The sequence below is a fragment of the Periophthalmus magnuspinnatus genome, chromosome 14, assembly GCF_009829125.3.
Source record: "Periophthalmus magnuspinnatus isolate fPerMag1 chromosome 14, fPerMag1.2.pri, whole genome shotgun sequence".
Taxonomy (NCBI): domain Eukaryota; kingdom Metazoa; phylum Chordata; class Actinopteri; order Gobiiformes; family Gobiidae; genus Periophthalmus; species Periophthalmus magnuspinnatus.
This window is the reverse complement of record NC_047139.1, coordinates 1,625,643-1,735,642: the sequence shown is the minus strand read 5'-3', so window position 1 is coordinate 1,735,642 and position 110,000 is coordinate 1,625,643. Positions and strand designations below refer to the sequence as shown.

The 110,000-nt window shown below is 44.0% G+C and overlaps 6 protein-coding genes across 7 annotated transcripts; 2 read left to right on the top strand and 4 right to left on the bottom strand.

The window, feature by feature from the left end:
• Positions 1–8,362: 8,362 nt before the first annotated feature.
• LOC117381198 (interferon regulatory factor 1-like) lies at positions 8,363–25,087 on the top strand. Of its 2 annotated transcripts, XM_033978099.2 has the most exons (10): positions 8,363–8,546; positions 10,044–10,334; positions 11,683–11,782; positions 14,890–15,057; positions 15,579–15,619; positions 16,205–16,364; positions 17,267–17,362; positions 19,458–19,495; positions 19,711–19,807; positions 23,657–25,087. In XM_033978099.2, the coding sequence occupies exons 2-10, from the start codon at positions 10,248–10,250 to the stop codon at positions 23,746–23,748; spliced, it is 879 nt and encodes a 292-aa protein (XP_033833990.1). In that variant the 5' UTR covers positions 8,363–8,546; positions 10,044–10,247; the 3' UTR covers positions 23,749–25,087. The 2 variants fall into 2 exon arrangements, with proteins under 2 accessions (XP_033833990.1, XP_055082626.1); XM_055226651.1 differs by lacking the exon at positions 19,711–19,807 and having other exon boundaries at positions 23,657–25,081.
• Positions 25,088–47,299: 22,212 nt separating this feature from the next.
• LOC117381197 (solute carrier family 22 member 4-like) lies at positions 47,300–60,114 on the bottom strand. Its single transcript, XM_033978098.1, has 10 exons — positions 59,657–60,114; positions 57,973–58,076; positions 56,190–56,344; positions 52,326–52,497; positions 51,299–51,425; positions 51,056–51,156; positions 50,120–50,334; positions 49,804–49,986; positions 48,090–48,225; positions 47,300–47,515 (listed from the first exon to the last, which is right to left on the bottom strand). The coding sequence occupies exons 1-10, from the start codon at positions 60,062–60,064 to the stop codon at positions 47,440–47,442; spliced, it is 1,677 nt and encodes a 558-aa protein (XP_033833989.1). The 5' UTR covers positions 60,065–60,114; the 3' UTR covers positions 47,300–47,439.
• Positions 60,115–64,337: 4,223 nt separating this feature from the next.
• slc22a5 (solute carrier family 22 member 5) lies at positions 64,338–81,051 on the bottom strand. Its single transcript, XM_055226641.1, has 10 exons — positions 80,662–81,051; positions 77,767–77,870; positions 75,012–75,166; positions 74,216–74,387; positions 73,652–73,784; positions 73,489–73,577; positions 72,723–72,937; positions 66,716–66,898; positions 65,919–66,054; positions 64,338–64,412 (listed from the first exon to the last, which is right to left on the bottom strand). The coding sequence occupies exons 1-10, from the start codon at positions 81,049–81,051 to the stop codon at positions 64,346–64,348; spliced, it is 1,644 nt and encodes a 547-aa protein (XP_055082616.1). The 3' UTR covers positions 64,338–64,345.
• Positions 81,052–84,375: 3,324 nt separating this feature from the next.
• On the top strand, positions 84,376–101,332 carry LOC117381563 (organic cation/carnitine transporter 2-like). The gene is made up of 10 exons (XM_055226687.1): positions 84,376–84,783; positions 85,686–85,789; positions 90,173–90,327; positions 90,704–90,875; positions 91,647–91,773; positions 93,584–93,684; positions 95,659–95,873; positions 97,758–97,940; positions 100,477–100,612; positions 101,257–101,332. Exons 1-10 carry the CDS (start codon positions 84,376–84,378, stop codon positions 101,330–101,332), a joined length of 1,677 nt encoding a protein of 558 aa, XP_055082662.1.
• Positions 101,333–105,545: 4,213 nt separating this feature from the next.
• Positions 105,546–109,300, bottom strand: LOC117381201 (histone H3). The gene is made up of 2 exons (XM_033978103.2): positions 108,468–109,300; positions 105,546–105,996 (listed from the first exon to the last, which is right to left on the bottom strand). Exons 1-2 carry the CDS (start codon positions 108,758–108,760, stop codon positions 105,546–105,548), a joined length of 744 nt encoding a protein of 247 aa, XP_033833994.2. The 5' UTR covers positions 108,761–109,300.
• Positions 109,301–109,315: 15 nt separating this feature from the next.
• LOC117381208 (histone H2B 1/2-like) lies at positions 109,316–109,710 on the bottom strand. The gene has a single exon (XM_033978110.2). The coding sequence runs from the start codon at positions 109,697–109,699 to the stop codon at positions 109,325–109,327; it is 375 nt and encodes a 124-aa protein (XP_033834001.1). The 5' UTR covers positions 109,700–109,710; the 3' UTR covers positions 109,316–109,324.
• Positions 109,711–110,000: the final 290 nt, after the last annotated feature.

The following is a 110,000-nucleotide window of genomic DNA, read 5'->3' as shown; positions in this document are numbered from 1 at the left end:
CACAAACACACAACGGAATTATAAAGAAAACAACACAAACACACACAGCGGAATTATAAAGAAAACACAACACAAACACACAGCGGAATTATAAAGAAAACACAACACAAACACACAGCGGAATTATAAAGTCTGAAGTGTTAGCAGCATTTGTCCGGACTTGTGGGTCCAGACTTGTGGGTCCAGACTTTGTGGGTCCAGACTTTATATGTCCAGACTTGTGGGTCCAGACTTGTGGGTCCAGACTTTATAGGTCCAGACTTGTGGGTCCAGACTTTATTGGTCCAGACTTTGTGGGTCCAGACTTGTGGGTCCAGACTTTGTGGGTCCAGACTTTGTGGGTCCAGACTTGTGGGTCCAGACTTGTGGGTCCAGACTTTGTGGGTCCAGACTTTATATGTCCAGACTTGTGGGTCCAGACTTTGTGGGTCCAGACTTGTGGGTCCAGACTTTGTGGGTCCAGACTTTGTGGGTCCAGACTTGTGGGTCCAGACTTGTGGGTCCAGACTTTGTGGGTCCAGACTTTGTGGGTCCAGACTTGTGGGTCCAGACTTTATATGTCCAGACTTGTGGGTCCAGACTTTATATGTCCAGACTTGTGGGTCCAGACTTTGTGGGTCCAGACTTGTGGGTCCAGACTTTGTGGGTCCAGACTTTGTGGGTCCAGACTTGTGGGTCCAGACTTGTGGGTCCAGACTTTGTGGGTCCAGACTTTGTGGGTCCAGACTTGTGGGTCCAGACTTGTGGCCGGTCGTGTTCACATTTCGCTGGGATACATGGGAAATATTTGGTCCAGCGCCTTTGAAACTTTGAAACAAGAACAGTCCCTGAACAAAAGAACAGCCGACAGTGACACGCTCCAGAATCTTGAGTTGGGGGTTTGATCCTTGGGCGTCGTTGATCTTCACCAAACTCTGCAGACTCATCCATGTCCTGTGTTTCATGTGACACACTGTTAGATTTCCTCAAATACACAACAATTAGACTGAAATGTGTCAAAGGGGAAGTTCATTTAGTTCATTCAACAGATTCACCTCCAACACGAGTCTGAACACGCCTCGTTATATAAACACACAGAAGAATCACGTATATGAAGTAAGATACATGGAGTTATGTAGCAAAGCAGTGAAATAACTCTGATAAATATTTTTGATAAAGTAAACGACGGAGACTTTGAGGATTGAATTTAAAAAAATATTTAGTAGAGTTTGTTCATTTTGTTTCTTTACTAAATAATTCCATATAACTTCAAATATTGGATGTCCTCTGTGTGTTTATAAAATGTAGAAAGTAGTAAAAAAAATAAATAAATACATAAATAAAACACTGAACAACAAAGCAGTTTTCTCACCAAAACTGGGGGAATTTGGTCCGCAGGTAAAAAACAGTTTCCCCAAAATATCAAACTGGGGTCTCCAAAACACCAAACCAGTGTCCCCAAAACGCCAAATCAGATCAGAGTCCCCAAAACTTAAACCAAACCAGGATCCCCAAAAACACTAAATAAAACTATGGTCCCAAAACACCAAACCAGGATCCTGAAAAAACACCAAACTGGGGTCTCCAAAACACCAAACCAGTGTCCCCAAAACGCCAAATCAGATCAGAGTCCCCAAAACTTAAACCAAACCAGAATCCCCAAAATACCAAATAAAACTATGGTCCTCAAAATACAAAACCAAACCAGGGTCCCGAAAAACACCAAACTGGGGTCTCCAAAACACCAAATCAGATCAGAGTCCCCAAAACTTAAACCAAACCAGGATCCCCAAAAACACTAAATAAAACTATGGTCCTCAAAATACAAAACCAAACCAGGGTCCCCAAAGCACCAAACCAGGGTCCCCAAAACACCAAACCAAACATGAAGCAACATTTGCGTGTTTGCTCGTCGTGATGTGACTCGTCCTCGTTTACACCAGGATCATCTGTGTCACTCTTTGTGTCACAGAGGAATGTGAGGACCATGTGAACCTGCCCTTTTTATACTGTTGGACTCATTCCATTTGTTGTGGAATGAGTTTTGCGTGTACTTTAGCGCTGATGAGAGCTGTGAGCGCTCGGGGCTACAGGAAAACTAGCCAAAGCGTTAGCTTGTTTTCCTGTAGCTAACCCCGCGGTGATGGGAGGGGTCGTGCCCACAGAGTGTGTTTATAAATGATTATTATTATCAATATTTAGACAGTGTATGGTCGGGCCCATATGTTTCTTCTTCTTGTATGTTTTGGTTTTATTTGACAGATAATTTCCACGACTAGCAGTTATTTCTTAAAAACTACTCTCATATCCATAGCAACAGTGATCTCTATTACATTTACTCGAGTAACTTTTAAAGAAATAGTATTTTTCAGAGCACTTTAATAGCCGGGGGGTTGTACTTGACCAAATATTATTTTATTTTAGTACAAATGCTTCACTCAGCCTCTTCTGCTGAGAGAGCCCACAGTGAGTGAAGTGCCACTGAAGCGCCCCCTGTCTGTGGTGCAGGTCACTACAGCGTTTACTATAAATGCCAGTGTTTATTCTAAACGGCAGTGACACGTTTGGGGCTGGACTTTGGCTCCAGACGAGGAAAAGAGGCGGCGACAGCAGATGGTTCAGGAAGACAATAAGACAGGAACAAGTCAGATAAGGGTCTAATCACACACACACAGACACACACATACACACACACAGACACACACACAGACACTCCCCGACACACACACAGACACACACAGACACACACAGACACACACACACCCACACACCTACACGCCCACACACACCTACACACACACCTACACACACACAGACACACACACACCCACACACCTACACGCCCACACACACCTACACACACACAGACACACACACACCCACACACCTACACGCCCACACACACCCCGACACACACACACCTACACACACACAGACACACACCGATACGCATACACACACACACAGACACGCACACACATACACACACACAGACACACACCGATACGCATACACACACACACAGACACGCACACACATACACACACACATTCGTACAGGTTCAGTGTTTTTGTCATAAAGTTAAACATAGATTTTAATAAACTAAAAAAAAAAGAAAAAAGAAACAAAAAAACCCAAACAGAACCTTTATAAAAAAGTATAAGACCAGCCCTATCTTTATTATTTTGCTTTAATTTAATGATTTTATTATTTTTATTATTATTATTTTAGTTGTAAACTGATTTAAACGTCTTAAAATGTGGTGTGTTATATATGTACTATTTGTTATATTGATGTTAATGTAATAAAAAAGCCTCGTTAGAACAGACCCTGCTCCTCCATCACTCGTCCAAAGAAGAAGAAATCCACAGCACATTTAATCCCTAAACTAAAAACTAAGACTGTTCACATAGAGACTGGAATAAACTAAATAATTACATATTTGCTTTTATAAATGACGACATTTAAAGAAACATACACATGAGAAATCACATCTATTTAAGACTTTAAATAAACATGTTCAGAGAGCCCCCCCCCCCCCCACTGAAGACCTGAGCCCCCCACTGAAGACCTGAGCCCCCCACTGAAGACCTGAACCCCCCCCCCACGAAGACCTGAGCCCCCCCACTGAAGACCTGAACCCCCCCCCCACTGAAGACCTGAACCCCCCACGAAGACCTGAGCCCCCCCACGAAGACCTGAGCCCCCCCACTGAAGACCTGAGTCCCCCCACGAAGACCTGAGCCCCCCACAGCGGCTCCAAACTAAATTGTCTGGCGCTGCCCCTGGATTCAACACTTGTGAATTTTGTGTGATGCTAACCGGAGGCACTGCTCCGTCTGAATCTGTTACTCAAGTTTGAAAATTGAGCTTTAGTTGACCACAGTCTGGCCAGAAAGAGTTGATTTAGCAGGAACTACAAAAGGCACTTTAAAGTATTTACATTTAACAAGACACTTCACCATTACAGTTTTATCTGGATGTGTTAATGCTAAAGCTAAAGCTAAAGCTAACACCGGTAAGATGCACACACACACAGAATACTGTAGAATGTCGCGCGGACTCAAGCTCAGGACTGTCAGTTCCTGTGGCCCCGCCCTTACAGGGGGCCATAGACTTATATTTAAATGGACAGAGCTAACCTGCTAGCATAGACTGTTTATGTAAATGGACAACAGGTTTGAGTGACAGGGTTGCTAAGCGCAGTAGGAATCCCAAAAATGGGACTCGGCTCCTGGCTGCTCGCCTCGATGAGCTTCATGTGACTGGAGCCAAACGTTCTTCTGTCTTTTCTGGAGCTTGTAGCGACGCTTTAGATTTATCTGTGTGAGACTCAGTAAATCCTGATGCTTCCACCAGAAACCAACATTCTTACAGCCCACACACCTCTGACCTCTGACCTCTGACCTTATGTTTCCTCATCACAAACAGACTCCACACACCTTCACTAGAATCATTTGGATGATTTCAGGCTTGGAATTGCCAAATCTCTACTGAACTAAAGGAAAAAGGAGCTGCTCACTTGAAAACTACCACTTGATGACATCACAAGGTGGAACAGAGCATTTTGAGCTAATAATAAAGTGTTACTCAACATGTTTTTGAGGAGGTAACAGCTTCATTACATGTCTTAAAGAGCCAATATCACATAATATTGAACCTTTATATCCATTTTTTTTATTTTCTAAAATTGACATCTTAAACGATCTTATAGGTTTTTAGCTTAACATTCTGCCATAGACATACATGCAGAACTGTCGGTTTCTGTTCTTTTGCGTGAAGATCAGGAGCAGAGGCACAGGGATCGTTCTGTAGATCTTTATTGTCGGTTACAACAAAACAATCGGGTTAAAGGCTGAACAGGGTTAGATTGTACCAAGGCCCAGAGTCTCAGAGTCTGACGAAGGTGAGATTGTGCCAGTGTTTTATGTTACTCAAAGAGCGGCAGTGAACATTCTACAGCGGAGCAAAAAAGTATTTATTCAGCCACCGATTGTGCAAGTGTTCCCTCTTAAAAAGATGAGAGAGGCCTGTAATTTTCATCATAGTTTCACTTCAACCATGAGACAGAATCCAGGAAATCACACTGTCTGATTTTTAAAGAATTAATTTGCAAATTATGTTGGAAAATAAGTATTTGATCAATAACAACAGTTCATATCAATACTTTGTTATATTCCCTTTGTCGGCAATGACTGAAGACCTGAGCCCCCCCCCCCCCCCCCCCACTGAAGACTTGAGCCCCTCCCACAGCTGCTGCAAACTAAAATGTCTGGCGCCGCCTCTGGATTCAACTGTTTTCTGTGAGTCTCCAGAGGTTTTCACTGTTGCTGTAGTTTGGTCCATTCCTCCTGCAGATCTCCTCTAGAGCACTGATGTTCTGGGCAACATGGACTTTCAACTCCCTCCAAAGATTTTCTATGCGGTTGAGATCTGTAGACCGGCTAGGCCAAAGCCACTCGTTCCCCGGGTGGTGTGTTTGGGATCATTGTCACGCTGAAAGACCCAGCCACGTTTCATCTTCAATGCCTTTGCTGATGGAAGGAGGTTTTCTCTCAAAATCTCATGATACATGGCCCCGTTCATTCTGTCCTTTGTACGGATCAGTCGTCCTGGTCCCTTTGCAGAAAAACAGCCCCAAAGCATGATGTTTCCACCCCCATGATTCACAGTAGGCATTGTGTTCTTTGGATGCAACTCAGCATTCTTTCTCCTCCAAACACGACAAGTTGAGTTTTTACCACAAAGTTTTATTTTGTTTTCCTCTGACCATATGACATTCTCCCAATCCTCTTCTGGATCATCCAAATGCTTCTGTCAAACTTCAGACAGGCCTGGACATGTCCTGTCTTCACAGGGGACACATCTGGCACTGCAGGATTTGAGTCCCTGGTGGTGTAGTGTGTTACTGATGGTGCCTTTGTTACTTTGGTCCCAGCTCTCTGCAGGTCATTCACTCAGTCGCCCCGTGTGGTTCTGGGGTTTTTGCTCATTGTTCTTGTGTCATTTTGACCCCACAGGGTGAGATCTTTGTGGAGCCCCAGATCGAGGGACATTATCAGTGTCTTGTCTTTCATTTTCTAATAGTTGCTCCACAGTTGATTTCCTTCTTACCTGTTGCAGATTGAGTGTTCGGGGCCTGGTTCAGATCTACAGTTTTGTTTGTGGTTCCTTTGCTCTTTGGTCTTGTCCATAGTGGAGTTTGGAGTCTGAGTGTTTGAGGTTGTGTCTTTTATACTGAGAACGAGTTCAAACAGGGGCCATTAACACAGGGAATGAGTGGAGGACAGAGGAGCCTCTTAAAGAAGAAGTCACAGGTCTGTGAGAGACACAAATCTCTCTCGTTTGTATTTGAACAAATACTAATTTTACCGAGGAATTCACCAATTAATTCAGTAAAAATTCTACAATGTGAATTCCTGGATTCTTTCACCTCATTCTGTCTCATATTTGAAGTGAAACGATGATGAAACTTACAGGCCTCTCTCATTTTCTTAAGTGTAGATAAGACATTTAAAGTGGAACAGTGCGATTGAATCAGTGTCCTCTACGTTTAAACGTTGTCCACTGAACCCGTGACGGACTCGGCTTTGACCGGCCTGATGTTGAGTGATCTGTTCAATCTTCAGACATCAAACACCTGATGATGTCATGAGGTGGGACACTCCTTTTCCATAATGTGCTTGTTTGTGTTGTAAAGCTACGCTGTGTAACCTTTCCAACAGAGGGTCCGCCGTTTGCTTGTCTCCATGGAGATTTTATTGCGTTGCTGGAATGTTCCGTGATATGGCATAAAATGTGTCTACCTCGCTGAAGAAAAACTGAATGAATAGAAAAAACATTATTTCTGTGAGTGGGCTCTCCTCTCCACAGATCTGACCAGTAATTTGGCCTGGTGGGGCAATCAGCTTGTTTCCATGGAGATAGATAAGTTTAATTGAAACAGGCTGAAACAGACTGAAAAAAAACAAAAACAAAACAGACCAGAAACAAAATGAAACAGACCTGGTTTAGTCCTGGTTCAGTCCTGGTTTAGTCCTGGTTTAGTCCTGGTTTAGACCTGGTTTAGTCCTGGTTTGGTCCTGGTTTAGTCCTGGTTCAGTCCTGGTTTAGACCTGGTTTAGTCCTGGTTTAGACCTGGTTTAGTCCTGGTTCAGTCCTGGTTCAGTCCTGGTTTAGTCCTGGTTTAGTCCTGGTTTAGTCCTGGTTTAGACCTGGTTTAGTCCTGGTTTGGTCCTGGTTTAGTCCTGGTTCAGTCCTGGTTTAGACCTGGTTTAGACCTGGTTTAGTCCTGGTTTAGTCCTGGTTTAGTCCTGGTTTAGACCTGGTTTAGTCCTGGTTCAGTCCTGGTTTAGTCCTGGTTCAGTCCTGGTTCAGTCCTGGTTTAGTCCTGGTTTAGTCCTGGTTTAGACCTGGTTTAGTCCTGGTTTAGTCCTGGTTTAGTCCTGGTTTAGACCTGGTTTAGTCCTGGTTTAGTCCTGGTTTAGTCCTGGTTTAGACCTGGTTTAGACCTGGTTTAGTCCTGGTTTAGACCTGGTTTAGTCCTGGTTTATTCCTGGTTTAGACCTGGTTTATTCCTGGTTTAGTCCTGGTTTAGTCCTGGTTTAGTCCTGGTTTAGTCCTGGTTTAGACCTGGTTTAGTCCTGGTTTAGTCCTGGTTTAGTCCTGGTTTAGTCCTGGTTTAGACCTGGTTTAGTCCTGGTTTAGTCCTGGTTTAGACCTGGTTTAGTCCTGGTTTAGTCCTGGTTTAGTCCTGGTTTAGACCTGGTTTAGTCCTGGTTTAGTCCTGGTTTAGTCCTGGTTTAGTCCTGGTTTAGACCTGGTTTAGTCCTGGTTTAGTCCTGGTTTAGACCTGGTTTAGTCCTGGTTTATTCCTGGTTTAGACCTGGTTTAGTCCTGGTTTAGTCCAGGTTTAGTCCTGGTTTAGTCCTGGTTTAGTCCAGGTTTAGTCCTGGTTTAGTCCTGGTTTAGTCCTGGATTAGTCTTGGTTTAGTCCTGGTTTAGTCCTGGTTTAGTCCTGGTTTAGTCCTGGTTTAGTCCTGGTTTAGTCCTGGTTTAGTCCAGGTTTAGTCCTGGTTTAGTCCTGGTTTAGTCCAGGTTTAGTCCTGGTTTAGTCCTGGTTTAGTCCTGGTTTAGTCCTGGTTTAGACCTGGTTTAGTCCTGGTTTAGTCCTGGTTTAGACCTGGTTTAGTCCTGGTTTAGTCCTGGTTTAGTCGGTCGCTGTTTCACTGTGCATGGCTCTTGTATCACGTGACCTTGTATATTTTTCATTACAGCCAATCAAAGGCCGTGGCACGCGCATAATTCGTTCATGAGCCGTTCATGAGAGCCGTCTAATATTCGCCCCAAACGGCTCCACGCGTCATAACATCCGCGCGGAGCCGAGTCTCACTGCTCGTGTTACTTTTGGCGGCGCGCGCTCTGTCCGCACCGGGGAATTCACGCGCGCGCTGCAATAAAACGGCCCCGCGCGTGACACTGCGCCGGAGCCAAACCGAGGCACGAGGAAGAACCTGCGCAAAACCCGCCCCAGACCCGGACTAAAACACGAGTGAGCCGACACAAAAGTGAGTCACATTATTTAATGTTATTTAACAAATGTCTGTGCGAAAATATCATGTAAAGACTCGGTCAGAGCCGGATCCACAGTCCGAGTCCGCGCGCGCTCCAGACGCAGCTGAAGCAGAAAAGTGAAGCTTCAGTTTCTTTGATTCAGAGATTTTCAAATTCTCCACATTTAATGTTTTTTGTTTTGTTTTTGCGCGCGCGGTTGCGTCAGATACGTGCGTAAAAGTTTATGGACTAAACCAGGACTAAACCAGGACTAAACCAGGTCTAAACCAGGACTAAACCAGGACTAAACCTGGACTAAACCAGGTCTAAACCAGGACTAAACCAGGACTAAACCTGGACTAAACCAGGACTAAACCAGGACTAAACCAGGTCTAAACCAGGTCTAAACCAGGACTAAACCTGGACTAAACCAGGACTAAACCAGGACTAAACCAGGACTAAACCAGGACTAAACCAGGTCTAAACCAGGACTAAACCAGGACTAAACCAGGACTAAACCAGGTCTAAACCAGGACTAAACCAGGACTAAACCAGGTCTAAACCAGGACTGAACCAGGACTAAACCTGGACTAAACCAGGACTAAACCTGGACTAAACCAGGACTAAACCAGGACTAAACCAGGTCTAAACCAGGACTAAACCAGTCTAAACCAGGTCTAAACCAGGACTAAACCAGGACTCAACCAGGATTAAACCAGGACTAAACCAGGACTAAACCAGGTCTAAACCAGGACTAAACCAGGACTAAACCAGGACTAAACCAGGACTGAACCAGGACTAAACCAGGTCTAAACCAGGACTAAACCAGGACTAAACCAGGTCTAAACCAAGACTAAACCAGGACTAAACCAGGACTAAACCAGGTCTAAACCAGGACTAAACCAGGACTAAACCAGGTCTAAACCAGGACTGAACCAGGACTAAACCTGGACTAAACCAGGACTAAACCTGGACTAAACCAGGACTAAACCAGGACTAAACCAGGTCTAAACCAGGACTAAACCAGGACTAAACCAGGACTAAACCAGGACTAAACCAGGACTAAACCTGGACTAAACCAGGACTAAACCAGGACTAAACCAGGATTAAACCGGGACAACATCCAAACTTGAACTAAACCCAATAAACCACCACGACTAAACCTGACATAAACAGAGCTAATGCTACAAGTAAGATCTGTGGAAAAGCAAGCTGCTCACATGAATTTTGCACTGTGGTCGATTAAAGAGACTCTTGTCAGATTAAAAACATGTGCTGCCCATCGATTGGTCGATTAAAAAGGGGGCGTGGCCCACAGTGCAGTGACATGACGCCACCTGCAGGGGGAGCTCACGCAGAAACTACTATATATACAGAAAGAAGAACCAGGAAACAGTGAAGTTATGTTAAAACTAGTTTTTCTATATTTACAGAGCCGTGTCCAGAGCCTGAGCCGTGTCCAGAGCCTGAGCCGTGTCCAGAGCCGTGTCCAGAGCCTGAGCCGTGTCCAGAGCCGTGTCCAGAGCCTGAGCCGTGTCCAGAGCCGTGTCCTGAGCCGTGTCCTGAGCCTGAGCCGTGTCCTGAGCCGTGTCCAGAGCCTGAGCCGTGTCCTGAGCCTGAGCCGTGTCCAGAGCCTGAGCCGTGTCCAGAGCCGTATAGAGCTGTGTCCAGAGCCGTGCTGAGCCGTATAGAGCCGTGCTGAGCCGTATAGAGCCATGCCTCCGGTGCGTGAGAAGATGAGGTCGTGGCTGGAGAGGCAGATCAACTCTAACGCCGTCTCTGGGCTCAGCTGGATCAATAAGGTGCGTTTAGAGGAGTGGGTTTACTCTGCTCGCATCTCCACAAACCTGACTCTTAACTGGCCTGCAGGAGAAACTCCCTCTACTTGTTTCCATGGAAATATTGTTCCTTTGGCTATAAGGTTCCACAGTATGACATAAAACTGATCTGTCGCTGTGGAGAATGTTAGGATGAGTTTAACTTTCTATTTCCATGAAGTCATACCACCTCCAGAAAGTTACACAGTGTTGTTTTAAATTCTATAGAAGCGGGAAATTCTTCTTCTTCTTCTTCTTCTTCTTCTTCTTCTTCTTCTTCTTCTTCTTCTTCTGTCTCAGAGAACATGGTCTGTGACTTCAGCTCATAATAATCACATGGTCATAACTCCGTCAGTTAAAACTCGACTTCAGAACATTCTCCATGGAGACAGATGTGTTTAATGCCATACTGGGGAATATTACAGCCAAAGGACTGACTCTTCAACATGGACACGAGGAGGAGGAGGCTGTCAGATACAGGTCAGTGTTGTGGAGATGCGAGCTCACACTGAGGATGAGATCTTTATGTGTGTTATTGTGGTTCTGACATAATCATAAATCACTGTGAGCGTCGCCATAGCAACGGAAAACAAACTACTGTCAGGGACGAGCTTCAGCTGAAACAGACACAAGGGCACAGGGCGTGTCCGGGGCGTGTCCAGGGCGTGTCCGGGGCGTGTCCAGGGCGTGTCCGGGGCGTGTCCGGGGCGTGTCCGGGGCGTGTCCTTGGGCCTGTTCTCAGTTGTGGTGAGGGACACGGCGCAGGACGTTCTCACATAATGTGACTTTCACAGAGACACAAATGAGTTTTTATTTGTGCATCAGATTTAAAACATCAACTGATCAAACAAAGTCAAAAACAACAAACACAACAACAAAACAAACACAACAACAAAACAAACACAACAACAAAACAAACACAACAGGAAACTGTACGAATCTAAGGCTCAAAGACGACCAGGAGTCTGAAACATGAAGTCAGAGCGGACTGTACGGGAACGGAATCTGACCAGAACTGATACGGCGGCGGTGGCGGCGGCGGCGGCGGCGGCGTGGATGAGCCAAACGTAACTTATTGTGTGTTGGAACTTTCACAGCAGTGATATTTGTTCAATAAATGCCCCAAAAATCTATAAAATAAAAGACACGTCTGAAGGTTTTCACAGACACACGTCCCATGTCCACACGGGACAAAAACTCCCAGAATCCCTCACCTGCTCCTCACACGGGACGAGACGCAACGACGGGAACTTACACACACACCTGCTCCTGTTTTAAATAGACGTGTGTCTTTTGTTGTGTTTTTATTATAATTGTGTCCTTTGTGTCTCAGGAAAAAAACATGTTTTCGATTCCGTGGAAACACGCGGCGAGACACGGATGGACCATGGACCAGGACGCATCACTGTTCAAAATGTGGGCCATACACACAGGTACTGTAACACAACGACACACAACGACACACAACGACACACAACGACACACAATGACACACAACGACACACAACGACACACAACGACACACAATGACACACAACGACACACAACGACACACAACGACACACAATGACACACAATGACACACAACGACACACAACAACACACAACGACACAGAACGACACACAGGTACTGTAACACAACGACACACAACGACACACAACGACACACAACAACACACAACGACACACAACAACACACAACAACACACAGGTACTGTAACACAACGACACACAACGACACACAACGACACACAACGACACACAACGACACACAACAACACACAACGACACACAACAACACACAACGACACAGAACGACACACAACGACACACAATGACACACAACGACACACAACGACACACAATGACACACAACGACACACAACAACACACAACGACACACAACAACACACAACAACACACAGGTACTGTAACACAACGACACACAACGACACACAATGACACACAACGACACACAACAACACACAACGACACACAACAACACACAACGACACACAACAACACACAACGACACAGAACGACACACAGGTACTGTAACACAATGACACACAACGACACACAACAACACACAACAACACACAGGTACTGTAACACAACGACACACAACGACACACAACAACACACAACGACACACAACGACACACAACGACACAGAACGACACACAGGTACTGTAACACAACAACACACAACGACACACAACGACACACAACGACACACAATGACACACAACGACACACAACAACACGCAACGACACACAACAACACACAACGACACAGAACGACACACAACGACACACAACGACACACAATGACACACAACGACACACAACAACACACAGGTACTGTAACACAACGACACACAACGACACACAACGACACACAACAACACACAATGACACACAACGACACACAACAACACACAACGACACACAATGACACACAATGACACACAACGACACACAACGACACACAACGACACACAACGACACACAATGACACACAGGTACTGTAACACAACGACACACAACGACACACAACGACACACAACAACACACAATGACACACAACGACACACAACAACACACAACGACACACAACGACACACAATGACACACAACGACACACAACAACACACAACGACACACAACAACACACAACAACACACAACGACACAGAACGACACACAGGTACTGTAACACAACAACACACAACGACACACAACAACACACAACGACACAGAACGACACACAGGTACTGTAACACAACAACACACAACGACACACAACAACACACAACGACACACAACAACACACAACAACACACAACGACACAGAACGACACACAGGTACTGTAACACAACAACACACAACGACACACAACAACACACAACGACACAGAACGACACACAGGTACTGTAACACAACAACACACAACGACACACAACAACACACAACGACACACAACAACACACAACAACACACAACGACACACAACAACACACAGGTACTGTAACACAACGACACACAACAACACACAACGACACACAGGTACGGCCCCCTGTAACACAACGACACACAACGACACACAATGACACACAACGACACACAACAACACACAGGTACTGTAACACAACGACACACAACGACACACAATGACACACAACGACACACAACGACACACAACGACACACAATGACACACAACGACACACAACAACACACAACGACACACAACGACACACAATGACACACAACGACACACAACAACACACAACGACACACAATGACACACAACGACACACAACAACACACAACAACACACAACGACACACAACAACACACAACGACACACAACAACACACAACAACACACAACGACACACAACAACACACAGGTACTGTAACACAACGACACACAACAACACACAACGACACACAGGTACGGCCCCCTGTAACACAACGACACACAACGACACACAACGACACACAATGACACACAACGACACACAACAACACACAGGTACTGTAACACAATGACACACAACGACACACAATGACACACAACGACACACAACGACACACAACGACACACAATGACACACAACGACACACAACAACACACAACGACACACAACGACACACAATGACACACAACGACACACAACAACACACAACGACACACCATGACACACAACGACACACAACAACACACAACAACACACAGGTACTGTAACACAACGACACACAACACACAATGACACACATCGACACACAACGACACACAGGTACGGCCCACTGTAACACAACGACACACTTTTCTCCTCCTCCTCCTCTCCTCTTCCTCTCCTCTTCCTCTCCTCCTCCTCTCCTCTTCCTCTCCTCTTCCTCTCCTCTTCCTCTCCTCCTCCTCTCCTCCTCCTCTCCTCTTCCTCTCCTCTCCTCCTCTGCTCTTCCTCTCCTCTTCCTCTCTTCACTCTCCCTCCTCTACCTCTCCTCTTCCTCCTCTTCCTCTCCTCTTCCTCTCCCTCCTCTTCCACTCCTCTTCCTCTCCTCTTCCCCTCCCTCTCCTCTCCTCTCCCTCTCCTCTTCCTCTCCTCTCCTCTTCCTCTCCTCTTCCTCTCCTCTTCCTCTCCTCTCCTCTTCCTCTCCTCTTCCTCTCCTCTTCCTCTCCTCTCCTCTTCCTCTCCTCCTCCTCTCCTCTTCCTCTCCCCCTCCTCTCCTCTTCCTCTCCTCCTCCTCTCCTCCTCCTCTCCTCTTCCTCTCCTCCTCCTCTCCTCTTCCTCTCCTCCTCCTCTCCCCCTCCTCTCCTCCTCCTCTCCCCCTCCTCTCCTCTTCCTCTCCTCTTCCTCTCCTCTTCCTCTCCTCTTCCTCTCCTCTCCTCTTCCTCTCCTCTCCTCTTCCTCTCCTCTTCCTCTCCTCTTCCTCTCCTCTTCCTCTCCTCCTGAGAACATGAGCACATAGACGAGTGGTGTTGTAAAGTTCCACAGTGGAGCTTTCCCTGAGTCTTTCCTGGTTTTCCAGGTAAATACGTGGCAGGTCAGGAGTGTAATCCCAAAACATGGAAAGCAAACTTCCGATGTGCTCTGCACTCGCTCCCCGACGTGGAGGAGGTGAAGGACCAAAGCATCCAGAAAGGACAAGGAGCCATGAGGGTCTACAGGATGTTACCTCAGAGGAGTGAAGGACGAGGTGAGAGAGGGAGGAGAGGAGAGAGGGAGGAGAGAGAGAGGGAGGAGAGAGGGAGGAGAGGAGAGAGGGAGGGAGTAGAGGAGAGAGGGAGGAGAGAGGGAGGAGAGGAGAGGAGAGAGAGAGGGAGGAGGTGAAGGACCAAAGGACAAGGAGCCATGAGGGTCTACAGGATGTTACCTCAGACGAGTGAAGGACGAGGTGAGAGAGGGAGGAGAGGAGAGAGGGAGGAGAGAGAGGGAGAATAAGGGAAAGAGGGGGAGGAAGTGAAGAGGGAGAAAAACGAGTGGGGGAGAGGGAAAGAAGATAAAGGGGAGAGAGGGAAACATGAGGTGGTGAAATGGACAGAGGAGGAAGTGATAGAGAAAGGAATGAAAGAGAGAGTCATGATGATAATAATATTAATAATAATAATAATAATAATAATAATAATATTAATAATAATAATAATAATAATAATAATAATAATAATAATAATAATAATAATAATAATAATATTAATGCCTCTTGTTTTATTTAAACAGACAAACAAAGAAAAAACACCAGAGCCAAGTCAAACAGAAGGGTAAGAACAAGAACAAGGACTGGAGTAAAAATACTCACAAGACACACGAAAAATGTACTTAAGTAAAAGTATTAAAGTACATGTTTAAAAATGTATTTAAAGAGTAAAAAGTAAAAGTATTTCTCACAGATTTTGAGTCTTTTAAAGTTTCAGATGTGGAGATTTTGATGAAGATTTGAGCTGAAATTTGTTCAACAGAAACAAATCGAACAAAATACTTTTACTTTTCAGTAAAAACTTACTTTTTTTGGAGTAAAAGTAAAAAGTATCCACTGTAAAATGTAAAGTATAAGTACGCAACATGTGTACTTAAGTGTACTTGTATTTGTACTTTTACCTTGTTACTTTCCAACACTGTTTTAGATGCATTTTTTTATTATAAACCTAAAACTGACACACACGGGAAGGGCATCTGACACACACAGGGAGGGCATCTGACACACGGGGAGGGCATCTGACACACAGGGAGGGCATCTGACACACACAGGAAGGGCATCTGACACACACAGGGAGGGCATCTGACACACGGGGAGGGCATCTGACACACACGGGGAGGGCACTTTTCTGACCCTTTTGTTTGTTCAGATCAAAATGGAGGACATAGATCCAGACTACGACCCGTCCCACAGAGACACTGACCCGTCCCACAGAGACACTGACCCGTCCCACAGAGACACTGACCCGTCCCAGGACAGAGCCGTGGTCAGCGCCGCGTTCAGCCACGACCACGCCCCCCTCACCTTCGGTTTGTTTAATTTTAACGATTATTAAAGTCTCTGGACCTGATTTTTTTTACTCTTTTAAAAATGTGAATGTGAGTTTGGTCCAGAGTTACTCCTCGCTGACCTCACGTTTTCAGAAGTCGCGCCTGAATATAAGTCGCACCTGCTGAATTTGAGAAGAAAGTCAATTTTGTACATGTTTGGTCGACAATAATCGTTCGCGGGAGATTTTATATAATCGTGATAATCGCCAACGAAGACAATCACCGTAATATCAGCAAAATGTGCGGAAAAAAACAACTTGGACTCTTTTCCTATTACCGTAAATTTCGGACTATAAGCCGCCACTTTTCCCCCGCACTTTGAACCCTGTACAACAGTGCGGCTTATTTATAGAATTTTACCGGATAACGGCCACCGGGGGGCGCTCTCCGGCTGTAAACGTAAAAGTGAGACAGACATGGGGAAAGATTATGAGCTGAAGAATTCACTAGTTTTGATTTTGAACGATCATTTTGCGAAAAACACACGAAGAAATGGATATGATGCAGTTTTTAAGATAAAGAAGGAAATAGAGCCACTGCACGAAAGTTTGACCATAAAAGAAGGAAATAGAGCCACTGCACGAAAGTTTGACCATAAAAGAAGGAAATAGAGCCACTGCACGTGAGCTCGGCATCAGTGAATCCAACTGGTGATTATCTCTGTTGGAGATTGTATAAAATGTCTCACAAATGATTAATCTCGACCTTTTTTATCACGATAAATGATATTTGTCCCGTCCTCAATCTAAGTCAAACCCAAACCGGGTAAAAAGCAGGTTTAGGGTTTTATTTCTGATCTTTTTCCCAAACGACTTGAGTCTCTGCCGTTTGCAAAATGTGACCAAACTGAACTGAACTGAATTATTTTGTTGTTTTGGCAGATTTCAAAATGGCCGACGAGTCGGACGTCCCTGACGTGTCCTTCATGGTTGAAGTTGGGACACATAAGTTTGAGGTGTCTCCTGTTCACAGCCCAGGTACGAGTCAGATCTGTGTTACTCGCCCTTAGACCTGAAGAGAGAGGGAAGGAGAGAGGGAGAGAGACAAAAGGCACAAGCTGGTCCACGTGTCTCCTGTGCTCACTCTGGTCCACGTGTCTCCTGTGCTCACTCTGGTCCATGTGTCTCTGGTCCACGTGTCTCCTGTGCTCACTCTGGTCCATGTGTCTCTGGTCCATGTGTCTCCTGTGCTCACTCTGGTCCACGTGTCTCTGGTCCACGTGTCTCCTGTGCTCACTCTGGTCCACGTGTCTCTGGTCCACATGTCTCCTGTGCTCACTCTCTGTCTCTTCTCTGACTTTCTGCTGCTTTTAGGACTGATTTTAAACTTTTATTTCTTTTTTTTTAAATGTGTTCATGGCACCAGGAATGTTTTTATCAGGAATGTTTTTATCAGGAATGTTTTTATCAGGAATGTTTTTTTTACATTTGCCATCCCCAGTCAGATCCTTTCGGTCTCACTCAGTCTGTGTAAAGACGTGACTGAGTCTGGAGCAGGTGTAGAGTTAGCAACGCTGTCAATCAAACCTGTTGCTAACGCTAACAGGAGCGACCTCGGGGACAGAAGGACCTGATTTGTCTGTTATTAATGTTCATATCTTGATTTACAGACACAATAGTGAAATAAAAACCCCAGGATCATGTAGAGGGTTAATACGAACATTTAAAACGTGACGTGGAGTCGATGTCGGTGATTAGCGCGTTAGCTACGTCCATTTATTCACACAGCGAGAGCGTTCCCCAGAGCAGGGACCAAACCGCTGAGCTTTTCTGTAGAACTTCAGGACAAGTGTTTTTATTGTTTTTACGTGTGTTTTATCACGTCTGAGCTGTTCCGTCCTCGCTCCTGTGCAGAACGTTTCGACGGCTGTGCAACAACCAGCATTGAAATATTAAAGCAGAAATGTGTAGTATTTAAAAAGTAAATAAACAAGACAAACAGTGATACATAGTGGAAAATAACTTCTACTGGAGAGTTACAAAATTTTAATCCACAGCTTTACAAAATCCTTTTTCACAGAAGTGATCAAACCGGTAAGAAAAAACATTTGTCTCCGTCTTTCTGCGCCGCCTCAGCTCGTTTCCCGGGCGTGTGCTCTTTTCCTCGTCCGTGCTGTCGCTCTTAAAGTGACGGTAACGTATTTACATCAAACTTAAATAATAACAGTTCTAAGATATTTTTACATGAACATTGATGCAGTAAAATAAATGTAGCTCATGTAAATAAATCAAATATTAAATCTTTCATTATAAATTTATTCATGTAAACATAAAACAGCATTTATAACAAAATATCAACTCTGTAAATTTGCAGCATTATTATATTTGAATTAAACTTGGCTCAGACACATCGATCAATTGGCGGTGGTCTGCAGTGCCTTGGCCGGTCTGGACGCAGGGCACAGTGCACGTTGTGAAAAAGAGTGTGGAAATGCACCGGAAAAATCCATGAAACAACGAGACCGCGAGTCCATATTTCTTTTTTTCAGTCCAGGAAAAAAACCTGACCGTTAGTGAGGTAGTGAGGAGCGGAGGAGGAGACAGGCATGTGACCTCTGTGACCTCTGTGACCTCTGTGACCTCTGTGACCCCGGAGCTGGCTCACTGTGTCTCAAAGCTAACAGCTAACAGCTAACAGTGAAAAACAAAAACAAGATAAACTGCATATTAAAATTCTAATTAATACAAAATAAAGACGACGCAGTTATTTTAAATGTAGAATACTTCAGTGGTGTTTTTGTGTTTATTATGGCTCAAAATTAGCTTTAGCATTAGCATTAGCGTTAGCACTGACACACAAACATGTCTATTTCTAAACACAAGTGTCTCTGGTGAAGTATTATCTTTATCTGTGTTTGTATTGTCAGTGTCCACTTCCTGATCTTTAAATATTTATTCATTTTATTGTGACTCGACAAAAATTGGATAGAGATAAAACTGGACAGGAAGTAGTGACGCTAACAGTGACACTGGGGGCGCTGTTGTGCACAGAGACTGTTACTTTTAACAATCCTCCAGGTTTGTTGTTTAATTCTTGACCAAAACTCGTTTCTTTGTCTCGTGTTTTTTACAGACTCTTCATATTACGACTACAATGACATCACCATCACGGTAAGACCCAAGATTTTATTTATTTATATGTGAAGGCTGCTGGGTCCGGTTGTCTGGTGGGTCCGGTTGTCTGGTGGGTCCAGTTGTCTGGTGGGTCTGGTTGTCTGGTTGGTCCGGTTGTCTGGTGGGTCCGGTTGTCTGGTTGGTCCGGTTGCCCTGTGGGTCCGGTTGCCCTGTGGGTCCGGTTGTCTGGTCTCAGTGCGGTGTTGTTTCAGATCAGTCAGCCTCTGGACAGAGACGCTCTGAAGTCGGGGCTCAGCCTGAACGAGCCGCACACGAGCCCCGGGAGCCACTGGAGCGACGAGTCGTCAGGTGACGTCTGCAAAACAAAACAAAACATAAACAAAACAGTGAAAATACAACAAAAACAAAATAAAAGCAACAAAAATTAAATAAAAGAAAAAAATTCAATTCAATTTCAAGTTTATTTATACATCACATTTAAAAACAACCTGAGCTGACCAAATAAAACATAAAATAAACACAAAAAACACAATGAGGTTTAATCACATTAAACAAAAGAACATAAAACACAATAACATCAAGTACCAACACATTCTGTCCACACAGTATTAAAACCACAGAGAAAAGATGAGTTTTGAGCCGAGACTTAAACTGAATAAGAGACTCAGATAATCGGACAAAGGGAGACTGTTCCACGGTTCGGGCGCTGCCACAGAAAAGGCCCCGCCTTCTAGTTTTGAGTCGAGCTTTAGGCTCAGCGAGCAGAAGCTGGTCTGACCTCAGAGTCTGGGAGGAGGATAAGGGCAGCAGCTCCAAGACAGACTGGACCCATGAGGTTAAGACGTTTAAAGACACTAACACTTTGAATTTCACCCCAAAACAACAGGGAGCCAATGTAAAGTAAAACACAGAACAGGAGGAATGTCCCGTCTCTTAGTTTTGGTCATTTTGAACCGTCTGCAGACGCTGCACAGACCCTGGTCCAGACCCACAAAGAGTCACAATAATCCAGGCACGATGAGACAAAAGCATCTGCAGCTTTGTCAAAATCAGCCAGAGGCAAATAAGGTTTAAGTTTAACCAGAGTCCAGAGCTGATAAAAACTAGTTCTTTTACTGAGCTGATGTTTGTGGAGTTTGAGCGTGGAGTCAATCACTCCTAGATTCACTGAAGGACGACAGAAGGAAGAGAGCGACCCAGTCACACTATGTCCAGTGAGTAAAAAAGGATAAAAACAAAACAAAAACAACAAAAAACAAAACAATAAAAAACAAAACAAAAACAACAAAAAACAAAACAACAAAAAACAATAAAAAACAAAACAAAAACAATAAAAAACAACAAAAATAAAAACAAAACAAAAAAACAACAAAAATTAAATAGAAACAAAAAATAAATAAAAACGAAACAAAAACAATAAAAAAAACAAAAAAACAAAACAAACAGAAAAGAAAAGAAAAGAAAAACAATACAAAAACAACAAAAATAAAATAAAAACAAAACAAAAAAATTATAAAAAACTAAATAAACACAAAACAAAACCAAGATAAAAACAAGTCAGATCAAATATTATAAAGATAAACGTCTTTTATGTTTGATTTGTGATCAGACCTGAACATCAACCGAGGACGGGAGGGCATCTGACACACAGGAGGACGGGAGGGCATCTGACACACAGGGAGGACGGGAGGGCATCTGACACATAGGGAGGACGGGAGGGCATCTGACACATAGGGAGGACGGGAGGGCATCTGACACACAGGAGGACGGGAGGGCATCTGACACACAGGAGGACGGGAGGGCATCTGACACACAGGGAGGACGGGAGGGCATCTGACACACAGAGACAGGAGGGCATCTGACACACAGGGACACGGGAGGGCATCTGACACACAGGGACAGGAGGACGGGAGGGCATCTGACACACAGGGACACGTCCTCAGGCCTCAGTGTTGTTGTGTCCTTGGGCTGGACACTTAAAGTGACGTGTGATCATATTAGTCCAGTGGTTCTTAACGTGAGTTCGATCGAACTCTCGGGGTTCGGTGAGTCAGTCTCAGGGGTTCGGCGCAGGTCAAGACACACACACACACACACATCCCCACACACACACACACACACACACACACACCCACACCCCCACACACACGCACACACACACCCCCCCACACACACACACACACACACACACACACACTCATATGATTCGTGGACTGCGAGCGTCTTCAGACGTTGGTCCAATTCGACAAATGCACCTCTGATGTGTCTATCGAAGAACCTGCCCGACTTAAATGAGCCGTTCGAACGGCATAAAAACATAAAACGACATAAAAACAAAGAAAAAGAACAGACTTTGCTGTGAAAATGACATGAGACTGGCCAAAGTGAAGCCACGTGTTTCTGACCTGGTCTCTCAAAGGAAACAGCAGAAGTCACTGATCTGCAGTAAATATTCATTATTATTGTGGCCTGATGGAAATGAGGTGATGTGTGTTAAAATGTTAAAAATAATAAAAAGCATAAATACAGTATGTTCATTATTGGAATACATAATACAATAGAAAATTAAAATAATTTCAGTGTGGTGTATTAAAAAAGGTCAAGTCTTTGTTAAAATGTGTGTGTGTAATGTGTTGTGAGTTTATACATTGTATTGTTTTTATTCTTTGAACACAGTGATGTTAATACACGATTTATTTTGTGCACCAGTAAAACACAAATATGTCTTGAATTTGAAAAAAATAATATTTTATTTTTCAATAATCAAGGGTTCGGTGAATGTGCATATGAGACTGGTGGGGTCCAACAAGGTTAAGCACCACTGTATTAGACCCAAACACACCTGAGTCATGACCCATAAACACTCGGCGTTTTGCCTGGGGGCGGAGCTTAACCTTCTGCTGCAGCCATGGCAACGCACTTTGAACTGAGTTTTACTGTTCGGCTCAAGACGAGTCTGTCTCTGTAAACGACACGTAGAGGCTGTGGTTTTGTTCACTCCTGCTGGCGTTGGCAACAGGTTTGATTGACAGCGTTGCTAAGCACCCGCTTCCTGATAAACCAGCGGTGTGGGCGGGACATTCTGCTGGTACCACGGCGATTGTCTTTGTCAGCGATTATCACAATTATATAAAATGTCCCACGAACGATTATTGTCGACCCTTTTTATCAAGATAAATGGTATTATTGCTTATCATTCCATCCCTGCTCCTGATTGGCTCTTTGGTTGCTATGATACGTGTGGAGCCGAACGCTGTGGGTGACGTTTTCCACTATAGTAAGGTCAAAGTTCACTGCGCCCGTTGTGTAACATTGATAAAAAACCTCGTTTGTTACTTCGAAAGGGCTTGCATCTCCACAGACCTGACTCATTTCCATTGAGAAATTTCCAACCTAGAGCTTTTACTTTTGCTAGAGCTTGGACTGCAGGTCATGCAGAAATGTCCCACAGTGGGGTTTTAAACTAAAAAATTACAAAAACAAAATAAAATCAACAAAAACAAAATAAAATCAACAAAAACGAAATAAAAAAAACAAACACAACAAAAAATTGAATTAAAACAAAACAAAAAAACAGCAAAAAGTAATAAATCAAAATAAATGCAAAGCAAAAACAACAAAAACAAAATAAAAACAAAACAAATACAACAAAAAACTAAATTAAAACAATTAAAACAAAAAAACAATAAACAAAAACAAAATAAACAAAACAAAAACAACAAAAATTAAATAAAAAACAAAACAAAAACTAAGTAAACACAAAATCAAAATAATGTCGACCCTTTTTATCACGATAAATATTATTGTTTATCATTCCATCCCTACTCCTTATTGGCTCTTTGGTTGCTATGATACGTCATGCCCACCATCAGAAATGTCCCACAGTGGGGCTTTAAGCTAAAATACTTTCAGTTTCCCTGTCTGGAGTGCATCAGATTTAAGACGACCGCACAAAGTGATTATTTGCCTAAAAACAAAACGGGACTCGAGCAGGCTAGCGGCTAGTAAATGTATGCTAACTATTTATTTGGATCTGGCTCAGCCTCACTCCTGATTGGCTCTTTGGTCGCCATGATACTCCTGAAGCTAAACGCGGCGGGTGAGGTCGCACTCCCTCAGTTCTGTCCTTTAGGGTCAGAGGTCAGGATCAGGGTTTAGGACATGCGTTTAACCTTTAACCTGTGCGTTCTTTTACAGGAGAGGAGCTGTACACCAGTCTGGCGCCCTCTTTATCGCCCCCTGCAGAGCTGTGGAGCACTACACCTCCCCTGACTCTGCTCACGCTGTAGGACCAAACTTTTCCGCCGAGGACGGACTAAAACAGACTGAAAAAGAGGTGCCTGAGACTTTACGCACAAACTAAAAGGTCGGTAGTTCCATTTACTGCCGCCGTGACTTTGGCAAGGCACTTTATGTTTCCAGCAGGGGCGGCGCCATAGATTTTTTGTTTTGAGCAGCTATGGGGGGGGGGCTCTCTGAACATGTTTATTTAAAGTCCGTCACGTTTGCGCTTCTGTTTTAAACCTGAAACCTAAATCTGTTTAAACGAACGTCAGCTCCTGTGGATATTTTTAAAAGATAAAACGGAATTATTTTTGTTTATTTTGAACTCTCATTTTGAACTCTCTGTCTCCATTTGGACATTTTTAGTGGAGGTTGGGTGAGGTTAGCGCCCCCTCAGGCCCACCCTGGCGCCGCCCCCTGTTTGTAGCCAGTAGAACCGAAGCAGCGTTGAAACGTGAAGCACTTCCAAAAAATGTTCTCAGGTGGTTTAAAGCAGTTTGCACAGAAAACATGTAAATTGAACACGAGGGACGGCCCGATGTGGATTTTCTGGGCCGATGCCGGTTTTTAAAATTCATAAAGTTGAAGTACGGATGACAGAAGTAAAAATAATAACAAAAGGTACTTAAATCCATTTATATCATCCAATCATTTGTTACATTAATTTAAAATACAGTTTGTTTGATTGGAGCTAGCATGTAGCGTCTTCTATTGGAGCTAGCATGTAGCGTCTTCTATTGGAGCTAGCATGTAGCGTCTTCTATTGGAGCTAGCATGTAGCGTCTTTGATTTGGGTTTTAAATTATTACGTAATACATTAAGGGTGACGTTTTCCACTATAGTGAGGTCAAAGTTCACTGCGCCCGCTGTGTAACTTTACTAAAAGACCTCGTGTGTTACTGTGCACGGGCTTGCATCTCCACAGACCTGACTCAAACCTTGGCCTGGAGGTGGACAGTGGGATCGCCAACTGCTTCTTTCTATGGAGATTTTTTTCCAGTGAGAATGTTCCAACGTAGAGCTTTTCCCCTGGAGCTAATGTTAGCCTGATGAAAAACAAAACAGGACTTTATCTGGTGTGCAACTCGAGCAGGCTAACGGCTAGTAAAAGTATGCTAGCTCTGTTCATTCGGATGTGTTATTAGCTTGTAGGCTAACGTGGCTAAGAGTAGGTCCAAACACAGAGGTGGAACGCAACGAAGTAAAAGTAGTGAAGTAGAGTACTGGAGTGTAAAGTTGAGGTATCTGTACTTTACTTTAGTACATTTTACAGTGTGTACTTTTGACTTTGACTTGAGTACATTTGAGAGCAGTATCTGTACTTTCTACTCCACTGGATTTTTTAACTGGACTAAAAAGTAAAAGTATTTTTATTATAGTTGAAGGAGTTTGTTTTTAACACGTTCAGAATTTGAGCAAAACAAAATATATAAATAAAAAAAAAAAAAAAAACAATTGATTGATTCAGTTGTTTCTGTTGAAAAAAATTCAGCTCAATTTTTTTTTATCAAAATCACCACAATTGAAGTTTTAAAAGACTCAAAATCTGAGAAATACTTTTACTTTTTCCTTTTTAATTACATTTTTACATAGGTACTTTTATACTTTTACTGAAGTAGATTTTGTCGTGTGATACTTTTACTGAATTTTACTGCATTTTTGCGCCAGTATCTGTATTTTTACTTAAGTAACAAAAGTGAGTACTTCTTCAACACAAACTAACTGGACTAACTGGAGATGATTAACTGTTTTAACGACTAACTCATTTGAACAAAAACTCACAAAAACGTTAAAAGATTGTGTCAGTATCAGAATGAAAAGCACATGACAAGTACAAGTACAGTGGTCCTTTGTTTATCGCTGGGGTCACGTTCTAAAAATAACCTTTATAAGCTTTATTTTTTACATTATTCTCTCTGTTTTTCGTCTGTAAAACCCCTCACCACACACTTTATACACTTTCCTCACACAGGCGTTAACATTAAACTCGTGCGCGTTCATAAGAGTGTGGAAACGCACCGGAAAAATCTGCAAAAACAGCGAGACGCAAAACGGCGACACAGTGAGGGGCCACTGTACTGGAGTTAAAATGATGATTGTTGCCTTGCGGTGCCTTTTCTCTCTGCTTCCTGTTTAAGTTTATTCAGTGTCGTTTGGTTGAGTTTGTTTTACGTGTCGTTGAAACGCAGGGATTTAGATCTTTTTTTTAAAACTACGGAGAATCGCGCCTTCGACCTGGTACTGTCCATTTACTCTGAGCGTTTTTGGTGCTGTTAAAAACGACGTGTGAATTGTGTTTTTTTTATTATGATGTTTTATTATTTCATGGCGTTGATATTTAAAAACTCAGGGAAAAGCCTAAACCCTTTAGTTTCGCCGACCTCGAGGAAAGAAGGACCTGATTTGTCTGTTTTTAATGTTCAGATCTTGATTTACAGACACAAAAGTGAAATAAAAACCCCAGGATCATGTAGAGGGTTAATACGAACATTTAAGACCAGAATGAGTCTGAAGCAGCAGAGACAGAGAGAGGGATGAGGGTTTTTTCGTGTAAAGTGGATTGGAGCCAGAGTCGATGGAGCAGGAAGTGCGCCTATGGTCACTTCCTGTTTGGAACACGGCAGCGGCTCGTGCAGGTCAGGTCGGGTTTCTTGCCACACGTGGATCATAAACAACTGAAAACCAAAAGTCGTACTGTGTGTTGAAAGTTGTAAATGTTTAAATGTGATGTCAAAATAAAATTGTGTCTCTGAAAGAAACTGCAGCACGTGTTTGTTTGTTTTGTTTTTGTTTTTTTTGTTTTTTTGTTTGTTGGTTTTGTTTTTTTTGTTGTTGTTTTTTGTTTAGTTTTTTTTGTTTTTTTGTTTGTTGGTTTTGTTTTTTTTGTTGTTGTTTTTTGTTTTGTTTTTTTTGTTTTTTGTTGTTTTTTGTTTTTTTTGTTGTTGTTTTTTGTTGTTTTTTTGTTGTTTTTTGTGCTTTTGTTGTTTTTGTTTTTATGTTGTTGTTTTTTGTTTTTTTGTTGTTTTGTTTTTAGACTCAGAGGGAAAATGAAGCTGTTGTGTTTCTGTGTTGCTGTCAAAAGAAGTGAAAATCAGATCGTGTCTAATCATGTTTCTCAGGTATCGACTCCATCTCTTTCTCCTCTCTTCTTTCCTCTCCTTTTATCTTTTCTCTCCCTCCTCTGTCTCTCACTTCTCTTTCTCTTCTTTGCCTCCTGCTCTCCTCTGTGTCTCTCTTCTCGTCCTCTCTCTCTCCTTTTTCTCTCCCTACATTCCTTTCCCCTCTTTTTCCCCTCCCCCTCTCCTCATCTTCCCTCTCTTCCTCGTCTTTCCTCTCCTCTCCCTCCCTCGTCTGTCTTTCGCTTCATTCTTTTATCTCCTTCCTCTAACACTAATCCTCCCCTTTCTGCCTCTCGTCTCTCTCTCTTCCTCTCCTCCTCTCTCTCCATCGCTCCCTTTCTTTCTCTTTCTTCCTTCTCTCTCTCTCCTTTCTCTCCCTCTCTTCTCCCACCCTCTTTCCATTTCCATAACTTCTCTGTTTCTCCTCTCTTCTTTCTTTCCTCTCCTTTTATCTTTTATCTTCTCTTCCTCTTCTCTGTCTCTATTTTCTCTTTCTCTTCTTTGCCCCCTGCTCTCCTCTGTCTCTGTCTCTCTCTTCCCCTCCTTTTCCTCCCTTTTCTTTCCTTTCTTCTCTCTCTTTTTCTCTCTACATTCCTTTACCCTCTTTATTTCCTCCCCCTCTCCTCATCTTTCCCCTCCTCCTCATTTTTTTTACCTCCTTCCTCTCCCACTAATCCTCCCTTTTCTGCCTCTCCTCCTTCTCTCTCCTCTCCTCCTTTTCTCTTCCCTCCTTTTTTCTAACTTCTCTCCCTCCTCTGTCTCTCTTTCTTCTCTTTCTCTTCTTTGCCCTCTGCTCTCCTCTGTCTCTCCCTCTCTTCTCCTCCTCCTCTCTCTCTCTCCACATTCCTTTACCCTCTTTCCTTCCTCCCCCTCTCTTCATCTTCCCTCTGTTCCTCGTCTTTCCTCTTCGTCCCTCCTCTCTCTTTCTTCTCATTCTCTCCTATTAATCCTCCTTTCGGCCTCTCTTCCCTCTCCTCATTCTCGCCCTCTCCTCTCTCCCTCTGTTTCTCCCCATTCTTTCCCCCCCTCCCCTTTCTGCCTCTTCTTCCTCCCTCCCTCCTTCTCTCTCCTCTTCCTCTTCCTCCGAGAACAAGACAAAGTTCTATCATTTAACGCAGAAAGTCACAGCATATTGTGTAAAGAGTGTTTTTAATCATTGTGGTATCGGTATCGAGTATCGAGTCTATTCCTCAGTATCAAAATCGAGTTTATTTGGAAATTTAATAAAAAATTAATAAATTAATTAAGCTGTTCAAATGTTTTCCATCAACAACCAACTCGACCCCAAGAAAAGTTTATTTACAGCACGATTCATTCAGAAAGTATTTAAGTGTTTTACAGAAGAAAAAAGAAAAAAAGACATGAACATCACAAAACGACAAATCAAAACATAAATAATCACAAATAATCATCATAAAATTAACATAAAAGAGAAAAGAGCAGATAAACACGATAAAGCCTGGATTTAAACATTAAGACCTGTCTCACACCTTCAGGAAGAAGGTTCCAGGTTTTAGCTGCAGAAAAGTCCTGGTTTAGTCCTGGTTTAGTCCTGGTTTAGTCCTGGTTTAGTCCTGGTTTAGTCCTGGTTTAGACCTGGTTTAGTCCTGGTTTAGTCCTGGTCTAGTCCTGGTTCAGTCCTCCTCATGTGGGAGATGTTCTTTGGTGCTGGTCCATGGAGAGACTTGTTCACACTGAGCTGCTTTAAAGTCTCTGAGCCACAGGAGCCACAGGAGCCACAGGACACATGTGTGAAGTACTTCCTGGTTCTAGTCCTGACCCGAGCAGCAGTGTTCTGGATGTTCTGGATGTTCTGGATGTTCTGGATGTTCTGGATGTTCTGTTCTGTGGCTCGTTTGGAGAGTCCAGTGATCAGGACGTTACAGTCGTCTGATCTACTGGACACAAACGCAGGATAAGTCTGAGTCTGGGTTTGACCTTTGACCTTTGACCTTTGACATGTTTTTCGTGGTAAAAAGCTGCAGATGTTATTGATTTGATGTGTCTGTTAAAGTTCAAAGTCCATTATTACCCTGAGATTTCTGTCCTGAGTTGAAGGTTTTAGAGAGAGAGACTGGAGGTGACGCTGACACTTTCTCTGTGACTCTGACTTGAGTCTTGTCTTTTATCTGGAGAAAGTTGTTTTTCCTCCACACACTGATCTGTTGATGCAGTGAATCCACTGGTCCAGATTCACCTGCTGCAGTGAGACATAGATCTGTCTCGTCTGCAGACTTGTGTGTGACACATTATTGTTGTGTATTAACTGGACTAACAGCAGCAAGTAGAGACTGAACAACAGGGGTCCCAGGACTGACCCCTGGGGCACCCCACAGGTCAGGGACATTTTATCTGAGACACATTTTCCAGTTTCAACAAAGTACTCCCTGTTTTCTAAATAGGACTTGAACCAGTTTAGTGCAGTACCACAGATGCCCTCCCAGTCCTCTAGTCTCTGTAAGAGGATCCCATGATCCACAGAGTCAAAGGAAACACTCAGATCTAACAGGATCAACACTGAGACTTTACATCAGTGTCAGGCGGACGTCATTTGTCCTTGATCAGAGCATCTCAGTCTGTGGGTCTAAAACCTGAAAACATCAAAGGAAATGTTCATTTGGAGAAAGTTAATAAGCTGTTGACTTTGCCTAAAAACGGCAGATTTGAGATCGGTCGATAATTGTTCAGTATTGTGGCATCAAGACTGCTCTTTTTTAGGAGAGACTTGATAACCACAGTTTTCAAAGCTCTGGGGAATGTTCCAGATTGAAGTGACATATTAACTATGTGAGTGAGCGGTGACAGCAAACTGAGCACAGACTTTAGAAATTTAGTGGGTCACACATGGAGGCAGCATGTAGATGAACTCAGACTGGAGACGATCTCTGGGACAGTTTTGTCAGTTACAGGTGCAGACTGAGTCAGCTCTGTGTCTCGGTGGTGCTGGGTTGTTATTTGTGTTGTGGAATTGATGTCATTTTTAAAGCCCTGAACCTTTTCATTAAAGATACTTCAAACTCACTGCACTTAGATGTTAAATTAGTTCTAACAGCAGTGGAGCTGGGGGTTTGTTAATCTGTTTACTGTTGCAAACAGGACATGAGAGTTGTTACTGCAACTTCAAATAACGTCAGAAAAATCCCTCTCCCTTGTTCTACATAAACTGTGGTTGTCCATGTGCATCTTTTCTCTGTAAATCTCATAATGAACCTGGAGCTTTGACTTGCTCCATTCCCGCTCGACCCTCCTCCCTTTTCTGTGCCCTGAGTCATCATTCCTCCATGGAGCTTTCTGCTGATCTTTAACCATTTTAACCTTCATCGGGGCAATGGTGTCCAGAACATTCAAAACACTCGAAGTCACAGAGTTCAACAAATCATCAACATCAGAACATGAGGCATTTTCAAAGTGCATCATTTCCATGAACATTGCACCTGTTTTATCATTTATTTATCATTCATTTATTTATTAAGAAGACACAGAAATGATCAGACAGAGCAACATCCACCACATTGACATTTGAAATATTTACTCCTTGTAGGAGGTTAGTTTAATTAAAAAGGACTTGTTACATTAAGATCTGACACTGAGCACAGCAAGTTTCAGATTAGTTTCAGTAGGACTGGATGTTATCATCTTACAGGGAATGTGAACTAAATGTCTCTGATTGGACAGTCTAACTGTCCTTCTGTTCAGTCTTTGTGGTGTAACTGTAGATACAGCTCCATCACAGGCCTCAGTCTGATATTATCTTTATCATGACTGTATGTCCTGAGACAGCAGAGGCCCCGTGTGTCCTCGCTCTTGTTGATAACAGCTCTGGGGGAAGGCAGGAAAGGGCGAGGAGGGGGGAGTTTGGGTGAGGGACCAGGTGAGGGCCGAGGAGGCGGAGCAGGGGGGAGTTTGGGTGAAAGACGAGGGGGGACAGGTGGGTACGGGGAAGAGTTCTGTATAGTTGATGCCAGAACTCTGGATCGCTCTATATTAGGTGTGAGAGGAGCCATCTTAGTTCCTGATCTGATGAGGTTTTATAGATGGTCGGGAAGGGCCATAGGTGAAGGTGGAGAGGAAATGGAGAGTGAGGAGTCCCTAGAGGGAGTAGATGCAGCAAAGGGGACCCAGGGCTGGTCTGTGGGCAGGGGAGGTGATGTAGGTGCTGCTGGGGCTGAAACCTCTGCTGGGGCTGTCACAGACAGGTCCAAGGCCTGTGACGAGGGCCCTGAGGGAAGTGACACTGGAGATGGATCCTTCACTTTTAAAGGTGGTGGTGATGCTGATTTGTTCTCTGGGGGAAGTGGTGGTGCTGCTGAATCCTTCGTTGGGGGAGATGGTTGTGCTGCTGGTCATGAGGAGGTGGTGGTTGTAGTTGTGGTGTTGCTGGTGGTGCTGACACACAACTCTGCTCAGGTGGAGGCCATTTCCCTTGAACAGGTCGTCTCGTTTCCAGAATAGATCAAAGTTCTCACTGTAGTGCAGTCCTCTGACCGCACACGTGTTGAACAGCCATGTGTTCAGCTGAAGCAGACGGGTAAATTTGTTCATCTTCCTTCTGTCTATGGTAGGACGAGGTCCACTGATGAAAGTCTTAACCTCCACTTTATCAAGCTCCTCAAATAATTCAATGAAATACTTTTTTAAGATTTCAGTCTGATTCATTCCAGTGTCAAGCTGTTTAACTCCGCGGTGTGTTGGCCAAACTTTTGGCAGGAGTTTTGTAATCTCAGAAACAGTGTGACTGGGAAAGGAGCATGTTTGGATTCCTCATCGATATGTGACAGGGGTTAAATTGTATTGCATTGTCTTTTATCACTTGTTGCGTTGGTTTGGCATTCTTGTTTTTAGAAAGTTTTGGAAAAGACACTGTATCACTCAGGTATAAGTTGAAATTAGCAGTTTTTTCATCGTCTTCTCTGAAAGTAACTGTAGGCTGCTTACCACTGGAGGTCACAGGGAGCGTTCGGTGAAGTCTTTTTCATATTGTAAATCAAATATTCGTGCTTGTAGCTCATTCATTTGTTGTTGATAGTTCCGACAGCGTTCGTAGAAAGAATTCCTTTGGTTTCTTCCCCCGGACATGTCGCTGGCTCGTCAGAAATTTAGTTAAAAATGTAAAAATGGTTTAAAAGCCTTGTTTTACTTGAAAGAAAATCATAAGTAACCAAATCTACCAGGACTGGAAGAGGTAAAATGATTAAAAAAGCAAAGTAAAGGAGGAAGCAGCAGGAGCAGGTTTGCCTCTGCACTCCTCAGAATCAGCTCTTAGTGATCCTCAAACTGGACCACTGACCCAACCGTAAACGCGGTCGCAAACCCGGCCACCAACCCGATCGCCAACCCGGCCACCAACCCGAACAACAACCCGATCACCAACCCACCTGCCAACCCGCGACCACATCGACTACCAACCCAACCGCCAACCCGAGCGCCAACGGGACCACCGACCCGTTTGCCAACGGAACGGCCAACCAGCCTGCCAAACCACTCACCAGCCCTGTCAGACATTTTCTCTTCTTACACTTTATTGATGTTGTCAGTACAAATACCAGACAGATAAGATTAATGACACGTACAGGTGAGGTCCTGTCACTTCCTCTAAACTTTATATCAAAGGTCAATGTTTATCTTCCTCAACAAAGCAGCGTAACAACCAGAACGTTAGCAACATACACCATAATCAGAACGTTAGCGACAAACACCATAATCAGAACGTTAGCGACAAACAGCATAATCAGAACGTTAGCAACATACACCATAATCAGAACGTTAGCGACAAACACCATAATCAGAACGTTAGCGACAAACAGCATAATCAGAATGTTAGCAACATAACACCATAATCAGAACGTTAGCGACAAACACCATAATCAGAACGTTAGCGACAAACACCATAATCAGAACGTTAGCGACAAACAGCATAATCAGAACGTTAGCAACATACACCATAATCAGAACGTTAGCGACAAACACCATAATCAGAACGTTAGCGACAAACAGCATAATCAGAATGTTAGCAACATAACACCATAATCAGAACGTTAGCGACAAACACCATAATCAGAACGTTAGCGACAAACACCATAATCAGAACGTTAGCGACAAACACCATAATCAGAACGTTAGCGACAAACACCATAATCAGAACGTTAGCGACAAACACCATAATCAGAACGTTAGCGACAAACAGCATAAAGCCTAAATGCATTTGACACGCTCCACCTTAAAGGGTGGGGTTGAGTAACAGGAGAGTCTGGAGGAAACCCCTGAGACACAGGTAGAACATGCAAATTCTGCTCAGAAAGGTCTGGGTCATCCTGGAATTCAGCTGATGTTATCACCATTACCTGAGGGTGTGATGCTAGCTGTAGGTACTGCTCTGTCTGAAGCTGTTACTCATGTTACAGACGAACAATCGCACAGAGAACAGGCGCCTGAAAATGAGCTGTTTAAATCCATTTTGTATTTTCTTGAGTGAGAAATGACCAGTGAATTTAGAGGTGTTTTTGAACAATGAAAGGAGAAATAGGCCCCTAAAAGAGACGGAGACACAGGGATAAAGACAGAGACCGAGGTGTAGACTGAGTCTGAGTCTGAGCCTGAGCCTGAGTCTGACTCTGACTCTGAGTCTGACTCTGACTCTGACTCTGAGTCTGACTCTGAGCCTGACTCTGAGCCTGAGCCTGACTCTGACTCTGACTCTGACTCTGACTCTGAGCCTGACTCTGACTCTGCTGATCAGGCCTGTATTCATATAAAACACACCTCAGTATAAAGATGACGGAGGTGAATGTGACTCTCCTGGTTCTTAGAGGAAAACACGCCAAAAATAACATGGGTCAATATCCGACATCAGATCATTTTAATAAATAAATAATAAAATGTAAAGAGACAGGATAACCACTCTGCCACAGTGAGGAGAACATGCACCACACTCACATCAGGAGGAGAATGTCTCACTCCTCCTGACCCGAGTTTCACAGATGGGACGATGCAAACCTCCTCCTTTTTCCTCCAAATGTCACGATGCCCCGACATCTGGGCTTCTTTTGACTCTCCTGCGAAGTTACACACAGAAGCAGTGTGTTTCAGGTGTGTTTCAGGTGTGTTTCAGATGTGTTTCAGGTGTGTTTCAGGTGTGTTTCAGGTGTGTTTCAGATGTGTTTCAGATGTGTTTCAGGTTTGTTTCAGGTGTATTTCAGGTGTGTTTCAGATGTGTTTCAGGTGTGTTTCAGGTGTGTTTCAGATGTGTTTCAGGTGTGTTTCAGATGTGTTTCAGGTGTGTTTCAGGTGTATTTCAGGTGTGTTTCAGATGTGTTTCAGGTGTGTTTCAGGTGTGTTTCAGGTCTGTTTCAGGTGTGTTTCAGGTGTGTTTCAGGTGTGTTTCAGGTGTGTTTCAGATGTGTTTCAGGTGTGTTTCAGGTGTGTTTCAGGTGTGTTTCAGATGTGTTTCAGGTGTGTTTCAGGTGTGTTTCAGGTGTGTTTCAGGTGTGTTTCAGGTGTGTTTCAGATGTGTTTCAGGTGTGTTTCAGGTGTGTTTCAGGTGTGTTTCAGGTGTGTTTCAGGTCTGTTTCAGCTGATCTTCAGATTCCTCCACAGGTTTGTCTCACATGTGTCAATAAACCAATTAGAAGATTCCAGAGACATGACATCATCATCTGTGTTTTTTCAACACACACATGCACACGCATACACACACATAAACACACACACACACACCCCCACACCCCCACACACCCACACCCACACACACACACCCACACCCACACACACAGATGGGCCTGAGTAAACGGAAGTCAGAGCCGCCCACAAACTGTGACAGTTATGATCTAATATGATCTAAGTGAAGGAGTGAGAGCAGAGAGAGGGAGAGAAGGAGAGAGGAAGGGAGGGAGGGAGAGGGAGAGAAGGAGAGAGGAAGGGAGGGAGGGAGAGGGAGAGAAGGAGAGAGGAAGGGAAACAGAAAGAGGGAGAGACAGAGAGAGGGAGAGAGGAAGGGAGGGAGAGAGAGGGAGAGGGAGAGAGGAAGGGAAACAGAAAGAGGGAGAGAGGAAGGGGGAAAGAGAAATGTCAAGGAGTCTCTGGGGTTTTCCAAGTGTCACAAACAACATGATTCAAAGTTTCACTAAACCAGGACTGAACCAGGACTAAACCAGGACTAAACAAGGAACTAAACCAGAACTAAACAAGGGACTAAACCAGGACTGAACCAGGACTGAACCAGGACTGAACCAGAACTAAACCAGGACTAAACCAGGACTGAACCAGGACTAAACCAGGACTGAACCAGAACTAAACCAGGACTAAACCAGGACTGAACCAGGACTAAACCAGGACTGAACCAGGACTAAACCAGGACTAAACAAGGAACTAAACCAGAACTAAACAAGGGACTAAACCAGGACTGAACCAGGACTGAACCAGGACTGAACCAGAACTAAACCAGGACTAAACCAGGACTGAACCAGGACTAAACCAGGACTGAACCAGAACTAAACCAGGACTAAACCAGGACTGAACCAGGGGGTGGGGTTGGGTGCATTTCGTCCTCAGATGAAAAATGGTTTTGTGTTCTTTAACAGAAATGTTGACTGAGTTTAAACTGCAGCAGAGATAACGATTCTTCGAGTCGTTAACGCTCAGACTCGATGAGTCGTTCAGTTTCATTATGACCAAAGTCCCAGAACTAAACCAGGACTAAACCAGGCCCTGTCCCAGAAATGACTCAGCTCCACCCAACTCTGTGTTTAACTCCACTGTGTTTTTAAACTCCACACACCTTCACCGCCTCGATGCAACTAAAGGAAAAAGGGGCTGTTAAACTACCACTTGATGACATCACAAAGTGGAACGTCGCATTTTGAGCTTTGTAGATGTAACAGACTAATAATAAAGTGACTCAAACATGTGTGAATGAAACAAAACAAAATACCATTAAAGAGAGAGAAGAAGAGAGAGAGAGACCCCACTACAGCATCAGCCCCGAGAGAGAGAGAGAGAGAGAGAGACCCCCCACTACAGCATCAGCCCCAAGAGAGAGAGAGAGAGAGACCCCCCACTACAGCATCAGCCCCAAGAGAGAGAGAGAGAGAGACCCCCCACTACAGCATCAGCCCCGAGAGAGAGAGAGAGAGACCCCCCCACTACAGCATCAGCCCCAAGAGAGAGAGAGACCCCCCACTACAGCATCAGCCCAGAGAGAGAGAGAGAGAGAGAGACCCCCCACTACAGCATCAGCCCCAAGAGAGAGAGAGACCCCCCACTACAGCATCAGCCCAGAGAGAGAGAGAGAGACCCCCCACTACAGCATCAGCCCCAAGAGAGAGAGAGAGAGAGAGACCCCCCACTACAGCATCAGCCCCAAGAGAGAGAGAGAGAGAGAGACCCCCCACTACAGCATCAGCCCCAAGAGAGAGAGGGGCCCGGAGAGAGAGGGGCCTGGAGAGAGAGGGGCCTGGAGAGAGAGGGGCCCGGAGAGAGAAGGGCCCGGAGAGAGAGAGAGGGGCCTGGAGAGAGAGGGGCCCGGAGAGAGAGGGGCCCGGAGAGAGAGGGGCCCGGAGAGAGAGGGGCCCGGAGAGAGAGGGGCCCGGAGAGAGAGAGGGGCCCGGAGAGAGAGAGGGGCCTGGAGAGAGAGAGGGGCCCGGAGAGAGAGGGGCCTGGAGAGAGAGAGTCTTATTCTAGTCCAGGTTTAGGTCTGGGTTTAGTCCGGGTTTATTTCTCATTTGCTCCGTGGTTCTTTTTCGAGCGGCCCGTGCAGGCTCGCGTCCCATTTCGTGTGTTTAGATATAAGCCGATCAGAGGGGGCGGAGTCACAGGTGAACTGGAGTAAAAGGTCATCGTCATGGAAATCAAACACAAACAACTCCGTCAAAACACACGGCTGGTCAGACCGGTACACGCCACGAAAATAAACCAAAGTAAGACGGAACCTTTCGAACAATAAGGTCAAACAGGTGACAGACGGGGAGAGTCTATAACACTTTGCATAAAATGTTCCACAGTATGGCGTTAATGATCTATCTCTGGCAGTATACCAGAGTTTTATTACAGGGATAAGGTCGTTATAAATAATGAGAGTCTGATATGAACCTGACCTGGATTCTGGCTCCAAAAAAACACCTCCTCTCCACAGATCTGACCTGCAGCTCGGCCTGTGGTGACATCACCTCCCTGTCTCCGTGGAGATTTTTTTCCGTCTAATGTTCCTTCGTACGGGGAGAGTCCAGTGAGCCCCAAAACAAACAAGAACGGCCCAAACAAAACCAAAAAACTCCATTAAAAACATTAAAACCAGGAGCAGTGTGAGTTCATCTCCACATTATTAAAGTGCGTTTGTGCCGTCGGTCTGTCCAGTTTTCAGACGGAGACACTTTGATCTTTGAGAAAAAGTTCCAGTGACATGGAAACAGGTTTGCAGTAAATTTATTCATTAAAGCCACAGTGTGTAACTTTTTAGCCAAAAAATGGAGGGATAAAAGTTTTGTGTTGTGTTTATTGCACTGACAAACCAGCGTCCTCACTCTGAGCTCGCATCTCCACAGACCTGACTCGTACTTGGTCTGGAGAAGGGGCTTCTTCTTCTGCTTGTTTCCATGGAAATGGTTTTCTCTTGGTCGTAATATTCCACAGTATGGCATTAAACTCATCTATCTCCACGGAGAATGTTCCAAAGAGTTGTTTTAACTTTCTCTTGCCATGGAGTCATCCCGCTCCTGGTTTAGTCCTGGTTTAGTCCTGGTTTAGTTCTGGTTTAGTCCTGGTTTAGTTCTGGTTTAGTCCTGGTTTAGTCCTGGTTTAGTCCTGGTTTAGTTCTGGTTTAGTCCTGGTTTAGTCCTGGTTTAGTTCTGGTTTAGTCCTGGTTTAGTCCTGGTTCAGTCCTGGTTTAGTCTTGGAGTCATCCAGTTCCATAAAATTACACACTGTCACTTTAAATAATGATGATGGATTAAAACTCTACTGTGGAACATTCAAAGCAACGTTTTAACATCTCCATGGAGACGAAGAGGTGCCCAGTCCTCGTTCAGAAATGTTCCATAGTGTAGTTTTAAGTCGTACTGAGCCACACCTTTGCCCTGGTTCCTTTTTTAATGACTCTGTAATAACCTGATGAGTTTTGAGCCTCCGCGCGCTCCGTACTTCACTTACGCAACAATAATAAAACAAACGCCGAGTCAGTCTGGAGCGTGACCTCCGCGTGCGTTTGACCTACTTTACCCAGTCACGTGATTTACAGGAATCTCCAGAACCAGAGGCCGCGCGCCGCTCGGACCAGCGGGGGGCGCTGTTCTGCGGGACGAGGCCTTTACTGGAAATGCACCTGTGAACAAGAAACACAGAGCAAGAAGGACTCAGGCATAAACAAACAAACAGACAAATAAACAAACAAACAAATAAATAAACAAACAAATAAACAAACAAATAAATAAATAAACAAACAGACAAACAAACAAACAAATAAATAAACAAACAGACAAATAAACAAACAAACAAACAAATAAATAAATACATAAATGAATGATACATAAATAAATGATTAAATGAATAAAATAAAACAAATGAAAAAAAGAATAATAAATAAATGATTAAATGAATAAAATAAATAAATGAATAATAAATAGATAAATAAATAAATGAATAAAATAAAATAAATGAATAAAAAATAACTGAATAAATAAATGAATGATACATAAATAAATGATTAAATGAATAAAATAAAATATATGAATAAAGAAATAAATGAATAAATAAATGAATAATAAATAAATGATTAAATGAAAACTTAAATACATGAATGAATGAATAAATATATGAATAAAAAATAAATGACTAAATAAATAAATAAATTCTATCAATAACAGCAAAAATAAAATAGACACTGTGCAGCCACAAAATGACACATGAGTTTAGAAATAATAAATAAATGAATAAATAAATAAATCCGAGCATATTTCTTTCCTCCACATTATGGCATTAAACTAATCCATCTCCATCATCAGGTTAAGTCACAGGTCAGATCCGTGGAGAGGCGAGCCCACTCACAGTTAGGATCCATGTTTTCTGACGTCTTTTGGGGCAATAAAAGCTGCTGTATTTAAATGGATGTGACATAAACACATTTAATGCCATACTACGGAACATTACAGGCAGAGGAATAACATCTCCATGGAAACAGGTTAAAGACCCGCACACAGACACACACACACACTCACTAGAAAAGTTACAGAATACTCCTTTAATGTAAACCACATAAATGAACTTGAAGAAGCTCATGAAGAAACTGCCCTGTTTTAATCTGTTTAATTATAGTTTTGTGTCAGGAATGTAATTAATGTGATTATGAGAGTCAAGGATCGAGGAAACACCTGCAGCACCTGACAGTCATCTGGAATTTGAACGAATATGGACTGGAGCGAGAGTGAGAGTGTGAGAGTGTGAGAGTGAGAGAGTGAGAGAGTGTGAGAGTGTGAGAGTGAGAGAGTGTGAGAGTGTGTCAAGTGTGAGAGTGTGTCAAGTGTGAGATTGTGTCAAGTGTGAGAGTGTGTCAAGTGTGAGAGTGTGTCAAGTGTGTCGAGTGTGAACCTGCTTTCGTTCTGGACAGTCCTGAGCCTCACAGAATGAGGCAGGGTTAATATTTTCTCATTTTTCTCATACTTGACGTAAGTGTGTAATACTTCATCTGTGTGTGCTCGTGTGGAGTGTGTTATTATGTGGAGTGTTTTATCAAATATGTCGTGACCTTTTGACCTCTTTGAAAAACACTGAGATAAGAGGTGGACTCTTCCTGACCGGAATCCTGGCTCAGATCTGGTCCAGATCAGCGGCCGGACTCCACCTTAATCTGAACATAATGGAATTCAAGTCGAGCCGGCAGCAAACACAGGCCTCCACCTCCATCCACCTCCAACCACCTCCGACCACACACGGCCCCACACCAGACCGACACAGGCAGAACACTCAACGCTTCATGTTTGTTTTATCAGGGCAAACTGAGGTATGAGGAAGTCCTGCAGATAAAAGTCACGCTCTGAGTTTGCAGAATGCTGTTTGGTACAGACGCTGCAAATGTTTTCTTTTTTTTCAAACCACATCACAAAACGTCGGCCTGTTTTACTAAAGGCACACATCCTGTTTCAAGTGTGTTTGGCAAAGACGTGAAATTATAATATGCAACAAACTAAGCAGCGAGTTCTGAGTCTGGAAATCACACGAGTCTCACCACAAAACACAAGTTACACCAGTTTACAAATGTGTGAGGTCCTCCCCGAAATCTGTGCTGCAACATCTGCCCCACGTCAGTCTGACTCTGCAGGGGCAGAGGACGCCGGGAGGGCATCTGACACAAGGAGACGGGAGGATGGGAGGGCATCTGACACAAGGAGACAGGAGGATGGGAGGGCATCTGACACACGTCAATATAAAAAAAACAACAACTGACTGTTTAGAACTTCATTATGTATTTAATGTTTCAAATGTGCACTAATCAGGACTAAACCAGGACTAAACCAGGACTAAACCGGGACTAAACCAAGACTAGACCAGGACTAAACCAGGACTAACTTGGCCTGACTTGACCTGCCTGTACTCGGGTTAAATCATGACAAGGAAACGTGTCCATCTCTTTCATGGCGCGCTGGAGCCTCCCAGTGGCGACAACAAGAATTACATGTAAATTGACAAGCGCTAATTGAACGTCACCAGAACGTGACGTGTGTGACGTCCCTCTGTCACGCGCACGGTCCCTCTGTCACGCGCACGGTCCCTCTGTCACGCGCACAGACTGTTTTTAAATCTGACCAAATCCACAAATGTTCAAGGTTATTATTTATTTTGGTAAGTTCTATTTTTCTGCCAGGCTGTATTAACAAAAACAACATGATTTTCACTTTTTATCAACTGTAATAGCAACTGATCCTGGTGGTGTGATGCTAACTAGAGGCACTGCTCTGTCTGAAGCTGTAAAACTTTAATCTGAGCTTTAGTTTAACACAATCCGACCATAAAGAGCTGATTTATCTGAATTACAACAGGTGAGCTGATCTGTGCATTAGCATTAGCATTAGCATTAGCATTAGCGTTAACTAATAGTCTTTTTTTGTAAAGTCAAACTCCTAAACAGGACCATGAACTCTCAGGTTGATCACAGGCTCCTGAACATCAGCTTTTAAAATCACTTTTGGATCAGGGTTTATTTTTATGCTGATAATTTGAACAAACAAAATGAATTCAGTTGTTTCTGTTGAACAAAATTCAGCTCAAATCTTTATCAAAATCACCACATTTCAAGTTTTATAAGACTCAAAATCTGCACGAAATACTTAAACTTTTTTCTATTTAAGAACATTTTTAAACAGGGACTTTAATACTTTTACTCACGTAGATGTTTTCACGTGATACTTTTACTGAAGTATTTTGTTTGCTGTGGTATTTGTACTTTACTTAAGTAACAGTACTCTGGGCAGGAGCACACTGCAGCAGGTGTGCGGCGACATCATGTGGCCATAAGAGGAGCTGCAGTTTCCTCCTAAAGCCAGTGTGATTTTAATCAGTCGAGTAGAAACACAAAGTATCCGAGTCTAACAAAAGTATTTTGGAAAATGACTTGAGTAAATGTGACAGAGTAAATAATTTACTCTAATTATAATAAGACACAAAACTGATCCAAACAGAATCAGAAACACAAATGTTCAGATTATTTTATTTTGTTACATGAAGCTTAAGTCACTTTAGACACAGAGGAACACGACTTTTACTCGAGTAACAGTATTTTACTCTGGAGTATATGTTACTCGAGTAAAAGTACTTTACTCTGGACTATATGTTACTGGAGTAAAAGTACTTTACTCTGGAGTATATGTTACTCGAGTAAAAGTACTTTACTCTGGAGTATATGTTACTCGAGTAAAAGTACTTTACTCTGGAGTATATGTTACTCGAGTAAAAGTACTTTACTCTGCACTATATGTTACTTGAGTAAAAGTACTTTACTCTGGAGTATATGTTACTCGAGTAAAAGTACTTTACTCTGGAGTATATGTTACTCGAGTAAAAGTACTCGTAGACGGGCTCGTGGAGGAGGAGGAGCCTATTCATACATTTTTCTTCTTGTTTTATGAAACATTATGAGACTTTTCTAATGATAAAATATTTTGTTTTAAATTGTTAATCACCATGGCGACGCTCCTGCTGTGTGACAGCTCTGAAGCCCCGGGAGTCTCAAGAAAAATAAAACCTGGAACATTCTCCCTGAAGATGTGACTCAGACCTCGACTGTGACAAAGTTTAAATCCAGACTCTGTTTATCTGCTGTTTCTGGGGTTTATTCTGCACTTTTCTCCTTTAAGGTTCATTTTATCACATTTATTTTTGTTTTGATTTGTTGTCTTGTGATTTTAAGTTCTTTCTTATTCTGTAAACACTTTGAAATACTTTGTGGACCAACTGTACTGTACAAATAAACATTAACACGTCCCCCCGAGCGTCTCGAGCACTTTCACTTTCACCTGTTCAGTCTTAAGAACTTTAATCCTAAATCTGATGAGTCGCATTCTAGTTTAAATCTTAGTCCTGCTTTAGTCCTGGTTTAGTCCTGGTTTAGTCCTGGTTCAGTCCTGGTTCAGTCCTGGTTTAGTCCTGGTTTAGTCCTGGTGTAGTCCTGGTTTAGTCCTGGTTTAGTCCTGGTGTAGTCCTGGTTTAGTCCTGGTTTAGTCCTGCTTTAGTCCTTGTTTAGTCCTGGTGTAGTCCTGGTTTAGTCCTGGTGTAGTCCCGGTTTAGTCCTGGTTTAGTCCTGGTTTAGACCTGGTTTAGACCTGGTTTAGTCCTGGTTTAGTCCCGGTTTAGTCCTGGTGTAGTCCTTGTTTAGTCCTGGTTTAGTCCTGGTTTAGTCCTGGTTTAGTCCCGGTTTAGTCCTGGTGTAGTCCTTGTTTAGTCCTGGTGTAGTCCTGGTGTAGTCCTGGTTTAGTCCTGGTGTAGTCCTGGTTTAGTCCTGGTTTAGTCCTGGTTTAGTCCTGGTTTAGTCCTGGTTTAGTCCCGGTTTAGTCCTGGTGTAGTCCTGGTTTAGTCCTGGTTTAGTCCTGGTTTAGTCCTGGTTCAGTCCTTGTTTTAAACATATTTACTGACTACACTCTGAACAGAAAACACCAAACAAACAGACGATGAAAATGAGCTTTACCTTTTGTGGTTCAAGTCCAAACGTCTGAATCGTTTTGTGTCGAGACGAAATCCACAAACTCAACAAACAACTTTCACTTTCACTTAAAACTGACCAATGGAAACAAGAGACGGACTGAAAAAGAAACTCAGAGAAACAGGACTAAACCAGGACTAAACCAGGACTAGACTAGGTCTAAACCAGGTCTAAACCAGGTCTAAACCAGGACTAAACCAGGACTAAACCAGGACTAAACCAGGTCTAAACCAGGTCTAGACCAGTACTAGACCAGGACTAAACCAGGACTAAACCAGGTCTAAACCAGGTCTAGACCAGTACTAGACCAGGACTAAACCAGGACTAAACCAGGTCTGAATAACTCTCTATTTTGCCCGTGTTCGTCTTTAAAATCAGATAAACCACAAAATGAGACTTTCCTTATTTCAGATGTGACACATTCCTCATTCTGACGAGCGCAGACTCAAACCTGCTCCTGCTGCTTCCTCCTTTACTTTGCATTTTTACTCATTTTACCTCTTCCATTACTGGGAGATTTGTTTAGTTATGATTTTCTCTTAAGTAAACCAAGACTAAACCATTTTTACATTTTTAACAAAATGTTTGATGAGCCAGCAACATGTCCGAGGAAAGAAACAAACGGAATTCTTTCTGCGAATGCTGTCGGAACTATCAACAACAAATGAATGAGCTACAAGCACGAATATTTGATTTACAATCTGAAAAAGACTTCACCGAACGCTCCCTGTGACCTCCAGTGGTAAGCAGCCTACAGTTACTTAAGAGAGTGAAAAAACTGCTACTTTCAACTTAAACCAGAGTGATACGGTGTCTTTTCCAAAACTTTCTAAAAACAAGAATTTCAAGCCAACGACAAGTGATAAGAGACAATGCTAATATAGTTACATCACCCAAAATACAACTTACAGATTTTTACCACTGTCACAGACTGATGTTGATGTTAATATACAAACAGAAAATGGATTTTTGTCGCAAAACAAGAGCAATGAAGATGGCAAAAGAGCGGCGGCAGACAGGTGGTCTGTGCCAAACGTCAAGGTCAGAGAGACGCTGCTGTTAGGAGACGGAGCTGTCAGAGATGTGACTCACAGAGCCACTCGTACCCCAGTCACACTGTCTCTGAGATCACAAAACTCCTCCCAAAAGTTTTGTTAACAGACCAAGGAGCAAAACAGCTGATTGTGCACGTGGTGCAGTTGACACCAGAATGAATCAGACTGAAATCTTGAAAAAGCACTTCATTGAATTATTTGAGGAGCTTGATAAAGTGGAGGTTAAGACTTTCATCAGTGGACCTCGTCCTACCATAGACAGAAGGAAGATGAACAAATTTACCCGTCTGCTTCAGCTGAACACATGGCTGTTCAACACGTGTGCGGTCAGAGGACTGCACTACAGTGAGAACTTTGATCTGTTCTGGAAACGAGACGACCTGTTCAAGGGAAATGGCCTCCACCTGAGCAGAGTTGTGTGTCAGCACCACCAGCAACACCACAACTACAACCACCACCTCCTCATGACCAGCAGCACAACCATCTCCCCCAACGAAGGATTCAGCAGCATCACCACTTCCCCCAGAGAACAAATCAGCATCACCACCACCTTCAAAAGTGAAGGATGCATCTCCAGTGTCACTTCCCTCAGGGCCCTCGTCACAGGCCTTGGACCTGTCTGTGACTGCCCCAGCAGAGGTTTCAGCCCCAGCAGCACCTACATCACCTCCCCTGCCCACAGACCAGCCCTGGGTCCCCTTTGCTGCATCTACTCCCTCTAGGGACTCCTCACTCTCCTTTTCCTCCCCACCTTCACCTATGGCCCTTCCCAACCATCTAGAAAACCTCATCAGATCAGGAATTAAGATGGCTCCTCTCACACCTAATATAGAGCGATCAAGAGTTCTGGCATCAACTATACAGAACTCTTCCCCGTACCCACCTGTCCCCCCTCGTCTTTCACCCAAACTCCCCCCTGCTCCGCCTCCTCGGCCCTCACCTGGTCCCTCACCCAAACTCCCCCTTCCTCGCCCTTCCCTGCCCTCCCCCAGAGCTGTTATCAACAAGAGCGAGGACACACGGGGCCTCTGCTGTCTCAGGACATACAGTCATGATAAAGATAATATCAGACTGAGGCCTGTGATGGAGCTGTATCTACAGTTACACCACAAAGACTGAACAGAAGGACAGTTAGACTGTCCAATCAGAGACATTTAGTTCACAAACAGGTGCAATGTTCATGGAAATGATGCACTTTGAAAATGCCTCATGTTCTGATGTTGATGATTTGTTGAACTCTGTGACTTCGAGTGTTTTGAATGTTCTGGACACCATTGCCCCGATGAAGGTTAAAATGGTTAAAGATCAGCAGAAAGCTCCATGGAGGAATGATGACTCAGGGCACAGAAAAGGGAGGAGGGTCGAGCGGGAATGGAGCAAGTCAAAGCTCCAGGTTCATTATGAGATTTACAGAGAAAAGATGCACATGTACAACCACAGTTTATGTAGAACAAGGGAGAGGGATTTTTCTGACATTATTAGAAGTTGCAGTAACAACTCTCATGTCCTGTTTGCAACAGTAAACAGATTAACAAACCCCCAGCTCCACTGCTGTTAGAACTAATTTAACATCTAAGTGCAGTGAGTTTGAAGTATCTTTAATGAAATGGTTCAGGGCTTTAAAAATGACATCAAGTCCACAACACAACTAACAACCCAGCCCCACCGAGACACAGAGCTGACTCAGTCTGCACCTGTAACTGACAAAACTGTCCCAGAGATCGTCACCAGTCTGAGTTCATCTACATGCTGCCTCCATGTGTGACCCACTAAATTTCTAAAGTCTGTGCTCAGTTTGCTGTCACCGCTCACTCACACAGTTAATATGTCACTTCAATCTGGAACATTCCCCAGAGCTTTGAAAACTGTGGTTATCAAGTCTCTCCTAAAAAAGAGCAAGAGTCCTGGAAAAACCTGTTTATCAACAGTTTATCAACTTTCTCCAAATGAACATCTCCTTTGATGTTTTCAGGTTTTAGACCCACAGACTGAGATGCTCTGATCAAGGACAAATGACGTCCTCCTGACACTGATGCAAAGTCTCAGTGTTGATCCTGTTAGATCTGAGTGTTTCCTTTGACTCTGTGGATCATGGGATCCTCTTACAGAGACTAGAGGACTGGGAGGGCATCTGTGGACTAGTCAAGTCCTATTTAGAAAACAGGGAGGAGTTTGTTGAAATTGGAAAATGTGTCTCAGATAAAATGTCTGACCTGTGGGGTGCCCCAGGGGTCAGTCCTGGGGCCCCTGTTGTTCAGTCTCTACTTGCTGCTGTTAGTCCAGTTAATACACAACAATAATGTGTCACACACAACTCTGCAGACGAGTCAGATCTATGTCTCACTGCAGCAGGTGAATCTGGACCAGTGGATTCACTGCATCAACAGATCAGTGTGTGGAGGAAAAACAACTTTCTCCAGATAAAAGACAAGACTCAAGTCAGAGTCACAGAGAAAGTGTCAGCGTCACCTCCAGTCTCTCTCTCTAAAACCTTCAACTCAGGACAGAAATCTCAGGGTAATAATGGACTTTGAACTTTAACAGACACATCAAATCAATAACATCTGCAGCTTTTTACCACGAAAAACATGTCAAAGGTCAAAGGTCAAAACCAGACTCAGACTTATCCTGCATTTGTGTCCAGTAGATTAGACGACTGTAACGTCCTGATCACTGGACTCTCCAAACGAGCCACAGAACAGAACATCCAGAACATCCAGAACATCCAGAACATCCAGAACATCCAGAACATCCAGAACATCCAGAACACTGCTGCTCGGGTCAGGACTAGAACCAGGAAGTACTTCACACATGTGTCCCATGGCCTAGGTCCAAAGTTCATCTCTGACATGTTAGTTCCATATGAACCATCTCACACTCTGAGGACTTCAGGGACCGGCCTCCTGCTGGTGCCAGAGTCAGGACTAAACATGGAGAATCAGTGTTTCAGTTTTCTGCAGCTAAAACCTGGAACATTCTTCCTGAAGATGTGAGACAGGCCTCTACTTTGACAATGTTTAAATCCAGGCTCAAAACAGTTCTGTTTATCTGTGCAGACGACTGAAAGGTTTTTATTCTGTTCTTCTGTTTTAACGTTAATTTTTATGATGATTATTTGTGATTATTTTTGTTTTAATTTGTGTGATTTTAATGTCTTTCTTATTCTGTAAAACACTTTGAATTACCTTGTGTATGAATTGTGCTGTACAAATAAACTTGCCTTGTCTCACATAAAGGAGCATTTGACCCGTTTGTTACAGACGCGTGGCCCGTTCTTCAGAGTCTCTTGTGTTTGTCTGATTTTATTATTTACATCTGGAGTTTGTTCAGTAATGACACAGTTTTTTACAGTTTAGTTTGTTTGGTTTGTTCAGATGTGCTCAGGTCTTTGTCCAGCGCCGTGTCCTTCTGCGTCCTCCTCCTGTTTAAACACAAACATCAATCACATCTACATTCTTAAAAACACGCTCGCCATCACCGTGGAGATGTTATAACTTTAGAATGTTCCGCAGTAGAGCTTTTAAAGTGCATATGACGGGCTTTCATGTTTCTGTTCTCTTTGGCTCAGTGGGATCTGTGGTTTTCAGTTCTGATTTGATATCGGCCGATACCGATGTGAGCCGATCTCTTATGTACGTCACTATTTATTCAAACGTGGTTCACTGTGTCGTTCTGTGTCTGTGGCGTCTCCTCCACATCAGACTGAAGCTTTGAACGAAGAAATGTTCAAACATATGAGACGATCTGGGACAAAATCAGCCTCTAAATGGACATTACAGGATATCGACTGGGCCGATATCAGGGAACCGATACCCGATCCAGCTCATTAAATAATAATAATACGTCTGACTTTTGGACTGAGACACTTCAGACGGAGACGAGGTGGAGATCGTCATGGAGATCGTCATGGAGATCTAACCCGTCAAATGCACTTTACTATGGTGTTGTTCTCCTCACAGTGAAAGTCCCACAGTGCAGCTTTAAGGCTCCATTACCTGCACACTGGCTGCATGTCGTCGATGGTTTCAGGCAGAGTCCGGCTGAAGGTTTCAGGTAAAATGAGACAGAGCAGAGCTCCAGACAGAGCGAGGACGCCCATGAGGATGTACGGCAGAGACTTATAGAAACGACCTGGAGACACAGAAAAAATACTCTCGTCTTTGTTTTGCCAGTTTGAAAACTAATTAAATAAAATCAAAATTAAATAGTTTATCCATTTACACACAGTCTATGACACATGTGACGTTAGAGACTTCAGTCGAACGTGTGACAGGAAGTGAATCAGGGAGGTTAGACGCTAGGCTAGGCTAGGCTAGGCTAAGCTAGCGTCAGCGGTGACCGTCAGTGAGATACACACAGGCGTAATCCTGCGTCATACTGGATTATTTCTACATGATTGACATATTTGACACAGTTTGAGGTGAAAGGTCACGGCCTCTGGTTTGATGAAGAAAGAACAAAAACAAAACTAGAAAAAATCAGCTGTGAAGTTTCAGTTTGGACCTGGAGGTGACGTCATCGACAGCTCTGTGGAAGATTAAAGCCAAAGGAACAAAATCTCTGTGGAAACAAGCAGGCCAAATAAGAGTCAGGTTTGTGGAGATGCGAGCCCGCTCACAATAAAGACGTACATTTTTACTGTGGTCATTTGTGACTATAAAGTTACGTACTGTGGCTTTAAATGCTGCTGCTGTGTAAACTGCTGCTGCTCATTTAGATAACTGCAGTAAAAGTTTAACTCTGGAGTTTTATCATCTCTTTGTTGTTAATGATTTCAGGGTCCACATGTCAGAGCACTGCTGAAGCACGAACGAACCACAGCTTCAGCTCAAGCCTGAAGACCACAGCTTCAGCTTCAGCGGGCCGCAGCTTCAGCTTCAGTGGGCCGCGGCTCTCGAAAATGAGGCGCAAACTCAATGGGACTTCCCAATAAAATAAAAAATAAATATAAAATAAAAAAAAATAGAAATAAAAAATAAAATAGAAATAAAAAATAGATAAATAAATAAAATAAAAAATGTAATCAAATCAAATAAAGTCAGTGAAACACGAGATTTGTCTGGCTCTGGTTGTGTTTGGTGGACACTCCCTGACCTAAATATCAAAGTTTCATTTCAGTTTAGTTTAATGAACAAAAACTAAATAACTAAAAATAAAAAATCCAAAAACCAAAGGAAACATTTTGGTAAATTCTTAAATAAAGAGACGTTAAAGTGGATGTTCTTCAAACTGTTCAGTTTGAAGAACATCCACTTTTCTCCATGTTCTCGTCGTTTCTTCTCGTTGAGCCTCTGAAGTTGTTTTTGGACTGATTCATGTTTGAGTTTAATCTTTAATGGACTATTTTCAAGACGGCATTTTGTGCCGCGCCCACTGTGCCACGCCCTCTGTGACACGCCCACTGTGACGTCCGCTCTTCCTTCTCCAGTTTTATTTTCTTAATCGTTGATACTCGTAGGATTCTGCAGCGTCGCGTCGTCATTTTGGTACAAATGAAAAAAACTCTGCTGCCACCTCAGTTTTCTGACACAGAAGTGTGGATTTGTTTTTTTTAATGAAGTTGTTTTATTAAATAGTTTTAAAATGTGTAAATTATAACGAAATGATCCACAGAGATGAGAACCATAGAGACACAAGCACAACAGGGCGGACTTAAATGCTGATTATGTTTTAGTGGGAGGAGTCAAACCTGTCAAAGCTTTAACTCACCGAGGTAAATGATAAATGGGGAGACGATGGTGCCGACGCGCGCCGCCATCGAGCAGCATCCCATCGCCGTGTTCCGGATCACGGTCGGGAACAGCTCCGAGGAAACGGCGTAGACGATACAGAACGCCGACGTGATCCCGAACTTCCCCAGCATCTCCAGGAACACGCCGACGGCTGGGAGGTCTACAGCAGGGGGCGCAATTTGAATGAGCCAGGACCAATGTACACGAGACAGAAGACTTTAAGATGTAAGATGTACTTCACTAAATACTCTTTACTGCAGTATCCTGTGAATACACACGTTACACAACTTTACCAAATGGAATGAGATGCACGCAGAGGATCATGGCCCCTCCGATGAACAGCGTGGACGACTGGCAGATGCGGCGAGCCAAAAACCTGAGCAGGATCAGAGCGATGATGTAAGCCGGGACCTCGGTCGCCGCGGAGATGAAGCAGTTTAAGTACGGGTCGCCATGGAGATTGGACGTATTCAAGAGCAGAGCGTAGTAACTGAGCGTGATAATGACCCTGGAGAGAGACGACAAAACCGCTTTACACAAGACGGGACTCATTTTGACCTCTGCACCGGGACGGAAAACCCCAAAACACCCGATGTCGACCTTTTACGGAGGCTACAGGCTCCTTCAGAGAGTCACGTGCAGAGATAATTGTGGAACATATTTTGAGATGGAGGATTAAATTAAAATCAATGTAGCTCTCTAGCCCCGCCCACAATGGAGCTCTATAGCCCCGCCCACAATGGAGCTCTCTAGCCCCGCCCACTTCCAAGTTGGCTTCAGTTCCAGGAGTACATTTTCCATTCATTTCTCCCATAGACTGTTCGAAAAATTGAAATATTAAGAGTTCAAAGGCATTGGGAGGCTAACCAGCTACATGCTAACCAGCTACGTGCTAACCAGCTATGTGCTAACCAGCTACGTGCTAACCAGCTACGTGCTAACCAGCTACGTGCTAACCAGCTACGTGCTAACCAGCTACGTGCTAACTAATATCCATAACACGACTGAACTTTTCAAACTTAAGATTCAGCTAAATGTTTTAATACTTTCACAGTTTCTAAAGTTTCAGAAGCAGATTTTAAATAAAAGTACAGGTTTTGTTGTCGTTAGTTCCACGTCACTGATTTTTATTTTTTTTTCAGAAAGTCTCTGGGAGAAATTTATGGGAAATTTACATGCGGAGCTGGGGGGGCGTGGTCATTGTGTAGCGCCATGACGCCGGGACTCACCATAAGGCGCTGCAGAGTAACGTCGTCAAAAACAAGTTGCCGTTTTGGAAAATGGAGATGATGTTGTATTTCTTTTCTTTTTTAGACACTATTTCTTCCACCTGAAACAAACAAAGACACTCGTCAATGTAAGCACACCTGCCCAACGCCCTTTGACCTCTGACCTCTGCCTGCACACTTGCTACGCTCCAACCCTTTAGCGCCACCTTAAGGCCGGTCGGTGAGTACAGGAGGAGATCTGACCTCTGTTTTGGTGAAAATCGGCGATGGGACGTCCACTTTGTTACATTTCGCCGCTTCTCTCAAAATGGCCTCTGCCTCGTCCACTCGTCCCTGAGAGAGGAGCCAGCGAGGAGACTCTGGGACCAGCCTGCACAGAACGCACCCACACAGCTGTACATGTGTTTACGAAGGGGGACCTATGACCTTTGACCTTTGACCTCGTTATAACTGTCCCGTTCTCAAAGCCGTACAAACCGATTCCTCGTGTCAGGTCAGTATATTTAGATTTAAAATGTCCAAAATATCGCATACGGTTCCACTAAAAACAAGGATCCGCGCCTTCCTCACCGCAGCAGCAGAACCACCAGCCTCCTCAGCCTCTCCTCCTCCTCCTCTTTTCACCACCACATGATGTAAGTCTCATCCGTGGAAACGTTTTCTCACAGGACAAACTTGTACAAATGTGTGACCTTTTTAAAACCGCGCAAAATCGCGGATGAAAACTTCAGTGTCACCTGTGTGTCAGATGCCCTCCCCGTGTGTGTCAGATGCCCTCCCCGTGTGTGTCAGATGCCCTCCCTCTGTGTCAGATGCCCTCCCTGTGTGTCAGATGCCCTCCCTGTGTGTGTCAGATGCCCTCCCTGTGTGTGTCAGATGCCCTCCCCGTGTGTGTCAGATGCCCTCCCTGTGTGTCAGATGCCCTCCCCGTGTGTGTCAGATGCCCTCCCTCTGTGTCAGATGCCCTCCCTGTGTGTGTCAGATGCCCTCCCCGTGTGTGTCAGATGCCCTCCCTGTGTGTCAGATGCCCTCCCTGTGTGTCAGATGCCCTCCCTGTGTGTCAGATGCCCTCCCTGTGTGTCAGATGCCCTCCCTGTGTGTCAGATGCCCTCCCCGTGTGTCAGATGCCCTCCCCGTGTGTCAGATGCCCTCCCTGTGTGCCAGATGCCCTCCCTGTGCCCACCATTCAGGTATAACCGGAGGATTGAAGGTCGTCTGACTCAGCGCTACAGGAGAACGGGAGGGCATCTGACACAGCGCTGCTTCTTACCACCACAGCGGGACATAGATGAAGGAGCTGGCCGCCATCGGGATCAGTAAAGTCCTCCAGTCCCTGCAGAAGTAGGCCACCGCGGGCATGGCCATGTACCCGAGGGCGGAGGGCATGAACACGCCCAGAGAGCAGAAGACCACGCGCGCTCTGGGGCTCAGCGTCTCCGTGCCTGTCAGGAAACAAAAGCCACGAGACGTTTAGCCGCGGGTCGACGTCGAAACGCCTCCGAACCAGCGTCTGCGTGGTCCCTCAGCCACCCAGGTCTGATCTTCAGTAAAAGGCAGTAAAGGCACAAAAAACAAAAAACCCTTCGTTATCACCACTGTAATATCTAAGTCAGTGGTTCTTAACCTGGGTTCGATCGAACCCTAGGGGTTCGGTGAGTCAGTCCCAGGGGTTCGGCGGAGGTCAAGACACGCACCAGACTCATATGATTCGCGGACTGTGAGCGTCTCCAGACTCTGGCCGTGTCCTAATTCGACAAATGCACCTTTGCTGTGCCTATCGAACACTGTTCCCTCTAAGCTGCGCGCGTGCGCACTGCTGACACGGTCTCCGCGCACAGAAAATCTGCTGCGCACAAAAAAATCAAACCGGAGTTGAAAATAAAATAAACACACAACAATTAATTCTGCGCTATTTTTCAGTGTGAGTCAGTGAGTGTGACCGGGACGAGCTGCTCCAGACAATTATGTGATTCACAGACGTATCTGCGCAGCTTATCCACGTCATTGACAGGCTCCTCATGCGCCGCTACCAGAGTTTTAGCCGGTGTGGACGTCGTGGCGTGAAAACTCGCTGAAGATTCTAAGTGTTTAACCCCTTAATGTTCTGACGGCCCGCCCTCGGGCAAAGATCCGCGCGTAAAATTATGCGCGCGTGCAGCAGTTTTGCGTTTTAAACATGACGAATCGGACAAAACAAAGGAAGTACGCGACCGAGGACACTGTGGATGTTTGTACAAGTTAAACTAGAGGCATCTCGGACCCGGAGCGGTTCGTGGAACCGAGTGAAGATCTCAGGGTTGGTTCAGGAGCAGAGGACATTATGTTTTGATGGACTGGATGCTGTTCCTGATCGGTAAGTGTGGTTTATTCTGCTATTAACTTAATTGTGGGTCAAATGTGTATTATGTGTAATCATTAGCATTAGCTAATCCCAATCTGCAGTAATAGAGCAGCTGTGCAGATACAGATTCCTCTGTGTGTGTTGGTCACTGAATACTGTCACTTCGAACGGCATAAAAACGAAGAAAAGGAGCAGACTTTGCTGTGAAAATGACATGAGAGTGACACCAAGGGAAAAGCCCTGCATTTCTGACCTGGTCTCTCAGAGGAAACAGCAGAAGTCACTGATCTGCAGTAAATATTTATTATTATTGTGGCCTGGTGGAAATGAGGTGATGTGTGTTAAAATGTTAAAAATAATAAAAAGCATAAATACAGTATGTTCATTATTGGAATACATAATACAATAGAAAATTAAAATAATTTATTAAAAAAGGTCAAGTCTTTGTTAAAAGGTGTGTGTGTTGTGAGTTCACACATTGTATTGTTTTTATTCTTTGAACACAGTGATGTTAAGGCACGATTTATTTTGTGCACCAGTAAAACACAAATATGTCTTGAATTTGAAAAAAATTATATTTTATTTTTCAATAAAGAAGGGTTCGGTGAATGTGCATATGAGACTGGTGGGGTTCAATACCTCCAACAAGGTTAAGAACCACTGATCTAAGTAAATAAAAAAGATTTAGTTATGACAGTTTAGTTTTGTACTCACATCTAAGAAACACCAACAGTCTCAAACAGGACCACACCCCCTGTCCTGTCCTGTCCTGTCCTGTCTTTGCACTGGCCCTGTCCAGCTCAGAATTCATTTTAAAATTCTGATGTTTGTTTTTAATGCACTCAATGGTCTTGCACCTTCTTATCTGTGTGACATTTTGACCCCTCAACATCTGCTGTCCCGGGGCAAACACTGGGGCGATCGATCTTTTGCAGTGTCCAAAACTCTAAAACTCGTTGCCCACAGAGTTGCGTTCCATCTCTGACCTGCCTCTGTTTAAAGACAAACTTAAAACTAAAACGGCTTTCAGCACTCAGCCCTGTGACACTTTCTTTATTTCACTGGTGTATTTGTTCTGTTGATTTGTTTGATGTTTATTGTTTTTAATCGTGTTTTTTATGTTGTACAGCACTTTGGTCGGCTCTGGTTGACGGGAGGTGCTATAGAAATAAAGTTTGATTGACTGATTGATAATAAGGCAGCTCCTCCTGCATTGACTCGGTCTCTGTGAAACAAAATTGTAAGTTTCCAAACAGATCCTGGGCCTTTTCTTTTCAAACCATCAGAGGATCAGCTCCAGACTCTGAAACTGTCTGTAGATTTGAATAAAGGTACAATTTAGATAATCAAACGTGTCCACATCAGTCTGGTTCGTTTGTTCTGTCTCACTGTAAAAACCTGCACATAACTGACTTTTTAAATAGGTTTGGACTGTAGGAAACAAACTGTACTGGACATTTATTGTATTTTACTGCGAATGTCAGTGATGAAGTTTTTATTTGAAATATTAATGAATCTGTACATGGCCCTGACAAAGAAAGAAAGAACGAAAAGCCAAAGTAAAATCTGTCAACTGGACAAAAAGTTGTAGGACTGAAGACATTTTGCTGCTCGTCTAAGCGTCTTCTTCAGTTCTGGTCAGATCACGGCTGGACACGGCCTTAAATCTGAAACGAGGGGCTAACGACTCTGAAACTAACACAGCTGATATTTACAGTTTCTCTTTGGAGGTTACGTCTTTTGAGCTGCTCTAAGACGTGCACTGTGCCTGAGACATACTGAGCAGAATCGTTCAGCTTTAATGGGCCAACTGGCTCGCTCTATTGTTCTCTTTGTTTACTTTGTTTTTTATTTTATTTTTTCATTTTATTTTTTTTTACTTTTTTGTAATTTTGAGGGTTTTTTGTTTTTATATATTTGTTTTTTAGTTATTTTGAGTTGATTTTATTTTATTTTTTGTTATTTTGAGTTGATTTTTTCCATTTTTTTGTTATTTTGAGTTCTTTTTTTAAATTAATTTTTTCACTTTTTTGTGATTTTGAGTTTTTTTTGTTGTGTTATTTTGAGTAATTTTTTTCATTTTATTTTTTCATTTTATTTTTTTACTTTTTTGTAATTTTGAGGGTTTTTTGTTTTTATTTATTTGTTTTTTTGTTATTTTGAGTTCTTTTTTTGTTTTTTTATTTATTTTTTTCACTTTTTTGTTATTTTGAGGGGGGGGGGGTGTTTGTTTTTTGTTATTTTGAGTAAAAAAAAAAAATTTCATTTTATTTTTTAACTTTTTGTAATTTTGAGTTTTGTTTTGTTTGTTTTTTTGTTTTTTTTTAGTTATTTTGAGTTGATTTATTTTTTTATTTTTATTTTTTCCGTTGATTTTTTATTTTTATTTTTTTTGTCTCCCCTCTCTCTGTCTCTGCTGCTGTTAAACTCATTATTCTGGTCTTAAATGTTCGTATTAACCCTCTACATGATCCTGGGGTTTTTATTTCACTATTGTGTCTGTAAATCAAGATATGAACATTAATAACAGACAGATCTTCCCTGGCGTTGATTGAAGGGTCGTTACCTTCACTAACCTCGCTCCTGATTGGCTCTTTGGTCGCTATGATACTCAGAATTCCAAATATGGAACTGTGCTCCACGTTGAGCTTCGTTTGGAGCCGACGTCACGCTCCTGTATACAGTCTGTGGTCAGATCAACTTGATTAACTCTTCAGAGCGATCAGTCGTCTGCCTCTTTCCCAAAATGAACAGTGTTTGGCCCAAGGGCACGAGGATTAAAGGGACCAGTACCTAACACAAAGGCGATGATGTAGTTTGAGAATCCTCCACCTCCAACGAAGAAGAAGATGAAGGCGAAGATCTCCCAGTTTGGAGAAAAGATCTGAGCCGCCACAGCCACAGTCTGAAGAATCATCATGGAGAACAGGGCGGGTTTCCTCCCAAACCTGCAAGAAAATGAGTTCTGAAGAAGCGTCTTGAGTGAAGACGTGGCTTAACAAAAAAAGTCAAAAAAAATAAAATGAAAAAATGAAAAAAAACAAAAAAACAACCCTCAAAATAACAAAAAAACCCCTCAAAATAACAAAAAAAGTGAAAAAAGAACTCAAAATAACAAAAAAAAGAAAAAAAATGGAAAAAATCAACTCAAAATACCAAAAAAAATCAACTCGAAATAACTAAAAAAAAATCAACTCAAAATAACTAAAAACCAAAAAAAAAAAAATGGAAAAAACCCTCAAAATTACAAAAAAGGTAAACAATAAATTAAAAAAATAACTCAAAATAAAAAACAAAAAAACCCTCAAAATAACAAAAAAGTGAAAAAATAAATAAACAAAAACAAAAAAGAACTCAAAATAACAAAAAGAAAGAAAAAAAATGGAAAAAATCAACTCAAAATAATTAAAAAAAACAAAAAAAAAACAGCTTGAACATCTTCACTCCTACAACGCTTTGTCCACTTGACAGATTTAACTTTACTTTTGCGATGGATCGACCCTGGACGACTGAAGGATTACGCAGATATTTTAGAGTCTGTATCCATGTGTTCAGAATCATGAGACATTAGGACCGTTGCCGTAGTGATTAGATATTTAAAACCAAATACTGATGCTTTCGACTGGGAAAAAGTCAAAATGGAGCTTCTACCAAGACAATGAAATGATTATGATTCTCAAATACGACTGTGATCAGTAGTTATACAGTGGTCCCTCGTTTATCGCGGGAGTTATGTTCTAAAAAAGTACTGAGCTTTATTTTTTACATTATTCTCTCTGTTTTTTGTCTGTAAAACCCCTCACCACACACTTTATACACTTTTCTCACACAGGCATTAACATTTTCTCACATTTCTCTCTCGTTTAAACTCTCTCAAAGTTCAAACCTTCGTAGGCGTCTTTGTCGGTGCAGAACGTTTCATCGACATTGTGGGTTTTGTCGGGGAGAAAACAAATTGCAAACGTACAGCACTTCAGAGTCACACTGAGATCCAACGTTTATGTAAATTTGTCAGTACCTTAGCCAATCAGGACGCAGGACACAATGGTCTACAGTCCAACAGCCAATCAGGACGCACGACACAATGGTCTACAGTCCAACAGCCAATCAGGACGCACAACACAATGGTCTACAGTCCAACAGCCAATCAGGACGCAGGACACAATGGTCTACAGTCCAACAGCCAATCAGGACGAAGGACACAATGGTCTACAGTCCAACAGCCAATCAGGACGAAGGACACAATGGTCTACAGTCCAACAGCCAATCAGGACGCACAACACAATGGTCTACAGTCCAACAGCCAATCAGGACGCAGGACACATTGCACGCTCATACAAACGTAAAAAAATAAAGCAAAATTGTACTAAAAAAATCCGTAAAAACAGCAAAAGGTGAACCGCGATATAGTGAGGGACCACTGGAGTTGAATAATCACGATTAATCGATTAATGGTTGCAGTGATTGTGATGAATCGTATTAAGAGCAGTGGACAGTGGACAGTGGACAGTGGACAGTGGGTCACATGACGGTCCAGCCCTGGTCGCGGGGGGTTTGTAGAGTTTGCGTTTGTCACCTGTCTGAGATCTGCCCCGACAGGAAAGCCCCGACCAGGACGCCCACGTAGTGAATGGACGTGGTGAGGGGCAGTTTGAAGGCTCGGTCACACACCAGGTCCCACTGCAAACACAAAACACCACTCTGGACATCAGGGACTCGTCTTTGGACAGAGGACACCGGCAAAAACACGTGACCTGCAGCGCGAGCCTCGGGAAACGAACACGTGGCATCTGAAAATCTCACAAAACAAAACAACAAAACAAAACAGAGAGGACACAGGACACAGAGAGAGGACACAGAGAGAGGACACAGGAGACAGAGAGAGGACACAGAGAGAGGACACAGGACACAGAGAGAGGACACAGGACACAGAAAGAGAGGACACAGGACACAGAGAGAGGACACAGGACACAGAGAGAGGGCACAGGACACAGAAAGAGAGGACACAGGACACAGAGAGAGGACACAGGACACAGAAAGAGAGGACACAGGACACAGAGAGAGGACACAGGACACAGAGAGAGGGCACAGGACACAGAAAGAGAGGACACAGGACACAGAGAGAGGACACAGGACACAGAAAGAGAGGACACAGGACACAGAGAGAGGACACAGGACACAGAAAGAGAGAACACAGGACACAGAGAGAGGACACAGGACACAGAGAGAGGACACAGGACACAGAGAGAGGACACAGGGCACAGAGAGAGGACACAGGACACAGAGAGAGGACACAGGGCACAGAGAGAGGACACAGGGCACAGAGAGAGGACACAGGGCACAGAGAGAGGACACAGGGCACAGAGAGAGGACACAGGACACAGAGAGAGGACACAGGACACAGATAAGGCTATTATCTCTGAGGAGCTCCTTTTGTCTGATATGCAAAACTTCAAGACAAGGAAGGGACTGGGAATGATATATATGAATATACATAGTATCATATGACGGAGCTGGAAACGTCCTGTGGTTAGAAGATTAGATATGTGTTTATATAGAGTTTATACAGCAGGTTGTGTATGTGTGTGTATGTGTAAATGTGTAGGGGTGTGTGTGTGTGTGTGTGTGTGTATGTGAATGTCTGAATGTGTATGTGAATGTGTATGTGTGTATTTGTGTATGTGAAGGGGTGTGTGTGTGTATGCGTATGTATATGTGTAAATGTGTGTGTGTAGGTGTGAATGTGTGTATTTGTGTACGTGTATGTTTATGTGTATATGTGTATGTGTGTGTGTAAATGTGTATGTTTGTATATGTATGTGTGTATGTGTGTGTGCATATGTATGTGTATTTCTGTGTGTGTGTATGTGCATGTGTATGTGTGGGGGTGTGTGTGTATGTGTGCATATGTGTGTGTATTTGTGTGTGTGTGTGCATGTGTATGTGTGTATGTGTTTGTGTATTTAAATACTTGTGAATGTGAGGTTCTTTAAAGTGTCATAAATGTTCCTCATGTCGTTGTCAGACTCAGATGTTCCAATTTCACACACATGTCCTGTTGTGTGTCCCGTCCTCACCTCTGTGACGATGTGTGTGTGTATATGTGTGTGTGTGTGTATATGTGTGTGTGTGCGTCCCGTCCTCACCTCTGTGACGATGTGTGTGTGTATATGTGTGTAGGGGTGTGTGTGTGTGTGTGTGTGTATAGGGGTGTGTGTGTGTGTGTGTATGTGTGTATATATATGTGTGTGCGTCCTCACCTCTGTGACGATGGTCGACCTGTAGATGTCTCTGCTGTAGGTCCACCCGTCCACACATGGCTCCCGCGGCACCTCGCTCACGTTCACGTCCACGTCCGGCCGCAGGTTTCTGTCGGAGTAACTCTGCACCACCTCCAGGTTCAGTCTGGAGCACGAGCTGGGTCTGGTGACTCCGTCCTGCGTCTCCGTCGGCACCGTCACGTTCCTCCAGGCCTCGCTTAAGTTGTACCCGTCCGGGATTTTACACTGATGCGGCGGCGTGTCCCCCACAAACACGATGTAAATCCCGATAAATCCGTTGGGGAGGATGCTCACCGCGAGAGCCAGAAACACCCGGAGCTGGAAACGTCCCCAAGAGCCGAGGAAAGACGTGACGGTGTCGTAGTCCCGGGTCGTTCTGTCCTCCATGTCTCAGAAGAACATTCAAAAACGCAGGAGAAAGACACGTGTTTGTTTTGGTTGCGTTGATGATAAAATGAACTTTACACCACTATGTGCCTTTATAACACCCACCCTCCTCCACCCTCCTCCACCCTCCTCCACCTCCTTCTCATTGGCTCACTTCACGTTCATGAGTTCTATATTATTTTGGAAACAGGACGAGATCGACGAAGGTGTTTTTAATAAAAAGATTAGAAAAGACACGAGCGCGGAGCAAAGTGCAGATTATACACCACGGATTCAGTTAATTATTTTCAGACTTCAAAGTTCAAGTCGTATTCTCAGGAGCCGCAGTTCTGTACGATATAAGTATGTGTTTTATTATTACTACATGTACTGCATTACTCTGTAGTCGTAGTACAGCTGTGTAGTACAGGGTGAAGTACGTAAATGTAAATATGTGGAGGCGAATGTACTTTTTATGTCTTTGAATCACAGTAAACAGGGTGGAGTAAAACAGAGTGGAGTAAAACAGGGTGGAGTAAAAGAGAGTGCAGTAAAACAGAGTGGAGTTAAACAGGGTGGAGTAAAACAGGGTGGAGTAAAAGAGAGTGCAGTAAAACAGAGTGGAGTTAAACAGGGTGGAGTAAAACAGGGTGGAGTTAAACAGAGTGGAGTTAAACAGAGTGGAGTAAAACAGAGTGGAGTTAAACAGGGCGGAGTAAAACAGTGGAGTTAAACAGAGTGGAGTTAAACAGAGTGGAGTAAAACAGAGTGGAGTAAAACAGAGTGGAGTTAAACAGAGTGGAGTAAAACAGAGTGGAGTTAAACAGAGTGGAGTAAAACAGAGTGGAGTAAAACAGAGTGGAGTAAAACAGAGTGGAGTTAAACAGAGTGGAGTTAAACAGAGTGGAGTAAAACAGGGTGGAGTTAAACAGGGTGGAGTAAAACAGTGGAGTTAAACAGAGTGGAGTTAAACAGAGTGGAGACGTATTCATAAATGATGGAGGTTAAACATTTTCCATTTGTTACAAAAGCTTCTCAAACAACATCAGACTGTTATGCTAATGCTAATGCTAATGCTAATGTTAATGCTAATGCTAATGTTAATGCTAATGTTAATGCTAATGTTAATGCTAATGCTAATGTGACAGCTGTGATGCTCAGGACAAACAGGACAAACTTCACCCTGAGCACATTTACGTGTCCAAACCTGCAGTAATCAAACATCTCAGTGTGTAGATGTGATTTCTGCTCAAACCACAGAAGTTTAAAGACGTGAGTGTGACATCACAGCGTCTGGCTCCCGTCAAATGAAGCTCATCGAGGCGAATGTCCGATCTGAGTCTCACCGCGACCAAAGAGCCGTTCTGGTGTGAATGGCACTTAGCACCGCTGTCCGTCAAACCTGCGGACCTTGGTGCTAATAAAGCAGCGCACAGTGTAACATTAGTTCTTTTTGTGAAGTTCAAAAGGGACAACTAGTTCCAGGAGCATCAAAATACTGAAATATTAGGACTGTTAACAATTTCACTAAATATTATATGTTTTGAATGATGAAAAGTCCTGAAATAAGATGATATAAGAGAAAGCTACAGCCACTGAAAAACTCTTTCCTCGCACAGTGTTTTCAGACCAGTGTCTTCAGAACTGATCCAGATGAAGTTTAAACCTTATTCTCATGACTTTTTCTAAACCTGAAACATGTGAAGCTGTTGTGGCTGTAATCTGCCTGTGTGAAAGACATGATTGTGTGTACTGGAGTCATTTCCCTGTTTTCCTCTGTAAAGATAACACGTTTAAAGTGATTGCATTATCTGCTGGTAAAAGAGATAGGACAGAACCCAAGGCTGACAGCAGAGCACTAACTGTCCTCTTCACACTGTCTGAGTAGAGGACAGACCGCCCCCTGCTGGCCCCTGGTGTCTCTTTTTATCGAGACCATTCGACTCAGGGGAGGCCGGGGAGCTGGAGTCCGAGTCGTAGCTGTGGTCGTCAGGTCTGCGGTCACTGGACGGTGGAAGCAGTATTTTGAAACCATCTCGTCTTCAGAGGAGGAAGCGGAGACTGGAGACTTGGAGGTGGAGGTGGAGGTGGAGGTGGACTCCGTCACCCTGGCTGAAGGCACCGAGGTGGTTGAAGCTCCTCGGTGGCTCCAGGCGTGGATGAGATCTGTCCTGATGGTCTTGGCTGACACGTCTCTGTAACGTGGCGTGGTGGTCGGGAGAAGCGCCGCTGCAGACCGGGCTGGTGGTCCCTCTGTTGAAGAAGGTGAGGTCTGCTCCGGGGACTGAAACGATGCTGTGGCTTCATCGAACCAGAACCTGCAGCGGCGCCGAGGTTCGAGTCGAGTGTGAAGCGGCTGGGGAGGTTTTTGTGTTGCTGAAGAACAAACGTGACGACAGTGAGGTTGACGTCAGCTGCAGGTCGAGACTGATAAGTTTAATGCTGTACTGTGGAGCATTCCAGAGAAAAGCAGTGTCACGCAGGTGGTGGACCCTCCATCAGGAAACTTTATAAACTTTATGAACACAAAAAACACCATGACACCAGTTTGTGAGTCTCACGTTTAATGTAACAACAAATGTAAACAAATATTATCTAACACTTTCTCCAGAACATCACGTCAGAGAACAAGAACAACAGTGTCGTTAATTAAAGCTGCACTGAGTAACTTTTCAGGTGAAGGGTTTGTCTCCATGGAGATGTTGTTGCTTTCCACAGAATCAGTGTACCACATTATGGCTTTAAACTTATCTATCTCCATGGAGACGAGCATGTAAGTCATAAGGCTGAGATGTTTTTCAGGGCCCCTAAAATTAAATTAGATCATTTTAAAGCCAAACTGTGAAACATTCAAGACAAAGCAATAACACGATTATTGGACCTCCCTAAAAGTTACATAGTGCAGCATTAAAACACAGCAACCACAATGCAACCTGTTTGTTTTGTTTGCATTACACGTCTCTGATTGGCTTATGCACCTGTCAATCATCTGTCCGCCGTGTACTGTCCAAGAGCCTAAAGCCTTTAAACCGTTTGAGGATAAATCAGCTCTTTCTCCGTTTCCTTCACGTCTTCAGTTTATGACTTTTTCATTCCTCAGTTTTCAGCAGCATTTTCAAGTATTTCATTAAGTGTCTCAGTGTGAAAACCTGTGTAAAGAAGTGAAACGAGTGAGCGCGACGTTCTGACCGCGAGTATCATAGCAACCAAAGAGCCAATCAGGAGCGAGGCTGTTGAAGGTAACGCCCCTTCCTGCCCCGCACTGGTTTAGGTGCTTAGGAAACTGTCAATCAAAGTGTTGGGGAAAGAAGGACCTGATTTGTCTGTTTTTAATGTTCATATTTACAGACACAAAAGTGAAATAAAAACCCCAGGATCATGTAGAGGGTTAATACGAACATTTAAGACCAGAATGAGTCTGAAGCCGCAGAGACAGAGAGAGGACAAAAAGAACAAAAAATAAACTCAAAATACCCCCCCCCCCCCCCCACAAAAAAAAGAAAAAAAAAAACTCAAAATAACAAAAAAAGGGAATTAAACTTTAAACCTAAACTTTAAAATGAAAAAAAAGAAAAAAAAAAAAGAAATTCTAAAAAAAAAATAATAATAACTTAAAAAAAAACTCAAAATTAAGGGAATTAAACTTTAAACCTAAACTTTAAAATAAAAAAAAAATAAAAAATAAATCAAAAAATAAAATAACAAAAAAAAACTGAACCTGAACAGGATCATGTAGAGGGTTGATACGAACATTTAAGACCAAAATGAGTCTGAAGCAGCAGAGACAGAGAGAGGACATGGTTTTTCAATAGAAAGTGAATTGGAGCCAGAGTCGATGAAGTGCGCTCATGATCACTTCCTGTTCTAACGCGGCGGCTAACAGGTTAGCTACGTCCATTTATATAAACACTCTATGAGATTAATCAAAGACAAGACGATATATATTTTAAAAAACAAACAAACATAAAAACATAAGAAACAAAACTATGGGACATTTCTCCGAGGAGTTTGTTAGTACAAGTACAGGTCACATTGAGGTGTAATGAGAGGCTCTGGCCACTAGGGGCACAGTGACGGCTATTAACATCTCGATATAAGGATCCCAGTTATCAAATTATGTCAATCCAATGGAAAACACGCCTTTAATAAAATAAAATGTAACAGTAAAAGCTCTGTGTGGACTGTCTATAGTCAAAGTAGATCATGAAACTTCTACTTCCTGGTTCGCCCGTGACACTTTCTGCCATATTCTCCACCGCATGTCGTACATCTATTTCCTAAAACAAAAATGGCAGATTGGGCTTAATGCAGAGATACAGCTCCGTTTGTGCCGTTTTCAGACTTTCCTTTCTTTGGTCGACTGCAAAAACTGAAAGAAGAAAAGACAGAAGCGTTACATAACACGCGAGAACTGACAGGAAAAGTGACTTGAAGGACAATATTTTGACCTGGTTTACGGGTAACGTCTCTGTAATGGGTCGACTGATGACGTCATAATCACAGATGGGATTATGACATCACGTCGTAATCCAGATTTCACTAGATTACACTGAACTTTGCCACGAAATGGAATTAATATTCATTCGTTCATTGGTTCAGGAGCAGGACCCGCCTCCTCCTGCTCCTCCACAGCTCACCTCAGTCACACCTGAAATTACCCATAAGGCCGATTTATACAAGCCCCTCCCACCAACACGACTCTTGTTCATCTTTGGAGGGAAGAAGAAAATCTCTTCACGTCATAAATGTCTTTATCAGAGATGTGGCCCGGACAGAGAAATGTCCAAAAGGCAAACGCACAAATGTGGAACCTGATCGTTTCCATCAGTGACTCCACCCAAGAACGAAGTGTGTTACGACAAACAACTACGACAACACCAAAAACAACGACAACAACGACAAACACAACAATAACAACAACGACGAAAAGACCAAACACAACAGCAAACACAACGACAACAACAAACACAACAACAAACACGATAACAAGAAGAAACACAACAACAACTACGACAACACCAAAAACAACGACAACAACGATAAACACAACAATAACAACAACGACGAAAAGACCAAACACAACAAGAACAAACACAACAACAGGAACAAACACAACAACAACAACAACTACGACAACACCAAAAACAACGACAAACACAACAACAAACACAACAACAAACACGATAACAAGAACAACAACAAAAAACAACAAACACAACAATAACAACAACACCAAAAACAACGACAAACACAACAATAACAACAGCTACGAGAACACCAAACACAACAACAACAACAAACACAGCAACAAAACAAGAAAAACAAACACAACAACAAGAACAATGGCAAGTACAACAACAAACAACGACAACACCAAACACAACGAAGACAACAAACACAACAATAACAGAGATAAGAATTATGACAACACCAAAAACAACAATGACGAGAACAACAAACACAACAACAACAAACACAATAGCAAACACAACAACAAGAACAACAACAAACACAAAAACAACACAACAGTAACAATAACAATAGCAATGAACACGACAACAACAAACACACAACAACAACAACAAACACACAACAAACACAACAGCAACAACAACAACACACATCCGAATTTGAACGAGATTAATTTTAGCTGCTCCATCTGTGTTAAATATGATTGGTCCATAGATTAATCCAACAATCCACATGAAACAAAAACTGTTCAGAACTGGATGGAGCCAGAAGAGCCAGAAGAGCCAGAAGAGCCCCCATGATCAGCTCCTGTTTGGAACATGGCAGCGCAGCTATGTCCATTTATATAAACAGTCTATGATGTAAACGCAGCCTGTTGAACCTTGACCTCTGCGGTGGTACTGACCCTTTACATCGCTGCATCTGGTCCATTGTTTCAGGCAGGTCTTTGTTCAGAGTTTCTGGGAGGAACAAGTTGACGACGGAGGACGCCATGGTCAGAGTTCCCATGACGACGTACGGAAGGATCCTGTTGTACGTCCCTGAAAAGAACATGGACTTCTGTCACCGAGGCAGGACACTCAGCGTATGTCTACAGCCGTACTGCATCAGCGCGTCGCAGTCTGTGGGACCCTGGGGTGTAGACCCCCTGTAGACCCGGGCCTTTGGCCCCCGTAGACCCGGGCCCTTCGCCCCCGTAGACCCAGGCCATTCGCCCCCGTAGACCCGGGCCTTTGGCCCCCGTAGACCCGGGCCTGGTCTTTGGCTGCATTTATCTTATCTCTAATTTGACTTTTATCTGAGTTTTTAACATAATCTGATCAGAATAAGACCAGAAGAGTTAGAACTACAGCAGGTGAGCTGATTTACGCTGTTAAACAAGTCCCTCTCAAATAACATTACAGTCACAAGCTAGCATTAGCATTAGCCTAGTAGCATTAGCCAATAGTTATTCAAAAAGTTAAAATATGTAAATATTGGAAAATAAACATAAAAAACAATATTGTGTCAGTATAATATAATCTGTGTATTGTGTCACCATGGTGACTGCAGACCCCGCCCCTCGTCCCCTCACTCTCCCTTTAGTCCTCCAGGCTCCGCCCAGTTTAACAGCTGTATTTGAAATGTGGTTGTGGGCGGAGCTTAGCGTTTAGCGTTAGCTTTACTTAAACTGACAGAGACAGGTGAGTGTGTCGTACAGACCGAGGTAGATGACGTAAGGCGCGGTGATGCTTCCCACGCGGGCGGCCGAGGAGCAGAGGCCCATTCCCACATTCCTGATCACTGTGGGGTAAAGCTCCGCCGTGTAAATGTAAACGATCCCGAACGCCATCGTGAACCCGAACTTCCCCGTCATCTCCAGTGCGAGGGCTACAGACTGCAGGGCTGAGGAGCAGAACAACAACAAAATATGTTTAAAATCACAGCACAGGCCAATCTTTAAATGTTTCATGTTTCACAAAATAAAGTTAGAATTTATTTTCATTTTTTTATTATTATTCTTTTTTTTTATTTCATTTTTTTTTTTTTTTTTGGACATATTTTCAAACAAAACTGTTCATTGAAACAGATGAGATGAGTTTGGCCTTAACAGCAAGAAGTACTCGGTTTTGTTACTTAAGTAAAAATGCACAAAAGTACAAAAAAGTAAAAAGTTAAAGTATCACATAAAAAATCTACTTAAATAAAAGTATTAAAGTAAGAGTAAAAAGGAAAAGAATTTCACGCAGATTTTAAGATCTAATTAAGCTTCAAATGTAAAACTAAAAGTAAAAAGTACCCACTGTAAAATGTACTTAAGTAAAGTACAGATACTTAAACTGTATACTTAAGTACAGTACTTTACTACTTTACTTCGTTACGCTCCATTATTTAATACTTTTTATCTCCTTGACTCCTGTGATGTTCTGTCTCCAGCAGCTGAAGGTCTGAACTCTACAGATACACAGAAGTCACATTCACATGAACATGTTTATGTGTGTATTTCTACTGTATACTGTGTATACTGCATATACTGTGTATACTGCATATACTGTGTATACTGCATCTGCTGTGTATACTGCATATACTGTGTATACTGCATCTGCTGTGTATACTGCATATACTGTGTATACTGCATATACTGTGTATACTGCATATACTGTGTATACTGCATCTGCTGTGTATACTGCATATACTGTGTATACTGCATCTGCTGTGTATACTGCATATACTGTGTATACTGCATCTGCTGTGTATACTGCATATACTGTGTATACTGCATCTGCTGTGTATACTGCATATACTGTGTATACTGCATATACTGTGTATACTGCATATACTGTGTATACTGCATATGCTGTGTATACTGCATATACTGTGTATACTGCATATGCTGTGTATACTGCATATACTGTGTATACTGCATATGCTGTGTATACTGCATCTGCTGTGTATACTGCATATACTGTGTATACTGCATATACTGTGTATACTGCATATATTGTGTATACTGCATATACTGTGTATACTGCATATACTGTGTATACTGCATATACTGTGTATACTGCATATGCTGTGTATACTGCATATGCTGTGTATACTGCATCTGCTGTGTATACTGCATATACTGTGTATACTGCATATACTGTGTATACTGCATATATTGTGTATACTGCATATACTGTGTATACTGCATATACTGTGTATACTGCATATACTGTGTATACTGCATCTGCTGTGTATACTGCATATACTGTGTATACTGCATCTGCTGTGTATACTGCATATACTGTGTATACTGCATCTGCTGTGTATACTGCATATACTGTGTATACTGCATATACTGTGTATACTGCATATACTGTGTATACTGCATCTGCTGTGTATACTGCATATACTGTGTATACTGCATATGCTGTGTATACTGCATATACTGTGTATACTGCATATACTGTGTATACTGCATCTGCTGTGTATACTGCATCTGCTGTGTATACTGCATCTGCTGTGTATACTGCATATACTGTGTATACTGCATATACTGTGTATACTGCATATACTGTGTATACTGCATATACTGTGTATACTGCATATACTGTGTATACTGCATATACTGTGTATACTGCATATACTGTGTATACTGCATCTGCTGTGTATACTGCATATACTGTGTATACTGCATATGCTGTGTATACTGCATCTGCTGTGTATACTGCATATACTGTGTATACTGCATATACTGTGTATACTGCATATGCTGTGTATACTGCATATACTGTGTATACTGCATATACTGTGTATACTGCATCTGCTGTGTATACTGCATCTGCTGTGTATACTGCATCTGCTGTGTATACTGCATATACTGTGTATACTGCATATACTGTGTATACTGCATATACTGTGTATACTGCATATACTGTGTATACTGCATATACTGTGTATACTGCATATGCTGTGTATACTGCATATACTGTGTATACTGCATATACTGTGTATACTGCATATATTGTGTATACTGCATATACTGTGTATACTGCATATACTGTGTATACTGCATATGCTGTGTATACTGCATATACTGTGTATACTGCATATGCTGTGTATACTGCATATACTGTGTATACTGCATATATTGTGTATACTGCATATACTGTGTATACTGCATATACTGTGTATACTGCATATACTGTGTATACTGCATATACTGTGTATACTGCATATACTGTGTATACTGCATATGCTGTGTATACTGCATATACTGTGTATACTGCATATATTGTGTATACTGCATATACTGTGTATACTGCATATACTGTGTATACTGCATATACTGTGTATACTGCATCTGCTGTGTATACTGCATATACTGTGTATACTGCATCTGCTGTGTATACTGCATATACTGTGTATACTGCATATACTGTGTATACTGCATATGCTGTGTATACTGCATATACTGTGTATACTGCATATGCTGTGTATACTGCATATACTGTGTATACTGCATATACTGTGTATACTGCATATACTGTGTATACTGCATATGCTGTGTATACTGCATATGCTGTGTATACTGCATATACTGTGTATACTGCATATACTGTGTATACTGCATATGCTGTGTATACTGCATATACTGTGTATACTGCATATGCTGTGTATACTGCATATACTGTGTATACTGCATATACTGTGTATACTGCATATAGCTGTGTATACTGCATATGCTGTGTATACTGCATCTGCTGTGTATACTGCATATACTGTGTATACTGCATATATTGTGTATACTGCATATACTGTGTATACTGCATATACTGTGTATACTGCATATACTGTGTATACTGCATATACTGTGTATACTGCATATGCTGTGTATACTGCATCTGCTGTGTATACTGCATATACTGTGTATACTGCATATATTGTGTATACTGCATATACTGTGTATACTGCATATACTGTGTATACTGCATATACTGTGTATACTGCATATGCTGTGTATACTGCATATACTGTGTATACTGCATATATTGTGTATACTGCATATACTGTGTATACTGCATATACTGTGTATACTGCATCTGCTGTGTATACTGCATATACTGTGTATACTGCATCTGCTGTGTATACTGCATATGCTGTGTATACTGCATATACTGTGTATACTGCATATACTGTGTATACTGCATATGCTGTGTATACTGCATATACTGTGTATACTGCATATGCTGTGTATACTGCATATACTGTGTATACTGCATATGCTGTGTATACTGCATCTGCTGTGTATACTGCATATACTGTGTATACTGCATATACTGTGTATACTGCATATATTGTGTATACTGCATATACTGTGTATACTGCATATACTGTGTATACTGCATATACTGTGTATACTGCATATGCTGTGTATACTGCATATGCTGTGTATACTGCATCTGCTGTGTATACTGCATATACTGTGTATACTGCATATACTGTGTATACTGCATATACTGTGTATACTGCATATACTGTGTATACTGCATATACTGTGTATACTGCATCTGCTGTGTATACTGCATATACTGTGTATACTGCATCTGCTGTGTATACTGCATATACTGTGTATACTGCATATACTGTGTATACTGCATATACTGTGTATACTGCATATACTGTGTATACTGCATCTGCTGTGTATACTGCATATACTGTGTATACTGCATATGCTGTGTATACTGCATCTGCTGTGTATACTGCATATACTGTGTATACTGCATATACTGTGTATACTGCATATGCTGTGTATACTGCATATACTGTGTATACTGCATATACTGTGTATACTGCATCTGCTGTGTATACTGCATCTGCTGTGTATACTGCATATACTGTGTATACTGCATATACTGTGTATACTGCATATACTGTGTATACTGCATATGCTGTGTATATTGCATCTGCTGTGTATACTGCATATACTGTGTATACTGCATATATTGTGTATACTGCATATACTGTGTATACTGCATATACTGTGTATACTGCATATACTGTGTATACTGCATATACTGTGTATACTGCATATATTGTGTATACTGCATATATTGTGTATACTGCATATACTGTGTATACTGCATATGCTGTGTATACTGCATATACTGTGTATACTGCATATATTGTGTATAGTGCATATACTGTGTATACTGCATATACTGTGTATACTGCATATACTGTGTATACTGCATATGCTGTGTATACTGCATATGCTGTGTATACTGCATATGCTGTGTATACTGCATATACTGTGTATACTGCATATACTGTGTATACTGCATATGCTGTGTATACTGCATATACTGTGTATACTGCATATATTGTGTATACTGCATATACTGTGTATACTGCATATATTGTGTATACTGCATATACTGTGTATACTGCATATGCTGTGTATACTGCATATGCTGTGTATACTGCATATGCTGTGTATACTGCATATACTGTGTATACTGCATATGCTGTGTATACTGCATATGCTGTGTATACTGCATATGCTGTGTATACTGCATATGCTGTGTATACTGCATATGCTGTGTATACTGCATATGCTGTGTATACTGCATATACTGTGTATACTGCATATGCTGTGTATACTGCATATGCTGTGTATACTGCATATACTGTGTATACTGCATATATTGTGTATACTGCATATATTGTGTATACTGCATATGCTGTGTATACTGCATATGCTGTGTATACTGCATATGCTGTGTATACTGCATATGCTGTGTATACTGCATATGCTGTGTATACTGCATATGCTGTGTATACTGCATATACTGTGTATACTGCATATACTGTGTATACTGCATATGCTGTGTATACTGCATATACTGTGTATACTGCATATATTGTGTATACTGCATATACTGTGTATACTGCATATACTGTGTATACTGCATATACTGTGTATACTGCATATGCTGTGTATACTGCATATGCTGTGTATACTGCATATGCTGTGTATACTGCATATACTGTGTATACTGCATATGCTGTGTATACTGCATATGCTGTGTATACTGCATATACTGTGTATACTGCATATGCTGTGTATACTGCATATGCTGTGTATACTGCATATGCTGTGTATACTGCATATGCTGTGTATACTGCATATGCTGTGTATACTGCATATGCTGTGTATACTGCATATGCTGTGTATACTGCATATACTGTGTATACTGCATATACTGTGTATACTGCATATACTGTGTATACACAGTAACTCTAGTCGGGTCATGGTCTGTTATGTTTTAATGTTTGAATCTGCAGTTTTCACAGGTGAGTTTATCATTTTACAAAAGTCAAACTGAGGACAAACTGTACAAAGATCAGCCTCTGTTTTTTCACTGGAGTCACAGAGGCAGTGTCTAGAGCGTCTGCAACGTCTGCGGCGTCTGCGTCTGCGGCATCTGCAGCGTCTGCAACATTTGTGGCGTCTTGTTTGTGGCGTCTGCAACGTCTGCGGAGTCAGTCAGTCAGGGTCAGTCTGTAGAGTCAGTCAGTAGAGTCAGTCAGAGTCAGTGTGAGTCTGTGTGAGTCACATATTCACATTGGTCTGTTTCTTTGTACCAGAGAGGACATGAGAGAGTAGAGGAGGATGGGAGGGCATCTGACATAAGATTACCCAAACATGGATTACTATAAATACAACTGTGAAAAGACTCACATTCTGGTATGACCTGAATGAGCAGCAGGACTCCGCCTCCGATGAGCAGAAACACGGAGAGGAGCGGGCGGCGGGGACACTTCTTCAGGAGCCACGTTGAAACGAAGTACGCGGGAAGTTCAGACGTGGCCGACAGGAAGCAGTTCATGAAGGGGTCACCGCTCAAGTTCGACGTGTTCAGGGACAAGCCAAAGTATCCGATGTTTATGGCCATCCTGAGAAGACGATGAGGCGAGAGGTCAGAGGTCAAATTGAATAATGGCTTTTATATATTTAGGGCTGGAAGATACACCAGAAAATGATAAAACTGCACTGGGATGGGGCGTTACTTTCACCAACCTCACTCCTGATTGGCTCTTGGTTGCTATGATACTCGGCTCGAAATTGGTGACATCACACTCACTCAGTCACTTCTTCATACAAACTGTGGGTCATACGCACACACTAAACGTCTCAGATCTGATTTTTGGAGTTTAAAAAATACAAAACAAACACCTGAAGAGAAAAATCATCTCATTTTTCTGTCTTATCCTCAGACTCACACCAGACTGTGCAGTTTAGATGCAATTTAAGTGACGTTAAAGGTCCAGAAATGCGGCTATGATCAGATTATGAAGTGTAAATCAGCAGCAGCGCGTTCATATTCAACACTTTTGTACTTCATTTTAAGGCACATTTATGTTTTGAAGCTGTTATATTGACACTTCTCCTGAAAAATATAATAATAATTAAAACGTAAATAAAAATGTGGCGTCGTTGGCCTCACCACAGCACGAGGCACATGAGGGTGAGGCAGCAGCTGTTCCTGGACCTCAGCACGTCCAGAATGGAGTATTTCTTTATGTCGGAGAGAACCTGAAAGAGAGCAGAGGAGGATGGGAGGGCACCTGACGCACACGGATACAGGGAGACGGGAGGGCATCCGACACACTCACCTCCGCCTCTTTAAAGATGACGGCGGGCGCTTGGACCTTGTTCTTTCGCGCGGCGTCTCTCACGATGTCCTCGGCCTCGTCCCTCCGGCCCTGAGTGAGGAGCCAGCGCGGAGACTCAGGGATGAACCTGTCAACACAACGAGCACTGAACGCACACATGTACACACACACACACACATGTACACACACAACGAGCACTGAACGCACACATGTACACACACATACACACACACACACGTACACACACATGTACACACACATGTACACACACAACAAGCACTGAACGCACACATGTACACACACATACACACACACACACGTACACACACATGTACACACACAACAAGCACTGAACGCACACATGTACACACACACACACATGTACACACACAACAAGCACTGAACGCACACATGTACACACACACATGCACACACACAACGAGCACTGAACGCACACATGTACACACACACCCCTACATACACACACTCACACACACACCCCGACACGCACTCGCACACTCACACACTCACACTCACACACACACACAACGCTCTTACCACCACAAAGGGAAATAGACGACAGATGTAGTAGCTAACACTGCCAGCAGAGGTCTCCACTCTCTGATGGCGAAGGCGATCCAGGGCAGAGTCATGTAGCCGATGCAGTAGAATAAGAAGGCCCCCAGCGTGGTGAACACCACCCTCATCGTTTTACTCAGCAGCTCCGTCCCTGAGACCAGTGAAACGTATTCAAACCTCTGAGGTCATGTGACCAACTCCAACGCCGCTCAAGCCCCTCCCCCTGGTGTTCACTCGTCCACACTGCACTCCACAGACACAGCGCGACCTAACTCATGTACAACGTTTGAAGATATATCGCTGAAGTAAATACAGACGATAAACGATAATATCGAAACTGACACAAAAATCCAAGAACCGATTTAAACAACAAAAACTATTCCTGGCTTAGTCCTGGTTTAGTTCTGTTTTAGTCCTGGTTTTAGTCCTGGTTTAGTTCTGTTTTAGTCCTGGTTTTAGTCCTGGTTTAGTCCTGGTTTAGTTCTGTTTTAGTCCTGTTTTAGTCCTGGTTTAGTCCTGGTTTAGTCCTGGTTTAGTCCTGGTTTAGTCCTGGTTTAGTCCTGGTTTAGTCCTGGTTTAGTTCTGTTTTAGTCTTGCTCTTATAATCACCATTAAAGGCCCTTGAGGTCAAAACAAGTTCACTTGTCCAATAATCAGTAGGTGCACATTAGCATGCTAAGTGTTGTTAGCTCTCCCGTCACTGCTCTGGTCTCTGAGACTGTAAAGTGCTTATAAACTCATTGTGGTGAATAACTAGGATGTTCTGAAGTTTTACCAAGTACAAACGCTGAGATGTAGAGGGAGATCTGAGAGGCCCCGACGAAGAGGAACATGAGGCAGAACATGGACCAGGACTGAGCGAAGGACTGAAGCAGCACGGACACGCTCTGCGCCGCCAGGGACACGAACACCACCTTCTTTCTGCCAAACCTACGACAAAAACACAAACTTCACACGACGACGGGGAAGTAACCTGTCCGACCAGAACCACACACTCTCACAAAGACAAGCGGGCCTAGAACTGAACCCTGTGTCCCCCCGTCAGAGGGCGTGTCAGGTAAAGAGCGGACCCAAAAGGTGTAACTGAGGAACAGAGCTTCAGACACAGCAGTGCCTCTAGTTGGCTTCATGTTGATGACATCAGCATGTTTTTGAACTTCTTTAATCCAATCCTGATGTATTTTTGTATTTTGTCTATATAAGTGGTCCACGTTTTACCCATTCCTGGTTTAGTCCTGGTTTAGACCTGGTTTAGTCCTGGTTCAGTCCTGGTTTAGTCCCGGTTTAGTCCCGGTTCAGTCCTGGTTTAGTCCTGGTTCAGTCCTGGTTTAGTTCTGGTTTAGTCCTGGTTCAGTCCTGGTTTAGTCCCGGTTTAGTCCCGGTTCAGTCCCGGTTCAGTCCCAGTTTAGTCCCGGTTCAGTCCCGGTTTAGTCCCGGTTTAGTCCCGGTTTAGTCCCGGTTTAGTCCCGGTTTAGTTCTGGTTTAGTTCTGGTTTAGTTCTGGTTTAGGTCTGACAGGGAGATGCAGTGTCCGTGTGAGTAAAAATAACCGTGGCAACTTACATAAAAAAAAAAAAAAGAAAAAAAAAAAAAGAAGAAGAAACAATAATGTAAGAATCAAACTCTTTATCTCAGGTGAAAGAAGCTACTTTTGGCTCTGAACAATATGAATGTCTACATCAGAACTAAACCAGGACTAAACCAGGACTAAACCAGGACTAAACCAGGAATAAACCAGGACTAAACCAGGACTAAACCAGGACTAAACCAGAACTAAACCAGAACTAAACCAGGACTAAACCAGGACTAAACCAGGACTAAAACAGGACTAAACCAGGACTGAACCAGGACTAAACCAGGACTAAACCAGGACTAGAACTGGACCAAACGCTGCTCAAACCTGAACCTTTGTCTAAGGTGTTTTAAAAGATCTGTATGTGACAGACCTGTGTCCAGAGCTCAGAGCGGTTTGTACAGCTGAGCCAGGGCCCCGAGTCCAGGGCCCCGTGTCCAGGGCCCCAGCGTCTGCAGGAGGCCAGACCTTCTCATTGAGCCTCTGAAGTTTTATTTGGACTGATTCATGTTTGAGTTTAATCTTTAATCATTATTTTCAAGAAGCCACTTTGTCGATCGACCCGTTGTAAACCGTGCTAAACCCTAGCACAGTTTACAACGGTTGGATAGGTTTAGCACGGTCTGGTATAGTTTAGCACGGTTTAGAACGGTTTGGAAGGGTTAGCACGGTTTGAGAGGGTTTAGAATGGTTTTAGTGCTGGTCTTTTCTTTAGCTTTATTCAGTTTTTTTCATTGGCTGAACAACTTTGTATATTTAATTTTTTAAGATTTCTCTTTGACTGACACTTGGATTATTATTATTATTATTATTATTATTATTATTATTATTATTATTATTATTATTATTATTATTATTGGATGAATACCTGGTGTGATGCTTTGGCTCATTAACAGATTAGTTTATGTTTTGACTCTGCAATGCCACGTGTTTCCACCAGATGGAGCTGTTGGACAGTCGTACAGTTCACATAATCCTCATGTTTCTTCGTGTGGATTAGGAGGACGACCGCTGGGATTTTAAAATGAGGTCATTAACTTTCACCTACAAATGTGAACGGGTCAAATGTGAACGGGTCAAATGTGAACAGGTCAGATGTGAACAGGTCAGATGTGAACGGGTCAATAGTAAAACACCCTGAACAAAACAACCAACTAAACAGTTTCCTGAGACAAAAGATCTTCTGCTCCTCTTCCCCCTCCTCTTTGACCCCCTCCTCTCTGCCCCCCTGCCCCTCCTCTCTGACCCCCTCCTCTCTGCCCCTCCTCTCTGCCCCCCTCCTCTCTGCCCCTCCTCTCTGCCCCCCCTCCTCTCTGCCCCTCTTCTCCCTCCTCTCTGCCCCTCCTCTCTGCCCCCCTCCTCTCTGCCCCCCTCCTCTCTGCCCCTCCTCTCTGCCCCCCCTCCTCTCTGCCCCTCTTCTCCCTCCTCTCTGCCCCTCCTCTCTGCCCCCCTCCTCTCTGCCCCCCTCCTCTCTGCCCCTCCTCTCTGCCCCTCCTCTCTGCCCTTCCTCTCTGCCCCTCCTCTCTGCCCCCCTCCTCTCTGCCCCTCTTCTCCCTCCTCTCTGCCCCTCCTCTCTGCCCCTCCTCTCTTCCCCCTCCTCTCTGCCCCCCTCCTCTCTTCCCCCTCCTCTCTGCCCCTCCTCTCTCACCCCCTCCTCTCTGCCCCTCCTCTCTGACCCCCTCCTCTCTGACCCTCCTCTCTTCCCCCTCCTCTCTGCCCCTCCTCTCTGACCCCCTCCTCTCTGCCCCTCCTCTCTGCCCTTCCTCTCTGCCCCTCTTCTCTTCCCCCTCCTCTCTGCCCCTCCTCTCTTCCCCCTCCTCTCTGCCCCTCCTTTCTGACCCCCTCCTCTCTGCCCCTCCTCTCTGCCCCTCCTCTCTCACCCCCTCCTCTCTGCCCCTCCTCTCTGACCCCCTCCTCTCTGCCCCTCCCCTCTGCCCCTCTTGTGGAGGGTGGTGTACCTGTCGGACAGTTGTCCTGAGATGAGAGATCCGAGCAGGTATCCCACAAACAGAGAGGAGGAGGCAAAGGGAACTTTCCACTGGTCGTCACAGACGAGGTCCCACTGGAAAAACAGAAGACATTTATGTGTTTGAAAGAAGTTTTTATGATGTAATGTTCAGGTCAGTGTGACACTGAGTTCGGGTCAGTGTTGAGTTCGGGTCAGTGTTGAGTTCGGGTCAGTGTTGAGCTCAGGTCTGTGATGCTCGGCTCTTCCTGGATGTTCTCGATGTTCAAGCTCCTCCTGTTACATCACTAAAGGTCTATTCCGCACTTTTCTGGCAGATCATACTTCACCTGCTTGTTGCCATGGAAATATACTTGGAATGTTCTGTGATATGGCATTAAACTTCTCTATGGAAACAAGCAGGAGTCACATCTGTACAGATGAGGTCATGGCTCTGTTCACACTGGCTCGTCTGCAGGACAACAATGACCTATTTAGCACAGTTTGGCATGATTTAGCACAGTTTAGCACAGTTTGGCATGGTTTAGCACAGTTTGGCATGGCTTGGGCCAGTTTAGCAGAGAACGGTTTAGCATTGTTTAGCAGTTTGGAAGGGTTTAGAATGGGAAGCTCGGTTTGGCATAGTTTAGAATGGTTTGACATGGTTTAGCACGGTTTGGCACAGTTCATCACGGTTTGGCACAGTTTGGAAGCATTTGGCACGGTATGGCGCAGTTTGGTATTGTTGGGCATGGTTCAACATGGTTTGGTGCGGTTTAGCATGGTTCAGTATGCTTTGGCACAGTTTGCCACAATTTGGCATGGTTTGGCACGGTTCAGCAAGGTTTGGCACGGATTTGGCATGGTTTGGCACAGTTTAACGCAGTTCAGTATGGTTTAGCATGGTTTGGCACAGTTCAGTACGGTTTTGCACAGTTTGGCATGTTTTGACATAGTTTAACACGGTTCAGTATGGTTTGGCACAGTTTGGCACGATTTGGCATGGTTTGGCACAGTTCAGCATGGTTTAGCATGGTTTTGGCATGGTTCAGTATGGTTTGGCACAGTTTGGCATGTTTTGACACAGTTTAGCATGGTTAAGTATGGTTTGACACAGTTTAGCATGGTTCAGCATGGTTTAGCACGGTTCAGCATTGGCACAGTTTGGAAGGGTTTGGCATGATTTGGCATGGTTCAGCACGGTTTGGTGCGGTTTGGCAGGGTTCAGTATGGTTTGGCACGATTTGGCATGGTTCAGCATAGTTTAGCATGGTTTGGCACGGTTCAGTATGGTTTGACACAGTTTAGCATGGTTCAGCATGGTTTAGCACGGTTCAGCATTGGCACAGTTTGGAAGGGTTTGGCATGATTTGGCATGGTTGGGCACAGTTTAGCATGGTTCAGCATGGTTTAGCATGGTTTGGCACGGTTCAGCAAGTTTTGGCACGGATTTGGCATGGTTTGGCAGTTTAGCACGGTTCAGTATGGTTTAGCATGGTTTGGCACAGTTTAGCATGGTTCAGCATGGTTTAGCATGGTTTGGCACGGTTCAGTATGGTTTGACACAGTTTAGCACAGTTCAGCATGGTTCAGCACGGTTCAGCATTGGCACAGGAAGGGTTTGGCATGATTTGGCATGGTTCAGCACGGTTTGGCGCGGTTCAGTATGGTTTGGCACGATTTGGCATGGTTTGGCACAGTTTAGCATGGTTCAGCATGGTTTAGCATGGTTTGGCATGGTTCAGTATAGTTTGACACAGTTCAGCATGGTTTAGCACAGTTCAGCATTGGCACAGTTTGGAAGGGTTTGGCATGATTTTGCATGGTTGGGCACAGTTTAGCATGGTTCAGCATGGTTTGGCATGGTTCAGTATGTTTTGGCACAGTTTGCCACGATTTGGCATGGTTTGGCACGGTTCAGCAAGTTTTGGCACGGATTTGGCATGGTTTGGCAGTTTAGCACGGTTCAGTATGGTTTAGCATGGTTTGGCACGATTTGGCACAGTTTAGCATGGTTCAGCATGGTTTGGCACGGTTCAGTATGGTTTGACACAGTTTAGCACGGTTCAGCATGGTTTAGCACGGTTCAGCATTGGTACAGTTTGGAAGGGTTTGACATGATTTGGCATGGTTGGGCATGGTTCAGCACGGTTTGGCGCGGTTTGGCACGGTTCAGTATGTTTTGGCACAGTTTGCCACAATTTGGCATGGTTTGGCACGGTTCAGCAAGTTTTGGCACGGATTTGGCATGGTTTGGCACAGTTTAGCATGGTTTAGCATGGTTTGGCACGGTTCAGTATGTTTTGGCACAGTTTGCCATGGTTTGGCACGGTTCAGCAAGTTTTGGCACGGATTTGGCATGGTTTGGCACAGTTTAGTATGGTTCAGCAGGTTTTGGCAAGGTTTAGCACAGTTTGGCATGGTTCAGCACAGTTTGGCACGGTTCAGTATGGTTTGGAATAGTTTGGCACGGTTCAGTATGGTTTGGAAGTTTGGCACGGTTCAGTATGGTTTGGTATAGTTTGGCATGGTCTAGCATGGTTTGCATGGTTTGGCACAGTATGGAAGGGTTTGGCACAGTCTAGCATGGTTTGGCATGGCTTAGCATGGTTTGTCGCGGATTAGAACGGTTTACAATAGTTTAAAGCTTTTTAAAATTGTTTAAAACTTTTTAAATGGTTTAGAACTGTTTTGACGGGTCAGAACTTTTCAGAACAGTTTAAAACGGTTTAAAATGGTTCAAAATGGTTTAGAACAGTTTAGAACGGTTTAGAACGGTTTAGAAGCGTTTTCTGGGGTAGCCTTGCTGTAGGGTCATGGGGTCATGGGGTCAAGGGGCAAAAGGCTCAGTTTTATGTGTCTTTGTTCATATTCACCCTCATGTCGGACTAAACTCCACAGGACTGACCTCTGTGACGATGTTCTCCCGGTAAACGTCTCTGCTGTACGTCCAACCGTCTGAACACGGCTCCTGCCTCAGGTCTGTCACGTTCAGGTCTTTTCCAGGGACCAAACCGTTCTCAGACAAGTTCTTCACCACCTGTAACGAGAACCGGCGGCACTGGCTCCGCACCGCCTCTCCGTCCACGACTTTTACAGGAATGATGGCGTTTCTCCACTCCTCCGTCAGGTTTACGTCGGGAATGAGGCAGTGGTGCTGGGGGGTCGACCCGATGAAGACCATGTAAAGTCCGTTGAACCCGGTGGAGATGAAGACGGTGTTCAGCAGAAAGAACGTCGTCCAAAAGTAGAGTCCGGTCTGGCCCAAAAACGCCGTGTCCTCGTCAAAATCCGACATGACTCCGGCTACTTGCAACGAAACGTCCCAGATGTGGAAGTGTGCGGCCGGAGAACGTCTGGGACAATGAGAGGGGCCGGGGCCGCACCGCAGGGGCCGCACTGCAGGGGGCGCACTGCAGGGGGCGCACTGCAGACCCTGTTAGTGGGATGTGTCAGGCTGAGTTAGAGTCAAATGAATGTGAGTTTAAATATGATTACAAGTCTTTAAGTAATACAAACTGTTACTATGTTACTTCTACTGCTTCTACTACTACTATTACTACTACTACTATAACTTCTACTACTACTATAACTTCTACTATTAGTTACTGTGCAGATGTTGTTGGAGAAATGGAGCAGAAACAATAGACCCTGTCACTAACACAAAAGATTACATAAGGCTCCACTGGACTCAAGCACAACAGATACTAGTACTATGATTACTGCGACTGATCAAAGTACTAAGTAATTTAATAGCATTACTACTGTACACACAACTGTACACACAACTACTACTACTACTTCAACTATGAACTGTCTACTGCTGCTGTAATGGACTCTACAAATAAAACTAAAACTTACCAAGAACAAAAGTAAATCCTCTTTAAATGAACAGGACGCGGAGGATTTAAACTCAAATTCTATGGGTAAAAATACTCAGTTCTCTGACTAAACTAAAGTAAAAGTACTTCTATCTGAAGCTGCAGTTTTCTCAAACTTTCTCCTCACGTTTAAAGAACCAAAGACCAAAGACGAGCACGTGCTTCTGAAATGTTGCTAAGTAGCATTAGCGCTACAGCTAAACATGTGAACCATTTACACAGCGACAAACACGAGAGAGAGTTTAGGGGCCGATCTGACCCTCCCCTCTGCTCCTCTGACCCTCCCCACGGCCCCATCTGCTCCTCTGACCCTCCCCACGGCACCATCTGCTCCTCTGACCCTCCCCACGGCACCATCTGCTCCTCTGACCCTCCCCACGGCACCATCTGACCCTCCCCACTGCACCATCTGCTCCTCTGACCCTCCCCTCTGCTCCTCTGACCCTCCCCACGGCACCATGTGCTCCTCTGACCCTCCCCTCTGCTCCTCTGACCCTCCCCTCTGCTCCTCTGACCCTCCCCACGGCACCATGTGCTCCTCTGACCCTCCCCTCTACCCCTCTGACCCTCCCCAGGGCACCATCTGCTCCTCTGACCCTCCCCACGGCACAATCTGCTCCTCTGACCCTCCCCTCTGCTCCTCTGACCCTCCCCTCTGCTCCTCTGACCCTCTCCTCTGCTTCTCTGACCCTCCCCTCTGCTCCTCTGACCCTCCCCTCTGTTCTTCTGACCCTCTGTTCTTCTGACCCTCTGTTCCTCTGACCCTCTGTTCTTCTGACCCTCTGTTCCTCTGACCCTCTGTTCCTCTGACCCTCTGTTCTTCTGACCCTCTGTTCTTCTGACCCTCTGTTCCTCTGACCCTCTGTTCCTCTGACCCTCTGTTCTTCTGACCCTCTGTTCTTCTGACCCTCTGTTCCTCTGACCCTCTGTTCTTCTGACCCTCTGTTCTTCTGACCCTCTGTTCCTCTGACCCTCTGTTCTTCTGACCCTCTGTTGGGGACTTAAGAGCTTTAAACACAATCCAAGTCTGAGTCCAGGCCACAGAATGAAGTCTATTGTTTCTCATTCAGTGGCTCCTGTGGCTCCTGTGGCTCCTGTGGCTCCTGTGGCTCCTGTGGCTCCTGTGGCTCCCTCTGGTGGAGCGTCAGGTCGTCTGCAGTTTAACCTGGAACAGACCTGTCTATGTGCACAGACCTGTCTATGTGCACAGACCTGTCCATGTGCTCAGACCTGTCCATGTGCACAGACCTGTCTATGTGCTCAGTCCTGTCTATGTGCACAGACCTGTCTATGTGCACAGACCTGTCCATGTGCACAGACCTGTCTATGTGCACAGACCTGTCCATGTGCTCAGACCTGTCTATGTGCACAGACCTGTCTATGTGCTCAGTCCTGTCTATGTGCACAGACCTGTCTATGTGCACAGACCTGTCTATGTGCACAGACCTGTCTATGTGCACAGACCTGTCTATGTGCTCAGACCTGTCTATGTGCACAGACCTGTCTATGTGCACAGACCTGTTTTATAGACATGTTTCTTCATGTTGTTTTGATTTGTAGTTTATTATCAGTATATTTGATGAAATAGAAGTACTTGAGTAGTACTTCAGTGGTACTTAAGTAGTACTTTAGTTATACTTCAGTGGTACTTTAGAGGTACTTTAGTACTACTTCAGTGGTACTTCAGTAGTACTTTAGTAGTACTTCAGTAGTACTTCAGAGGTACTTTAGTATTACTTCAGAGGTACTTCAGCAGTACTTCAGTAGTGCTTTAGTAGTACTTCAGAGGTACTTTAGTATTACTTTAGTATTCCTTCAGTAGTACTTCTGTAGTTCTTCAGTAGTACTTCAGTAGTACTTTAGTATTCCTTCAGTAGTACTTCAGTGGTACTTTAGAGGTACTTTAGTATTACTTTAGTATTCCTTCAGTATTCCTTCTGTAGTACTTCTGTAGTACTTCTGTAGTACTTCACAGGGGACGTGTGGGAACAATGCTTCTGTGTGAAGTTGGACCTTGGACTCAGTCATGACTCAGGTCTTGTTCATTTCTAAAATGCAGGATCAGGACTGTGGCGTAAACACGCTCCACTACAACAGTACCAAGAAGAGCCAGATGCCCCGCCAGAGGAACAACACACTGTCCTCAGGTCACTACTTTCAGAGTCATTCGTTTATTTATGTATCAACAGTTTTATGAGTTTTCAGTTTCACACATTGGCCGCTCTAATGATCTGACCCGCACACAGCTCCAGCGCCCCCTAAAGGTGCCCCGCCCCCTAAAAGTGTCCCCGCCCCCTAAAGGTGTCCCCGCCCCCTGGTTCAAACTCTGTCCTCCTCTTGGTGTTTGTGGACAGGTTTGTGGACAGGTGTCTTTTCCTCTGTCGCTCTGTTGATCAGTTTAATGTTGTTTCAGTCTGTGGGACGCGGGGCAGGGACGTGTCCAGGAAATGACCCAAAACACAAACTCTGACAGTGTCAAAACAGAGACAGAGTCTGGATAAAATCTGAGACAAACGTGAGACCCAATGACAAATGTCAGGACAGATACAAGTGGAAAGTGCCGCGCGCCGGCAGGTGGCGCTGTGCTCGTGCCTCTTGTTTCTGTTGATTCTGTGTAAATCTCCTGTCACCGAGTGACCCGCATCTACGGAGGGGCGGGGCTATTGAGCCTTTCAAAAGTGCGCTCTCCAGATGCGCCTCTCTGAACAGTCCGCTCTCCTTTGCGCCTGAAGCTTTGCGCCATGTCCCAGTACGACTATGACAAATCCACCGCGTTCTTGGGCGAGTGGGAGTCGTACCAGTGGCGCGTGCTCCTCCTCCTGTCCCTGACCATAGTGCCCAGCGGCTTCACCGGACTCTCCATCGTGTTCCTCGGGGACACACCGGCGCACCGCTGCCACATCCCCGCCGCAGCGAACCTGAGCGCGGCCTGGGTCAACATCAGCATCCCCCCGGAGCCGGAGCGGACCGGGGAGTCCGGAGCCGCGGAGCCGAGTCAGTGCGCGCGGTACAAGCTCCGCGCGCTGCGGGAGTTTATGGAGCGAGGCCTCGAGCCCGGGGACGTGAACGTGTCCGGTCTGGAGACGGAGCCGTGTTTGGACGGGTGGGACTACGACACCAGCGTGTACACCTCCACCATCATCACAGAGGTGAGTGGGGGCGCGCGCTCCTGCCCCGGGGCCTCGTGCTGGGGCGGGGCAGAGGGGCACGTGAGACTAAATGCGCAGCTTTTATTTTCAAAGTTTTCAACTTTAGTCCCAGAGAAACAAAACATCCACAGGTGTTTGTCACATCCGCTCATCTGTGTGACACGTGGAAAGTAACAGTACAAGTAGTAAAGTACTGTACTTAAGTACACGTGCTGTTTAAAGTGTGTACTTTTGACTTTTTCACTACAGTTGAGAGCAGTATCTGTACTTTTTACTTCACCGCAGTTTTGAACTGGACTGAAAAGTAAAAGTATTTTTATGTCAGTGTGAGACCTGCAGAAAAGGCTGAGGTTTATTTTTAACAAAAATATACAAATAAAAACTGAAAAAAACAACCCAAAAAACCCGATCGATTCAGTTGTTTCTGTTGAACAAAATTCTGCTCAAATCTTTATCAAAATCACCACATTTGAAGCTCCAGCTGGAGGAAGTGTCTGTGAAGAGGGAAGTCTAGGCCTCGCTGCTCAAACCTGGCCCAGATGAAGTGGAAGAAAATGGACGACATTTGAAGCTTTAATAGATCTGAAAATCAGCGTAAGATCTCTGGATCATCTCTGGATCATCTCTGGATCATCTGAGGATCATCTGAGGATCATCTCTGGATCATCTGAGGATCTATAGTCCTGCAGGTCTGTTACTGTGGATGACATATTTATATGTGGCTTGTTTAGTCTAAATAACACAGTTGGGGAAGAAGTACTCAGCTCTGTTACTTAAGTAAAAGTACAGATACTGCTCTCAAATGTCGTGAAGTAAAACTGAAAAGTATACACTGTAAATGTACTTAAGTAAAGCTCAGATATTGAACATGTGTACTTCAGCACAGTACTTCTTGTTTGCAGTGGGACCTGGTTTGTGACGACAGCTGGAAAAACCCTCTGACCTCCTCCATTAACTTCTGTGGAGTCCTGGCGGGATCCTTTGTTTCAGGACAACTCTCTGACCGGTAACCACTCAAACCTCCTGACCAGTAACCTCTCCAACTCTGACCGGTAACCACTCAAACCTCCTGACCAGTAACCTCTCCAACTCTGACTGGTAACCTCTCCAACTCTGACCGGTAACCACTCAAACCTCCTGACCAGTAACCTCTCCAACTCTGACCGGTAACCACTCAAACCTCCTGACCAGTAACCTCTCCAACTCTGAACGGTAACCACTCAAACCTCCTGACCAGTAACCTCTCCAACTCTGACTGGTAACCTCTCCAACTCTGACCGGTAACCACTCAAACCTCCTGACCAGTAACCTCTCCAACTCTGACCGGTAACCACTCAAACCTCCTGACCGGTAACCTCTCCAACTCTGAACGGTAACCACTCAAACCTCCTGACCGGTAACCTCTCCAACTCTGACCGGTAACCACTCAAACCTCCTGACCAGTAACCTCTCCAACTCTGACCGGTAAACACTCAAACCTCCTGACCAGTAACCTCTCCAACTCTGACCGGTAACCACTCAAACCTCCTGACCAGTAACCTCTCCAACTCTGAACGGTAACCACTCAAACCTCCTGACCGGTAACCTCTCCAACTCTGACCGGTAACCACTCAAACCTCCTGACCAGTAACCTCTCCAACTCTGACCGGTAAACACTCAAACCTCCTGACCAGTAACCTCTACAACTCTGACCGGTAACCACTCAAACCTCCTGACCAGTAACCTCTCCAACTCTGACTGGTAACCTCTCCAACTCTGACCGGTAACCACTCAAACCTCCTGACCAGTAACCTCTCCAACTCTGACCGGTAACCACTCAAACCTCCTGACCAGTAACCTCTCCAACTCTGAACGGTAACCACTCAAACCTCCTGACCAGTAACCTCTCCAACTCTGACCAGTAACCACTCAAACCTCCAGACCGGTAACCTATCAAACTATTCGACCAGTAACCTCTCAAAGTCCCTGACCGGTAACCACCCAAACTCTGACCGGTAACCTCTCCAACTCTGACCGGTAACCACTCAAACCTCCAGACCGGTAACCTATCAAACTATTCGACCAGTAACCTCTCAAAGTCCCTGACCGGTAACCACCCAAACTCTCTGACCGGTAACCTCTCCAACTCTGACCGGTAACCACTCAAACCTCCTGACCGGTAACCTATCAAACTATTCGACCAGTAACCTCTCAAAGTCCCTGACCAGTAACTTCTCAAACTCTCTGACCCGTAACTTCTCAAACTCTGACCGGTAACTACTCAAACCTCTTGACCGGTAACCTCTCCAACTCTGACCGGTAACCATTCAAACCTCCTGACTGGTAACTTCTCAAACTCTGACCGGTAACTTCTCAAAATCTGACCGGTAACTTCTCAAAATCTGACCGGTAACTTCTCAAACCTCCTGACCGGTAACCTATCAAACTATTCGACCAGTAACCTCTCAAAGTCCCTGACCAGTAACTTCTCAAACTCTCTGACCCGTAACTTCTCAAACTCTGACCAGTAACCGCTCAAACTGACTGGTAAATTCTCTAACTTTATGACCGGTAACTTCTCAAACACTCCGGTCGTCATCGTGTCCAACAATGTGAACAGTTCAATCCAAGTGAATGCAGCACAGAAGATAATAATCATTTAAATCCATAGACTTCCTGACTTACGCCCCCTGCTGGTCTGAGAGACAAACTGTTATCTATATAATGACACCGTGAAACCTCAGATGCCCTGGAGTAACTGAAGTCACACACAAGGGGAGTGAAGTGTCTTGCCCAAAGACACAGACAATAAAATCAGCAACAAACTGGTACAAATGTTTTATAAATGGAGGTATAAAGGCATTAAAGAGGAGGTAGGTGGAGCTTTGTACCGTGGTCTAACGCTGTTTCTAAACTAATAAAATGTTAATATGTTGTTTTGGGCAAATATTGATTTTTCAAAACAATAAAAGGAAATATGTCACGTGCTGGAAGTGAATACCCCATAGAAGTAAAATGTAAGTGTAGTACCTCCTCTTTAAGTGTAGTACCTCCTCTTTAATACCTCCTCTTTAAGTGCAGTACCCCCTCTTTAAATGTAGTACCTCCTCTTTAAATGTAGTACCTCCTCTTTAAGTGCACTACCTCCTCTTTAAGTGTAGTACCTGCTCTTTAATGCCTCCTCTTTCAGTATAGTACCTCTTCTTTCAGTGTAGTACCTCCTCTTTAATACCTCCTCTTTAAGTGTAGTACCTCCTCTTTAAATGTAGTACCTGCTCTTTAAGTGCAGTACCACATCTTTAATGCCTCCTCTTTCAGTGTAGTACCTCCTCTTTAATACCTCCTCTTTAAGTGCAATACCTCCTCTTTAATACCTCTTCTTTAAGTGCAGTACCTCGTCTTTAATACCTCCTCTTTCAGTGTAGTACCTCCTCTTTAAGTGTAGTACCTCCTCTTTAATACCTCCTCTTTAAGTGTAGTACCACCTCTTTGGGTGTAGTACCTCCTCTTTAAGTGCTGTACCTCCTCTTTAATACCTCCTCTTTAAGTGCAGTACCTCCTCTTTAAATGTAGTACCTCCTCTTTAAGTGTAGTACCTCCTCTTTAATACCTCCTCTTTAAGTGCAGTACCTCCTCTTTAATACCTCCTCTTTAAGTGCAGTACCCCCTCTTTAAATGTAGTACCTCCTCTTTAAATGTAGTACCTCCTCTTTAAATGTAGTACCTCCTCTTTAAGTGTAGTACCTCCTCTTTAAGTGCACTACCTCCTCTTTAATAACTCCTCTTTAAGTGTAGTACCTGCTCTTTAATGCCTCCTCTTTCAGTATAGTACCTCTTCTTTCAGTGTAGTACCTCCTCTTTAAATGTAGTACCTGCTCTTTAAGTGCAGTACCACATCTTTAATGCCTCCTCTTTCAGTGTAGTACCTCCTCTTTAATACCTCCTCTTTAAGTGCAATACCTCCTCTTTAATACCTCTTCTTTAAGTGTAGTACCTCCTCTTTAATATCTCCTCTTTAAGTGTAGTACCACCTCTTTGGGTGTAGTACCTCCTCTTTAAGTGCGGTACCTCCTCTTTAATACCTCATCTTTAAGTGCAGTACCTCCTCTTTAATACCTCCTCTTTAAGTGCAGTACCTCCTCTTTAATACCCCCTCTTTAAGTGCAGTACCTCCTCTTTCAGTGTAGTACCTCCTCTTAAAATGTAGTACCTCCTCTTTAAGTGTAGTACCTCCTCTTTCAGTGTAGTACCTCCTCTTAAAATGTAGTACCTCCTCTTTAATACCTCCTCTTTAAATGTAGTACCTCCTCTTTAAGTGTAGTACCTCCTCCTTGGGTGTAGTACCTCCTCTTTAATACCTCCTCTTTCAGTGTAGTACCTCCTCTTTTAGTGTAGTACCTCCTCTTTTAGTGTAGTACCTCCTCTTTAAGTGCAGTACCTCCTCTTTAATACCTCCTCTTTAAGTGCAGTACCTCCTCTTTCAGTGTAGTACCTCCTCTTTTATTGTAGTACCTCCTCTTTAATACCTCCTCTTTCAGTGTAGTACCTCCTCTTTAATACCTCCTCCTTAAGTGCAGTACCTCCTCTTTAAGTGCAGTACCTCCTCTTTAGTACCTCCTCTTTAAGTGCAGTACCTCCTCTTTAATACCTCCTCTTTAAGTGCAGTACCTCCTCTTTAAGTGCAGTACCTCCTCTTTAAGTGCAGTACCTCCTCTTTAATACCTCCTCTTTAAGTGCAGTACCTCCTCTTTAATACCTCCTCTTTAAGTGCAGTACCTCCTCTTTAATACCTCCTCTTTAAGTGCAGTACCTCCTCTTTAAGTGCAGTACCTCCTCTTTAATACCTCCTCTTTAAGTGCAGTACCTCCTCTTTAAGTGCAGTACCTCCTCTTTAAGTGTAGCACCTCCTCCTTAAGTGCAGTACCTCCTCTTTAATACCTCCTCTTTAAGTGCAGTACCTCCTCTTTAATACCTCCTCTTTAAGTGCAGTACCTCCTCTTTAATACCTCCTCTTTAAGTGCAGTACCTCCTCTTTAATACCTCCTCCTTAAGTGCAGTACCTCCTCTTTAAGTGCAGTACCTCCTCTTTAAGTGTACTACCTCCTCTTTAATAACTCCTCTTTAAGTGCAGTACCTCCTCTTTAAGTGCAGTACCTCCTCTTTAAGTGCAGTACCTCCTCTTTAAGTGTAGAACCTCCTCTTTAATACCTCCTCTTTAAGTGCAGTACCTCCTCTTTAAGTGCAGTACCTCCTCTTTAAGTGTAGTACCTCCTCTTTAATACCTCCTCTTTAAGTGCAGTACCTCCTCTTTAAGTGCAGTACCTCCTCTTTAAGTGCAGTACCTCCTCTGTAAGTGCAGTACCTCCTCTTTAAGTGCAGTACCTCCTCTTTAAACTGTCTTGTGTTGCAGGTTTGGGAGGAAGGTGGTGCTGTTCGCGTCGCTCGCTCTCTCAAACGTGATTTCGTTCCTTCAGATTTTCTCTCCGTCGTGGCCCGTGTTCTGTGCTTTCTACTTTGTGATTGGCATGGGCCGGATCTCCTCCTATGTGACGGCGTTTGTGCTCGGTAACCCAGAGTACTGCTACTACCACTACTACTACTACTGCTGCTACTACTACTACTACTGCTACTACTACTACTACTGCTACTACTGCTGCTGCTGCTATGTGATGCCGTGTGATGCCGTTTGTACTCGGTTACCCAGAGTTCCACTGTAAATATTAAACTTAAGATGGTCTAGTTTTAACTAAAGAAATAATTATCTACATCGTAACTATAGATGGACGCTACTACAACAACAACTACTACTACTACTACTACTACTGCACTGCGTCTACTACCACTACTACTCCTACTGCTGCTGCTACTACTACTACTTGAACCGATGCTGGTATCAGTATCGGGTGTGTCCTTGTGTGACTGTCTCGTGTGTTTGGTGCAGGTATGGAGGTGTTGAGTCCGCGCGTGCGTACGGCGTTCTCCACGGCGGGCGTCTGCTTGTTCTTCGCGGCTGGATACATGCTGCTGCCGCTGTTCGCGTTCTTCCTCAGAGACTGGAAGAACCTGCTCTTGGGGCTGACCCTCCCCAGCCTCGCCCTGGTGCCGCTCTGGTGGTAGGTAGGTCGGCCGTACGTCCACCGTTTGTCCAGGAAAAATGCTTGAGGAGACGTTTCAGACGAGGAAACTCCTGTGGGCGTCGCACCGGGCGGATGGACCACAGAGCCACGCTAAAGCCTCAGACACTCACTGGGGTTTTGACTCGGTCACATGACACTGAACATTTTAACAAATCAGCACAACTTTATATCAGGATTTAGCAGCAAAACTTTTATCAAATTTTCCAATGAAACACAGGACTTTAATGCGGCTCCGCTTCAGACTCGGACGTGGCTTCAGACTCAGATGTAGCTTCAGTCCTAGACGTGAGAGTTGGACGTGTCTCTTTTTTAAAACATAAATATTCACCGTTTGCATTGTCTGGATTAAAATTGAATTGAAATTACAGTGAAAGTGGGCGGGGTCTAACAGGGTCAATAAACAAAATCATGATTTGACCTTGAGTTTGACACGTGTGTCAAACTCAAGGCCTGTGGGCGAAACGTGGCCCGCCGTGTCATTTTATGTGGACGGCGAAAAGGTAAATTAAAATGTATGACTGTCTTAAATTATCAGTTTATCAGGAGATACACAAGTTACACAGCCATTTTTTCATATCTATGCAAATCCCTGTGCAGTATTTGTAACTTGAATAAGTAATAAACATAGAAACAGTTAAATAACAAGATTAAAAAGCAGTTTGTTTACATCTATTTACATTTACACAGTTCTTTAGTCTTCTCACTTCATCTCCATCTGTAAAGGACCAAATAAATATTTTTACACAGGTACGTCCCGGAGTCTCCTCGCTGGCTACTGTCCCAAGGGAGAATCCAAGAGGCCGAAGTCTTAATACAGAAAGCAGCAAAAATAAACAAAATGGACGCCCCACAGATCATCTTCAAATCTCTACAGGTGAGCTTCAACATGTTTCTTTTTTGTGAACAGGGGCGGCACCAGGAAGGGGTCTGGAGGGGGCGCTGGCCTCCTCTACAACGGTCAGGACTCCCGTATAGATTTTTGACACTTTCACAGCACATCCAGTCTCAAAAAGTGTTGTTCAAAATGAGACTCCAGTAAAAGAAAAATAAATAAATCCATATCAGCTTTTATGAGTCACTACAGGAGCTGAAATGAATCTAAACAGAAACACAAATATCGTAGCGTAAGGAGACATGTGATCTGAGCACCATAGACTGTATTTATAAATGGACATAGCTAACCTGCTAGCCGCCACGTTGCTAGCAGGAAGTTAGCATGAGCGCACGTCTGGTTTCGTTGACTCAGACTCATTTTGGTCTTAAATGTTCGTATTAACCTGTTTTTTTTTTCACTATTGTGTCTGTAAATCAAGATATGAACATTAATAACAGACAAATCATAGCGTTAGCAACAGGTTTGATTGACAGCGTTGCTAAGCGCCCGCTCCCTGATAAATCAGTGGTGTTGGCGAGAAGGGGCGTTACCTTCAACATCCTCGCTCTGGATTGGCTCTTTGGTTGCTATGATACCTGTGCTCGAAGTTCCAAATATGGAACTTGGCTCAAAAATTAGCCGCTATAACTGCTAGCCTCGATGAGCTTCATTTAGAGCTGAACGCTGTGGGTGTCTGTGGTTAGCGCCCACATTAGCGAGCTCCAGCTGTGGTACCGCCCCCGTTTCTAATCAGTCTACAATGTGTCAGCTCTTTCCCGTTAGTAAATTAATGCCAATACGAGCGTGAAAGTCGCCGAAAATAAAGTCGAATTTTAAAGTGGAGTTGGTTTCTATGAGAAGGGACAAGGTTGACGTACAACTGAACATCTCGGCCATTAATGAACAAACAACCTACTGCCCCTCAGCGCGTTCAAACACAGATAAACGTGTCATAAAACGAGCTCGACGAAACCAGTTAGCGTTGGTAAAAGGTCGTGTGCAGCGCGCGCCGTTTCATTATTAACCTGCTCATCTCATGTTTTTAGCGTTTCAGCACGTGAGAAAAAAGTGTGTGTCAGCCCCCCGAGCAAACGTGAAGTTCTGCTGAGGCTCCTGCACATGGTTAATAAAGGTGCACTGTGTAACTTTTCCACGTGAGAACAGCTTAATCGAAAATTGGCATGGAATTACAACCCAGTACAAGAAAGTATGACCCATTTAGACGCAGTATGAGGCTGTAGAAAAAAACGCGACATGTTGAATGAGGACGGATGAACTCTGGGAATGTAAAAGTGTCGGTAATAACTGGAAGAACACATTTAAACGTTTTCACCGCCGTAACAAACATGGAAATAACAACGGATGATGTCACAACATTCTACAGACCAATAAGATTTTATACAGACGCGGAGCAGCTGAAATGAATAAACCAGAAACCAGACTGAATATATAAAGGGACATAGCTAACGTGCTAGCCACCACTCCCGCTAGCGTTAGCAACACGTTTGATTGACAGTGTTGCTAAGCGCCCGCTCTCTGTTAAAACCAGCGGAGCAGTTGGGAAGAGGGCGTTACCTTCAACACCCTCGCTCCTGATTGGCTTTTCGGTTGCTACGACACCCGTGGTCGGAATTCCAAATATGAAACTCCACTCCAGATTAGCCGCTATAACTGCTAGCCTCGATTAGCTTCAGTTGGAGCCGTACGACGTCTGTGAGGAAGCAGCGTTAGGACACGGAGCGGAGAACAGTGTAAAACGCGCCGTGCTATTCCTGTGTTTGTTTTCACGTGTTTTGCTGTTGCCCTTCAGGTCGCGCCTCCGTCAGAGAAGAAGAAAACGTCCTATAACATCTGTGCCCTGCTGCGCTGGGGCTCCCTCCGCTGGATGTCTCTCACACTCTGGATCATCTGGTTTGTCCCTGCACTTTCACACGACGACCCCAAACATCTGGACAAACACGCCACGCCGCAGCTGCCGACGTCTCGAAACACGTCAGAGCTTTAGTCGTTTCTCCCCGGGATTAGCTTGTAGATAAAATTAGTTCTCACATTGTGTCGTATAAATAAGTCTTTAAGTCAGCTCCATAAGATTCGGATCCCGTAAAGGAGCCGAAAGTCCCGTCACAACTCACCAAGATCACGTTATAATAATAATAATAATATATACCACAGACTGTAAAAGAAGTGAACTGCACCGCTGGTTTAACACGGAGCGGACGCATAGCAACGCTGTCAATCAAACCTGTCGCTAACGCTAACAGGAGCGACCTCGGGGAAAGAAGGACCTGATTTGTCTGTTATTAATGTTCATATCTTGATTTACAGACACAATAGTGAAATAAAAACCCCAGGATCATGTAGAGGGTTAATACGAACATTTAAGACCGAAAAAGAGCCACAGATGGAGCAGGAAGTGCGCACATGATCACTTCCTGTTTGGATCCGCGGCTGCTAGCAGGTTAGCTATGTCCATTTATACGTACAGTCAATGGTACGATCATAATTTTGGATTTGAATTTTTCTTAAATAAATCCCGCAGGTTTGGGTTTGGGTTCACACTGTAAAACGAGGTCAAAAGACTGAAAACCGCGAGACAAAACGAGACAAAAGGGGCGGTTCTTGTTCTTGCGGCGAGGTCGTGCAGGGGTCAGCTCCAAACAAAGAGCTGCCAGACGCCATGAACGTCAAAATGTGTTTTTCGTGTAGCGTTCCAGACTCTATCGTCACCGTAAAAATAAGCCACACTGAGAGCTACGCCCGACAGTGGTGAGCGCCCCCTGCAGGCTGAAGAACTGCCTCTGCCGTCACCTGATTGGCCGGTGACAGCTGTGAGAGGAGAACACTGCGGAACATTCTCAGCCTTAAACTTGGCAGCATTCGAGCAATAATCATTTGATAGAATTTGATAAATATTTTTCTCATAAAAATATAAAAGTCTTGATGTAGCTCTAGTTCTGACACAGACATTTCAAACTAGCAAATAATTTAAATGGGAAATAAATAAATAAATAAATAAATACTAAGCAAGAAAAAAAAATCACTGAATATCACAATATTCTGAGTGGTCAAAAGTCCTCAAAATGGCGCCCATACAAGAAAATGACATACGACTGAAAACTCATGATATGATAATTGATACTTGGTGTTCTACATGTATGTCTATGGTGGAATGCTCAGCAGTTACCATGGAGACACAACGCACAAAATGTTTTAAAATTGTCTGAAAACTCAAGAAAAATCCAAAAGCGATTTAAAGAGCACATTTTCCGAGCGTTCATGGTCCTGTTTAGGAGTTTCTGATTTTACGCAAAAACTGCTGGCTAATGCTAATGCTAACTAGCTTGTGGCTGTAATGTTATTTTAAACGGACTTGTTTAACAGCACGAATCAGCTCACCTGTTGTAGTTCAGATAAGTCAGCTCTTTATGGTCAGATCAGGTTCAAACAAAACTCAGATTAAAGTCTAACGAAGCCTCAGACAGAGCAGTGCCTTCCGTTAGCATCACACGCTCAGAAAATGTTAACGACACCAGCTGCTCAGTATCAATATGGTTTATAAGAAATATCCAAATAAGTCCGTGTGTGCTGCCTGCATCTGATTATAAAGTGTTTTATTGCCTGATAACCTGGAAGTGCAGGTTAGCATGCTAGTTGTTGTTGTTAGTTTTAGTGTAAAACTTTAAGGCAAAACTCGGGTCTCTGGAATTTGTGAAAACACATTCAAACTTATTAGTACGTGTGGAATGACTACGTAAGTGAGGAATAACTTTGGACAACTGCAGACGATTTCATTTGGACTAGTTCCGTTTGTCCCGTTTTTAGGACCAGTGTCCACAGAATGAGGACGGTGAGACATTAACTCCACGGCTGTGTTTTGTTTTGCAGGAACAGCGTGACCATCGCATACTATGGCCTTTCTCTGAACACGTCGAATCTCCATGGCGACGTGTACTTTAACTGCTTCCTGTCCGCGCTGGTGGAGGTCCCCGCCTACGTCCTGTCTTGGGTCATGTTTCACTGGTGTCCCCGGCGTCTCTGTCTCTCCTCGTCTCTGGTTCTGTGCGGAGGCTTTCTGCTCCTCATTCCCTTCATACCTCAAAGTATGTGATGACCACAGACTGTTTTTATAAATGGACATAGCTAACCTGTTAGCCGCCACGTTACAAACAGGAAGTGAACATGGGCGCACTTCCGGCTCCGTCGACTCTTGCTCTGATTCACTTTACATTGAAAAACTGTGTCCTCTCTCTGTCTCTGCTGCTTCAGACTCATTTTGGTCTTAAATGTTCGTATTAACCCTCTACATGATCCTTTTTATTTCACTATTGTGTCTGTAAATCAAGATATGAACATTAATAACAGACAAATCAGGCGTCTGTTAGCGTTAGCAACAGGTTTGATTGACAGCGTTGCTAAGCGTTCCCTCCCTGCTAAACCAGCCGTGTGGGAAGGGGCGTTGTCTTCAACAGCTTTGCTCCGGATTGGCTCTTTGGTTGCTATGATACTCACGGTCGGAATTCCAAATGTGGAACTTTGCCCCAAATTCGCCGCTATATTTGCTCCGGCCTCGATGAGCTTCATTTGACTGGAGCCGAGCGCTGAGTGTGACGTCACACTCACTCGGTCCATTTCTTCATACAGTCTGTGGGCCAAGGGTCTGACAGGTAAATGTTTGTTTGCAGAATAAAAGAGGAAGGAGGAGGATTGGAAGATATTTTGGTTATTCAAAAATTGTCTCCTTAGTGATTTGCTCCCACTGCTCTGACTCTCTCTGTTTTTACTGTCTCAGTTCTAACTCTCACTAGTAAAAGCCAAAAGTTAAATCTGTCAGCTGGACAAAAAGTTGTAGGAGTGAAGACGTTTGGCTGTTCGTCCAAGTGTCTTCAGTTCTGGTCAGATTTCTGCTGGACACGGTCTTATATCTGTCCTTAGGGAGGAGCTAACTGCACTGAAACAGGAAACAGCTTTTGTTTACAGTTTCTGTTTGTAGACGAGGTCTATTGAGCTACTCTAAGTGTGCACTGTGCCTCAGTCGTACTTAGCAGGTGCTTTCACACCTACTAGCATCCTAGCTCTATTGGTCTCTTTGTTCCCCTTGTTTGTTTTGGGTCTGAGGATGGAGTTGTAGATGGGGGATAGATGATGTCTCAGGCCCCCATTCCTGTTCAAGGAAGGATTGTCTTTCCTAACAAAAATTGCTTCTAAAAAAACAGGACAACAGTGAACCTGAACCTAGAGGGAAAAGTTTAACTATCCCTTACACAGAGGGTGTGTCTGAAAGACTTAAGAGAATTTTCAGACAGTAAGAAATTCCGGTTTATTTCAAACCTACAAACACTTTTAGACAGAAACTGGTTCAGCCAAAGGACAAAACCCCGAGTCACAAACAAAGTAAAGTGTCTCCTCCATTCAGTGAAGTGAAGCCACTTCATAAGAGGATGTACCAACTCTGTGGAGAGAGAGCAGCTCAGGACCACAGTCTGCAGCACATCTCCTTCTCAAACACAATAACCTCCTTTGAACAGAGTGAGGTTCAGATCTGAGCCACAGAACAGAAAGGGTTTGAGAGGAGAGTTAAAGAAGGTGAACACTAAGAGGTGTATGGATATGTTGAGTGTGTCTCAGGCACAGTGCACACTTAATGTAGCTCAATAAATCTGTCTTCAAACAGAAACTGTAAACAAAAGCTGTTTCCAGTTCAGACAGATTTAAGGTCGTGTCCAGCAGTGACCAGAACTGAAGAAGAGACGTGGACGAGCAGAGAAACGTCTTCACTACAACGATTTGTCCAGTTGAAAGATTTTACTTTAGGCTTTTACTGTGGATCAGACCTGGACGACTGAAGGAGACACAGACAACTCTCAGTTTTAACTCTCAGTTTTAACTCTCTCAGTTTTAACTCTCACAGTTTTAACTCTCACAGTTTTAACTCTCCCTCTTCTTTCACTGCTCTGACTCGTTGGTTTCACGTGTCGTTCCCTCAGACCTCACGTCCTTCGCCGTCGCTCTGGAGATGTTGGGGAAGTTTGGGGTGACCACGGCGTTCACCATCATCTACGCCTTCACCGCCGAGCTGTACCCCACCGTCCTGAGGAACACCGCCCTCGCCACCTGCTCCATGGCGGCGCGACTCGGCAGCATCATCGCCCCGTACTTCATTTATTTAGGTACGAAAACACTGCTGTGTGTGTGTGTGTGTCATGTATGTGTGTGTGTCATGTATGTGTGTGTGTCATGTATGTGTGTGTGTGTGTCATGTATGTGTGTGTGTCATGTATGTGTATGTGTCATGTATGTGTGTGTCATGTATGTGTGTGTGTGTGTCATGTATGTGTGTGTGTCATGTATGTGTGTGTCATGTATGTGTGTGTGTCATGTATGTGTGTGTGTGTGTCATGTATATGTGTGTCATGTATGTGTGTGTGTGTCATGTATGTGTGTGTGTCATGTATGTGTGTGTGTGTGTCATGTATGTGTGTGTGTCATGTATGTGTGTGTCATGTATGTGTGTGTGTGTCATGTATGTGTGTGTGTCATGTATGTGTGTGTGTGTGTCATGTATGTGTGTGTGTGTCATGTATGTGTGTGTGTCATGTATGTGTGTGTGTGTGTCATGTATGTGTGTGTGTCGTGTGTGTGTCATGTATGTGTGTGTGTGTGTCGTGTGTGTGTCATGTATGTGTGTGTGTGTCATGTATGTGTGTGTGTGTGTCGTGTGTGTGTCATGTATGTGTGTGTGTGTCATGTATGTGTGTGTGTCATGTATGTGTGTGTGTCATGTATGTGTGTGTGTCATGTATGTGTGTGTGTCATGTATGTGTGTGTGTGTGTCATGTATGTGTGTGTGTGTGTCGTGTGTGTGTCATGTATGTGTGTGTGTGTTATGTATGTGTGTGTGTGTGTCGTGTGTGTGTCATGTATGTGTGTGTGTGTCATGTATGTGTGTGTGTCATGTATGTGTGTGTGTCATGTATGTGTGTGTGTCATGTATGTGTGTGTGTGTGTGTGTCATGTATGTGTGTGTGTGTGTCGTGTGTGTGTCATGTATGTGTGTGTATCTTCTGTATTTTCACACTTTATATTTCATGTACTGAAACTCTGTTTTTTCTTGTTTTTTTACTGTTCTTCTCCTGATTTTAACAAAAATAAATATTAAATAATTGACTAGAATCATTAAACCAGAGGACACAGTGTCCAGCCTGTCCCACAGAGTGTCCTCTGTGTGTGTGGAGTTTGTTTCAGTCTTGTGTTTTATTAACTGACTCTGGTTGTTGTGATGCTCCTGATGTTCAGATGTTCATCACAAACATTCACACGTTTGAGCGACTCTTTGTTTGATTCTAACTGTGGACACCAGGGGGCGCCACAGCTGAGCCCCAGACTGTAGTTTGCAGATATAAGTTGCCAACATATTTATGGGTAACAGACGGTTACTGGGTGAATAAAGTCGGGTTATGTAACATTTTAGAGTCTGAATCAGAGAAAAACACCTGAGGAATAAAACGAGATGGAGACTTTATGTAACAGATTTAGTCCTGAGTCTCAGACGCGATTCACTGAAGATCTACGACTTTCAACGCCTCCTTCAACGCCTCCTTCAACGCCTCCTTCCGCCGCTTTGTATCATGACCCCCCCCCTGCCCCTTTCTCTCTTCCCCCTCTTTCTTTCTCTCTCTTTCACCACCTCTCTCTTCTGCCCCTCTCTCCTCCCTCTCCTTTCTCCCTCCCTCCCCTCTCTCCTCCCTCCCTCCCCTCTCTCCTCCCTCCCCTCTCTCCTCTCTCCCCCCTCTCCTTTCTCCCTCCCTCCCCTCTCTCCTCCCTCCCTCCCCTCTCTCCTCCCTCCCTCCCCTCTCTCCTCTCTCCCTCCCCTCCCTCCCCCCTCTCCTCCCTCCCTCCCCTCTCTCCTCTCTCCCTCCCCTCTCTCCTCCCTCCCCTCTCTCCTCTCTCCCTCCCCTCTCCCCTCTCTCCTCCCTCCCCTCTCTCCCTCCCCTCTCTCCCTCCCCTCTCTCCTCTCTCCCTCCCTCTCTCCCTCCCCTCTCTCCCTCCCTCTCTCCCTCCCCTCTCTCCCTCTCTCCTCCCCCCCCTCTCCCTCCCTCCCACCTCCCCCTCCCCCCCCCCCCCCCCCCCCTCTCCCCCTCTCCTCCCTCCCCCCCCTCCCCCCCTCTCTCCTCCCTCCCTCCCCTCTCTCCTCTCTCCCTCCCCTCTCTCCCTCCCCTCCCCCCCCCTCTCCTCCCTCCCCTCTCTCCCTCCCTCTCTCCCTCCCCTCTCTCCCTCCCTCTCTCCTCCCTCCCCTCTCTCCTCCCTCCCCTCTCTCTCTCCCTCCCTCTCTCCTCCCTCCCTCCCTCCCTCCCCCCCTCTCCCCCTCTCCTCCCCTCTCTCCTTCCCTCTCTCCCTCCCCTCTCTCCCTCCCTCTCCCCTCGCTCCCGCTCCCCCTCCCCTCTCTCCTCCCTCCCCTCTCTCCCGCTCTCCCTCCCCTCTCTCCTCCCTCTCTCCCTCCCTCCCCCCTCTCCCCTCTCCCCCCTCCCTCCCTCCCCTCTCTCCTCCCTCCCCTCTCTCCCCTCCCTCTCTCCCTCTCTCCTCCCTCCCCTCTCTCCTCCCTCCCCTCTCTCCCTCCCCTCTCTCCCTCCCTCTCTCCCTCCCCTCCCTCTCTCCTCCCTCCCCTCTCTCCCTCCCCTCTCTCCTCCCTCGTGTACATTTCCATAGGGAGGTTCTGGGTGTCATTGCCGTACGTCCTGATGGGGGCGCTCACCGTTCTGACCGGAGCCCTGAGTCTGCTGCTGCCCGAGAGCCGCGGACTCCCCCTCCCCGAGACTGTGGGTCAAATGCAGCCTTTCCCCGGGTACGGACCGAGGACTAAACCAGGACTAAACCAGGACTAAACCAGGACTGAACCAGGACTAAACCAGGACTGAACCAGGACTGAACCAAGGACTAAACCAGGACTAAACCAGGACTGAACCAGGACTAAACCAGGACTAAACCAGGACTGAACCAGGACTAAACCAGGACTAAACCAGGACTAAAAGTGGACTACATCATTTCCACTGTGGTGTGTGATTTACTTGAGGAAAAAGTGAATAAAATGTCACATTTTTGTGTATCTTTTTTCCTTTGGTTCAAATGTGGGTTTGACTCAGACTCTGACCTTCATGTTTCATTTTATATCGGCCCAGAGTTTGCTCCACTATTTTTGCTCTGATTTTGCTAAAGACGTCAAACATGTGAGCAGAGGTCAGAGGTCAGAGTTCAGCCACAGCCTAAAGTCAAAACTGTTGATCTCAGTTTAGTTTTATCATGACCCAGATTATGACCCACTGACCTTTGACCTGGTCAAATGTGGTTGTAATAGTTGAATGTGTTGTGACCTCTCCCCTCTCCTCTTTCCTCTCCTCTTCCCTCTCCCCTCTCCTCTTTCCTCTCCTCTTTCCTCTCCTCTTTCCTCTCCTCTTTCCTCTCCTCTTTCCTCTCCTCTCTCTTCTTTAGCTGCTGTGTGATGAAGACTCCTTCAGGCGTCACAGATGAAGATGAATCGATAGGAGCTGTGTCTCCAGTTTCCTAAAGCTCAAACCTGAAACATTCGAGGTCGTTTCTGTTGTAGAGTTTTGTCCAGTGTTAAAGACGTGTCTGCGTCTGCGTCTGCGTCTGCGTCTGCGTCTGCGTCTGCGTCTGCATCTGCGTCCTGATCCAGGACATATTTCTCTTGGCTCTCGTGTCTGACGTGTTTGTTCTGGTGAAGATGTGACGTGTGTATTTTTATTTTCATATCACACTTAAAGACCCAGACCCATGTCGGCCACAGGGGGCGCTGCTCCTGTCACCGCTGAAGATTTGGACTGAGACCATGTCCCGAGAAAAGCAAAAAGGAATATTCAGGAATATTCATGAAGTTTATAAGAGTTTTATTAGTTTTATTTTAGCTTAAGCAGAAAATGCAGTGAGTATTTTTTTCTGTTTCTGTCTCATCGACTGAAAAACACTAAACATAATAAATGTACAGCGCCACCTACAGGTAGAAATGATACATGTTAAATGTATTGTAATATTTGTGATGCATCATTTTTGTTTCATGTGAATAAACTTTCTCTGCTCGTTTGAGTGTAATTTTTAAAAAAGACATGAAATATAAATTATATATTAATAAGTTTATCAATGATGTCCCCCCAAGGCCCAGGACCTCAGGGTGAGGTCTCCCCCCGAGGCCCGGGACCTCAGATGTAGGTTTAACCTGAGGGTCAAAAGCTTTAAGACATAAAACAGACACTGGACCAAACATCAGCAAAAAGATAAACATAAAATATTCATATATATACACACACGTGTGTTTCTGTTGAAGTCTGTCCAGATGTTTCTGTTTATCAGGATAATTCAGATTTAATGTTTTTAATGAGTAATTTCACGCAGCAGAGACACGGACCCGCGTGGAGCCGTTTACACAAGTGTCCACCGTGGACCAGGACCAGGACCCTGCCCCCGCGGGCCGTCCCAGGACACGAGTGTTTGACTCAACTCTGCCCCTCAGAGTCCGGCCCCTGCGGACGTTATGAAGACGAGGCTCAACACAAAGACAAATTCACACGGGCTTAAAACAGATGCTCGTGCTCTCAGACACAGTGGGTGGCTCTGAAAAGAGCCGTTGTGTGTCGTTCTTTCGTTCTTTACTTGGCCTTCTCGGTCTTCTTGGGCAGGAGCACGGCCTGGATGTTGGGGAGCACTCCTCCCTGGGCGATGGTCACTCCTCCCAGCAGTTTGTTGAGCTCCTCGTCGTTGCGGACGGCCAGCTGCAGGTGTCGGGGGATGATTCGGGTTTTTTTGTTGTCTCTGGCGGCGTTTCCGGCCAACTCCAGGATCTCAGCGGTCAGATACTCGAGCACCGCGGCCAGATACACGGGGGCTCCGGCTCCCACGCGCTCGGCGTAGTTTCCTTTTCTGAGCAGCCTGTGCACACGGCCCACGGGGAACTGCAGCCCGGCTCTGGAGGAGCGGCTCTTGGCCTTGGCTCGGGCTTTACCAGCGCCTTTTCCACGTCCAGACATGATCAGCGCGTTTGAGACTTTAAAAGAATCAACTGTGTCACTGCGCCGCTCAGTGGATTTATAAAGGCCCCGCTCAGCGCTGATTGGTCCGTCGGAGAGAGAATCCTCCAATGAGAAGACAGACTGTGAGCGCGCGGCCCCAAAGCAGAGCGCGCGCGTTTCAGAATCAGAATCAGAATCAGTATCCTTTTATTGCCATCGTTTGTGAACACAGTTCACAAACTAGTACTAGTACTGTAGTACTGTAGATATATGACTCTGTAGTACTGTAGTACTGTAGATACTGTAGTACTGTAGATACTGTAGTACTGTAGATACTGTAGATACTGTAGTACTGTAGATACTGTAGTACTGTAGTACTGTAGATACTGTAGATACTGTAGTACTGTAGATACTGTAGTACTGTAGTACTGTAGTACTGTAGATACTGTAGTACTGTAGATACTGTAGTACTGTAGATACTGTAGATACTGTAGTACTGTAGTACTGTAGTACTGTAGATACTGTAGATACTGTAGTACTGTAGATACTGTAGTACTGTAGTACTGTAGTACTGTAGATACTGTAGTACTGTAGATACTGTAGATACTGTAGATACTGTAGTACTGTAGATACTGTAGTACTGTAGATACTGTAGTACTGTAGTACTGTAGATACTGTAGATACTGTAGTACTGTAGTACTGTAGATACTGTAGATACTGTAGATACTGTAGTACTGTAGATACTGTAGATACTGTAGTACTGTAGTACTGTAGATACTGTAGTACTGTAGTACTGTAGTACTGTAGATACTGTAGTACTGTAGTACTGTAGTACTGTAGATACTGTAGATACTGTAGATACTGTAGTACTGTAGATACTGTAGTACTGTAGTACTGTAGATACTGTAGATACTGTAGTACTGTAGATACTGTAGTACTGTAGATACTGTAGATACTGTAGTACTGTAGATACTGTAGTACTGTAGTACTGTAGATACTGTAGTACTGTAGATACTGTAGATACTGTAGTACTGTAGATACTGTAGTACTGTAGATACTGTAGATACTGTAGTACTGTAGTACTGTAGTACTGTAGATACTGTAGATACTGTAGTACTGTAGATACTGTAATACTGTAGATACTGTAGTACTGTAGTACTGTAGTACTGTAGATACTGTAGTACTGTAGTACTGTAGATACTGTAGTACTGTAGTACTGTAGTACTGTAGATACTGTAGTACTGTAGATACTGTAGATACTGTAATACTGTAGATACTGTAGTACTGTAGTACTGTAGATACTGTAGATACTGTAGTACTGTAGATACTGTAGTACTGTAGATACTGTAGATACTGTAGATACTGTAGTACTGTAGATACTGTAGTACTGTAGTACTGTAGTACTGTAGATACTGTAGTACTGTAGATACTGTAGATACTGTAGATACTGTAGTACTGTAGTACTGTAGATACTGTAGTACTGTAGATACTGTAGATACTGTAGTACTGTAGATACTGTAGATACTGTAGTACTGTAGTACTGTAGATACTGTAGATACTGTAGTACTGTAGATACTGTAGATACTGTAGTACTGTAGTACTGTAGTACTGTAGATACTGTAGTACTGTAGATACTGTAGATACTGTAATACTGTAGATACTGTAGTACTGTAGTACTGTAGATACTGTAGATACTGTAGTACTGTAGATACTGTAGTACTGTAGATACTGTAGATACTGTAGATACTGTAGTACTGTAGATACTGTAGTACTGTAGTACTGTAGTACTGTAGATACTGTAGTACTGTAGATACTGTAGATACTGTAGATACTGTAGTACTGTAGTACTGTAGATACTGTAGTACTGTAGATACTGTAGATACTGTAGTACTGTAGATACTGTAGATACTGTAGTACTGTAGTACTGTAGATACTGTAGATACTGTAGTACTGTAGATACTGTAGATACTGTAGTACTGTAGTACTGTAGTACTGTAGATACTGTAGTACTGTAGATACTGTACTCAGCGCGTGCGCAGCACAGATCAGGACAGAGTGAACAGATCATGACTCAGGGCAGTGAACGAGAGACACTTTTGAAGAGTCACTATGGAAAACATTTTAACAGGGATGAAAAGAAAGAAGGAGAGAGACGGAGGTAAAGAGACGCACGAAAGTCACCGAAAAGTAAGACGAGGGAGTCTGATGAAGAGTATTTAGCACTGGGCTTCACCGAGACTCCGGGGGGACACGAGGACAGACCGGTGTCTGCTGTGGACAGTGGACAGTGTGAAGACAAATAAGACGCCTCATTACACCTCAGTCACGATGAGGAGACGCTGGAGTTTTTTCAAACGTGTCAAATATGAACAACAATCATCCACTTTGTGAAAGTGACTAAAACAAACGAGCTCTGAGCGTCATATAAGAGAGAAATTACATGTTTTATTTGATATTTATTTAATTTGAATGTATTATTTTGATGTTTATTTAATTTTTTTCAGTATCAAATGGTTCAATCAGTTGTTCCAAAGTTCAAATAAGGATAAAATAAAAAATAAATCGCGGGCGGGGGCAGATCGAAAATAATTGAGACGCACTGGTTTAATACAATTTGCCACTAAACTTAAACTCAAAGTCACAAAAATCATAAACTAATTATCTTCAATGTGTCTGTTTCTGTAGATTTGATAAACAGAAGCGCGGCTCTCGTTCATGTAGGTGGCTCTTAAAAGAGCCGTTGTTGGGGGGGTCAGTTTAAGCTCTCTCTCCGCGGATGCGCCGGGCCAGCTGGATGTCCTTGGGCATGATGGTGACTCTCTTGGCGTGGATGGCGCACAGGTTGGTGTCTTCGAACAGTCCCACCAGATACGCCTCGCTCGCCTCCTGCAGAGCCATGACGGCCGAGCTCTGGAAGCGCAGGTCGGTCTTAAAGTCCTGGGCGATCTCCCTCACGAGGCGCTGGAAGGGCAGTTTACGGATGAGCAGCTCGGTGGACTTCTGGTACCGGCGGATCTCCCTCAGGGCCACGGTGCCGGGCCTGTAGCGGTGAGGCTTCTTGACGCCGCCGGTGGCCGGGGCGCTCTTACGGGCGGCTTTGGTGGCGAGCTGTTTCCGCGGAGCTTTTCCTCCGGTGGATTTACGCGCGGTTTGTTTGGTTCTGGCCATTTTCTCTGAGTTTAGTTTAAACCTGAGTCTGAGACTCGGTCTGAGGCAGCGGCTTTTTATACAAACCAGGACGAAGCTGATTGGCTCCGCGGGGCTCGCGCTCTGAATTCAAACTTAACCACGCCCCTGTCCCGCGCGCACGTGCGTGAAAGTGAGGCCTGACGTCACTCTGAGGCCGTTTGACACGCGCACAGGTCACGTGTTTATGTCATTTATACGTCATTATATTATTTATGTCCAAATCTAACGACGAATTTAAAACATGGCCGTGTTTTTCAGTCGTTGAAGCGCATTTTATGAGACTCGGTTTAGTCATTTGATTCTGAACGGTCACGTGCGCGTGTCTGTCTCAGCTCCCACAATGCAACAGGAAAAGGTCCACACAGGAGGTTAGTTAGTTAGTTTATTCAGACACACACAGAAAATAAATAAAACATTGTCACAGTCACATACACATATATAGAATTTGTTCATTGTGTCTGAAAGGCATAGGCTGAAGCAAAGCTTATTTATGCCTAATTCCACATCTAAAGAAAAACATACAGTATACAACAAAATAAATACATTTGTTTTTATATTCTTAGTTACCTCTGGATTTATATTTGTATATAATATAATCATTATATATATTATAATAATCATTAGTAGTCCTTTTTTATCCTGATCATAGATGTTATTTTTAATCATCAACATATTATTATTATTATTATTACTATTTTGTTTTCTTATTACATAATTCATATTATGTAGTAGACAAAGTTTATACTATGTTCTTTAATGTTCAGTTCAGTTGTCATAGTAACAGTTATACTATTGCTCTATATTTTTCTAGAATTTTTAATTTATACATTTTCTTAAATACTTTGATTGATGTGCAGCTTTTTAATTCATTGTCCAAATGATTCCATAAATTAACCCCTGTGACTGAGATGCACATAGATTTTTTTGTAGTTCTTGCCATAGTTGTTTGGAAGATGCCAGTTCCCCTCAGATTATAGCGACTCTGGGTCTGATCAGCTCCTGGACACAGTGTGAAGCCTGTGGTTATGGGCCTTATACATAACAACTGTATTAAACTCAACCAGATCCTTTAGTTTGAATGTTTTTAGTTTAATAAAGAGCGGGTTGGTGGATGCATAATATTCTGCCTGATTGACAATCCTAATCGCTTTCTTTTGAAGTAAAAATAGAGGATTCATGTTGGATTTATAATTGTTCCCCCATATTTCCACACAATAATAATAATTAGGTGGATCAGTGTGATGTGGAAATACAAAAGTGCTGCTCATATTTTTACTTTTCCAACATGTTTCAATTTCTTCAACTTAAATATTCATGATCACGTTCTACAGTTTAGTTTTAATGTTTTATTTTGTTTGTAAAATAAACATTTAGACACACGGCTCTTTCAGACAGAGTCATAAATATAAAGTGTGACTCCTGATGTCAGACTGACTCCACTCATCTGTGTCTCAATGTGTAAAAATATACGATTATATAAATCATGAAACATCATTATTTCTCACGTCTGTTGGTCATTTTTCTAAATGTGTTTCCTGTAAATACTTAAATGTTTTTGGCGGTGGCTGGAGTGTGTTGTTCTCAGATCAGGTCAGATCTTTGTGACAGGACCAGTCCTGTGTCCAGGGCCTTTGGACAAAACTTTATTTCTTTAGCACATTTTACTGCACAAAATGAAACAAAATCAACTTCAATTCAAAGGAAATAAAACACTAGAACAGATCGATAAAACTGCTTCATTTTGAGTGATTCTGTGTCTCTGGCTCCTGCTTCAGTAGAACATCACAGCTCCACAGAGCTGACCCGTGAGGAGCAGGACCTGAAACTCTTGGTCTCTGTGGACGTGAATCATCCTGAAGAGCTGCAGTTTTATTTTATTCATGAGTTCAGTTTTTCCCCTGAAGCCCGTTTCATTCTTTTGTTTTTGTTGCCACGACACTGACAAAAAGTCCTGTTTTTGTAGAACTGTTGATAAAACTATAGTTAATTTATTAACAGTTGAAACTATTTAAGATCTGAAACAGCAGCTTCTTGTCACGTTTAAAGCTGGAACATCTGTAGGGGGCGCTGTGGCGATTCAAAAGGTCTGCTCTGTTTCTCTCTATAAAAGAACTTCTGGGTGGAAAATGTTTTATATTTATAATAAACTCAGTTAAACCATAAGGTAAAAATGTGACACTGCAGAGACACAAACATTTGCCTGAGGTCCAGGGTCAGACACGAGCTCAGGAATAAAGACATGAAACAGTCAAGTTTATTTGTGCAGCGTGACTCGTGTGAAGTCAAAGTGGATGAGAAATAAAACATTAAAATCTCAAAACGGACATTAAAGGAGAAAATTGTAGAATAAAACTGAGTTAGATAAACAGTTTGATTCTGGATTTAAACGCGAAAACAAACAGGAGAAGCTCGTTCTTTGTTGAGGTGGTGGCTCTTAAAAGAGCCGTTGGTGTCGTTCAGGTCAGTATCGTTTAACCTCCGAAGCCGTACAGAGTGCGGCCCTGTCTCTTCAGGGCGTACACCACGTCCATGGCGGTCACGGTCTTCCTCTTGGCGTGCTCGGTGTACGTCACTGCGTCACGGATCACGTTCTCCAGAAACACCTTGAGCACTCCGCGGGTCTCCTCGTAGATCAGACCGGAGATACGCTTCACACCGCCGCGACGAGCCAGACGGCGGATGGCGGGTTTGGTGATGCCCTGGATGTTGTCACGGAGAACTTTACGGTGACGCTTGGCGCCTCCTTTCCCGAGTCCTTTACCTCCTTTACCGCGGCCGCTCATGTTTGCAGTTTGTCCGAAGATAAAACTCTCTGCGCTGCGCCTATGGTTTTATGTGGCTTTTGCGGACGTAGGAGAAGACAGTCTGTGGGCGGGGCCGTTTCTTGGCGTGTGTGTGTGTGTGTGGGGGGGGGGGTCCAAACGGTCATTAACAGAAACAATAGACGTGTTTCAGGCCTAAACCCGCACACAGGCGAGTTAGAGGGACACAATCCAGGATCAAATGCAAAATTAGCGATTTTCCCCCTCACATGACCGGGTGGGTCAGACTCAGATCACCAGACTGGACAAGGCCAGAGCTGTAAAATATAGTACAGCCTCATGAGGGCACAACATTTTGATCCTTGTTATGAAGTAACCTCTGAATCCCCACCTCCAGTTTTTATACAAAGTATAAAGAGTTAATATTTCAACAAGACAAATACATTTCCCCCTTGGTGGATGTCACATGTTCAGGACAGTGTTCATTCTCTTAACACCGTCAGTAAAAACAGTAGAATCGGCTCTTTGTCAGATGTGGGTGGCCCTGAGAAGGGCCTTTGTTTTGTTGGTCTGCGCAGGCGCAGTTTACTTGGAGCTGGTGTACTTGGTGACGGCCTTGGTTCCCTCGGACACGGCGTGCTTGGCCAGCTCTCCGGGCAGCAGGAGGCGCACGGCGGTCTGGATCTCCCTGGAGGTGATGGTGGAGCGCTTGTTGTAGTGCGCCAGGCGGGAGGCCTCTCCGCCGATCCTCTCGAAGATGTCGTTGACGAAGGAGTTCATGATGCTCATGGCCTTGGAGGAGATGCCGGTGTCGGGGTGGACCTGCTTCAGCACCTTGTACACGTAGATGGCGTAACTCTCCTTCCTGGTCTTTCTCTTCTTCTTTCCGCCTTTCCCGGCGGTTTTGGTCACGGCTTTCTTTGAGCCCTTCTTAGGCGCGGTCTTCGCTGGATCAGGCATGATTTTTCTTCGATGAGACGATTGAGTGTCTCCTCCCGTCTCCGTCAGCTCCATTTATACCAGCCCCATGTAAAGCAGCTGCGCCCTTCCTCTCATCTGATTGGTCGAATAGAATACCGCTCTTCTTTCTCTTTTTTTCTCTTTCTCACTACCGCCCCCTTTGGTCCGAATGTGGCGGTGCACACCCGTGTCTCATGTTTTATGTCTGTACAGGACAGACTGGAGCTCTGTGGAAACACAAGCCTCTGAAATGGACTGAATTGAGTCAGACGTCTGGATATTGTAGATTTCAGGTAAATCT

Bases quoted from the DNA above. Each gene is read 5' to 3' on its own strand.
- LOC117381563 (XM_055226687.1), top strand. From the start codon at position 84,376: ATGTCCCAGTACGACTATGACAAATCCACCGCGTTCTTGGGCGAGTGG. The intron at 90,328-90,703 runs GTAACCCAGAGT...TGTTTGGTGCAG, and splicing joins TGTGACGGCGTTTGTGCTCG to GTATGGAGGTGTTGAGTCCG. The intron at 93,685-95,658 runs GTTTGTCCCTGC...TTTGTTTTGCAG, and splicing joins CTCACACTCTGGATCATCTG to GAACAGCGTGACCATCGCAT.
- slc22a5 (XM_055226641.1), bottom strand. From the start codon at position 81,051: ATGTCGGATTTTGACGAGGACACGGCGTTTTTGGGCCAGACCGGACTC. The intron at 74,388-75,011 runs GTAAAACTTCAG...CACTGGTCTCAG, and splicing joins CATCTCAGCGTTTGTACTTG to GGACGGAGCTGCTGAGTAAA. The intron at 66,055-66,715 runs GTCTGTACGACA...TGTTCTTTTCAG, and splicing joins GCCTTACGTCATCTACCTCG to GGACGTACAACAGGATCCTT.
- LOC117381201 (XM_033978103.2), bottom strand. From the start codon at position 108,760: ATGAGCGGCCGCGGTAAAGGAGGTAAAGGACTCGGGAAAGGAGGCGCC. The intron at 105,997-108,467 runs GTACGGCTTCGG...CCGCTGCCTCAG, and splicing joins AAGAGACAGGGCCGCACTCT to ACCGAGTCTCAGACTCAGGT.
- LOC117381197 (XM_033978098.1), bottom strand. From the start codon at position 60,064: ATGGAGGACAGAACGACCCGGGACTACGACACCGTCACGTCTTTCCTC. The intron at 58,077-59,656 runs GTGAGGACGCAC...TTGTGTTTGCAG, and splicing joins GGTCGACCATCGTCACAGAG to TGGGACCTGGTGTGTGACCG. The intron at 56,345-57,972 runs GTGACAAACGCA...ATTTTCTTGCAG, and splicing joins TCGGGGCAGATCTCAGACAG to GTTTGGGAGGAAACCCGCCC.
- LOC117381208 (XM_033978110.2), bottom strand. From the start codon at position 109,699: ATGCCTGATCCAGCGAAGACCGCGCCTAAGAAGGGCTCAAAGAAAGCC.
- LOC117381198 (XM_033978099.2), top strand. From the start codon at position 10,248: ATGCCTCCGGTGCGTGAGAAGATGAGGTCGTGGCTGGAGAGGCAGATC. The intron at 17,363-19,457 runs GTACGAGTCAGA...TGTTTTTTACAG, and splicing joins GTCTCCTGTTCACAGCCCAG to ACTCTTCATATTACGACTAC. The intron at 19,808-23,656 runs GTGACGTCTGCA...GTTCTTTTACAG, and splicing joins CTGGAGCGACGAGTCGTCAG to GAGAGGAGCTGTACACCAGT.